Raw genomic sequence first — 129,164 nt, 5'->3', positions numbered from 1 at the left:
CAAGTATGCCTGCATAAATGTTTCCTGGAAATCTCAGTACAGAAAATTCCTTTTTTAAAATAGTTTCCTTTTTATAAACTGATATAAAAAGTTCTCTAGAGACCAAGTAGCAAAATTAAAGAAAAGAAAACACTGTCTGAAAGCTAGGAGCCATGTGGTGAAGTTCCTTGCAAGGAGAGAAAAACTTCCCAGTGAAACTGAAGTTAGTGGCAGTCCTGGAAAAAGATGAAATATCAAAGTTCTCAATGAGCAAGATCAGCATGTGTGCTCAGAGAATACATAGAAAAATGGAAGAAAGTTGTTTTAAATAAGTCACAGGAAGGTCTTTGGTAAGAATATAGAAGATAAATATCAGAATGTGTAGCAAAATTATCCCAAGGTTATTGAAAGAGATAAGAAATGGAGAAAGAGTACAACAAAAAGGAATCAAAGATGATAAGCATAACAATAAAGAGAGGCTATCCTGGACATCTGGAGTAATTTCTTTGAAAAATTGAAGTGGGATGTGTGTGACAGAACAGTGAAAGAAATATTCTGGAGTATGCTTTAGTGTAAAAGATAGAAAAAGCTATCAGAAATTTAAAATATGGGGGAAAAAGCAAAGTAGATGATATTCAACAAGAAAATCTCAGATAAAGTATAGAAGTTTTACAGTTGCTACACTACACATTGAATTCAGAAGGCTTGGCAAAAATATTCTAGAGTGAAGTAGAGCTGTCATAATGGCATCTATAAAAGGGGAATAACTTTAGAAGAATAAGTTGGGCTTAGGCCAAGCAGAGGTTGTCATGACCTAGAATTTTTCTTAAAGACAAAATGCTTGAATAATGATAATATATAACAAACATCTGTATTTAAAGTTTCAAAGATCTGGAAAATGCACATAAACTATTCTAATAAGAGTGCACATTATACAGAGCTAGATGTATATACCCATAAGTATTAAATTAGCTGTTGGAATTAAAGAATGAATAGTTGGCCGAGTGGTTAGCATATCACTCTCCAGCCAAAAGGCTGCGGGTTCAAATCCTGCTGTGGGCATGGATGTTTGTGATTGTGAAAATATTGTTGGTGTAGGGATGAAGGTAGTTGCAATTGGTAGAGATGGCGAGTTGCAGAGTTGGTACCCTCCCTTGATGAGTCATTGGAGGTGTTATGTTATAATAATGCTCCACTGACACCATACAACTGTAGCATTTTGAATAGATTCTCTCTTGGCACCTTGTCATATGCTTTTTCCAGATCTACAAAACTTAAATACAGATCTTTGTTATATTCCCATGATTTCTCAACTATTTGTGTCACCTAATTCCTTTTATAAAGTGAAAATCTGATCCTGACAGCCTCTATTTGGCCTGAATCCAGCTTGTTCTTCACCAAGTTTCTCTTCCACAATCCTTCTCAACCATTTCTCAAGTATATTGGCATAAATCTTACCAGGAACACTCAGTAGAGAAATACCTCTGTAATTCTCACATTCAGTTTTATTTCCCTTTTTATTTATGGGTACTATGAGAGCTCTACTCAATTCATCTGGAATTCGTCCCTCTGAACTATGCAGTGCAGCCACTGTAAGACTTTTATACCTCCATACTTGAGCATTTCTGGTTGAATATCATCTACTCCTGCTGCCTTTCAACATTTCAGACTTTTGATAGCTTTTTCTACTTCAATTATGGATATTCCTGATTGCATGCCTGATCAGTGTTTTTTTTTTTTATCTCTGTGCTGTCGTCACTGCTAGTTTCATTTAACAATTTTTCAAAGTACTCCATACTTCAAGGATATCTTTTTCTCCAGTTTTCATGTCACCTTTATCATCTCTAATTCCTTTTATAGCACTTGTTCCTCCATTTTTCTTAGAAACCTGATGGCTTCCATTTTTCTACCTATTTTCATAGTTTGTCTTTTTATTTCTAATTTCATGCCAAATTATGTAAAAGCATTATCTGACAAATGACTGCTGAAAATTTGCAGCGTAATTTTTTTAAGAGGCTAGCATAAGAAACTACGCTCGTATTTGAATATAAGATTTAAGCACTTTCCTGTAAATATGGTCCATATACAGCACACATACTATAGTGAATACCACCATAATGAAATGATGTGCTCTAACAAATCTTGGCATAAGTACCATATAAGCAATGTCATTTTAGGCTCATTATTATAAATAGCAAAAGCTCGAACCTTCATGATAGCAAACAGCTTCACAATAAATAGACAAAAGGTAATGGTGAGAAATAGTACAACTGACAACAGAACATAAAACAAGAAATCATGGGAAACCATCTGCTTTCCCGTGATGACAGAAGACAAAAGGATTAGCAGGAACTATACAGAAATCACACAAAATAACATGCTGTATAAATGAAACAATAACGGGAGATGTAAGAAAAAACTAGAAAGTGTGAAATTATAAAAAATTTAAATCTAGAATTAATGCTTAAATTTCAAATGTTAATTAGCTTAACATTTTCGGAAATTTCCGGAAAACTGAGGAAAAAGCAAATAGTGTCTCTAAGAGATGAAAATGGAAAAATAGTTCTAGAAGAAGAGAATAAAGCACAGATTTGGATAAAATATGTAACAGAACTTTTCAATGATACTAGACAGAAGCCTATAAATATAAAAGATAACATTCAAGGACCAGCAATCATGAAATGCGAAATAGAGAATGCTATACGAACAAGTAAAACAGGAAAAGCCAGTGGACCAGATGGTGTGCAAACAGAATTTTTAAAATTAATAGAACCAGATAACATCAAACTTCTTGAAAAACTATTTAATAAAATATATGAAAGTGATGAATTTCCATCAGATTGGCTCAAATCTACATTTATCACTATCCCAAAGAAACCCAAAGCGAATTCCTGTGGTGACTTCAGACTTATTAGTCTAATGAGCCAAACATTAAAAATATTTTTGAAAGTAATTCAGAATCGCATTTATAGAAAAAGTGAAGAAACTCTAAGTGAAACACAATTCGGCTTTCGGAATGGTTTTGGTACTAGAGAGGCCCTTTTCTGTACCCAAATATTGATACAAAAATGCATAGAAAAACAGAAATCTGTCTTTATGTGTTTCATAGATTTTGAAAAAGCATTCGACAAAGTCAGACACACTAACTTAATAGAAATCCTTCAACAAATAAGGCTAGACGAACAAGACATAAGACTAATAACAAATCTGTATTGGAATCAGTCAGCTACCGTTCAATTAGACAACATTACCACCAGTGATAATTAACATCAAAAGAGGAGTGAGACAAGGATGTGTGCTCTCACCACTCCTGTTCAACATATATGCAGAGGTAATCTTTAAAAAAGCATTGGAAGAATGTCCAGAGGGAATCACAATAAATGGAAAGATTGTTAACAACCTACGATATGCAGATGACACCGTGCTAATTGCAGATAACATTATGGATCTCCAAAAACTCGTTGACAGAGTATACATAGAAAGCCAAAGAATGGGAATAAATATAAACATCAACAAGACAAAATAGATGATCGTCAGCAAACATCCAGCCTCATCAATGAAACTGACACTCAATGGGAAAAATATTGATCAAGTGTCAAGATATAAATATCTTGGTTGCTGGCTTAATGAACGGTGGGATCCAGAAATAGATATAAAGACAAGGATTGAAGTTGCATGGCAGTCTTTCATGAAAATGAGAACACTATTCTGCAATAAAGACCTAAACATGGAAGTCAGATGCCAAATGCTGAAATGCTACGTGTGGTCTATTCTGCTCTATGGAGTTGAAACATGGACATTGAAGGCGACAACCATCAAGAAAATCGAAGCCTTTGAGATGTGGCTATATAGAAGAATGCTAAAGATATCATGGACAGAAAAAATTACCAATGAAGATGTCTTAAAATCCATTGGCAAAGCTAAACATCTTGTACAAATAATCAAGAAACGAAAAACATCATATCTTGGCCACATCATGAGATACAGCAAATACCAACTTCTACAAACTATTTTGGTAGGAAGAATTGATGGCAAAGGAACTAGAGGAAGAAAAAGAATATCATGGTTTGACAACATCAAAACGTGGACAGGAAAGAGCAGTGCACAACTGCTCAGATTAGCACAAGAGCGCAGTTTGTTCGCCAAGATGGTCGCTGACTTTCGATAGAAGATGGCACAATAAGAAGAAGAATTAGCTTAAATTAATGTCACTTACCTGAAATCTTCATAATGAACTAAATATGTGCAGAATAATTAAAATTTTTAGGGAAAAAAATTTCTAAATCAAAAGTCTAAGCAAATTTCATGACTTCTACCTAAACTTCAAAATAAAGAAATATTGCATGTTGTGCAATATTTAATAGGACCCAATGATGTACAATTGGCATAATCAGATTCATGACTTATTTTTCACGGTATTAACACCATAAACACTTTTATCAACAAAGATGTTTTATTAACGCTAATATTTTGCTGATTTTCAAATCAGCATCATCAGAGCACAACACACATGTAAACGCGACAGTGAGTGAGTGAAACAATATAATTGCAAAAGACAAAAGATCTAAAGTCCTATTTTGGCGCCCTCTAACGGGAAAAAAAAAAAAAGCAGTTATCCAGGAGTTTTTCTTAGGATAACCGTCTCCCAAATTTTTGGCAAATTAATGCAACCATATTTGTTAAGGTTGGGAGAATTCTTCAAAGCCATTGCTGACTCAAAAAATAATCTTTCAGATCTATAACGACTCCTAAATAGCACATTTGTTTTCCTCCATCTAATCCTGTGTGAAGGAGTGTCCAAAGCATGGTCTGCCAGTCCCGACTTGCCATAGTAATAGTAGTGAATGTATCTTTCATGTTCTTCCAGGCGGATGTTCACTGATCTTCCTGTTTGCCCATAATAGGCCAAGTCACAGTCACATGGAACTTCTTACACTCCTGGGTGTGCTAAAGGGTGAAGTTTATCCTTTGGGGAGCGGATCAGAGTTGCCAGCTTGACATGAGGTTTGAAGGTGGTGCGAAGGCCATGTTTCAACAATACTTTGGCTATCTTTTCCGATGTACCTCTGATATAGGGAATAGAAATGGTCATGTTGTATTCTTGTGTATTAGGGGAGAGCAGAGTAATGGGCCTATGTAGTATTTTATCTATTTTGTAGGGATTGTAGCCGTTGGCTAAGAACGTATGGCGCAGGTACTGGAGTTCAGTGGTCAGAGCTGTATCGTTAGAACAAATGGCTCTGGCTCTGTGTGTAAGTGTTTTTAAAATGCCATACTGTTGGATTGGATGATGATGTGATTGTTTATGTAGGTATCTTCCTGTGTGTGTAGGCTTTCTGTAAATAGAAAAAGATAGTGATCCATCTGAAAGGCGGGTGACTAATGTGTCAAGAAATGGTAAACAGTTATTTGATTCTTTTTCTACTGTGAAGTGAATTTTGGGGTGTTGGCTGTGTAGGTGACAAAAGCATCCAAAGTGTCTTGTCCATGGGGCCAGATGGCAAATACATCATCTACATAGCACAACCACACTTTTGGCTTGTATGTAGCTGTGGTAAGTACTTTGTTTTCAAAGTGTTCCATGTAAAAATTTGCTAATGGGGGAGAGAGGGAGGAACCCATAGCAGTACCATTAATCTGTTTGTAGAATTTCCCCTCCCATGTAAAGTAACCTGCATTCATGATAAATTGAAATAATTCAAAAATATCTGGGGGAAATTTAGACTTGATTAAATCAAGAGTGTCTATAAGTGGTACATTGGTAAATAGGGAGGTGACATCGAAACTAACCATTATGTCTGAATTTTTTAGGATTAGATTTTTAACCAATGTTTTGAAATGGATTGAATTTTTTACAAAAGTAGAGGAGTTGCCAGTAAGAGGTGCAAGCGACTTAGCTAAATGCCGGGCCAGTTTATATGTGGGACTATCTATGCTATCCACTATGGGGCGTAGGGGAATATTAGTTTTGTGGATTTTGGGTAATCCATAAATACGGGGTGTTTTAACATGAATTGGTTTTATTTTCCTGATGATTTCTTTGGGCCATGATGTCACTTTTTTCAATAATTTTCGGACTTTTTTCTTTTGCGACATCGTAGGGTCTCGATGTATAATTTGATATGTGGAACTGTCACATATGAGATCTTGCATTTTTCTGTTATACTCTTCTTTATTCATGATAACTGTTGCATTTCCTTTATCGGCTTTTGTAATAATAATATTTTTATTATTATATAACTGAAAATAAACAGGTGGCTGCATTCCAACCTTGTGAAGTGCTATTACAGCTACATAATTCCAATAATCTCCCCACAGCATATTAACATATAGACAACTCTCTCTCTCTCTCTCTGCTGATCAATAAACAAATGATGACTGTGCACAGCACCTCTAACTGAACCTGGCTCACACAATTGTGTGAGCAGCATGGGGGGGGGGGGGGGTGCAGAAGTTGTAACATTATTTCAGGCAAGACTGTGTATATCAACTTGGAAAATTATGGAGACAACTACTGTGTTTGAGTAAAACTTTAGTTTAATATAAACCAAAATCCGCATTCTGTAAAGAGTGGGTACTTTCCATGGAAAAGTACCCACTCTTTACAGCATAGAAAAACGTGGAAAAAAATTTAAGGAAGCCTGTGAAATTCTGATAAACCACCCAAATATCAACAATAATGGTGGCATGAAAATTCCAAGAATCTGGATGGCACACATTCAGCCTACTTAATATTTAGTATCCAGCATACTTCAGGACTCTAGGCGCAACCTTCAGCTAGGATTGGAAACTATCCCATACCAACTGGTTGGAATATATATGTATAATCATGGTGTTTGTATGTATATATATAATCTTTATATATAATAAATTTAGTTTAATCCTTTATCCAAGTGTGAGCAAACAAAGTTTGCACCTGAAAATATCTTCAGGACTGGGGTAAGGTAGTACAACACCGGGCAACTCGTAGCAAAGGTGGACCAAGTTAACATCACTCCTATCTCAGTATCTCCCATAATGCAAAACACATCTCCTTGCGGATATGTATAATGTTATGCATTAAGGGAAGGGCCACTATCCAGACTAGTTTCGACCTTTAGTGAGGTCTCTTCGGTTAGAGCCAGGCCCAGAAGTGGAAATACCAGGCAGAAGCAATAGAGAGGTCATCTTTACCTATAGGAGTTGCCAAAAGGTGTGCCACCTTTTGGCAACTCCACTGATATTATGGCTCTGCTTGGTGGTGGGGTGAGCCTGCTACTGTGTAGAGCCAATGCTGAGAAGTTCTTCTCGATGATGGGGTCAGCCTGTCACTGAGTGGAACGATGCTGAGTTGGGCGATCTTTCGGGATCGTCTTATTTTTAGCGTCCGCTTCACCTATACAATGGTCAAAAACGGTCTGAGTAGTGGCCCTTCCCTTAATGCATAACATTATACATATCCGCAAGGAGATGTGTTTTGCATTATGGGAGATACTGAGATAGGAGTGATGTTAGCTTGGTCCACCTTTGCTACGAGTTGCCCGGTGTTGTACTACCTTACCCCAGTCCTGAAGATATTTTCAGGCGCAAACTTTGTTTGCTCACACTTGGATAAAGGATTAAACTAAATTTATTATGGTCTAACCAAGTGAAAAATAAACTTTCAAAATCTTTATATATGTTTATATTATAATCATTTGTCTATATGTTTGTATGTTTATATGTATAATTAAATGCATGTGTATAATATGTATAGGGTTTATATGTATACTCGACTTGTTGTTGCTCCCAATGCAATTTTATAACCAATAGATAATATTAATAATAGGACTCTAGCGTTGATGTATTAATTCTTTTTTTCATCAGAGGTCAGGCCAATAATTGTTGTAATGGTTGGTCAGTAACTTGAACTAACCATGTAGCCTATAGTGCAGCTTGTTTCTCTGTATATAGTATATATGCTCCAAAAGATGACCTTGATATAAAGGTCAAAACGTCGAATGTGGATTTTGGTTTATATTAAACTACAGTTTTACTCAAACACGGTAGTTGTCTCCATAATTTTCCAAAATGTATTCGGATCACCGTGTAAGCCTAAAAGAAAGGATGTGTATATCAACCTTTGTGATCTTTGATTCCTTTCCCCACCTTTAGCCTCCGATAACATGACTTTCTTCTCATTGAGGATCAGGCATTGCCTGTTCCAGGTTCATTGGTTGCCCTGCTCTTTTACCCACTGCTTTTGATAACTGTTGCCTTATCTTATATAAATGTTCTTTCCATTTCTCTCTCTATATTCCTTTTCATATTTTATATGATCTAATTTTGTACACCTTTTAACTGTTTTTTTTTTTTTTTTAAACATAAAACTTATTTCTGGATATGCTTTACTTTGATATTTCGTTCTAACAGTCTATACAGACATTTGAACCATATAATAGAATGAGAACAGCCATTACTTTATAATTTTCTTCATACTTCTCAAATTCTTTCCAAAATCTCCCTATGACTTGTCCACCTACTTTCCCAAGTAATGCTTGGGAAAGTAGCTGAACTAGTTTTCACTTTTCTCTATATTCTCATGCTATTAGGTTTAAATATTCTTTTTTTTTTCCCCATGACTACAATGGAGTCTTTTCTATTTTTTCATAGAACTCTAACTTCATATTTTGCTACTTAGTCCCACAACCTTATTTGTGTTTTCAAAACCGCTTTACCCCGATAACATTTGTATATTTGAATCTAGCACTCACATCTAAGAATTACCTGACATTAAAAAAAAAAAAAAAGTTTAGAAAAGTTATTTCAATGGGATACTCATTTTTTCCCTGCTCAACACAAAGTGATCACTTCTTATTTATAATCTTCTAGCTTGGAGGAATTTGAAGAAGATATTACTATTAACAGTAACAATCAACAGTATTCTCTCCAGAGGAAGTTAACATACATTTTATTGTTGCATCATGATATTAGTGATGATTAATTCATAATGAACAGAAATCTAATGGGTACTTGCTATTTTCATGCTCTTAATTTTGCCAAAAATATGACGTCTGGAACTGTTCAGATTTCCAAGAACTATTTTTCTTTCTTTATATCAGCTACCTTCTCTAGTGACTCAAAAATTATTGTACTAGACCTCACGTGACCACAGGCATAAGTTCACTGTCTATTTTGAAATTTGTCCACATCTCTACTCTCTCTCTCTTTTCCTTGATCCATGTGCCTAATGTTTGGGTCTTCTTGGTCTCAGTGACACCAATTATGTGAACATGTTATTCTCTTTAATTCTCCATATCTTTTCCATTGATGGAATCTAATCCTGAATTCTTCTGATGTTATTCCAGAGAATTTTTCTTATCTTATGTAATTTGTAAGTGGCATTCTACATTTCTTCAGTATCATCCTTTGCAATAATGGCTTTTTATTCAACTCCCAGTGGCTACGCCAAGATTCTAATATTTCTAAATGCATTGTTTTAATTTTAAAATTTTCAATATTTTAAAATTTTATTTGAAAAATAAACTTTCAAAATCTTTATATATGTTTATATGTATAATCATTTGTCTATATGTTTGTATGTTTATATGTATAATTAAATGCATATGTATAATATGTATAGGGTTTATACATTTATACAAAGAAGTAACGTTAGCAATAAAAACATTGCAAGTGAACTGTTATCAACAATAAACTATATTTAACTCCAGAAAATCTCATTTTATTCTGGTCTGGTATGGAATGTATAGCTTTCCCACATAACATGTAAAGCTAATCCTTTATTGTACACAAATCAAATGTAGAAAAAAGTAAACATTTCTAAAATTTAGAAGTTTGTCTCTTGCTGTTTTGAGTGCAATGATGAATGAAACTTCAGGAATGATAAGACATCAAGCAGACTTTCCAGACTTCTTCTGCAGGCCTGTTCTAGCAGAATATTCTTCCCACCCTTTGCTGTAGTGACGTGCCCTGCATTTGAATGGAGAGGGAGAAAAAAAGTTATTTGTAAATAGGACACATGTTATTTCCATAGATTAAATTTTAACTTCAAAATATGACAAAGATAAGAGAAGACAAGAAAAGTGCACAATAATAAAATGAAAAAAGAATATCCATAAGTCATACTGTGAGGTGAATTTCAATGCCTCATTCTATCAATCTAAATAAATAATTAATCTATATACAGTATATATTATAACTAAGATAAAAAGTCAAACGGCTATTTTTTCTGGCAAAGTTAATTAAATTAAGGGGATAAAAATCCTTTATTATTTTACAGCCAGTATGTGAAACTCTGAGATCGAAAAAAAGTTAGAAAAAAACTCTGAGATCGTAGTTTTCGATCTCAGAGTTTCGCATACTGCTGTAAAATAATAAGGGATTTTTATCCCCTTAATTTAATACAGTATATATTCTAACTAATAATTTCATACTAGTTATAAAAATTACCCTTCTATTGTGTGCACACAGCATAGTATGCTATTTCCTTCTCTCCTCATACTGCGTGTTTTAATTATCCATTTTTTATATTTATTTTCTCTAACACATTTAGTATGTATGTGTGAGTGTATGTATAGCATAATGTGATGGCACTATATTATGTTCTCTTTGATAAAGATATGTAGTAAAAAAAAAGTTAACAGTTACAAAAATTGTCTTTAGGTAGAGATGCTGGTATAAAACTCACTTTGATGTTTAATGAAATAGAAACATCATCAGGGAGTACAATATAAACTGCAACAAACACACAGCAACACAAAAATCAAAAACTAACAGCTATGACACCCTCTATGAGTACTAATAGGAAGCCTAAATTATAACCTAGGGTGCCTAGATTTGTGTTCCATACTTCAAGAAGTTTAACACATTCATACTTATTTAAATTTGGTTGGTTTTCAAGGGCAGCTGCAGATTCTAATAAATACTTCTCACATATGAATTTGCTGTGGTGTTCCATCAACAGCATTTTCTTCCTTAAATGATTCTGTGCATGGTGTCTAATGTGTCCTGATTGTCTATAGCCATGACTACAGATGCCTTTTATGTTCCTCCAAGTAAATGTCAACTGACCTTCCAATCTGCTCACTAGTAGCTCAACTTATACAAACAAGGAACAACACACATATCAAGAAGACTGATAAGTAGAGAGGAACTGATGTCAGAGTGGAAGGTTGCACCTATCTATTACTTAGGGGAAAAGATAAAGGCAGCCAGTCTCTCTATACTGCTTTCCAGAAGGACTTGAAAGCAGTGCAGATTGTATATTTTCACATTTCTGGCTATTTTTTTCTTATTTCAATATGTTACCAGTCCTACACTGACAAGAAATTCATTGCCAGCTGGAAGAAGTGTATGGAGCAAATATTGTGGCAACAGGTCTAGGTATTGTGTGTTTTCTACTGACAAGAAAGATGTCCAAGATGGCTGTTTCTGCTGGATGTCATGTAGCAAAGCATCTGTTACAATTTCCTAGCAGTGCAGGAATGTTTCAAGGATCTGTTCTTTCACCTGTCTTCCTCCAATTATATATAAATGATCTTCTTTCACTGATCTCAAATCCTATCTAGCTTTAGTGACAATAGTTCATTATACTTCTCTTCTTCCTCAGCTGTGCACTTCGCATCCACATGCCTGGGGAAGGAGTGTCCTAGGTTCGATTCCCATCAGTGACTTGAGGAGCTGAAGGATCTTCCTCAGCCATAGCCAAGTTAGCCAGTCTTGGGCGTGGACAGTAGGGTATTTTCCCCAGTTTATATTGGAGTTTTTCATCCTGCAAAGCAAGCAAACCGGCCTTGAGAATTCAAAACTATGGACATAGGATACACCAGGGCATAGGGCTGACAACCTTATCCTGTGAACGGTTTGAGGTCCGATGATCAATAAACCCTCGATACCTCAAGGTAAAAGAGGGTAAAAAGGAAGACGAGATGAGTTTTTTATTAATTTTATATTTTTTTAATTTATTTCTTTTACATCCACCTGGACACAGTAAGGAGGCTTGCACACACCAATGACCTCCAGAACTATGTCAGCAGTAGCTAAGTTACTGGTAGGGCCTTCCTAGCTGGACAGGTCGAGATGGGTCATACAAAGAGAGATACCCTGATCCCCCAAGGTTTTGTATAAGGCTGGCTACCTTACCAAGTAAAAAATCTTTACATCTCAGACATTTTAAAAGTAGCCACATGGAATGTGCAAAGCATAACAACAAAGGAATTAGAATTAGTAAAACAACTAAACAAAAAATATTAATACAGCCATAATAATAATAATAATAAAAAAGCCATCATAATAAAAAACAGAAATTCAAGAGAACAAAAAGATATAGGTGTTTAAAAAGGATGTATACAACTTTGCAGAACAGAGAATAAGCAAGTGTCAATGTAGTGAAACACATCAATTTTTGGTCATGCAACTTTATTACCAAATGACAATACTAGAAGGCTGTTCTGTGCATCATCCACAGTCAACAGGAAGGCTGCATGCTGCTGATGTGGAATAAGTTCAGGAAAGTTTCCACAAAAGCCCTGAAAAGTTAACCAGATGGGCGTCTCGTCAAATTGGAATTCTACATATGGCCGTGTGGCGTTTTACGACAGCACCTACATTTAAAGCCCTACAAATTTATCTTCATACAACATTTGAAGAAAGACAGAAGATATGCCAGGATTTCTGTACAGAAATGATCAGTAGGATACATACAACAAAATGAGGACTTTTTTTTTTGGGCATGACTACTTTCAGTGACAAGTGCACTTTCCATGTAAGTGGGCACGTAAAATCTCATAACTGCAGAATTTGGGGAAGCGAAAATCCACATACCATTGTAGAACATGTTTGCAGCACCCCAAAGACTAACGTTTTTGCACCATAAGCAAGAAGAAAGTGTATAGACCCTTCTTTTTTTTTGAGTTTACCATTACTGGTGGTATGTATCTGGACATGCTACAAGGGTAACTAATACCACAATTAGATGATGTTGAGCAAGAGAGAGAGAGAGCATCCTCATTACCTGATAGATGTACTACAACACCCATTTTCCAGGTAGATCAGTTTGGTAGATGGGTGCCAGTAGCATGGCCACCGCATCCCCCCACACACACACACATACACAACTTCAATGTGTCCAAAGTATTCAACTTTCTTCCATCAATATCCTTAAGGAGTCTTAAAGTTCTATTGATTTCTAGCACCCATATAATCTCATATTATTGGGAGGGGAGGGGGTTGGCTGCTGGTATCTACCTGTATGTGTAGGTCACACCATCTGCCCTCCCAACAATAAGCAATTATAAAAACCCTATATAACAGGACAAAATTAATCTGTTCTGATAACAGTGCCTTAACTACTGAACTTGACTATGTCCCCAATACTTTCTTAGCCAATGGCTACAATCCCTAAAAAATATTAAATGCTGTAACTGCAATCCCCTCCCCTTCATGATCCTAAGGTAAAAGAATGGAATGAGAACATCTCAAAACAGTAATAAAAGGTAAATTTCCTGGAAAAAGAGGAAGAGGTAGACTGTCAATGAGATGGATAGATGGTGTGTCTAAAGTGACCAATCATCAGAAAGTTTAAGCCTCCAGAAAAGCATACAAAAGGACACCTGGCAAACTGGTATGGCACATTATCGAGCATCTGAAAGGCCATGGATTGATGCTATTCGTTCACTCCTCTATTTTCTCAGAACTCTTTATATCTGTGGCCTTCACTCTTTGTTATGCGTTTTATTTCTAACCCTACCCAATTCAGTCCGCTAAGGGGTGCCATTTAGGACTCTAGGCTCAACTTTATTTGCCTTTCTTCAGTCTCATTTGCCCAGTATTAGTGCCTGCATGCACATATCATTGCCGAAATATAGGAAAGTATTAATTAAAGTTTTATAATTAATATTTTAGTATCCATTGTTATTTCTTGAAAAATAATAGAAGTTAGCAACTTCTATTTTTCCACTATTTCTATTGCATTTTTACCTTTTCATGTACTTCACCCCAACAGGTACAAATCAGAAAATGTTTAAACTAATTTTCATGCATACACATAATGCTATGCCATAAACTAATTACATATGAGAAAGTTAACTAACACAAATGCAGAACTTACTTTGTATAACCTAACTTATGTGCAAATTCAAGAGCTGCTCTACTTTTGATAGGTCCAAATGCATAAAACACAATATTTGTATCATACTTTAATGGTTTGTTGCATTTGTATTTTTCGAGAAATTCTTCATCCCTCATTTGCAGTGCTTCTTTCACTTGTCCTACTAAAAATGCATAAAAATATTGGCATTAGAAATAATGTTGTACACTCGATATTAATAATATTTCAAGTAATACAAAATTTATGAAAAACACTGAGACTCCATCTTGTTGCGATATATGGAAGCCCTAACATTTGGAAGGCACATCATAAAACAACATAAAAGTTCCACTGTAATAAATTTGTTCCAGTACTCAATATTTTGCATTTTTACATTCCATGAGAGAAAACAAATCTAGCTTGCAATATGCTGTGGAAGGAACAATGAAAAATATAAAGAATGTCCTTGCTCATCACATTTCTCCCTATACTCCTTCAATATGAGCTAGCAAAATATGCTTTCACAAGAAATTATCTGTTTATCTTTTTGTCTTCTATTGTCTTATCTTCTATTTGCTGATATAGCAAAAAGAAGAAATCCCAGCTGATTGGAGTACAGCCATACTGTGTCATATTTTTAAAAAAGGAATCTCTCCTTCAGACAGCTGCTACAAGACAGTCTACACTAATCTGAAAAAAGATTAATTAATGTATGAGTGCTTCAAACATCATAGGAGAATATAAGTGTGGCTTCTGCAAGGGAAGTCAACAAATGATCATGTTTTCAGGCTCTGACAAATATTAGAAAAACACAAATTTGATAAAGAACTACAGTATTTGTGGACTTTAAACAAGCATAGGACAGCACACATCGAAACACTATGAGATGAAATGATACTTTTCAGAAAACCACAAAAGTATATAAATACAATAAAACTTTGTAACTCCTACACCCTTTGCGAGGCATGTTTCCTCCAGGAACACTCATCAAGTTTTAAAATAAGATCTGGACTCTGCAAAGCAGATGCTCTCATGAACCCTGTTCAATCCACAAAAGGTATTGGAAAAAGTCATTACAGACCTAAATAAAGAATTATAGAAATGAATGGGAACAACATCCAACTGGCTTATACTGATGGCTGCTGTTATCCTTGGAGGCACTCATCAGGATGTTATACAAGTTACATCTAATTTAATCTAGAGAGTCCCAAGTATGTGTCATTGGTAAAGAGCTCCAGAAAAGATAAGTGCTATTTTGTGTAATAAGTGGCAACATTGCTTGCATTTTAATATAATATTGTTTATTTTTGATAGCTTAGTGTACCTGCATGATTGTTGGCTTTGTTATAGCTGTGAATTTGTTAATGGCCTTTTTTTTTATTATTATTAATTTTTTTTATTGAATTCCTGAATTTGCCTTGAACGGAACATAGCAGTGGTACACAAAAGGTTTACCACACACCGTGCAGTGCGAACATCAAATGCTATTAATAACAGACTTATCAAAAATAGTTCAATGTCCTGAGTGCAACATACGAGGGTGGTCTGAAAAGTTCTTGGCCTCTACCATAGATGGCAACACTATCGGCAAATTTTTTTTTTCTAAGTTGGTACATCTGTCATAAGCATCCATGTGAAATTGCAAGTCATTCATTCTATCAAGCAGTTTGTTTTATACAGTTGTCTGAAGCAAAAGTGTTGTCTGTATCCCTTGAAATGGATAAAATTGAGTATTGTGCAGTTATAAAATTCTTTGTAAAAGAAGGTTTAACGCCAAAAGAAATTCATTCGAAGTTCATAAAGGTTTATGGGCACTCTTCTCCTTCGTTTTTGACAATTAAACAAGGGGCTGCCGAGTTTAAACATGGCCATACCAGCCTTGAAGATGATCCACATGAAGGATGTCAAAAAAGTGTAACAACACAAGAAATCATTGATCAAGTGCGTGAAATTGCTGAGACTATAGGCATTTCAAAAGAACGTGTAGGATATATTTTGCATGAAGAATTGCAAATGATAAAGCTTTGCACAAGATGGGTGTTTGTTCAGTGCCAAAGAAAACAAAGTCAGTTCCATCAGCAGGAAAGGTCATGGCATCGGTGTTTTGGGATGCTAAAGGCATTTTGTTTATTATCTTGAAAAGGGTAAAACCAGAGGCAGACTGGATCTAAAAATATCGGTTCCCAGGAGACAAATGGGGCTCACCCACAACTATAAGGCTATAATTTAATTTTTATAAGAAATAAATAAAAGTTTCAAAATATACATAATGGAAAAAAGGTACAACTGAAATTTTGGCAAAATAAATGTATATTTTTCAGTAATTACAGTATACATATATTGTACATATTAATTTTTTTTTAAATTTTAAATAAATGTGGATATTTTTAAATAGTCTGTTTGTACTGAATGTTTTACACATTAACAGGTAGTTCAAAAGCATATTTCATGCAGTCCACTATATTAAAAGTAATCGTTTGAATTCACTAGATTGTGAGAATCTGTCAATAATTGCTTCTGCATCCAATTCATCTAACAATTCGTTTTCAATGGATAGCAACATGTATGATTCTAAGTTCTCCTTAAACAGTGAATTTCTTAGCATTGTCTTTATGAACTTTAGCTTTGAAAATGTCCTCTCACACTGGACTTGAGTAATTGATAGTGTGTGGTTGACTTTATAAAGTTCATAAAGGTTATCATATGCCTTGTCATGAAGTCTGTTGGATGCCAGAATTTTTAGTGCACACGATGGGCAAGTGCTACAAATTTTACACTTGCTGCAACTGGAATCCATATTCTCACCATCGTGAAGCAATAGCTTTAATACATCAAAGTTTGAAGCAAAAGAAAACAAAATACTAGTTGTGGTGGTGGGCAGTAGATGGAGATGATTGGTAGTAGAAGTTCGGTGTAGTAGTGGAGACAGTTTCATAGTAGGTGTCCTCCTGCGATGAGTCTTCGGACTCCTTGGAGGTGTCATGAATAATAATAATAATTCCAATATTTTTTTTTTTTTTTTTTTTTTTTTTTTTAGGGTTACACGGTAAACAGCACTCATATTTGTAGATTTAGGGACTCAAAAACACACGTGTTGAACAGATTATTTTATTAATTACAAATAAAATAAAACTTGACGTTTAGACCTCTATATCGAGGTCATCATCAGAAGAATACAACTGTATGCAGAACCAAGCTACATGCTCATGCTTTCTATACCAGTAAACTAAATCTACGTAGTTAATAAATCTTTTTTCCAGCCTGACCTCTAGTGATAGAAAAGAAAAACAAATGGAAAAAAAAAAAAATAAAAATAAATAAATAATAATAATAATAATATATATAAAAAATAAATAAATAAAATAAAAAATAAAAATAAAATAAAAAAATATATATATATATATTATAAATAGATAAATGCAACTACAATAAACTGTTAGAGTCCTCCTGTATTAATATTCTGGATAGTTACAAAATGATTTCTTTCAGTTGCTATTGAATGTTCTAAACACTTCACCAAGTCACCAGGTTGTCTTCTTGTAGTGGGAATTTTTCTAATGCTAGTTTAGGATGTTATATAGGTTGTAGATGGGTCCTCCACATTCTTGAAATGGTGAGGCCATCATTTTTGTTGAGATTTGGCTTGTGTTTGAGCATTTCACAAGACTCTTTAAATTTTCTCTCAAACCAGGTTTTGGTGCGGTGTAGGGACTTGGTATTTTTCCAGTCAATTCTATGGTATGTTTGGAGTGCATGGTCAGAAAGGCCTGTTTTACCGAAGTGGAGGTATTTAATGTGTCGTTTGTGTTCGTCTTGTCTGATTGGGATAGTTCGCCCTGTTTCCCCTATGTATGGTATGTTACATGTGCAGTGTATTTTGTATATCCCTGGGTGTGCTAGGTGTGGAAGAGGATCTTTAGAGGAACTGAGTAGGTGTCTTAGCTTATTTGGGGGTTTAAAGGTGGTTTTAATGTATTTGCGAAGTGTTCTGTCTATTTTTTCAGAAATGCCTCTAACATAAGGAATGGCAATAGCATTCTTGAAATCTTTTTTGTTCTTACTGGTGTCTTTATGGAGGATCTTGTGAATAGTTTTTTTATTGTATCCATTTTTGATAAATGTTTGGTTGATGATTTTGTATTCTTGGTTCAGAGCCTGTTCATTTGAACAGATAGTTAGGGCTCTGTGTTTAAGGGTGCTTACGACACCTAATTTTTGTGTTGGGTGGTGGTAAGAATTTTTGTGTATGTATTGGCCTGTGTGTGTAGGTTTGCGGTAAACTGAGAAGGAGAGACAGCCAGAGGGAAGACATGTGACAATTGTGTCTAGGAAAGGAAGAGAGTCGTTTTTTTCCATTTCAATGGTGAATTGGATACGTTTGTGTTGTTTGTTTTAGGTGGCTAAGGAATGTATTTAGAGCTTCGCAGCCGTGGGGCCAAATGGCGAAAATATCGTCGACGTATCTGAGCCAGATTTTGGGCTTTAGACATGCTGTCTCTAGAGCCCGTTGCTCAAAGTCTTCCATATAAAAGTTAGCTATTGGGGGAGAAAGTGGTGAGCCCATGGCTGTACCTTCTTTTTGAAGGTAAAAATTGTTTTGCCATACGAAATATCCGGAGCGGAGTACGTGGGCAAAAAGGGCCGTGATGTCATGTGGGAATATGTTCTGTAGGAGCAAGATTGTGTCATTGATTGGGACATTGGTGAAAAGGGAAGTTATGTCAAAGCTGACTAATAAATCTTGGTCGGTGAGTGTAATGTTTTTGATTTTACTGATGAAATGTTGTGTATTTTTTTATGTAGGAAGGGGACTGACCTACCAATTCCTTGAGTGTGGCAGCTAATTTTTTTGCTAAGTGATAATTTGGGCTGTCAATTCCTTCAACGATTGGGCGAAGTGGTGTGCCAGATTTGTGTATTTTTTGCAGGCCATAAATTCTGGGCGCACGGGCATACTGAGGTATTAATTTTTTTGTCGTTTCTTCGGGCCATGTGTGGACGGATTTGATTAATTCAGTTGTTTTCTTTTTGTTACGTTTTGTGGGGTTGTAGTTAACCTTTTGGTAGGTGTTATGGTCCGATATTAACTGGTTCATTTTTTCTATGTATGTCGTACGGTCTAACAGGACGGTGGAATTGCCTTTATCGGCTTTCGTTATTATAATATTCTGGTTAATTTTTAAGGATTTAAGGGCTAGATTTTCGGTTTTGTTTATGTTGGTGTTTAGTTTTTTGTTAGAATTTAGTATACACGATGTTTCCATTCGTATTTTATCAGCCAGAATGGTGGGGAGGGATCGTAAACCTCTCTCGATATGATACACGATATCAAGTTTGTTCACTGACCTCGGAGCAATGCCGTAGTTCAAACCTTTCTTTAGCAGCGAGAGTTCACCTTCGGTGAGAACGTGGTTTGATAGGTTGATAACTGAGCATTGATCTGATGGTGGTTGGTGGCTCCTAACATTGTTTGCGGGCGATTGGTTGCTCCTTTCGTAATGGCGTCTTGATGATCTTGTGCTTTTCTGTTGTTGTAGGGCTTGAAATTTCATTATTAGTTATTCTTTATTTTTCAGTAGTGAGTGCTTGGCCGAGTCGTCGGTGATCCTATCTAGAATCTCCCAAATTTCTGGAATAACGTAGTCAGATAATTCAAATTTAAGTTGCAGAACTTTGGTTTGTGTGGATGCTAGATTTTTACGTGCCTCGTGGATTTGTTCTCGTAATAAGGCTTTTTCCAACCGGGCATAAATACGGAGCGCTTTGGTTGATTTAAACTTCTTCTTTAGTTTAATGCAGTTTGGAATTATGTTGCTGTCTCTACATCGTTTCAAAAAGGCTAGTCGATTCGTTAATAAGGAAACACGTATCTTCAGCTTACCGTAGAGGCTGCACTGCTTGTGGGTCACATCTCCATGGATTATGATAATTCTTTCTTTTAGGGTTACACGGTGAACAGCACTCATATTTGTAGATTTAGGGACTCAAAAACACACGTGTTGAACAGATTATTTTATTAATTACAAAAACAACACAAACGTATCCAATTCACCATCGAAATGGAAAAAAACGACTCTCTTCCTTTCCTAGACACAATTGTCACACGTCTTCCCTCTGGCTGTCTCTCCTTCTCAGTTTACCGCAAACCTACACACACAGGCCAATACATACACAAAAATTCTTACCACCACCCAACACAAAAATTAGGTGTCGTAAGCACCCTTAAACACAGAGCCCTAACTATCTGTTCAAATGAACAGGCTCTGAACCAAGAATACAAAATCATCAACCAAACATTTAGCAAAAATGGATACAATAAAAAAACTATTCACAAGATCCTCCATAAAGACACCAGTAAGAACAAAAAAGATTTCAAGAATGCTACTGCCATTCCTTATGTTAGAGGCATTTCTGAAAAAATAGACAGAACACTTCGCAAATACAACATTAAAACCACCTTTAAACCCCCAAATAAGCTAAGACACCTACTCAGTTCCTCTAAAGATCCTCTTCCACACCTAGCACACCCAGGGATATACAAAATACACTGCACATGTAACATACCATACATAGGGGAAACAGGGCGAACTATCCCAATCAGACAAGACGAACACAAACGACACATTAAATACCTCCACTTCAGTAAAACAGGCCTTTCTGACCATGCACTCCAAACATACCATAGAATTGACTGGAAAAATACCAAGTCCCTACACCGCACCAAAACCTGGTTTGAGAGAAAACTTAAAGAGTCTTGTGAAATGCTCAAACACAAGCCAAATCTCAACAAAAATGATGGCCTCACCATTTCAAGAATGTGGAGGACCCATCTACAACCTATATAACATCCTAAACTAGCATTAGAAAAATTCCCACTACAAGAAGACAACCTGGTGACTTGGTGAAGTGTTTAGAACATTCAATAGCAACTGAAAGAAATCATTTTGTAACTATCCAGAATATTAATACAGGAGGACTCTAACAGTTTATTGTAGTTGCATTTATCTATTTATAATATATATATATATATATATTTTTTAATTTTTTTTTTATTTTATTTATTTTTTTATATATATATATATATATATATATATATATATATTATTATTATTATTATTATTATTTATTTATTTTATTTTTTTCCATTTGTTTTTCTTTTCTATCACTAGAGGTCAGACTAGAAAAAAGATTTATTAACTACGTAGATTTAGTTTACTGGTATAGAAAGCATGAGCATGTAGCTTGGTTCTGCATACAGTTGTATTCTTCCGATGATGACCTCGATATAGAGGTCTAAACGTCAAGTTTTATTTTATTTGTAATTAATAAAATAATCTGTTCAACACGTGTGTTTTTGAGTCCCTAAATCTACAAATATGAATAATTCCAATATCACTTGATCTTTGCTGATTTGTGGAGACAGCTTAATAATATCTTCCAATGCTTCATTTTCAAGGCCCTTCTCTGAAATAGATTTAAACTTTGCTGGGTCCAAGAGGATAAATCTTTATACAACTTTTTGTGCTGTACAAAGTGTGAATCTAGTGACTGGACAATGTGGTCCAATATTAGGTTAAACACATTTACTCGAAAATCAGCTAGAGAAGCTGAGGAATTTCCTTCATCATCTATAAACTCCTCTGCCATTCTTTTCTTCTTCCGCTTAACTAGCAGTGCTGTTTCCAAAGAGTCAATTTCCAATGTTTGATTTTCATCCATATTCAACTGTGAAATCTTGTCATTACATTTATTTTCAAATTCCAATGCCTTGCTGTAAATGTTATCAAATGTTCTTGTCTGTTCCTTCAACTTTGTTGTGGCTGAATCTATTAAACTCTGCAATGCATGCAATAGCTCGATACAAAGTTGACTCTGGCTGCACGTCACGATCCCAGGCTGGGATTCCCAGCTAGCTGACACCCTGGCCAGTCTGCCACTGGGTAAAACAATAACTGGAGAACAAGACTAGGCAAAAAATTCCCCAGATTTGGCTCCCTCTGACTTCTATCTCTTCCCAAAACTAAAAGTCTTCCTCGTTGGTCAGCGTTTTTCTTTGAATCAAGAGGAATCCTCTCTACAGCTGAAACTGATTTCAGCTGTAGAGAGGCATTTTGCAGATCATACTGAGAACCACTACAGGGATGGGATAATGGTGCTGGAGCATCGCTGGAATAAATGTATTAGTCTTAAGGGAGATTGTGTTGAAAAAGAAAAATAATTTTGAAATTATAAATTTGTTTTTTCATTGTTAGGCCAAGAACTTTTCAGACCACCCTCATATATGCATGGCAAAATGTGAAAGATGTGTTTGCGAAGAGACTGAACAGGACACGAGAGACAGTATCGATTTGAAGAAAGCATGACATTTTGTTAGACTAAGAGTTATCAGCAAATGTGAAACAGACTGAAGGAATGAAAGCGTAAATGAAAGAAATGGAAGAAAAGTTAGTGGGACTGAGAGAGTGAAAGAACACAAGAATGAAGAAACGAAAGTAAGTGATAGGGAAGCAAAAGGAAGTCAGAATAAGGAAATGGAAGAAGGATGTAGCAGAATGAGAGGTAGCAACAGTGAGTGAAATTGCCAGAAGGTAAAATTTGAAGAAAGTTGTTCAAAATGAAAAAAGGAAATGCTGAGTAATAGTAGATGTTTAGTAAAAACAAATGAAAGAGTGCAAAATAACAGAATAAAAAAAAAAAAAAAAAAGAGGTGATGAATGACCCAAGAATAGCAGTGCATGGAAATTCCACTGTTAGAGGATTGGTTAATGAGAGAGTCCATAAGGTCTGCTATCCAGAAGGGAGGACAAGCAAGATAATTCATTCTCTGGATATGAGAAGAAACGAGAACGTGAGTTAGCAGTGGTTGCAGATATCAGGAGATCATTGAGGAGAGTGAAATATAGCAGTATAGTGGGAAAGGTTATCAGTGAGTTGCCAAAGTATGATGATGAGATGAGATGAGAAAGACGGTGAAATTATGAATGGTATACTGGGAGTTGTGTGAGGAAAGGGGTGTGTAATTTGTGAATGTGTGACATGTATTTGAGTGAACAGAAATGACGGATTGCATTTGAACGACTTTGAAGTGAGTGAAACTGGAGAAACTGTTCCTAGATGGAAGTGCAGTGTTTGACGCTAGCAAGAGATCAGAAGTAAGAGGTGAAGTGAAAGATCAGGAGAGTGGAACGGAAGAGAGTGAATGGCTCAGCAATGAAAATAATACATGAAGAGAGAACAAGAATGTAATAGGAACAGGGGAACTTGGGAGTCCAGGTAGATAGGGAAAGTGGATAATCAGTACAGGAATAGAATGGAATCGATCTGGATGTGAGCAGGAAGTGGGGGGGGGGGGATTGAGACTGAAGAGGTATATGGGGTAAGTAGGGATAAAAGTGATTGGGGAAGAGTAGATGTGGTAGGAAAATCATAACCTGTTAACAAGTGGCTTGGGGAGGTCTGGTTATAAAACTAAAAGTGAACTGAGGAGTATCAGAAATAAGTAAGATGAAATTGTTTCAATGATTGAGTTTATTCACTCAAAAATTGTTGGAATAAGTGAAACATGGTTGAATGTAGATGATATACTGATAGGAATAGAAACGGAAGGGTACAGTGTTTTTTGCAAGGATAGAAAAGACAAAAAGGGGAGTGCTGCTGATAATAGCAGGGAAATTATGCCCACAAAAGGTAGACATGAAAAAAGGGATAGTGGCAATAGTTTTGAGGCAGTGTGGTGGAGGTAGAATTTGACAAGAGATATATAGTTGGATGTTGCTACAGGACAGGGAATGTGGAGAGAGGTGATGAAGAAATGTATAAGCAACTTGGGTTGTTAGTAAACAAGGAAAGAGTCATTTTCATTATGGCAGCATAAATTGGAATAAAGAGATAGCATTTAGGAAAAAGAAATGAATTTCTTGAGAGACAACTGGGCATGTGAGGATTGAGAGTTTTAGATCTGATCATTTCATCAGAGGATGTAATTGTGAGTAGGGTTTTGCACTTCCCTCCAGTGGGTGAGAGTGATCATGAAGCGATCACCTGTGTGATGGCTAGCCATATGAAGACTTCTATGAGGAAAGGATATACATGCATGTCAAAGTACAAGGCTAGTGATTATGACAAAATTAGGAGGCAGCTTGGAGCTATAGCATGGAATGAGGAGTTGAGCAGAAAGAAAATAAATGCTGCTTGGGAACTGACAAAGAAAAACTTAACAGCATCAATGTATGAATGTATTCCAAAGGTCAGAAGGTTGAATAAGGTAGGTGCCAAATGGATAAATAAGGGAATTAGCACGAAATCTCTGAAAGACAGCACAAGATGAATAATGGTAATGATCATTGCACAGACAGTATAAAGAGCAGGCCAGGAGAGTAACTCAAGTTGGTAAGGATAGCAAAAGTGCAGTATGAGCAGAAATTAAGAAATCAGGCAAAGAAAATTCCTCAAGAGTTTTATTTCGATATGTGGTAAGTAGAAGACATATATATAGCACTGGGGAGAGAGAGAGAGATAGGATAAAAAAGTGAGTTGATAACTTTGGTATTGCTTCTGAGGATGGGTTTGTTAACGGGAGGTCATATTTTACCAACTCACTTATGTATTATAACAAGGTGCCGAATGAATTAAACAAGGGAGACGAACATAAATTTATATACTTAGATTCTGCAAAGGCTTTTAATAGATCACCACAAGTTGGTCACTAAACTGAAGCAGATGGGATTGGATAACAGACTAGCAAGTTTAATAGATGACTGGCTATTAGATAAGTATCAACAAATTGTGTACGGGGTGCAGTATCCTGAAAAAGGAAAGTCACTAGTGGTGTGCCACAAGAGCGTTTTGGGACCATTGTTATTCAATCTGTATATTAATGATATTTGGATGGGGAGGGTGATGAGGAATCAAGCAGATGTGGCATTATAGGAGGACTTGAATAGATTGTATAAATGGGCAACAGTATGGGACTATCAGTTCAATGTTGTAAAGTCCTGAAATTTGGTAGGCAACAATGTACACTTTGGAAAAATTGTGGAGGAAGTTAAGGAGAAAAGAGACCATGGAGTGGTGGTGGATAAGAACCTGAAGTTCAGAAGTCACACTGCACAAGTTGTGAAGTCATCACATCAGATTATGGCAATGATGCAAAGAACCTTAATGTGCAGAAATAAAGAGGTTCTGGTTCCATTGTATAAGGCCTTGATCTGGCCTCATGGATTATTGTGCACAGATTTGATCTCCTGTTTTAGTGGTGATGACGATATTAGAGAGGGTCCAGAGAAGACTGACTAAGGTGATAATTATCTTTTAGATGTGGGATATGAAGATTGAGCGAATGCAGTTTGCAAAGCCTTGTGAATATGAGGAAGAGACGAGATATGATTGAGACATTTAAGTTAGTAAAGGGTTGTTAGTGGATTAATGTGAAAAACATTTTTCATAGGATGTGGAGAAGTGGGTAGAACAAAGACACACACACCTGGAAGCTGTATATGAGCAGGGGAATAAAGAGTAGTTTCTTTGCATGGAGTAGTGAGTGGAATGCACTGCCTGACATTATGGTGAATGCAGATACACTGAATGAGTTTAAAGCATGGTTTGATGGGATTTGTGTGTAATGGCATGTACCAAAAGTGATGAGTCTCTGATTCCATGAATGTCTGGTGTTAATAAATAATCAAGGCAAGTGAACCTATGAGTCTTGTCATAAACCAGAAAAAAACTGAATGCATGTGCATTTCAGTCTTTTTCTGGACCTATTAAGACCAATTCAATTTCGTTGTTAAAATTATCCACCTGATCAAAGATATACCTGTTAACTATCTTGATCACAATGACGCTTGATTTGCATCAAGAGATAGAGGAGAAAACTGAGAAGGAAAATAATAATAATAATTATTATTATTCAGGCCTCCATGGAGTCAAAAGACTCAATGCGGGAAGTCCTTCCTCGGAAACACAAAGTCGATCAAGACTCATCGTGAGAGGTCCGTCCTAAAAAACACAAAGTCTATCATACCACTCCTTAAAATCATTGACTGTTCTTGCTCTCACCACTGTATCAGGCAATGCGTTCCATGGTTCAACCACCATCCATGAAAAGAAACCACTGCTCACAGTTTCCTTTTGTAACTTCCAAGGGATGGCCCTTTGTCATCACTCCTTCCCGCTGTTCGACCAAGCAAAAGAATCCCCCAGTGTCAACCCTGTAACCACCTCTCAGCAGTTTAAAAGTCTCAGTCATATCACCTCTCCTTTTATCCACCAAACTCTGCAATCCACATTCCCTCAGCTGATCCTCATAACTAACATTGTAGTCCTGAAACCATCTTTCTTATCTGCCTCTGTACCCTTTCCACAGTTAATTTATCCCCTTCAAATCCAGGGGACCATATCTGAGAACAATAGTCTAATCAGGGTCTTATACAATGGAATGATAACTCTTATTTCTGCAGGTCAGCATCCTTCTCATTATTGCAGTAATCCTCTCTGCTACCTTCACCACCTTTGCAATATGTCCCCTGAATTCAGGTTTCTATCAATCATCAACCCCAGATCTCGTCTCCCCTACTTCCTCCAATACAGTATGCAGCATCCCATCGATATGTCCCAAACCTCAAGACCTTACATTTTGCTGCATTAAATCAACACAAGCATTTGCCCATCTGTCTAACTTATTCAAATCCTCTTGCAGGGCTACCACATCTGATAATTTTACTTCTACCACATCTGATAAAATTACTACTAACCGTTCCCAGCTTCACATCATCTGTAAACAACTGAATATCCCCCTGCAATCCACTGACAATGTCATTGATATAAAGGTTAAACAATATAAGTCCCAGTACTGAGCCCTGTGGGACCCCACTTGTACCCCGCTGCCTCCTTGAAACTGCCCCACCATACACAACTCTCTGATACCTATCAGACAGCCGATCCTGAATCCAGTTGACCAACCTGACATCCAAACCCATGTGCTGCAACTTAAATATCAGCTTATCATGTGGCACCCTGTCAAATGCCTTCGCTAAATCCAAGAAATGGTAGTATATGCCTTTTCCTCATCTACTGCTCTTGTAACTTTATTATAAAAGGCTAGCATATTAATAAAACAAGAGTGCCCCTTCACAAATCCATGTTGACTCTCACAGATAACATTACCCTCATCTGCCCAATGCTGTATACGGTCCTTCATTAATTTCTCCAAGATCTTAACAACTACTGATGACACACAAACTGGCCTATAATTAGAAACTTCCAGTCTGCTTCCTCCCTTATGCAATGCCACTATCTTACCTTCCTTCCATTCCCTGGGCACCTTTCCTGTAGCCAGACTTTCACTGAAAAGCCAGGTCAAAGGAGCTGTTAGTTTCTTTAGCACATTCTCTCAAAACTCATGGTGAAATATCATCCACAGCTTTACTGACATTCAGAGTACTCAATATTTGGAACACACTCTCCTTCTGCACCTCTAAACTGCCCTATCCCTCTAGTATTAAAATTTACTCCTCCAGGATGAAATACCCCAATAAAGTGTTCATCAAACAATTCTACTATGTCCTCTGCATCAGTCACTCTATTCCCATTTTTATCCCACAATGTCATTCTTCCACAATCATTTCTCCTCCTACTGGCCACATAGCTAAAAAATTCCATACTTTGGATCTTAGAGCCAATCTCTTCTCATATTCCAGTTTCGATTTCCTTACCATATTTGTCACTCTCCTGGCCTGTGTCTTATATTCTTCATGCATCTGCTCTTCACCCATCTCCTTATATCTCTTCCATACCCTCTTTTTTGCATGCCGTTCCTGTTTAATATTGTTTGTCATCCACTTTACTCCAAATTGTGTCCTCTTCTTCACTTGTGGAATATAGCTTACTATTGCTACTAACAAATATTCCTTCATAATTTCCCAAGCACTAATAATAACCTGACCTTCCAATTCCTCCCTCCATGAAACTTCCCCAAGTTGACATCTAAGACTATTATAATCACCTGCTTTATAATTCCACATACATTCCTGTCTCTTTGATACTCTTGCATGTCTATTCATCTTCCAAGTCAAAACCACACGGTCACTCTCTCTAAGTGGTGGGAGAGATGTCGTCTCAATTATTATCAACCCTTCTGATGCTATGAGCAAATCCAAAACTCTTGAACCTCTTGTTCTTTCTATTACATGTTGCCTAAGACATTTGTCCCTCAAGAATTCCAGAAATTCCATTCCCTTATTGCTACATGCATCTTCCTCTCCCCAATTTATACTGCTGTAATTAAAATCTCCCATAACAATCATTCTTCTTGCACTTGCCAAGCTCAACTGTCTAAATATCTCCTGGTCCCCACCCTCTGTGCTCCTTGGTTTGGAGCAACACCCAGTGGTGTAGCTGTGGGGGGGGGGGTGCATAAGGGGGGGGTCCGCCTTGGGAGGCACTTTGAACCTTTTTGAACTTTTGCAGTTAATTCTAAAATACAGTCTCGAGAACTCAGTTCCAAATATTGTAATACTACTACCAATTTTCCTCACAATTGCTGTAAGTTGCTAGTTGTGAGAGGAGTTTTTCTAAATAAAATTTCATTAAGAATTACCTACATTACTATGAAAAAGACTTTGCCAATGTCATCGACGATTTTGCTAACAGAAAAGCAAGAAAAATAACATTTTGGTATGTTGAAATTAAAGTTTTACTTCAAAAATAAACATAAGTGTTTTAATTTATTTAATTTAATTAATATATTCATTTTTACTTTTTATAGTATTTTTTGTTTTTATTGAGAGGGGCGACAAACTCAGGGACCGCCCTGGGTCGGCAACAGCTCTAGCTATGCCACTGGCAACACTCCACTAAATATCCTGTCTTGCCCACCTCTACCTCACACCATATGCTTTCAAAATCATTAGTGTCACTGCCTTCCAAAGCCTCCACTCTTAGACGACATAAGTCGTCACTTATCATAAGCAATACTCCACCACCATGCTTTCCCTTTCTATCCTGCTGAAAAATGCTGTACCCTGCTACTTCTATTCCTGTTATTATATCCTCTTCTGTCAACCACGTCTCCGTGATCCCAATAATCTTTGGCCAGGCTGCTATCTGTGCCACCAATTCCTCTCCTTTATTCCGGATACTCCTGGCATTAGTATAAAGCATAAAAATGCCACTGTTTCTATACCCAGCATTATCTCCTCTAGACTCTACTGGGCTCAGCGTTACTTGATGTCGTCCCCCTTCCCCCCCAAGCATCCATTCCCACAAGAGGTCACCCCTGCTCCATCCACCCTGGGAATTCTAGTTTCCCTGCATTGACACACTGCATCGTTCAGAAAACAGCAATCTCTCCAGAAGCCTACAACTTTCCTCATTCAAATGCAAGCAATCTCTCACATACAATTCCTTTCTGTCCTCAAACGCCCTCCAAGCATCCATATATTCCAATCCTCTCCTGATACATTCTAGCTATTATGTTATTCAATATTACTGCTCTTCTGCTCAGCTCGTCACTATCATACCTAGGCAACACGCACACAATCTTTCCTCTCTGCATCTTCTTTCGTACAACCTCAAGCAAGAATCTCGTATCTCTCGCTGCCCAATTCATATTACTTCTCAAGTCATTTGTTCCCTATCACAATCATCTCATCCACCCCTTTTACCCCTCTTAATTGCCATAGCCACACTTTCTATCTTCCTCCAGGCAAAAACTCCTCATGCATCCTATCTTGAACACCATGAATCATTGAGTCCCCATACATTGCACCTCTTACCACCTGTTCCTCGACTGCTCAAATGCATCCCTCACTCTCTCTCTCTCTCTCCTCTAACACATTCTGTCTGTGTTCCCCTACTTACCTGCCTTCCTGACATCACTCTATCCCTGGTTCCAACGCTCCCTCGCATTCTTCTCATTCCCTCTCGTGGATAATTTGCACAACACCTGAAGTCTAGAATATTATCAAAAAAAAAACTTTATGCTATCTACAACTGATATTCACCTACAGTTGTGAAACATGGTCAACAACAAAAGGGAGATAACAAACTTATTGCATTTGAAACAAAATGCACTAAGAAAATGTTTGGACCATCTTACATTCAAAACACTGGACTGTATGAATGAAGACAAAATGAGGAATTACAGAATCTGTTTCAAAGTCCCAACATTCTATCATTCATAAGAAGCAAGAGAACTGAGAAAGATTTATTATTATTATGATTCAAGCCTCCATGGAGTCAAGACTTATCATGGGAGGCCCATCTTAGAAAATAGTCTATCATACCAAAAAAAGAATAAACCATTGGACAAAACACAATTATACAACAAAAAACTCCAACTCTACTGAAGGACACTTGTATCCAACTGAAAAAAAAAAATGTAGCAATTTTCAACAAAAGCATACTGATTAAAACACTTATTTATTTATTTATTTTTTTTTAGCACAGCTCAAATCTACTGCCACATTCTCTTTTGACTCTAGTGCCTGGAAGATTTCAAAAACAAGTATGTGACAATTTCATGTGGTTTGGTCACATCTGGAGAGCAGATCACTAGTTAATCAAACAAGTACTTACACAAATAAAATTGACAAGAAAAGGCCCATAAGAAGACCCTCCCCCATATATGATGGATGGATGTGCTAATGAAAGACTTAAGACAGCTGGATGAACACTTTATATCAGATGCAGCTTATAACAGAGATAAATGGAGAAACCTAGTGATGGCAGCATTAGACCTAAATGGTCCATTAAACTGTTGAAGAAGAGAAGGAAGCTTGAAGCAGTACATGAAAATAAGCAGAGCATGGGAAGTAGTCAAAAGATATATGAAAGAAGCAATTATTATCATAATCAGACCTCCATGGGATGTCCTACAATGGGTCTCTTTCTCACATGCACAGCTCATCATAACTTAAATGCATTCACTATCTCTGCACTCACTACACTTGCAAGCAATGCATTCTAATCACCCATCACTCTCCATGCAAAAAATTATTCCTCATCCCCTTGTTCGCACCCTCCTTATACAGCATCCAGGGATAGCATTTTGTTCTACCCTTGTTTCCAAATATTCTATGAAAAATTTCATCCACATTAATTCTGGTAATTGCCACTTACCAACTTATATGTCATGATTATGCCCCCCCCCTTCTATCCACTAGGCTCAGCAATTTGTTTTCTCTCAATCTGTCCTCATACTCCACATTCCAGAGACCAGAAACCAACTTAGTCAACTGCCTCTGAACCTTCTTCAACAACTCATCATCCAATGATTTCGTTGGTTTCCTGGCTTTCAAAGCCAGAAAACCAATGAAATTATAACATCCTTACTTCTGCATGTCAGCATTCTCCATCATTGTCATAATCCACTACATTGTCCTCCCAGTCTTAGTAAAATGTCAAGTCCCTATCCTCCACCTCCTCTAAGATATCCCCACCAACACTACACTCTATATCGCATTTTTGCTTCCCAAATTTTAAAACCTTACACTTTGCGACATTAAATTGACATCCCCAGGCACCCACCCATTCAGATATCTATTCATGTCCTCTTGCAAGGCTACACCATCTGCTCTACTTCTCATAACTCACCCCAACTTTGCATCATCTGCAAACAACTATATATCACCATTTAATCCCCTTCCAATATCATTTACATACAATACCTGACTGTATCCCAGAGTTAGGAGAATAAACTACATGTTAGTTAATGGATGAATAATACTTGAAAGCAACAGCTTATAAAAAGAAATCAAAATATTGTAAATCTATCATGATGATGAGGCTTGGGAACTTTGCCTGCAATTTCATCACAGATGAAGAAGACTATGGGCTGTGTATCATGTTAATGGGAATTGACTGAATAACTAAATTTTCTCCACTTTCATTCATTCCACCTATTTTCAAGTACAATCCTTATATGTACTGCATGAAAATTAATTATCCAAAAATTGAATGATTTAGTTCAAGATTTTGGAGGGGCTTTTCTAATAATTTATGAAATATTAAAATTTTAAATATACCAACACTTATGTTTGTTATTTTAATACTGAGAACAACAGGTAAAATAAGAAAAATAAACTATTTTATTCACTTTTTATATGCAATGCCTAACTGTGGGTAGACAAAGACATTTGACTTTTCTACATAATCAGGCCAAACATAACTTTTTCAAGCCAATGGTTGCAAATTAGGCAATGGAATTTGTTTCCTACCTAAAGACATGTACAAAACATCTATGTCCATAGCAAGATTCAAATTCACTACCTGCTGTTGGTAAACAAGTATGCTAACCACTTAGCCAACTAGAGAAGCATCACTGATCATAATTTTGTGTTTGCGTTGTTCTCAAGTATTATGTTATAATGCTTCTGAAAGTATATTTGCTCTTTTTTTCTATAATCTTTACCCATAAATCAATCTTCTAAGGAAGGGAAGAGAAAGAGTATAAGAAATTGTATTTACTCAAATTGAAATAACATAGTATTTATGTCCTACATTATTCATTTAAATGTCTAGTGTCCTTAATGCCAATTTCGATATTAAAACAGCACAAAATATATTCAGTTTATATATCTAGACTTATTTTTTTTTTTACATATCCACTTACAGGGAATGTTAAAAGATCCATGAATGCTACCATGTTCTTGGACCTCCTTTGGTTCTCTAACATCAATAAGCTGTATATCTCCACCTCTTAACAAGGCCTGCAAATCTTCAAATGCCAAATCTTCCCATGAGTTATCAGTACTGACATATCTTGCAGGATGTGTATATGCTGGAATGAATAAGGAAGATTTCAAAAACAAATACATGACAATTTCATTTCGTGTGAAATCAATCAATTAATCAATCTCTCTCTCTCTCTGAAGTGATTACATTATTGCTACAAAAAGAAATTTCATTATGTCTCAACAACATCAACTTTTTAAGGCAATCCGAATTTCTTGAAAGGCTTGGAAAACTCAAGTTAGACACCTTGTCACCAATAGGAATGTGCATAACTTCAGGAGAGTATAGTAGAAGTATTTTTCAGTAAAAAAAAAAAAAAAAAAGACTCAAATGAACTGATATTCAAATGAACTTTGATAAATCTTTATCGAAGAGTTTACAATTCATGCTTGCCATAAGATGGTGTGGATGCTTGGACGTTGATTATTACTCATGTAAAGTGGTAAAACAGATGTTAAAGCTAATAATTAATTAAATAACTACATATTTAACTAATTAGATTAATAACCCAATATTTTTCCTTAGTCACCAAGGTGTCTTCATGAACAGAAATAAATATATTGAGCACATGCACACAAGCACACCAGTAGGAAGTAAAACTGACTGATTGCAAAAGGCTTGCACCTAGTCCTAACTGGTACACTCTATGCAACCTTGATCATACAGAATAGCATGATCAAGAGTGAAGATAACAAGCAGAATGTGGATGAAAATATAAAAGTAGGGAGTGTGGCAAGTTTGAAACATTGAAGTTTTTGAAGATGGTGTTACATGGAAGGATGAATGGTAAGCAAGAGTACGCAACTTGCAGAGATAGAGATGCACTGAATGAGGAAGTAGAACGTCTTGGGAATGAGTCGAGAAGTGTGAAAGAAGAGATTAGGCAACTGGAAATAATGAATGCAAAGCAAATCAAAGTAGTAGTGAGAGAGTTATGAGAATGATAGAAGAGGAGAAAATAGGAGAATCAGTAAAAGAGAAGGAATGAGTAAAATGTGTGAGAGTGCTGGAACCAGAGATGGAGAGATGACAGGTAAGTAAGAAAACAAAGAAAGTGTTACAGAAAAAGAAGTAAGGGATACAGGTGGGCAAGAAAGAAACAGTAGTAAGAGGTGTGAATGTATGGAGACTCGATAATCTGTGGAGTGCAAGCTAGAATGCCTGAGGCATGTTTGTCTGGAGGAACAGATAGTGTGACTATGGCAATTAAGTGAAGTGAAAGGGTGAACGAGATGATCATGATGGTGGGCACGAATTAATTAAGAGGCAGAGTGAATCGGGTGGCAAGAGATCTCAGGTTCATGCTTGAGATTGTACGGAAGATGACTGAGAAAGGGAAGAGAAAGAGAGTGTGTGTGTGTTGCAGAGCTACTAGATAATGCAGAGAAGATCATCAATAATGAATAGTATAATAGCCAGAGTGTGTTGAAGAGGCTTGGAATATGTGGATGCTTGGAGGGCATTTGAGGACAGAGAGGAACTGTATGTGAGAGAGAGATGGCTTGCATTTGAATGAGAAAGGACATAGGCATCTGAAGAGAATGGTCTCTGAATGTCAATGCAGGGAAACTAGAATTATCAGGGTGGATGGTAGCATGGGTGGCCTCTTGTGGGTATAGGTGCTTGAGAGAAAGGAGAACACATCAGGTAATGCTGAATCCAGTGGAGTATGGAGGGGATAATGATAGGAACAGTGACAATGCCTTGATTCTTTATACTAATACCAGAAGTATCTGGAATAAAGGAAAGAAATTGGTGGCGCTGATAACATCAGCCTGTTAAAAGATTATTGGGATCTCTGAGATGTGGTTGATAGGAGATGATATACTGACAGGAACAGAAGTAGCAGGATAGGATAGAGTATTTTTCGACAGGATAGAAAGGGAAAACAGAATGGTGGAGTGCTGCTTATGATAAGTGATGACTTATGTCCTCTCAGAACAGAGGATTTGGATGGAAATGGCACTAATGGTTTTGAAAATATGTGGTGTAAGGTAGAGGTAGACAGGACAGGATATTTAGTGGGTGTTTCTACAAGCCAAGAAGCATAGAGGGTGAACAGCAAAACAAGAGATGTATTAGGCAGTTGAGTTTGGCAAGTGCAAGAAGAATGATTGTTATGGGAGATTTTAACTATGACAGCATAAATTGGGAAGAGGAAACTGCATGTAGAAATAAGGGAATGGAATTTCTTGAATTCTTGAAGAACAAATGTCTTAGGCAACATGTAGAAGGAACACAAGGTTCAACAGTTTTAAATTTGGTCATAGCATTAGAAGAGCTGATTATAACTGAGATGGCACCTCTGCCCCTAGTCGAAGAGTGACCATATGGTTTTGACTTGGAAGATGAATAGACATGCAAAAGTATCAAGGAGAAAGGAATGCATGTAGAATTATAATGCAGGTGATTATAACAGTCTTAAGTAAAAACTTGGGACAGTTCCATGGAGGGAGGAATTTGGAATGGCAAGATATCAACAGTGCTTGGGAACTTGTGAAGGAATATTTATTAACAGCAACAGCAATCTGTATACTGTGAGTGAAGAGAACACAATTTGGTGTAAAATGGATGGCAAAGAATATCAAACAGAAAGTGCAGGTAAAAAAGAGGTTATGCAAAAGATATATAAGGAGAGGGGTTGAGAGCAGATGCACAAAGAATATGACTCATGCCAGGAAAGTGACTAGCATGGTAAGGAAAGCAAATGAGAAGAGAATGGCCCTGAGATCCAGAAAATCCTCAAGAAATTTTTGCTATGTGGCCAGTAGAAGGAGAAATTATTGTAGAAGAATGATATTGTTGAATAAAAAGGAATAGAGTGACTGATGCAAAGACATAGTGGAGTTGTTCAATGAACAATTTGCTGCAGTATTTCATCCTGGAGAAGCAGGTTTTAATACTATAGTGATAGGGCAAGTTCGAAGTTTAGAAGAGAACGTGTCTCAAATACCGAGTACTCTAGATGTCAATAAAGCAGTACGACTGGATGGAATTTTGCCACGGGTTTTGAGACAATGTGCTAGAGAACTGACAACTCCATTCAACTGGCTTTTCAATGAAAGCCTGGCCATGGGAAAGGTATCCAAGGAGTGGAAGGAAAGTAAGATAGTGCCATTGAATAAGGGTGGTAGTAGACTGAAAGTGTCAAACTATAGACCAGTTGGTATTTTATCACTAGTTGTTAAAATCAGAGAAATTAGTGAGGGCTCATTTACAGTATTGGGCATATGGTTATGTTATCTGTGAGAGTCAGCATGGATTTGTTAAGCAGTGCTCTTATTTCAGTAATATGATTGCCTTTTATAATAAAGTGACAGGAGGTTGATGAGGAAAAAGCATATTCTGCTTTTTTTCCCCTCCATTTTAAAAGGCATTTAACAAGGTATCACATGATTAGCTGATATCTAAGTTGCAGTATATGGGCTTAGACATCAGATTAGTGAACTGGATTTGGGATTACTCTCTGATAGGTATCAGAGCATATTGGGGGGGGGGGAGGGGGGGGAACAGCATCAAGAAAGCAGAAGGTTACAAGTAGGGACCAAAAGGGACCAGTACTGTTTATATTTAATATCTCTGACATTGTCAATGAACTGCAGGGGCATATTCACTTGTTTGCAGATGATCACATCATAAAAAAAAAAAAAAAAAAAAAAAAAAAAAAGGGTTATTAGTAATAGTGCAGATGTGGTAGCCCTGCAAGAGGACTTGAAGAAACTGGACAAATGGGCTGATAAATGGGGTTATGAGTTCAGTAAAGCTAAAAGTAGTCTTGAAATTTGGGATACATCGATGGGAGGCTGCATACTATGCTGGAGGAATTGTACTAGAGGAAGTGGGGAAGGCAAGGGATCTGGGGGTGATGACTGATATAGAAACCTGAAATTCAGGAAACATATTGGTGATGGTGACGAAAGGTTTTGAAGGTAATCCAAAGGATTGCTACAATACTGAGAAGGACACTGATTTGCTGAGATAAGATTTTTCATTCCATTGTATAAAGCCCTGATCAGACCACACCTGGACTATTGTAATCAAATTTGGAAACCAGGATTTGAAAGGGACAAATAAACCATGGAAAGGGTGTAGAGATGGATAACAAAGATGGTACCAGGACTGTATAATGCTAATTATGAAGATAGGCTAAAGGAATGTGGACTGCAGAGTTTGGTAGATGGAAGAAGGAGAGGTGATCTGATTGAGACTTTTAAACTGTTGAAAGGTACTTACAATATGGACACTGAGGAGTTCTTTCATTTGGTGGAAAGAGGAAGGAATGAGGACAAGGGACCTTCCCTGAAGTTACAAATAGAAGTTGTGAGCAAGTGGGTGAGGAGTGGTTTCTTTGCATGGAGGGTGTTTAATTGTGGAACACATTGCCTGATTGAGTGGTGAGAGTACGAACGGTCAGTGAGTTCATGGAGTGGTATGATAGACTGAGTTTTCTAGGATGAGTCTTGTGACTGACTCCATGGAGGTCCAATGCGAGTGATAGGCTGCATTTGAGTAGTTATGGTGTGAGTCACTTGGAGAGACTGCTGCTGGAAGGTAGAAAAGTGGGTAGAGTGAGAATGAATGAATCAGATCAAGCGGGAAGTGATGTGGAAGAGCAGGAGAGTAAGACAGGAGAGATTGAAGAGGTGGTTATGAATGAGGAAGTGAGTGGTATGAGTATAGAAAATGAGAGAATGGGTGTACAAGAGGAGCAGGGAAATGGGGAGGCTCAGAGAGGAAGGCTTAGAGAGCTCCAAGAGGAAGTGAGAGCATGTATAGAGAGGAAAGGAATGGGATGACCTGGGATCAAGAGGAAACAGTTGGAATTGAAAAGGGTTTTAAAATGAATAAGCAGAAAGGGAAATGGCCTCAGTTGAGCAAGGAGAGATCACATCGAGTGGGTGGTATCAGTGGAACTAGCTGTAGATCCAGAAATGAGCTGTTGTGTTTGTATACAAATGCTGAAGTATAAGAAACAAGGCAGATGAAATGGTTGCATTAATTGCATCTGTTCACCCAAAGATTGTTGGAATAAGTGAGACATGGTTGGAAGAGGACAACATCCTGACAGGAATAGAGATGGAAGAGTATGACGTGTTTTGTGAGGATACAAGGGGTAAAAAGGGAGGGGGGAGTGCTATTGATGATAGAGAAAGAGTTATATCCATAAAAAGTAGACATGCAAGAGGGAAATAGTGCCAGTGGTTTTGAGGCAGTATGGTGTGAGATAGAGGTGAATGGAATCAAATACTTGGTTGGATGTTATAGACCAGGTAATGTGGATGGTGGTGATAATGAAATGCATAATCAAATTAGCCAAGCAAATAAGAAAAGGGTGATCATTATGGGCAATTTTAATTATGGTAATATAGACTGGAATGATGAGATAGCAACTGGAAGCAAAGAAAATGAGTTTCTTGAGTTTTTGAGGGATAACTCAGACAGTATGTAACAGAGGGCACAGGAGGATTGAGGGTCTTGGATTTGGTCATCTCATCAGAGGATGTGACTGTGAATGAGGTGTCAAATCATCCACCAGTTGGTGGGAGTGACCATGAAATGATTACCTGGGTGGTTGCCAGCTGTGTGAGGATCCTGTGAGAAAAGGGTATATGTGGAACTACAAAGGGGATGATTATGAAGAGCTCAGGAGACAGCTTGTGGGTGTAACATGGAATGAGGAGTTAGCTGGAAAAGAGATCACTGCAGCTTGGGGGATTTTCAAAAACTATCTAGTAAATGCAATGTCTAAATGTATTCCAAGGGTGAGAAGGTTAAATAAGGTAGGTGTGAGATGGATGAATAAAGAGATTAAGCATGCAACACAGAAAAAGGGCATTGTAGAGGCAGCATAAGAGAAGTGGAAATAACCAATTCCATGACGTCTACAAAGACCAGGCAAGGAAGGTGACTTGGTTGGTGAGGGTAGCTAAAGAGAGGTATGAATAGCAGTTAGCTAATGATGCCAAAAAGAATCTAAGGAGTTCTTTCGATATGTAGTCAGCAAAAGAAAGAAAGAATAATTATGGAAGGATGACATTGATAGGAGAAAATGGTATAAAGACAGCTGTTGCAGAATGTGTGGTGGAGATACTTCATAAAGGTCTTTCAATCTTGTGAATACGACTACATGGAGAGATTGAGAGCAGTAGATGATGGGGAGGAGAGACTGACCGTAAGTGAGCAAGAGGTGTATGGGGATTATATTATTATATTATTAAAAATACAGATTTTTAATATTTTTATTAAAAAAATTTTTAATAAAATTTTTAATAAAATTTTATAAAACAGATTTTTATTTCTCGATAAAAATTCAATATACAAGTTAGCAAGTACTTTTTTTTTGATATACTTGTTTGTTTGAGTGGCATTTCTGTTGTCTTCCTCGAAGCTTCTGCAGAGCTTATTTGAGGAACATAAGAGATGGCAATGATTTCATAGTTTTGTTTCATTACCTTACCCGTGGCAAACCAGATGCAGATTTAACTATTTATATGTACATATATTAAAGCTTTTTTTTTTTTCAATTAACGTGTAGAGGCGAGAACACATGCCTAAGAATTACCACTGGATGAGCATGGTTTAACCTTTTAAGGGAGTGCGGAGTGGATTTGGATATAGTGTATTTGTGTCCTTGTAGTGGTGTTTAAGAGGAATTTGTTATATGTTTGTGTGAATGTGTGTGTGTGTGTGTGTGTAATTTCTCTCTAATTTTCAGTCTCCCTGTAATATCTATATAGTGCTTGTTTCAGCTCTCTGTAGATCATTAGGTTTCTCTCATCGAATGAAGAAACTTTGGGTGGCTTTTCCATAGTGATTATTATACTTATATGTTATGTAGTTTGTTGGCCATGTTATCTGATATGTTGTTCTGGTTACTCTGTAGGTTTGGACTGAAGTAATGTTTTAGCATGACTGTGTAGTGGCATAAGCATTTCACCTTAAAAATTTTGTTCTGTCCTTGCCACCCGTATAAGTGTGAGGCTCTTCTCTTTGTTCCCAGAATATTATTATTATTATTATTTAGACCACCAAGGAGTCAAAAGACTCATTACGGGAGGTCCTTCCTAGGAAACACAAGTCTATCAAGACTCAACGTGGGAGGTCCCTCCTAGGAAACACAAAGCCTATCATACCACTCCTTAAACTCATTGACGTTCTTGCTCTCACCACTCTATCAGGCAATGCATTCCATGGTTCAACCACCCTCCATGGAAAGAAACCGCTCCTCACCCTCTTGCTCAGTTTCCTTTCGTAACTTCCAGGGATGGCCCTTTGTCATCACTCCTTCCTGCTGTTCAACCAAGCGAAAGAACTCCCCAGTGTCAACCCTGTAATCAGTGGTGGCGCTAGGGTCTTTGTCACCCTCATGCAATTTCTATTTAAGCCCCTGTAACGATCTGGGCATGTGTGCCCAGGTGGCGCCCCCATCGTAGCAGCACCTGCATGCTCTGAATGCCCGCTTCCGCTGGCCCTGCCTGTAACCACCTCTCAACAGTTTAAAAGTCTCAATCATATCACCTCTCCTTCTTTTATCCACCAAACTCTGCAGTCCACATTCCCTCAGCCGATCCTCATAACTAACACTGTACAGTCCTGAAACCATCTTTGTTATTTGCCTCTGTACCCTTTCCACAGTTAATTTATTCCCTTCAAATCCTGGGGACCAAATTTCAGAACAGTAATCCTAGTGTGGTCTGAGCAAGACTTTATACAATGGAATGACAACTCTTATCTCTGCTTTGAGTCTCGGGTCTGGGTTAGTCCCAAAGGGGTGGAAAGAAGGGAAAATAGTTCCACTGCATAAAGGAGGCTCCAAGACTGCTGTTGTAAATTACCGACCGATTAGCATATCAGGAATCGTTGTCAAGGTCTTGGAGAAATTAGTCAAGAGAAGAATACAGGATTGGATAGATGAAAATAGGATACTGTATGGGGGACAACATGGCTTTGTGAAGGGTAGATCATGCCTCAGTAACTTGCTCACGTTTTATAACACAGTGAAGGCTGAACTGGATAAGAGTAATGGGTTTACTGATTCTACTGGACCTTGCCAAGGCTTTTGACAGGATACCACATGGAACTCTAATCAGTAAACTGGAGCAGATGGGAATGGATATAGGGTTGGTGAGATGGGTAAGAGGGTGGTGGATGGAGAGATACCAGAGAGCGGTTTATTCAGGAGTGGCATCCAAAAGACGGCTTGTGACTAGTGATGTGTCGCAGGGTTCTGTTCTTGGACCACTACTTTTCAATTTGTTCATTAATGATATAGGAATGGATCTGAGAGGAAGTGTTCACTTGTTTGCTGATGATGCAAAGTTGGGTAGAGCAATTGTGAGTGCACAAGATGTCAAAATTTTGCAGGATGATTTAGATAGTTTGGAGGACTGGGCTAGGGAAAATGGATATCAATTTAATGTGGCAAAGTGTAAGGTTATGCATTTTGGAGTGAAAAGATTAGCAGCAGTATATCACATTGGTGGAACCATACTCCAGGAGATTGATGAGGCCAGGGATTTGGGAGTGTTAGTGGATAGGGAGTTGAAATTTAGGGGGCACATTGCAAAAGTAGCTAAATCAGCTCATCAAATCGCTTGGTTGCTGAAAAATACTTTAACAAGCAGAAACAAACAAGTTATTGTTCCTCTATATCGAGCCTTGATAAGACCCCATCTAGACTACTGTGCCCAGATATGGGCGGCAGGGTTTCTTCTTGGTGGGGAGGTGGAGAGGATACAGAGACGAGTGACCAAGATGATAGCAGGTCTGTGGAATGAACCTTATGAGAACAGGTTGAAAATTTGTGGGTTTCAAAAATTGGTTGATAGGTGGAAAAGGGGTGATATGATTGAGACATTCAAATTACTGAAGGGTTTCTATAAGATTAATCCAGAAGATATTTTTGAGAATAGGACTGGTGGTGGGAGGACTAGAGACCACATTCTTGCCCAGCTTCCATGTATGGCCTAGGTTTTTTTACTTGGAGAGTGGTGAATGAGTGGAATAAGCTGCCAGAGTCTGTTGTGTGTGCTATGACTGTGAATGAGTTCAAGGCGAGGTGAATGTCGAATAGTTGTTCTTGATGTTAGGGCCTCCCTCAATGAGTCTGTCAACTCCTTGGAATTGCCCGAAATAATAATAATAATAATAATGTAATTGCGTATCTTAATGTTTTCACATAATGCTTTATAGATTAGTATTTTTATGCGTTTTGGAGCAATGTCTTTTAATCAATATAGTTTTATATAATAATAATAATTTCATGATCAGCATCCATGACACTCCCAGGCTCATAATACCCTATTAGACATACTATTCTGTTTATTTTGATCTAACACTAAATAGAGCAAACATTCCTCAAAGTACTGCACATACTATTATCCACCTCCAACCTTAGCAGGCACAGTTTCACGGCAATCATTAACAGTATCCCCCCCCTCCCCTTTTGAAGATTCTATATCCCTCTTTCTAATCCTGTCTGCACATCATTCTCACTCAATCAAGCTTCCTTTATGCTAATTATCCCTGGGCACAGTGATTCAATGAATGCCACAAACTCTTTATTTCTGATACTCTTTGCACTCTCTTTGAGGCCATCCCACCAACACCTCTCCAAGCCGCTATACTATAAATCTTTCTATCCTCCATTCATTTTACTCTTTCTTAAATCTTGCTGACTCCTTCACTCATGCATTCTGCCACTCTGCCCATATATAATCCTTTTCCCACTCTATTATAGATTTATGAATGTAAACAGCTGAAGGACCTTAATATAAAGGTCTAAATGTATTAGATAAGTTTAAAATTATACTCTACATTTTGATTTTATATCAAGGATTCTTAGGAGTATATACAAGGACATTCTTGGTAGTGATCATATAGTCTTCACCTAGAAGACTGAAAGACATGCAGAATTTTCAGTTAAGGAAAACATGTACAGAATTACAGAGCAAGTGATTATGACAAGCTGAAGAACCAACTTGGAGTGTGCCATGGCATAAGAATCTAGAGAATAAAGATGGTAAGTGTCATGGTAGATTGTCAAGGGAAGTTTGCAGAAAGCAGTATCAGACTGTATACCTAGAGTCAGGATGATGATCAGGTAGGAGTTAGATGGTTGAGGAGCATCATTAAGCAGAAGTTGCAGAAAAAGAGAAAGTTGATCAGCAAGCTCATGGGCAGTACAAAGCACAGGCAAGGACGATGACTAGTATAGTAAAGAGGACAAACAGGTCAGAACAGAAAGCTAACCAAGAAATCCAAAGGAAATCCTAAAGAGGTAACAAAAGCAGATTAAATAGTTCAGTTACTCAGTAATCATTTTGCAAGGGCATATTATCCAGGCAAACACACTGAGTGCCAGATAATACGAGAATAGAGGTAGATGAATTGGAGGTGCTTAGAATATTGCATAACCTTAATGTAAGTACTACTATGGGATTAGATAATAAATTAGCCTGTGTATAAGAAAGTGAAAAAGAATTGGTGGTTCATAGCTGTGAAGTAAAAACTTTATATAGTTACATCAGCCCTATTAAGAAAAACCCACAGCCTATTATTTTTCCTAAAGGCCTACTACTTTTTTATTTGTTCTTCCACTTCCTATTATTTTAGTGCCTCGAAAAAAGCTTAGAGTCACATTTTGCTTGGACTGTCTTTTTTTGCTACTTTTAACTCATCTGAAGTTTCATTAATTTTTTGAGTCCTGGTTTTGTGGTGGGGGGCAGGGGCATATATTCCAGGTGTGCTGTGAACACCCATAGAAGAGCAATATCACTGATATTATATCTTTGCATTTATTTCTGTAAAGACTCCCCTAATTGTTTCCTGGCCCTAAAATTAAACCCAACATACTAATACTTCATGAAGAGGTCACCGAAGCATAAACATTACATCACATTCACGTTAATAGCCTGGGTGTGTGGTCACAAATACAAACACCTTTGAGTCCTTTGAACAGACACACAGATGGTATAGCAGGTCAAATTATTAGAGTGCCAGGGATTTTAAACCACCCGGAAGGCAAAGCAGGGTGTGCACTGAGAAAATAGCACCGGGAAATCAGGGGCTGTGATTTGTTATTGTGTCAACCAATCCAATTGAACGTTGTCATTTGTCATGGGTTTGTTTTTGTTTTCTGAGTTTCATCTGTTCTGTGTGCATGAAGCTTGAACTGATGAGTTTAGGACACTGATATAGACAAGTTTTTAATATATAATTTTCTATAAATAATTTATAACTTTTTTCCCTATATTTACAATGGGAAACAGTGTTGACGATCCGCTGTTTCCCATGTCAAGTTTTCTGCCAGAGATTTTATGATTACATGATTGTAGTCGAAGGAGGTAAGCCTCATCCTCCTCTTCCAAATTTACTACTATTATTATTATTATTATGGATATCTCCATGAAGTCAGTAGACTCACTGAGGGAGACCCAAGCTATCAAAACAATATATCATATCTCTTCTTGAATTCATTTAAAGAAGAACTCGCAACTCATTCACCACCCTCCAGGCAAAAAACCTCGTTCTCACACCCTTGTTAACCACGTTTTTCCCTAATTTCCAGGGATGAACTCTTGTTCTTCCATCACTATCACACAACTGAAACATTTCCGCTGCATCAATCTTATAAAAACCTTTTAGTAATTTAAATGTTTCTATCGTATCCTCTCTTCTCTGCCCATCAACCAACCTCTGCAATCCACAAGCTCTCAATCTATCAATGTAGGGAGCATTTTTTTTACATCAATCACCAACTTAGTCACTCTCCTCTGAACCCTCTTCACAACCTCCTCATCTCCAAGGAATCCAGGTGACCAAACCTGAGCACAGTAATTCAAATGTGGAAGTATCAACGCTTTATAAAGGGGAATAATAACCCCTTCATCTCTGGATGTTGGTGTGTTCCTCAATAACCAAGTAATCCTATGCGCAATCTTGGACACCTTAGCAATGTGTGCCTTGAACATCATCTCCCTATCCACCAACACCCCTAAGTCCCTAGCCTCATCAATCTCTTGGAGTACCGTTCCATCAATATAGTACACAGCTGGTAATAATCCCAAAATGCATAACTTTACACTTTTCCACATTCAACTGACATCCATTACCTTTTGCCCATTTTGCCAGCTTATTTAAATCATCCTGCAAACTCTCAACATCAGCTTGATTTTTTATTGCGCTACCCAACTTTGCATCATCAGCAAACAACTGAATATCTCCCTTTAAGCCATTTGCTATATCATTTATGTACAAATTAAACAATGGCCAAAGCACAGAGTTCTGAGGCACACCACTGGTCACCTGCCTCATCCTGGACTCTGCTCTTCCATACACCACTTTCTGGTATCTCTCCCCAAGCCATTCTTCTATCCATATCACCAGTTTAGTATCCATCCCCATCTGCTCCAATTTGCGCAACAGTATTCCATGAGGTATCCTGTCAAAAGCCTTAGCAAAATCCAGAACTACCACTGTGTAGCCATTTCCTTTGTCCAACCTCAGATATCATTCTATTATAAAAAGTTAATAAATTGCTAAGGCTGGATTGACCTTTAACAAAACCATGTTGGTCCCTATAGAGTATCATATCCTGATCCACCCATTCTTGAATTTTGTCTTTAACCAACTTTTCCAATACTTTTACCACTACTCCCGAGATGGTGATTCTTCTGTAATTGTATACTTGCATTAGTATACAAAAATTGCAGATTCCCTTTAGTTCTTGTGCCAGCTTTACAACTGATATACATGTCACTAATTTCAGTAGTCCCATGACAATTTTTATCCACTCTATTCTGCAAATAAGGATTAACAAATATACATTCACTGCATAAGTTTCTCCCACTTACGCTCAATGTTTTCAATTTTAGTTTCCCTGCCCAATTACTTTAACTTGTTCAGAAAACAGTAACTTCCTCAATCATTTATGACCTTCCATGTTCAGATGCAATCCATCTCTTGCATACAGCTGTCTTTTGCCTTCAAACACACTCCAGACATCAACAAATTCCAAAAATTATTGGGCCTGTCCGGGATTATATTTACACATTTCAGTAACTCAAATATACCAACCAAAAATACCATTCTCTATTATTATATTCTAATGTATCTTAAATTGTAAGCTAAAACTCAGCGTCGTAAAGCTAGAAGAAGAATATATCTTAAAACATATTGTCTCCCACTCTATGCAGATTTGGTTACAATTAATGGATAAATTAAAGTATTCAAAGTTATCTTACAATAAATTGCATAGGACCAATTAAGGTCAGTGCTAATGCAGTATGCACTCTTACAACTTTCATACATCAATAAAAATGCAATCATGGTCAAACTGACGTGAATTTTGTAGCACAAGTTGCATAAGCCACACAACAGCACACCCAACCAAAATGAGCACATGCAACAAAGCCACTGGGCAGGGAGAATAGGATTCTGTACAAACTTTTCACAATTTCCTATCGAAAAGGGATATTTACCAAATTTTTCAGATTTTTTTAAGCCATGATTTCTGTTAAGATTTAGTTGTTTAATGGAAGCTTTGCATACTTTTTTAAGAGAAGAGTGTTTCTCACATTCTTCTTTGAAGGAGAAAATTTAAAAAAGCATGTGAAGCTTCCACTGAACTACCTTCCACAAGCTGCTCGCTGTGTTTCTCAATCTCTGATCCTTAGTTGCACACACTCTCGATTCTGTGCATCGTCCCTCTCATTAAACAGCAGTCAGTCACTCCAAATGTTCAATTGCCTTTCAATTTCACTCCATATATTCACAAAAACATACATTCACCCAGCTTAGCCATCATGCCTTCTCAAATGGCAATTCTCATACCCAAGCAAAAATTAACAATTTTCCCAAATAACTTATTTTTCACCTCCTATTAAGTTGCTGGATATCTAAATTGGTTTGCTGAATAAAAAAAGAAAAAAAATTCCGAATGAAATAATAGAATGACATAAAACATTCTTTGTGGAGAGTTCCTTTTCATATAAATAGCTGATTAATGAATCAACTAACAATTGGTTAACTATTAATTAAATTTTATATAATTACCAATAAAAAAATAAATAAATGTATAGACAAGTTATAACTGGCATACGTTATTGTTTCCCACTATTGGAATCTATTTTGAAATGCTCTGCAGAAATTTCACATGACATACTGTCACCCTTCATTTTGTTTATATAAATTCAGTAGTCTAAACATTTATATTATTAGCTACATCTGTCAATAAAGTAACATTCTTAGAAAGGGCAATATCCATAAAAATATACACTCCTGCTACCAGCGATATATTTTTAGCCAATTCTGCTGTCAGTTACTTCATATTTCCTTTATTAGTATGGAGCAATAACCTTTAGTAACTAGAAAATAATTTATGTGGAACTAAGTTATTGCTGGCAACTCATTCCAGCAAGCAACTGAATACTAAACAACTGCGAGTTTATTTTTAGACCTCTAAGGAACAAAATGCTGGTGGTGGTACTGGACAATGAAAATTTTCAACTACCTAAAGATTTTTTTTTACCTGCAGACAATTGGATTGGTAACCCAATTGTCTGCAGGTATTAACAACAGCCAACAAACAAAAATTTATTTATGGAAACTTACTAATATCTTGCTGGTTAGAAAACCAGCATCTTCAACACAAGTAACAACTATGACAAGCATGTGAAAAAATTCAAACGTAACAAACAAAACTAATTCAGTAAATTCTCAATAACTCTACAGTGTAACACCTGTATTTTTAGTGAGTGCATGTAAAAACACATGGAGATATAGAATAGAAGTTTTATTTAGAAGCACATAAACTGAATGCATGTGCTCTAAAAAAAAGGAACACATGCAATTTCTGCACATATATGTGCAGATGATAAGAATATAAATAAAAATCAAAGACAGGATCAGCAGGGAAATGGAGATGGTCAGAACAAAGAGAGAAGTGCACTATAGCAGAGAGAGAGAGAGAGAGAGAGAGAGAGAGAGAGATTGTGCTCATGGAATGGGCTCAAAGAATGGAGAATTGTTGTTGTGTGTGCATATTAATGTACAGAGTATCAGAAATAAAGGTTGAGTTTGTAGCATTGATTAAATCAGTATGCCCAAAGATAACTGGCATGAGTGAAACTTGGTTGACTGAGGATGATATATTGTCAGGACTTGAAAGGGTAGGATACAGAATTTTCCAGAAGGATAGGAAGATGAAGAGAGAAGGGAGGGGGGGTATTGTTAATGGTAGCAGAGGGATTGTGTCCTTCAAGAATCAAAGTGTGAAGATTTTGAAGCTGTACTGGAATGTGGCGAGTATTAATTGTGAAATGTTTAGACAAATTAGTTGAGCAAGTAAAAGGAAGATGATCCTAATGGGAGATTTTAATTATAGAAATGTGGATTGGAAAGAAATGAATCTATTGAGTTTCTGCAGGAAAACTATCTAAAGCAGCATGTGATGTTTATCGGGTTAGATTTGATGAAATCCTCACATGAAAATAGTCAAAAAGGAAAAAGTTATCAAGTCTATGTGTGGAACTATAAGGTGGGTGATTATCAGCTCTGTAGTCAACTAGCATCAATACACTAGGTTGATGAATTGTGTAGAAAAGATGTTGGCAGTGCATGGGAAATGATAAGGCAGTATCTAACATAAGCAATGCATAGCTGCATACCAAGAGTTAAGCAAATAAATAGAACAGTAGTGAGATGGATGAATGGCAAAAATCAAGCAAGCAGAGTTGCAAAAGAAGTTGTTATAGAGGAAGTACAAGACAGTTCTCAGCGAACAAATGAATGAAGAATATAAAGTGCAAACCAGAAAAGTGACAAGCATGGTTAAAAAGAAAAAGTAGAATATGAGAGGAATTGGGCCAATCGGATCAAAGCTAATCAAAGGGAATTTTTCTGCTATGTAGCAAGCAGAAGGAAAAATAATTATGGTAAGTTGATACTAGTAGATAATTATGGTAGCAGAGCACCACAGCAAATGATATAGTGGAATTATTTAACAAACACTTCATCTACCTCAAGGGCTCACTTTAGTGAGTATGGGCATGGCAAACCCGATGTACCAGATGCTGGACCATGTCTTACTTCATGTAATATACATCTCCTTTGTTATTCTGTAGACTGGTCCCTAACCTTCTTTCTCCTCTCCTTGCTCCTTCCCCCTGACGCTATTACAGTATTCGAGGGCTAAGGGTGAATCTTTCCTATCCTGCTAGGTCATTTCATCTTATGTAGCCACCGAAGGAGGCAAGCTAGCCTCAATAGGTGCCGGTCCCAAGCCCGGATAAATGGCGGAGGTTGATGTCAGGAAGGGCATCCGGTCGTAAAACTTCACTGCCAGCTCTAGCTATGATATGAGTCAAAGAGAAAATGATATAAGGGCTAGGGGGGTACCCCTTAAGCGATGCGCAGCCACATTGCCCTACAGCTGCAAGAAGTGGATGAGGGCTACTGCATTAAGGGCGGGTGCAGTTAAAGAAGCGAGCCCAGCAGGTGGAGAGGATGTTGCGAGCGGAAACACTGAATGTTGGAAGCATGACTGGAAGGGGAAGAGAGGTGGCAGACATGATGAGGAAGTTGGACATTTTATGTGTGCAGGAGACAAGGTGGAAGGGGGGAAAGGCAAAGGAACTGAGAGATGGATATAAATTGTTCTACTCTGGAGCGAATAACAAGGGAAGAAATGGTGTAAGAATTATGGTGTGTGGCAGAATGAAGGGCGAAGTACTGGAAGTGAGTAGAAGGAACGACAGGATGACGCAAATGAAATTGGGTCTTGGAGAAGAGCGGGTGGTCGTATTATGTGTATATGTCCCACAAATGTTGGCTGTACAGCAGAGGAGAAAGATGAGTTCTGGAATGTGTTAGATGAAGAAATGAGGGAACTGGAAGAAAACGAGATGGTGATTGTTGGAGGAGACTTGAACAGACACATAGGAAGACAGAATAGAGACTGTGAAAGGGTGCATGGTGGCCACGGAGTGGGAATGAACCAGGAAGGAGAGAGGGTTGTGGACTTTGCAGTAACGTTTGATCTGGTAATTGTGAACTCGTTTTTCTACAAGAGGGAAGAACATTTGATAACATTTAGGAGTGGTAACAACAGTTCACAAATTGACTACATTTTGACTAGAAGAAAGCATCTTAAGGTTGTGACAAATTGTAAAGTAATTCCAACAGATCAAGTGGCACAGCAACACCGACTGCTGTGCACAGACTTTAAAATAAGATCAAAGATAAGAACCTCTGGTAGCCATGGGATGAAGACAATTAAGTGGTTTCGCTTAAAAGAAGACAGTCTGAGGAATCGTTTTAGGGAGGGAGTGTTAGAGAGGATTTCGGATGGACTGGAAAGTGTACAAGATTATTGGAAACATAATTCAAAAGTAATCCTGAGCTGTGCAATCGAGGTGCTTGGTGAGACGTCTGGAAAGATCAGAGAGCAGAAGGAGGGTTGGTGGTGGAATAATAATGTACAAGTGGCAGTGACAGCTAAGAGGAAGGCAAAGCAAAAGTGGGATGAGTCAAGAGTGGAAAAGGACAGAGAGGTGTACAGAGAGAGAAAGCAAGAAGCCAGAGAGTTGTGGCACAGGCAAAGGCCATGGCATATCAAGATCTGTATGATCAATTAGAAACAAAGGAAGGAAAAATTTACCAACTAGCGAAATGTAGAAGTAAAGCAGCAAAGGACATCTTACATGTGAGGCAGATCAAAGATGCTGAAGGAAGAGTATTATGGAGGGATGTGGACATAAGAAACAGATGGAGAATATACTTTGAGGGACTTTTGAATGAGAAAAATGCAAGGACTGCAGCCTTCTGAGGGGATGGTGCAGAACATCAGTAGAGTGGAATATTCACCCTGAGGCATGGAAGGCACTGGGGGAAGAGGGAATTGACCTGCTGTGGGATCTGTTCATGAAAGTTTGCCAACAGGAAAATATACCTGAGGAATGAAGGGAGAGTACTCTTGTTCCCATCTACAAGGGTACAGGGGATGCACAAGACTGTAAAATTGCAGAGGAATAAAGTTTATGTCCCACACAATGAAAATTCTAGAAAGGGTTCTTGATGGAAGATTGAGGAAGGAGGTGGAGATTGCAAAGGAACAATTGGGCTTCATGCCTGGTAGATCAACGATAGATGCTATCTCTGGGTTACGACAGATGATGGAAAAGTTTCGAGAGAAACAACGGGAGCTACATCTCGCATTTATTGATCTGGAGAAAGCATATGATAGAGTGCCAATGCAAGAAGTCTGGAGATGTCTGAGGGAGAAGAAGGTTCCAGAGAAATATGTCAGGTTGGTGAAAGAAATGTACAGAAATGTGAAGACAAGTGTTTGGGCCTGTCTGGGACAGATAGAAAGTTTTCAAGTAACGGTTGGCTTGCATCAAGGGTCAGCATTAAGTTTATTTCTGTAACACTGTGATGAAGGTGGTGACGGAGGAGGTGAGAGAAGATGCGTCTTGGACAATGTTGCATGCAGATGACATCTTGCTGCGTGCAGATTCAAGAAAAGAAGTGGGAACTAAACTGGAAAGATGGAGAAAAGTACTAGAAGAGAGAGGCATGAGACTGAGCAGAAGTAAGACAGAGTATATGTGTTGCACAGTGGGCGGCAGCAAGGAGACAGACCCGGAGCCGGAAGGAAATGTCATCAGGAAGGTGAGGGACTTTAGATACTTAGGTTCAACAGTGGAAGAAGATGGAGGAGCTGAGAAGGAAGTGGGATGCAGGATACAAGCGGGTTGGAGAAACTAGAGGGAGATGGCCGGAAGTGTTATGCGATAAGAGGGTGCCGATCATGAAAAGCAAAATCTATAGGACAGTAGTGAAGCCAGCTATGACGTATGCTATAGAAACTGTAGCCCTGAGGAAAAATGACATCAGCAGGATGGAAGTAGCAGAGATGAGAATGCTTAGGTGGATGTGTGGTGTGACCAGAAAGGATCGCCTGAGAAATGACTATGTGAGGGGAACAGTGAAAGTTACGAACTTAGGAGCGAAGATACACGAGGCAAGGTTGAGATGGTTTGGTCATGTGATGAGGAGGGAGGACGAATATGTGGGAAGAAGGGTCATGCAGATGGATGTGCAAGGAAGGAGGAAGTGTGGACGGTCAAAGAAGAGATGGAGGGAGCTGGTAGAAGAGGACTTGAGGAAGAAGAACTTGGATGTGGTGACAGCCCAAGACAGGAGGATGTGGAGGAGACTCATCATCAACAGTGACTCCACTTAAGTGGGAGAAGCTGCAGAAGTAGAAGATTTAACAAACACTTCATCAGTGTATATCGTAAGGGTGTGAATGATGATGATGATGTACAACATATAAAAGGTAGGCAAGAATTAGGAGAATCAGAGGTGTATTAAGTGTTGAGTGGGTTAGATGTTAATAAGGCTATGGGAATGATGACACATCACCACATATTTTTAAAGAATGTGCAAAAGAGTTAATGATGCCCTTGTCCTGGTTAATGAAAGTCTTGCAGTGGGAAAGAAGACAAAATAATACCTCTCCACAAGCATGGTCTGAGAACAGAAGTTTCCAATTATAGGCCAGTCTGTACATCTGCAGTTATGATCAAAGTGTGGAAAAATTGGTTAGAAACAGAATACAGGAATTAGGAGTTGATTGACATAAGATTGTCTATGATGGTCAGCATGGGTTTGTGAAGAACAGGTATTGTTTTAGGCAATCTGCTAAAATGGATCAAAGATTGGCTCTCTGAACAATACCAGCAAGTTGTGTATGATGGAACCATGTGTCAGAAAGGGAAGGTAACCATTGGCATGCCTCAGAGTTCTGTTCTTGGGCCCCTACTGTTGAATTTATTTGTTAATGATATTTCATGTAGATTGAACTGGGGACCTTCAAATGTTTCTGATAATGCACAGTTAGGTATCCATAGTTATATAACTAGTTACATAACTATATACAGGGTGTTCGGGATAAATTTGACAGTTTCGTAAGGAAAAAGAAAATCTTCTTTGTATCTATTAAATTTAATGAATTGACAAAAAAACATTACAGGCAGAGTTAATTACAATACTATCAACAAGATTTACTCAAAATAACCACCATTAGCATCGATCACAGCTTCAATTCTGCTTCGGAACCTCGAACAAGCTGATGCTACAGTCTCCCTGGGAAGGGCCGCAAAAACTGTTTTAATTTTATCCATTAACTGGGCTTTTGTATTACTGGAAGTGCGATTGGTGTCTTTTTCAACTGCGCCCCATACAAAATAATCCATGGGGTTAAGGTCTGGGGAGTTTGGAGGCCAAACATTTGGACTGGTGAAGTCGTAGAAATTTTCAGACAACCATTTTTGACTTTTCCCAGAGGTGTGGCAAGGGGCTGAATCCTGCTGCCATACATACGGCCTACCATTGGCTACCCTTGTTATCCAGGGCTTGACTACAGTTAGCAACTCCACGAACAAAGCCCGAATTCCAATGCCAGGGTTCTTCAACACCTGTTTCTGCAGATTTGCGAGGAATTCTGCTGTACGAACGCAATCAGATCGTCTGCTAGGGATCTTTCTTCTTGCTACATCCTCGTAGTCACCATTGCAAGTCTCTAGTTCATGCCTGATTGTTTTTACTGTATTCAGGGAGCATTGGGCAGCAGTCGTAATATCCTTATTTTGATGGCGGGCACGAATCATCATGATACAAGTTATTCTCTTCCATGATTCAGGTGGGTTCCAGCTATCCATCCTTTCTGACATCTTGTATATGAATGAAGAAGGGTCCAAACTTTTAAATGAAGAGAAGTGTGTGTTAATACATGTAACTTACGGAAAAATATAATTAATTATAAATATGTCAAATTTATCCCGAACACCCTGTATATATAGTTAATTATCAGTAGTAGTGCTGATATTAATTCTCTACAGGAAGATTTGAAAAGATCTTAGCTTAGACAAGTGAGTGGGGTTACACTTTTAATATTAATAAATGCAAGGTGTTACATTTTGGGATTATTATTATGATTCAGGCCTCCATGGAGTCAAAAGACTCACCATGGGAGGTTCTTCCAAGGAAACAAAAAGTCTATCATACCACTCCTTAAAATCATTGACCGTTCCCACTCTCACCACTTTATCAGGCAATGCATTCCATGGTTCAACCACCCTCCATGGAAAGAAACCACTCCTCACCCTCTTGTTCAGTTTCCTTTCGTAAGTTCCAGGGATGGTCCCTTGTCATCACTCCTTCCCACTGTTCAACCAAGTGAAAGAACTCCCCAGTGTCAACTCTGTAACCACCTCTCAACAGTTTAAAAGTCTCAATCATATCACCTCTCCTTCTATTATCCACCAAACTCTGCACTCCACATCCACTTAGCTGATCCTCATAACTAACACTGTACAGTCTTGAAACCATCTTTGTTATTTGCTTCTGTACCCTTTCCACAGTTAATTTATTCCCTTCAAATCCTGGGGACCAAATTTCAGAACAACAATCCTAGTGTGGTCTGATCAAGACTTTATACAATGGAATGACAACTCTTATCTCTGCAGGTCAGTGTCATTCTGAGTATTGCAGCAATCCTTTGGGTTACCTTCATCACCTTTGCAATATGTTGCCTGAATTTCAAGTTTCCATCAATCATCGCCCCCAGATCTCATCTCCCCTACTTTCTCCAGTATATCTCCTCCAATAGAGTATGCAGTGTCCCATCGATGTGTCCCAAACCTCAAGACCTTACATTTTGCTGCATTAAACCGACACCCCCATTCATTTGCCCATATGTCCAGTTTATTCAAACACTCTTGTAGGGCTGCCACATCTGCACTATTACTAATAACTCTTCCTAGCTTAACATTTGAAAGCTTAACATTTAACAACTGCAAGGACTAGAAGTTGATAGTGCATGGGAGGTAGTTAAGAAGTGCTTGCATGAAGCAATGGCTGACTGTATACCTAGAGTCCGAATAATAAATCAAGTAGGGGTTAAATGGATGAATAACACCATTAAGCTTGAGTTGCAAAAATGGAAATGGAAATGATAGAAGACCTGAATGAATTGTTTGAGGTAGCAAAAGAAAAGAGTGAGAGAGTTAGAATGATTAGTCTTTTGCCACAGTATGACAGTGAAATGTTTAAAAGGAGGGTTATAATTGCAAATGACTTTATGCGTGGGTTATGTATGACGAGTGGTGTGGAATTTGTGGATGTGTGGAGTGAGTTTGATGGGCGAAAGGATCTATATAAGATGGATGGCTTGCATTTGAATGGTTACGGTGTAAGAAGACTTGAGAAAGTGTTGCTGAATGTAGTGGATGTGCAAATTCAGGGAAACTAGATTTGTTAGGGGGGGGAGTAGAGATACAGTCCTTATGGAGGCAGTTGAATGTAAGAATGAATATAATATGCCAGAGCAAATAAGGACAACAAATCAGAGTGGGATAGTTGATATAAGGCATCAAGGTAGGGTTGGGGCTAATGGGGGTCTTAAATTCATGTACACTAATACTAGGAGTATTAGGAACAAGAAGGAAGAGTTTTTGGCCATGGTTGGCACTTCCAGACCACAGGTTATAGGTATTAGTGAAACATGGCTGACTGTAGATGATATAACTAGTGGGATTGAATGTGATGGGTATAGTGTGTTCAGGAATGACAGAGAGAATAAAATGGGGGGAAGAGTATTGTTGATGATAGCTGATGAGCTCCAGCCAAGGAGAATAGAAGTTGAATTGCAGGATAGAGAAAAGAGCACATTTGAGGCCATTTGGTGTGAGATTGTGGCTAGCAGAACTAAATATACAATTGGGTGCTGCTATAGACCAGGTGATGGAAAAGATGGTGGTGACAGTATGCACAAGCAAATAGAAGAAATGGGTGGAAGGAGGGTGATTATTATGGGAGATTTCAACTATGGTCGCATTGATTGGAGTGAGGAGAGGACACACGGGAGGAAGGAACTGGATTTTATGCGGTTATTAAGGGATAACTATCTGCGACAGCATGTAATGGAAAATACTAGGGGTCAGAGAGTGCTTGACCTAGTAATTACATCTGAGGATTTGGCTGTAACAAATATGACCACATTGCCACCAATCGGTGAGAGTGATCATAGGGTCTTAACTTGGGAGGTGGCTAAAGGTGTAGAATTTTCAATTAAGACAGGGTACATGTGGAATTATCGGGCGGGAAAGTATGACAAGCTTAGGAGTTTGATTGGTTCAGTGCCATGGCATGTACAACTGCAAGGACTAGAAGTTGATAGTGCATGGGAGGTAGTTAAGAAGTGCTTGCATGAAGCAATGGCTGACTGTATACCTAGAGTCCGAATAATAAATCAAGTAGGGGTTAAATGGATGAATAACACCATTAAGCTTGAGTTGCAAAAAAAGAAACAACTATGGAGGGAATTTAAGGAGAAGGGTGACCGGCAGGCACATGAACGGTATAAAGCGCAGGCCAGAAGGGTGACGAGTGTGGTAAGAAAAGCAAAAAAGGATTACGAAAGAACATTGGCCATGCAGGCTAAAGAGAATCCTAAACAGTTTTTTAGATATGTAGCAAGTAAAAGGAAAAATGTACATGGCAGATTGATTTTAAAGAATGCCGATGGTAGGGAGGTAACTGAATCAGTTGAGATAGTTGAGTTACTGAGTGAGCACTTTGCAAAAGTATATCATCCAGGTGGTGACATTGCAGAAACGAATAAACCAGTAGATTATACGGGAATTGTGGTTAATGAAGTGGAGGTGAGTAGTCTATTGCATAACCTCAATGTCAATACATCTGTGGGATTGGATGGTATACCAGCTCGTGTTGTACGAGAAGCAGCTAAAGAATTGTCAGTACCCTTGACCATTTTGTTTAATTTGAGTCTCGGGTCTGGGTTAGTCCCGAGCGGGTGGAAAGAGGGGAAAATAGTTCCACTGCATAAAGGTGGTTCCAAGACTGCTGTTGTAAATTACCGACCGATTAGCATATCAGGAATCATTGTCAAGGTCTTAGAGAAAATAGTTAAGAGGAAAATACAAGATTGGATAGAAGAAAATGGGATACTGTATCGGGGACAGCATGGTTTTGTGAAGGGTAGATCATGCCTCAGTAACTTGCTCGCGTATTATAACACAGTGACGGCTGAACTGGATAAGGGTAATGGGTTTACGGTGATTCTACTGGACCTTGCCAAGGCCTTTGACAGGATTCCACATGGAATTCTAATCAGTAAATTGCAGCATATGGGAATGGACATAGGGTTGGTGAGATGGATAGGAGGGTGGTTGACGGAGAGATATCAGAGAGTGGTTTACTCGGGAGTAGAGTCCACAAGACGGCCTGTGACTAGTGGTGTGCCACAAGGATCTGTTCTTGGACCACTGCTGTTTAATTTGTTCATAAATGATATAGGAAATGATCTGAGAGGAACAGTTCATTTGTTTGCGGATGATGCGAAGTTAGGTAGGGCAATAGTGAATGCAGATGATGTCAAAATTTTGCAGGATGATTTGGATAGATTGGAGGTCTGGGCTAAGGAGAATGGATGTCAGTTTAATGTGGCAAAATGTAAGGTTATGCATTTTGGGGTGAAAAGATTGGCGGCAGTTTACTGCATTGGTGGAACCCTGCTCCAGGAAATTGATGAGGCACGAGATTTAGGAGTGTTGGTAGATAAGGAATTGAAATTTAGGGGACACATTGCAAAAGTGACCAAAACAGCTCATCAAATCACTTGGTTACTGAAGAATACATTGACAAGCAGAGACAAGCAGGTTATTGTTCCTCTCTATCGAGCCTTGATAAGACCCCATCTAGACTACTGTGCTCAGATTTGGTCACCTAGGTTTCTTCTTGATGGGGAGGAGGTGGAGAGGATCCAGAGGCGAGTGACCAAGATGATAGCAGGTCTGTGGAATGAACCGTATGAGAACAGGTTGAAGATTTGTGGGTTGCAAAAATTGGTTGATAGGCGGAGGAGGGGAGATATGATTGAGACATTCAAATTACTGAAGGATTTCTATAAAATTAATTCAGAAGATATTTTTGAGAACAGGGCTGGTTGTGGGAGGACTAGGGGACATCCATGGAAACTGGGCAAAAGTGTGGTTAGTAAAGGTGTTAGAGCTGGGTTCTTTACTTTTAGAGTAGTGAATGAGTGGAATGCGCTCCCTGAGTCTGTAGTGGATGCTGTGACAGTGAATGAGTTTAAGGCGAGGTATGATAGATACTGTATGAATGTCAAATAGTTGTGATGAATATGATTTGGGGCCTCCCTCGATGAGTCTAATGACTCCCTGGAGTTGCCCGTAATAATAGTAATAACATCATCTTCAAAACAACTGAATATCCCCCCCCCCTGAAATCCACTGACAATGTCATTGATATAAAGGGGTTAAACAATACAAGTCCCAGTTCTGAGCCCTGTGGGACCCCCACTTATAATCTTCTGCTCCTTGATATTGCCCCACCATACACAACTCTCTGATATCTATCAGATAGCCAATCCTGAATCCAGTTGACTAAACTGACATCTAAACCTATGTGCTGCAACTTAAATATCAGTTTATCATGTGGCACCCTGTCAAATGCCTTTGCAAAAACCAGAAAAATGGCAGAATATGCCTTTCCCTCATCAACCACTCTTGTCACATTATTATACAAGGCAATCATATTACTAAAGCAAGGGTGTCCCTTAACAAATCAATGTTCACTTTCACAGATAACCTTACCCTTATCTGCCCAATAGTGTATATGGTCCCACTAATTTCTCCAAGATCTTAACAACTACTGATGAAACACAAACTTGTCTATAATTTGACACTCCAGTCTGCAACCATCCTTATGCAATGGCACTATCTTATCTTACCTTCCTTCCATTCCTTGGGTACCTTTCCCATAGAAAGACTACAGGATACAGAGATATAAGGATACATACTGTATTGGTGGAACAGTAATCCAAGAAGCGGATGAGATTTGGGATCTTAGAGTGATGGTAGACAGTGGACTGAAGTTCAGGGGGGGGGGGGTTTGCACATCACACATGTTGCAAAGACTGCACATCGTATTGCTGCTATGATAAAAAGTGCATATAGGATAAGGTGGTGCTCTATATAAGGCACTGGTCAGACTATATATGGACTATTGTGCTCAGATTTGGTCACCTAGTTATCACTGTGATGTGAAAACACTAGAGAAGATCCAAAAAAGAATAACAAAACTGATATAAGGTCTCAGGAGTGTTGATTATGAAGAGCGTTTGAGAGAATGTGGATTACAGAGATAGGAGGAAAAGAGTATATATGATAGAATCCCTTAATTAGCTTGAAGATCTCTATCAGATTAATACAGAAGAAATTATAAAACAAGTGGATGTTAAGATGGGAAGAACAAGAGGTCATCCCTCAAAGTTGTATAAAGATGTGGTGAGGAAGGGTGTGAGGAGTAAATTTTTTTACATGGAGAGTTGTTAGTGAATGGAATACACTGCCTGAGTAGGTTGTGAATGTAGGAAGTGTTATTTACACTTCCTACATTCACAACGTACAAAGTCATTCACAACGTATATAGTCAAAGCGCATTATGATAGACATCTTGCTGGGTTGAGTGGGCCTCATACGATAAGTCTGTTGACTCCATGGAGGTTACCAAATAATAATATCAAATCCACACAGAGGTTGCAAAACCTATAGCACACTAGTCTATGCAAAACCCTGCATAGACAAGTGGTCATGAATAAAGAAGGAACCTATTGATGTTTTTCAAACTGGAAGTTGTGGTCCTAAATGAAAACAGAGAGAGAGAGAGAAAGAGAGAAGTCGCCAACAAACTGTATTATTCTCCTCTGAAGAGGATTAAGCATTTCATGAGATTTTTTATGTACTTTTAAAGGTAGAGTAGATTTGTGACTTATGCAGTGTTCCAAGTGTTGTGCCAGGAGAGGCTAGAGCAGCAAGTCAGTCCAAGAAGGGATATGTGATCTTGCATGGAGATCTGTATATTATCAAATGGCGAGGGGAGGTAAAGGTATTTTTGTGTGAATAGGCAAGATTATGTGTTAGTGAAAATGAACTTGACAACTTTGTCCTCACTCCACTGAAATATAGCAAGGAGTCAATTTTTAAGGCACTGGAAGATCTTGGCTTGGGATACAGACCATGCAAGGTTCTCAAATGAAATGAGTGAACAGAGTATTCTGTCATCAGCAAATCTGTGGAATTTGAAGTTAGTGATAATCATTTATAAATGGGAGAAAGAGTACAAGCAAAAGTACAGAGCCCTAAGGTATTCCATTATTGGTGGAAAATTTTGAAGAAAGAAAGCTATCCACCACAAAATGCAGTGAATGACTTTAGAAGAAATTGGCAATCCAGTTACAAAGGATGGGTGAGAAACAATTTGATGAGCAGGTCTTTCTACCACACCTGATCAAAAGACCCACACAGGTTTCACTGAATCTTTCCATAGTTTGGGTCTATAAATGGATGATGTTAGCAAGGTAATCTGCTATGGAACAACAAGAGTGAGTGAATCCATACTTCTTATCCACTCAGTGCTTAATTTTGTCCACCTTACATCTGGAAATCTACTAATATGACCAGCCTATCTCCATTTACATGCTTTACAATACCTCACAATACATTCTACTCCAGGCATCTCTCTAATTCTAGTATTTCTTATTCTATCTCCTTTTGCTATATGGAGCATTCTTCACTTCAAGGCTCTTTGGACGACATGCAACCTGTCTTCTGCTTAGTAGTTGTCATATGACTCACTTCCATGGGTAAACTGGAATAATGCACTTCCTAGTGGTAACTAACTGGTAGGATTCTGAATGGTGAAGGAGCCAACTGTTAATGGCTTACTGACAGAACTAACGACGATAACTGGATGGATGGCTTTTATTTCTTTAATTTAGCATATATATATTGGTAACCATACTAATAACAATAATATCATTTAATATAATATTAAAAACTTTCAGGGGTAAGTCTATGTTTTCATCCATGTACTGAAAAATTTCTTCTATATCTATCCTAACTCCTTTAATAGCATCTCTCTCTCTCTCTCTCTCTATTACATTACCTATTTTTCACTAATCAACCAGATTTTGTAACCCAGACCTTTAATGTACCTCACAGGACTATTCAACAAACCTGTCATCATCATCTTCACTTGGCCTCTCCAGCACTTCCCCATTCCCAAGAAACTCAAGCAACCAAATCAGTGCTCAACAGCACAGGTGTGTGGTCATCTAGGAGGTCACTTTTTTTTCACACACACACACACACACACAGCTCCTCTCCTGTCATACACACCATACCTTACACACATTCAAGTTCTCTGCAGACACCACACTCTTAGGTGATGCACTCCAATCATTCACAACTCTCCATGCAAAAAAACCTGCTTCTCATCCTCCCTTGCTCACATCCTCCTTATGCAGCTTCCAGGGATGACCTCTCGTTACCCCAATCTTCCACCGTTTTATGAAAACTTCTTCAACATTAATCTTATAACAACCCTTACAAACTTGTACATCTCTATCAAATCACCCCCTCTTCCTCCTACCCACTAGACTGCAATTTGCATTGTCTCAACCTTTCTTCATATTCAACATTTCAGAAATCAACCTATTTTTGGTCAATCACCTCTGGACCCTTTCCAGCATCTCTTCACCCTTTTGAAAACCAGATGACCAAATGTGTGCACAGTAGTCAATATGTGGCCAAATCAGAGCCTTATACATTTGGCAAAGTGTCCTCTAAATTTTAGATCCTTATTACCATTCACCATCACCCCAAGATTGCATTTTTTTTCTCCATCTCCAATAATATATCCCTACAAGAGTAAATTCTACATCCCATCTTTCTTTTCCAAATTTTAAAACCTTACATTTTGCAATATTGAACTGGCATTCCCATTCCTGTGTCCATTCACTTAGTCTATTTAAGTTTTCTTGTAAGGCCACATCTGCTCTGCTCTTTGTAGTTAATTCCAACTTTGCATCATCTGCAAACAAGTGTATATCCCCATTCAAATCTTCTCCAATATCATTAACATGCAGATTAAACACCAATGCTGCTGTCACTTTATTGTAATAAGTAAATTACTAAAACATGACTTCCCTTTAACAAATCCATGCTGTCCATTAAAGATAATACCATTGTTGTCAACCCAATTCTGAATCCTGATTCTCACCAGCCTTTCCAGCACTTTAACCACAACACTTGACACACAAATTGGCCTATAATTAGATGCATGAATTCTGTGACCTCCTTTATGAAGTGGTACAATCTTCCCTTCTTTCCATTCCTTTGGAACTTGACCCAATGTAAGACTGATATTAAACAAATATGTCACAACAGATGTCAACTCCCTAGCATATTCCTTCAAATACACAGTAATAATATCATGAAGTCCCACAGTCTTATTAATATCAAGTTTACTTAATTCTCCATATACCTCTTCCTCACTCACAATCAGTCTCCTCCTCATCATCCACTGCTCTCAAACTCTCCATGATGTCACATTAACACATACATTCACAGATCTTCTCATCAATCCCTATCAAAATATAGTATCATTAAAACACTAACCAACTGCGCCTATAACCTTTTATATTAATGCCTTATAACTGTGTGTCTTCAACATCCAAGTAATCCTATAGGATGCTTCGCATACTTCTATAATATTTCCACTACTTCATGTCAACATCCACATTACCTCCCAAATCTCTACCTTCAATTTCTTAGTCTAGTTCCATTAACATAATACCCAATTAATATTTTTTACCATGTGTTAAGGCTCATGAGAGGCTTCATGGAATGAAATGGCACTGAGAAAGGTTAAAAATTCCATTCTTCCAATATTTTGTCTCGGTCACAGAGACATCTTCAGAGAGGACAACATGAGACATGCAGCGCACGCACGTACACACACACACACACACACACACAATACAAAATGAGTGAAACACGTGGACAAAAAATAAGTTCTAACAAGGTGGGGTGCCCTCAGTATACAGGAAACCCACTCACACAGGTACATACATTTACAAATCTTCCCATCAAACCCCACTCGACAATATGGTATCATTAAAACACTAACCAAATAGAGCCTATAATCTTTGATCCGATGAGGTCTCTCTTGCAGCAGAACTCATACACATCACCTACCTAATGGCTCGAGTTCTCAGAGAATTAAAAGAAATAATCAATCTTCCCCCAATCCATGACTTTCTCCAGAAAGATTTTAGTAATGCTATCACCATTCCCCTATGTCTGAGGCACATCATAAGGATAGCTAGTTTCAAGCCGCCCCACACACACTTGAAACTAGCTACCCTTATCCACTCCACTAAGGAGCAACTCCCTCCTCTCTCAGTTCCTGATGTATATAGCATTTCTTGTTCTTGCAAGTTGGCCTACTATGGACAGGTAGAAAGATCAACCACCAAATAGAACATATAAAAAAACATCTGCAAACATGACATGGTCAATCAAGCCTAGCAGATCATGCTTTAGATAAAGCTCATAGAATCAACTGGAAAAAAGACCACTATACTCCATCACAGAAAATTTAGAAGAGAAAGGCTGTTTTTATAATATGCTGCTGCTCTCAAAAATTAGCCTAACCCCTGAATAAATATGGCTGCATAAAACTTTCTAAAATATGGGAAATACTAATAGATCTCAGTTAATAACAGAGGCCACCAATGGGTGCCCCACCTAGTTAGAATTAGTCTTTTGTCCAAATGCTTCACTCAATTTAGTGTTACCTTTGTGTTACAAGCTCATATTGTACTCCCTGATATGTGTGTCTGTGACAGATGAAATACTGAAAGAATTAAATAGTATTTTTAATCCTCTCTCAGTGCTGTTTCACTCAGGCTTCTAACATGAATCTTTTTCACCCTAGATCTCCCTCCATCACATGTCACTTTAGGTATTCTTTCAGTAACTGCATAAATTCTATTTCCTTCACCCATGTGTTCTATACTCCTCCTTCCAATCTATATTCCCCCAATATTTGAATCCCCATAAGGCTATGCTCTTTGGGTCACTTTGCCAATGCACGATATCCACACTTTTCTTTGTGCCCTCAAGTCTATAGTAACAAATGATTATTTTGTTGCACTGGACTTTACATAGACAGCCCCTGAAATGCAACCATGTTTTCTCTAACAAACATGCTTTCCTCATGCCCCTTTCTTGTTGACCATAATTCTTCTACTAGAGCCTACGTAGTGCAATTGATGAAAGTGAAGAATGATGGTACATTGTGCTCTTCGATTGGAAAAGGCCTGAGTTTGATTCTTGTCATGATGAGAGAATCTTAATATGTTTTTTTTTTTTTTTTCAATTCAAACCATGTTAGCTGATCTTGCACAGAGGAAGCAGGGTTTTTTTCTCCCAGAAACTTAGGTTTTTCATCCCGCAATCAGATAAATCGCCCTTCAGAACACACGCAATTTACAGACAAAAAAAAATACTAGTGGTGGTGGGCAGAAGATGGTGTTGGTGTAGATCAGGCATGGGCAACCTTTCCTAATTCAGGGGAATAATTATCATTCTATCTCCGATTCAAGGGCCGGATCAAATTATTAAATAAAATAAATTAATATTAAATGAATTAAAACAAATTGCTACATCATATTTAATTTATTTATAATATAATGCTTTGATATAAAGCTCTACATAAATTTTATAATATAATGAATGACATAACAATTTAATGTGAAGATTGGTCTTGTACTTCAACTACGACACTATCAATATTGACAGTAATATTACTTAAGGATAATCGCATAGAATTTTCAAGGTTTTCATCTGTTATTCCTGTCCAAATTTTTGATTTATTGTATTTCATCCTCGAAAAAAAAATGTTCACACATATATGTCCGGACAAAAAGACAAATGATTTTTCTTGAAAAGGTGCATAAATTTGTATATTTTTCTTCCATCAAATAAAATTTATAAAAATCCATCAAAGCAACATTGTTAAATTGTGATTTTAGCAATAAATCCGCCTGAAGCTCAATAAGTTCCATCCGTAAGTTTTCTGGCACGTTATTTACATCAGCATCCATTTGACAAGAAAAGCGAATGTGGAGTCTTTGTTTTTGAAGTCGGCAAACCTTGTATCAAATTGCTCTATTAGTGCCTTCAGTTCATCTCCATATCAATTATAAGGGATATTTTTATGAATTGCTAGAGTAGGAAAATGATAACAATTTTCAGCTCTTATCTGACTTTCCAACAATCTTAGTTTATTACAAAAAAGCTTTGACATGTCCATGCAGTTCATGAACCAATTGTCCTTGTTTTTGCAATTTAAGATTCAGTTCGCTTAGGTATCCAGTGACATCTACAAGGAATGCTAAATCACACACCCACTCATCATCTTTTACTTGGTTAATTGTGTTTCCTTTTATGTTCATAAAATCTGCAATGTCTTGTCTCAGATCATAAAATCGTTTTAACATTTTACCTTTACTCAACCACCTCACTTCACAATAATAAGACATCTTCATAATCCGAAAATAGGTCTGCCAAATACTCCTTAAATTGGCGGTGATTAAGTGCAAGTGACTTAATAAAGTTAATAATGGCTACTACAACTTCCATAACATTTGTGAATTTAATCGATTTTGCACACAGATTTTGTTGATGGATAATGCAGTGAAAATTTGTTAAATTTTTCGGATGCATCTGTAGTTCTATTGCTCTTCCATGAACTATTCCAATAAATCCCTTCTGTGCACCAACCATTGCAGGGGGCTCCATCATATGCCAGATAGTGAACTCCATTTAAGCCCAAATCACTCGAAGACTGTGTTGACTGTTTCAAATATATCTTCACTGGTAGTTGTTCCTTTTAACGGCCGAAGCGCCAATAATTCTTCTGTGATGTTGAAATCTGCATCAACTCCTTGAATAAATATTGCTGGTTGTGCTGTATTGGAGGCATCTGTGCTGTCATCCAAAGCAATTGAAAATGCTTCCAATCTAGCAATCTTCTCTTTTAAATTTTTTTGATATCATCAGCCATAATTTCTATCCACGGGACAACAGTATGTCTCAACAAACGAATATTCTCAGTCTTTTTTTTTTTCAGGACATTATACTTGCAACATCCAGCAGACATTGCGTTCTTTGCTTGTTGAACATTTGCTGCTGGGTATCCAAGTTCTTCTTCAACTTCTGTATTTCATCTTTTCGTAGTTGTCCATCAATTTTTGGATGATCCACATGTCTCGAAGTAAAATGTCTCTTCAAGTTGTATTCTTTGTTGTATTCAGCGTGTGTGAACATGTTACAACGTGTCAGTTTGGTACTTGTGTTGGTGTTGTGCTTTGTTCAGTGCCTGCGTTGATGTTATGTTCTGTTTGGTGCCTGCACTGATGATGTGTTCTGTTCAGTGCCTACGATGTAGAAGACAGTTTTGTTTGACAGTTCCGAATATTGCTTATAAATTTTGGACAATGTCAAGTTAATGTGACGTCAGCTTAATGTGAGTTAATAGAACACACCATGTTTTCTCCCACCATGAATCAGACAAACTTCACTGAAATAGATTAGGGCCGGATCCGGCCCACAGGTTGCCCATATGTGGTGTAGATCATAGATGGCGAACCTATGGCAAGTGTGCCAGAGGTGGCACGTCCAAGAATTCTGCTGACATGTCAACGATTTACAGGTGATATCCTTTTATATGCTTATAAATTATTCAACCGTTTTTTTTTTTTTTTTAATTACAATACGTACAAGTTAAATTTTGTTTTACACCAGAGAGGCAGCTATGAAGATGTGCATATGACTGGTGCAGTATTAACAAAAGGTCATGCTACCCAAAGAAAGGCAACCTACAATTGTTGAGTTGAAATACTAATTCTCTTCAACCGAATTCCATAACATGTGAAACTGTCATAACAACATTCACGATATATTTCTTAGTTTTAATAGATTCACGAAGGGGTGTTGTTTATCGTTCTGATGGAACTTCTCTTTATCGGTGAGCTCAACTCACACAAAGTTTCAACCTTTGGTTGAATCTTATTGCTGCTTGTTCGCGTTTGAGGTGGCACAGGAACTCACACATGCATTATATGGCATATTTCAATTCGTGGTAGAATTTTATTTGAAGTTAGCCTTTGTGATCTGTCATAATGACATCGAGAATTTCAAATGCAATAAAACAAACACTTATTTCATGTAATTGAAAAATTGGACAAGAGTTTTTAAATAGATACTGTGTTTCCAGTGCAACATATGGGTTTGCTCGAGTCTATACAATGCAGTTTCTGTGAAAGGAACATGTGATTCATTAGTTAGTGCAATGTCTCTAATTGCACTATTTGTTGAGAAATATATTAGAAATATATTACACAGACTGCAAAAACCTCTGTACCTTAATCAGGGATAAAATAAAACTAGTTGTTTTTCTTGCATCCGCAGTATAATGGCTGTTGGGGGGAGGGCGTGTTGTTAACACCAAGGAGCGAGTAACTATTGCCTCGATGTGAACATGTTTAAACATTTTTCGTGTGCACCACTTTTTAATGTCTTTTTTCGTAAAGTAAAATTAGGGATGGGCGAGGGAGAGTTATTTTTGAGTAAAAATGGTAAGCGTTTTGCTGGACAAGTTGACGTCCTTCTGCTGCTTCCCTTGCTCAGCTAACTTCGATGGTGAGTTACAATGCATAAATATTTTTCTCACTACTGTGTTTTTTTTTCCAAACCAACATAATGAAAATCAATTTAATAATACAATAATCAATTTTTTTTTGGGGTGCTTAAGGGTCAAAGCTGTAACTGAGAGGAAACCTGCACATAGCATTTAAAGGAATGCAGAGAACCGACCAGGGCTTCTGACCTAATGTCCAATCCTCACCTTCTCGTGGTGCACCCTGTTACGTATCTACTTGGATACTGAACGAACGAGGATGGGCTGGCAATTTGGGATTTAGCCGACAAAATTGTATTCTTATTGGTTAAACCAAAATAAAAAATGATGGTACAACATGACAAAATTTCATGCCGGCTGGGGCATCGCCCAGTCAAACAAGGCCCCCGTTGTTTTCACCAGGGTACCAGGGCGAACAGCGAAAAGTCGGCTACTGGAACAAATCTGAAAACAAACCCCAACTCAACATCACCAGAGTTAAAGATCGGTACTATCAACGTAAGAAGCCTGAATGGCAAAGAAATGGAGCTAGCTGAGGAATTAGATAAGTACCAGATCGACATAATAGGGGTGACTGAAACAAAAAATACGAAAACTGGTGAGATCTTTCTGAGCAATAAATACAAAATGTTATATGACAATCAAGGAAAAGAAAAGGTAGCCATAGTATTCAACACAAAATACGAGGCTAATCTTCTTGAATGGCAGTCAGTCTCAAGTAGAGTAATGTGGGCAAATATCAGAATGGGGGAACTGGACAATGAGACTTATTTGTGCCTATGGTCCCACAGAAGGTTCTACTAAGGGAAGTGGAGGAATTCTTTAAGGCTTTAGAAAAAGCAACTGACAATTATTATTATTATTATTATTACTACTACGGGCTACTCCAGGAGTCCTCAGACTCATCGAGGGAGGCCTTAAACATCATGTTCACACAGCTGTTCAACATTCTCACAGTATATATCATACCTTGCCTTGAACTCGCTCACTGTCTTAGCACCCACAACAGACTCTGGCAGTTTATTCCACTCATTTACCACTCTAAAAGTAAAGAACCCAGCTCTAACACCCCTGCTAACCACGCTCTTGCCCAGCTTCCATGGGTGTCCCCTAGTTCTCCCACCACCAGTCCTGATCTCAAAAATATCATCTGAATTAATCCTATAGAATCCTTTTAGCAATTTGAATGTCTCAATCATATCTCCCCTTTTCCGCCTATCAACTAGTTTCTGCAACCCACAAATCTTCAACCTGTTCTCATATGGTTCATTCCATAGACCTGCTATCATCTTAGTTAAAGATCGGTACTATCAACGTAAGAAGCCTGAATGGCAAAGAAATGGAGCTAGCTGAGGAATTAGATAAGTACCAGATCGATATAATAGGGGTGACTGAAACAAAAAATACGAAAACTGGCGAGATCTTTCTGAGCAATAAATACTCGCCTCTCGCCTCTGGATCCTCTCAACCTCCTCCCCATCAAGAAGGAACCGAGGTGACCAAATCTGGGCACAGTAGTCGAGATGAGGTCTTATCAGGGCTCGGTACAGAGGTACAATAACTTGTTTTTCTCTGCTCGTCAAGGTATTTTTCAACAACCAAGTGAGTTGATCAGCTGATTTAGCTACTTTCGCAATGTGCCCCCTAAACTTCATCTCCCTATCCACCAACACTCCCAAGTCCCTGGCCTCATCAATCTCTTGGAGTACAGTTCCACCAATGTGGTATACTGCTGCTAATCTTTTCACTCCGAAATGCATAACCTTACATTTTGTCACATTAAATTGACATCCATTCTCCTTAGTCCAGAACTCCAATCTATCTAAGTCATCTTGCAAGACTTTGACATCTTCTGTATTCACTATCGCCCTACCCAACTTTGCATCATCAGCGAACAAATGAACTGTCCCACTTAGACCCTTCCCTATATCGTTAATGAACAGATTAAACAGCAGTGGTCCAAGAACAGAACCTTGTGGCACACCACTAGTCACAGGCTGTTTTTTGGACTCTACTCCTGAATAAACTACTCTTTGATATCTCTCCATCAACCACCCAGCTATCCATCTCACCAACCCTATATCCATTCCCATATGTTGTAGTTTACGGATTAGAATTCCATGTGGTATCCTGTCAAACGCCTTTGCCAGGTTCAGCAGTATCACTGTAAACCCATTTCCCTTATCCAGTTCAGCCGTCAACTAGTTATAAAACTTGAGCAAGTTACTGAGGCATGATCTACCCTTCACAAAGCCATGCTGTCCCCTGTACAGTATCTCATTTTCATCAATCCATTCCTGTATTTTTCCCTTGACTACTTTCTCCAAGACCTTGACAACGACTCCTGATATGCTGATCAGTCGGTAATTTGCAACCATAGTCTTGGATCCTCCTTTATGCAGTGAAACTATTTTCCCCTCCTTCCACGCCTTCGGGACTAAGCCAGACCCGAGACTCAGATTAAACAACATGGTCAGGGACACTGATAATTCTTTAGCCGCTTCACGCAAGACCCGTGCCGGTATACCATCCAATCCCACAGATGTGTTCACATTAAGGTTCTGTAATAGACTATTCACCTCCACTTCATTCATCACAATTCCCATATAAACTAATGGTTCCTTCATTTTTTCAACGTCACCACCTGGATGATATACTTTTGCAAAGTGCGCACTCAGTAACTCCACTATATCGACTGGTTCAGTGAACTCTTTACCATCGTCATTCCTTAAAATCATTTTGCCATGTACAGTTTTTTTCTTGCTTGCAGCATATTGAAAGAACTGTTTGGGATTCTCTTTTGCTTGCATAGCTAGTTTCCTTTCATAATCGGCTTTTGCTGTTTTTACCACACTCGTTACCCTTCTGGCCTGTACTTTATACCGTTCGTGTGCCTGCAGGTCACCCCTTTCTTTAAAATGAAAAAGGAAAAGTTGGTCCTTGTTGGGGATCTCAATAGCAGAGTAGGAAATGATTGCGAGATATACAAAAATATTTTGGGAAAATTTGGAGAAAAGAGCAAAGCTAATAATAATGGCAAATATCTGTTGGATTTCTGCTCAGGACATGGATTGGTTATTACTAACACCATGTTCCAACATAAAAATGTGCACAAATTCACATGGAGAGAAGAGGCAAGGAATAAGAAAAGTCTCATTGACTATATTATTGTTGATAATGATGTTTTCTCCCTGGTGCAGGACACCAGAGTGTACAGAGGATTTGAAATTGGAAGTGATCACTATTTAGTCTTGAGCAGGATAAAATTGAATTTCATATTGAAAAGAATAACATGTAAGAAAGTTTTAAAGTGAATAAAAGTTGAGCAGCTCTCAGATGTGAACTGTAGACTAAAATACACAAAGATTATTGAAGAAAAAATGAAAGAGTTTGAGAACAGGAATCAAACCTTGGAGATTCAGTGGCAAACTCTGAAGAAAACATTGATTGATTCTGCCAGAGAGGCATGTGGTGAGGTTATCTTCAAGGATAAAAAAATCAGAACTCCCTCGTGGACACAGAAAGTTAAAGAGGGCAGTGAAGGAAAAGAAGAAAGCATATCAAAAGTTCCTGTCAAATAAGTCAGCTTGTGCTCTTAGAGAATATAGAGACAAATGCAAGAATGCTAAACACTGTGTAAAACTAGCTAAACAAAAGTCATGGGAGGACTTTGGCAAGAATACAGAAAATAAATATCAAGAAGGTGGCAAAATATTCTGGAGGTTGTTGAAGAAACTTAGGAATGGAGGAAAGAGTGCTGTAAAAGGAGTTAGAGATGATAAAGGTGACATGAAAATGGGAGAAAAGGATATCCTTGAAGTATGGAGTAATTACTTTGAAAAACTGCTAAATGAAACAAGCAGTGATGACAGCACAGTGGTAAAAAACCGGGACCAGGCATGCAGTCAGGAATACATATCCATACTTGAAGTAGAAAAAGCAATCAAAGCCTTGAAATGTGGAAAGGCAGCTGGAGTAGATGATATTCGACCAGAAATGCTGAAATATGGTGGTATAACAGTCTTACAGTGACTGCACTGCATAGTTCTGAAAGCCTGGACAGAGGGACGAATTCCCTGATGATTGGAGTAGAGCTCTCATAGTACCTACATATAAAAAAAGGGAAATAAAACTGAATGTGAGAATTACAGAAGTATTTCCCTACTGAGCGATCCTGGCAAGATCTATGCAAGTATACTTGAGAAAGAAACGGTTGAGAAGAACTGTGGAAGAAAAGCTTGGTGAAGAACAAGCTGGATTCAGGCCAAATAGAGGCCGTCAGGATCAGATCTTCACTTTACGACAAATAGTCGAGAAAGAATGGAAATATAACAAAGATCTGTATTTATGTTTTGTCGATTTGGAAAAGGCATATGACAAGGTGCCAAGAGAGAAGCTATTCAATACGCTGCAGTTATATGGTGTGAATGGAGCATTATATCAAGCAATACGTAGTCTTTATTTGAGTTGTAAATCAGCAGTTAGAATTGAAGGAAGTACAGGAAGATGGTTTAATGTTAAATCTGGTGTGAGGCAAGGATGTACATTATTCCCTCTGTTATTCATTATCTATATGGATCACATTATGAAGGAAAGTGGTATTAAACATGATATCAAAATTGGAGATGTTAATGTCACCTCTTTGCTTTATGCAGATGATGTTATACTTCTAAATAAATCCGCTACAAGTCTGCAAGATTCTCTGACTAAATTGAATATCTGTTGTAATAGATATGGTATGAAGGTCAGCAATAAAAAAGGCAAAGACAATGAAAATAAGCAGAATCATTGAAAATGTCAACTGTGTTGTGAATGGAGAACCTGTGGAACAAGTAAAACATTTCAGCTACTTAGACACGATTTTTAGTGAAGATGGTAAATTAAATATAGAAAGAGACAACAGAATCAGCAAAGCTGGTATGGTGGGAAGTCAATTGAATAAATTCATATGGAATAAGAGAGAAATTAGTCGGAACACTAAATTAGCTGTATACAAGACAGTGTTCAAACCACTTTTAACTTATGGATCTGAGAGCTGGGTCAGAAATAAAACACTTGACCAAAGACTAGAAACCGCAGATATGAGAGTCCTGAGAAAGATTATAAGCATGAACAGATGGCATCAATGGCAATATCATATTAAAAACCAGGATATTAAGAAAGAACTTGACATTGTCAGCATCCAGGAATGCGTTAGCAGAGTTAATCTCAGGTGGTATGGTCACTTAAACAGAATGGGCGAGGAAAGATTAGCAAAACAAGTGTTCTCTGCCAGGTTGGCAGCAAAACGACCCAGAGGAAGACCAAGATATAGGTGGATTGATACAATACAAAGTGCCTTAGATGATAGAAATATAAGATCTGATAATGTTGGAGTCTTGACAAGTAACAGACTGATTTGGAGGAAAATTGTAGACAGGAAGTTAGTAATGATGTAATTTTTTTTTCATGTAGTACTATCATATCCTGTACACCTCTTGAGGGTACAATGGCAGGAATTTGATGATGATGAATAATCAATTTTACACTGAATAACATTATAAATTTATATATAAATAAATATTATAAATAAAATAAATAAAATCTATCGTCTAAGGCACTTTGTACTTACGGTACAAAGTGCCTTAGACGATAGAAATATAAGATCTGATAATGTTGGAGTCTTGACAAGTAACAGACTGATTTGGAGGAAAATTGTAGATAGGATGTTAGTAATGACGTAATTTTTTCATGTAGTACTATCATATCTTGTACACCCCTTGAGGGTACATGGCAGCAATTTGATGATGATGATGATAAAATATTATTTATAAAATTATAAATAAATTTTATAAATAAATATACATAATATAAAAAAATAAATAAATTACTTAAGTTAGATTAATTTTTCTCCTATTAAAAATTGCATGGCACGTCAGCAAATCGATTGGTAAATTTTTGTCACACTCACATAAAAAGGTTCGCCACCACTGGTAAAGATGATGATGGGAATGGCAGTTCCGTGTAGTGGATTAAGTGGTGAATACGGAGAGTTGTAGAATAAGTGCCCTCCCTCAATGAGTCTTTGGATTCCTTGCAGGTGTTGTGTAATAGTAAGAATAACAACATAACAATATCCCTTTCCTACATACTGTTTTATCTTCCAAAAGAAATACAATGCCCTTTAACAATTGTCTATGTGCAACTATATACTCTTCTGTCAACCAAGTATCTCTGATGTAAATTTTGGACAAATATACATGAATTAGCATCCATTAATTACAATACTGTCAGAACCACAGGTAACTTCTGTCTATTAAATAACTGATCATTTCAGATTTTAGACCTGAGAAACTGCTTTCTTTGATCATTACCATTCTTACTCACATCAAAAAAGGTACTTTCACACATGCTCATTTGCACTTCAATAGTAACAATGGTCAAAGCTGTATAACTGAGAGGAGACCTCCACATAGCCTTTAAAGGAATGTGGAGAACCGACCATGGCTTCTGACCTAATGTTCAATCTTCACCTTCTCGTGGTACACCATGTTGGGTATCTACCTGGATACTGAACGAACGAGGATGGGCTGGCAATTTGGGATTTAGCCGACCAAATTATATTCTTATTTGCTTAAACCAAATTACAGGATGATGTTACAACATAACAGTATTTCATGATGGCTTCAAGTTCAAGATCAGTACTATCAACATAAAAAGCCTGAATGGCAAAGAAATGGAACTAGCCAAGGAATTTGATAAGTACCAGATCGACATAATAGAGCTGACTGAAACAAAAAAGGCAAAAACTGACGAGGTCTTTCTGTGCAATAAATATGAGCCCAATCTTCTTAAATGGCAAGCAGTCTCAAGTAGAGTGATGTGGGCAAATATGAGAATGGGGAACTGGACAATGAGACTTATTTGTGCCTATGGTCCAACAGAAGGTTCTAGAAGTGGAAGAATATTTTGATGCTTTAGAAAAAGCAACTAACACAATGAAAAAGGAAAAGTTGGTCCTTGTTGGGGATCTAAATAGCAGAGTAGGAAATGATTGTCCGACATATAAAAATATTTTGGGAAAATTTGGAGAAAAGAGCAAAGCTAATAATAATGGCAAATACCTGTTGGATTTCTGCTCAGGACATAGACTGGTTATTACTAACACCATGTTCCAACATAAAAATGTGCACAAATTCACATGGAGAGAAGAGGCAAGGAATAAGAAAAGTCTCATTAACTATATTAATGTTGATAGTGATATTTTATCCCTGATGCAGGATACCAGTGTACAGAGGATTTCAAATTGGAAGTGATCACCATTTAGTCTTGAGCATGATAAAATTAAATTTCATATTAAAAAGAACATGTAAGAAAGTTTTAAAGCAAATAGGTATAGAGTAATTACTTCGAAAAATTCCTAAATGAAAAAAGCAGTAATGAGCAGCTCTCAGATGTGAACTGTAGACTAAAATACACAAACATCATTCAAGAAAAAATGAAAGAGTTTGAGAACAGGAACCAAACCTTGGAGATTCAGTGGCAAGCACTGAAGAAAACACTGATTCATTCAGCCAGAGATGCATGTGTTGAGGTTGTCTGTAAGGATAGAAAAATCAGAACTCCATGGTGGACACAGGAAGTTAAACAGGCAGTGAAAAAAAAAGAAGAAAGCATATCAAAAGTTCCTGACAAATAAGTCAGCTTGTGCTCTTAGAGAATACAGAGACAAATGTATGAAAGCTAAACACTGTAAAACTAGCTAAACAAAAGTCATGGGAAGACTTTGGTAAGAACATAGAAAATAAATATCAAGAAAATGGCAAGGTATTCTGGAGGTTGTTGAAGAAGCTCAGAAATGGAGGAAAGATGCTGTAAAAGGAATTAGAGATGATAAAGGTGACATGAAAATGGGAGAAATAGATATCCTTGAGGTATAGATTAATTACTTTGAAAAATTCCTAAATGAAACAAGCAGTAATGACAGCACAGTGGTAAAAAACACTGACCAGGCATGCAATCAGGAATACATATCCATACTTGAAGTAGAAAAAGCCATCAAAAGTCTGAAATGTGGAAAGGTAGCAGGACTAGATGATATTCGACCAGAAATGCTCAAGTATGGATGTATAAAAGTCGTACATCCCTCTGTCCAGGCCCTCTGCATAGTTCAGAAAGCCTGGACAGAAAGATGAATTCCGGATGATTGCAGCAGAACTTCATAGTACCCACATATAAAAAGGGAAATAAAACAGAATATAAGAATCACAGAGGTATTTCTCTACTGAGTGTTCCTGGTAAGATATATTATTATTATTCCTGATACCTCCAAGGAGGCTGAAGCCTCATCGTGGAAGGACACCTCCAACTGCCACAACCACTACATCAAACCTCTACTATGAATAATCTCCATCAATGCCATCTACCGCCCACCTCCACCACCACAACAACTACCATTTTTTGTCGGTAAATTGCGTGTGTTCTGAAGGGCCGATTTTTCTGTATGCAGGATGAAAAATCTGAGATTCCGGGAGAAAAAACCCTGCTACCTCTCCTTCGATTGAAATTGTTCGGATAAAGATTCCTCCCATCATGACGAGAATTGAACTTAGGCCTATTCCAATCGAAATACGCAATGTACCGTCTTTCTTCCAATGCGCTACGGAGGCTTGTGGAAGAGAAGCTTAGTAAAGAATAAGCTGGATTCAGGCCAAATGGTGGCTGTCAAGATCAGATTTTTACTTTACGACAAATAGTTGAGAAATCATGGGAATATAACAAAGATCTGTATTTAAGTTTTGTAGATCTGGTCAAGGAATATGACAAGGTGCCAAGAGAGAAGCTATTCAATATGCTACAGTTATATGGTGTCAATGGGGCATTATATCAAGCAATACTTAGTTAAATCTGGTGTCAGACATGGTTGTACATTGTCCTCTGTATTATTCATTATCTATATGGACCACATTATGAAGGAAAGTGGTATTAAACCTGATATCAAAATTGGAGATGTTAATCTCAGCTCTTTGCTTTATGCAGATGATGTTATACTTCAAAATAAATCTGCTACAATTCTGCAAGATTCCCTGACTAAATTGAACTGTTGTAATAGATATTATATGAAGGTCAGCAGTAACAAGACAAAGACAATAGGCAGAAGCATTGAAAATATCAACTGTATTGTGAATGGAGATCCTATAGAACAAGAAAAACATTTCAACTATTTATGCATGATCTTTAGTGAACATGGTAAATTAAATATGGAAATAGACAACAGAATCAACAAAGCTGGTAAGGTAGGAAGTCAACTGAATAAATTGATATGGAATAAGAGAGAAATTAGTCAAAACACTAAAGCTGTATACAATATAGTGTTCAAACCAATTTTAACTTACGGATCTGAGAGCCGAGTCAGAAGTAAAACACTTGACCAAGGACTAGGGACTGCAGATATGAGAGTACTGAGAACGATTAGTGGCATGAACAGATGGCATCAATGACAATATCATAATAAAAACGAGGATATTAGGAAATAACTTGACATTGTCAGTATTCAGGAATGCGTTAGCAGAGCTAATCTCAGGTGGTATGGTCACTTAACTCTTAGTAAGGGAATATTGTGAGTAGACATATAAATACAAAATTAATGACTGAAAATCTCATGTAAAAAGATTTTTTTTAATAGTATAATTTTCGCCTGTGTCACAGGCATCTTCAGTACATGTTAAGCTGAAATTAAACACTAACTGACAATTCCAAAACGCACCACCTAAGTAGCTAGTGTAAGATAGCTAAAAAGGTCAATGAAATTTCCTAACAAAAAAAAATTTTGAAATTGTATAGGTTGTCCCATTTACAAAATTTCAAAATTTTTATCAAATTTACTCACTTCCTCAACTAGAAGAACTGATACTTATATAAAAAATACTTTAGATTTCAAAAATAAAATTTCAGATCTTCATTTGGACGTTTCTGATATCATGATCAGTTTAGATGTTGTTTCTTTATTTACAAATGTTCCTTTATCTGAAAGCATTAAATTATTGCAACAGGAATTTCCTTCAGACATTGTAAAAATATTTGCTTTTGTAATACATTCTGGCTATTTTTCCTTTAAAAATAAGTTATATCAACAAACTGAAGGAACAGCAATGGGCAATGCTCTTTCTCCTGCTATCTCCAACTTCTTATGGAACATTTCAAAAAACGTATCTTTGACAACATTTCTCCCAGACCTACTCATTGGTTTGGATATGTCGATGACATTTTTGCTATTTGGAATGGCTCTTCTGAACTTCAACAGTTTCTCACTAAATTAAATGCATTCTGTAAACTGGATTCATCCAAGAATCCAGTTTACCCTTGAAATAGAATCAAATAAGCAGTTAGATCTTCTAATTCTTTGCCAACCAGATGGTAACCTACATTTTTCAGTCTATAGAAAGAAGCCTCATACTGGCCATTATATCCATGCTGAATCTCATCACCATCCCAGTCAAAAGGCAGGGACTATTAAAACACTGGTTCATCAGGCCAACTCTTTTTGTTCTTCAGATGATCTCTTACAGAAAGAACTGCAATATAGTACTCCTTCCTTTCTATCTAATGGATACAAGAATTCCTTCATCAAAAGAGCTTTAAGTAGTTTTAATATGTCTTCCTCTTCAAATACAGAAAAAATAACACGCATTCCTATCCCTTATGTACACGGCATTAGTGAACGTATAGCAAAAGTTTTAAAACCACTGAATATTTTTGTTGCCTTTTGACCAGTCAGAAAAATCTCCACCTTTCTTACTTCTCCTAAGGACAAGCTTCCACATCTTAATTATCCAAGTGTCTACCAGATTCCTTGTTCTTGTGGATTATCTTATTTCAGACAAACAGGAAGATTTGCCTCTATTCGACTAGAAGAACACCAATCTTATATTCAGTACCTTAAACCTGAACAGTCTGGACTTGCAGAACATGCCATCTTAACCAGACATAGAGTCCATTGAAAAAAGACAAGAGTCCTTCACAAAAGTCGGTTCCTCATAGAACGGCTTTATAAAGAAAAATGTGATACTTTACTCTACTCTCCTAACTTAAACAGATCTCCCCTTTATGGGAGATAGTACTTTACAAATCAGATAATCTTTCCTAACTTTTTATTGTATATATATATATATATATATATATATTAACTGACTTAAAACCCGAGAATTATAACAAAATGAGATTTATTTGAAAACGCAACATGTTTCGTCGAGATTGACTTCATCAGGCGTTAAGAACATAGAAAGATATTAAAAGACACTGAAAATAACATTGAGACACTCTAAAACTATACAATTATAAAGTCATAATATTCGACTGTGAATTACAGTTATTATGAACTTGAGCTATAGTCCGTGTTAAAGTTCTATTGTTGTACACGTGTGTGTGTGTGGAACCACGCGATCTCCAGTTTCTGATAGTAGAGCTGAAAGAGTCAGGCAAATTATAGCTGAGATTATTGTTCATATGAAGCGGGTCTAAGGTGATTTCTTTTGACTCCACAATGCGGCGTTCCACCTCATCATGGCAAATGTGTAGGTTTGAAGTTGATGTCCAATTTATCTCATGTTGGCTGCTTTCGTTGTTCGTATTTATTGAAAACAGGACATGGCCCGACAGAGCAGTTGCTCTGGTTCTCTTATAAGCAATGTCTCTCTGGTGCTCCTCGAGACGCAGTAGGATAGATTTCTCCGTTTGCCCATAGTAAGGCTTTCCGCACTCACATGTGACCTTGTATACACCTGGGAATTGTAGAAAGTTTTGAGATTGTTTATAGTTGTTGAAATGTGATCTTATTTTTGGCAGAGTCGAGAAGCACGTTTGTATGTTAAACTGCTTTAGGATTCTACTCAGCTTTTTGGATAGTGTGTGATATATGGCAAGACGATATGACCTTTGGAGTCGTCCTGTGTCTCTACGTTGACGGTGGGATAATTGGTTGTTAATACTTTTTAAAGAGTAGCCATTGTTTTTAAAGGTCCATTTAAGATGTTGTAGTTCTTTTTTTAGTTCTTCTTCATTTGACAGTACAGATCTTGCACGATTCGCAAGAGTTGATATAATACCCAACTTTTGCGCTGGATGGTGATGTGAGGACGCATGCAAAATATATATTTTTTTTTTTGTTAGGAAATTTTATTGACCTTTTTTAGTTATCTTACACTAGCTACTTAGGTGGCGATTTTGGAATTGTTTATTGTTTAATTTCAGCTTAACATGTACTGAAGATGCCTTTTATGACTTTTAATTATACTATTAAAAAAATCTTTTTACGTGAGATTTTCTGTCATTAATTTTATATTTTTATGGTCACTTAAACAGAATCGGAGAGGAAAGATTAGCAAGATATAGGTGGATTGATACAGTAAAAAGTACCTTAGAAGATAGAAATATAAGATCTGATAATGTTGGAGTCTTGACAGGTAACAGACTGATTTGGAGGAAAATTGTAGATAGGAAGTTAGTAACGATGTAAATTATTCATGTAGTACTATCATATCCTGTACACCACTTGAAGGTAAATATCAAGAATTTGATGAAGATGAGAGTAACAATGCACAGCCTTTTGGAAGAGTATATTGCCATGCTAATGAAAAATGTCAAGTGCCTCTATACAAGTAGGCTAAGTGATGTTATTCATGTGCATACTTTTGTCGACTCATGCTCAGGGTACAGTACAAAATATAAATTCATAAAGTATTTACTTTCTGAACTAGCAAAAAAACTTCCTACACATGTCTTGGTATCAGAAAATTGTAAATGGGGGTGCAGTATCCCAAAAGAGAAAAGTCACTAATGGTGTGCCATAGGGATCAGTTTTGAGACCATTGTTCAATTTTATTAATGATATTGGGATGTGTTTAAGTAGCGATAAACAGCTGCCATGCAAAATTGGGAAGAGCAATGCAAAGTCAAGCAGATGTAACTGGCCTTACAGGAGGACTTGAATAGATTGTATGAATGAGCAGATTATTGGAACTCAGGAGCAGCTCATGCATAGGGACTGTGGAACTGCAGCACCTCCAATTTTTCTAGATATATAAATATATTTATTAATTTTTTTATAATTGCTTATAATATTTAATTTTATCATCAACAATCCTATACAATTCTCTTATTTTGTATAAAAAATAATAAAAATCCATCTTGTAGCACTTAGGAGGACAAAGGACGCTAGCAGCACTGTTATATATATTTTTTTTTTTTATGTTGAGCCCATACACAGGAGGTTGGTTGGCCAACCCATAGTACATTAGTACAGTGTATGGGTAGTGGGTTGGGAAAGGAGGAATTTGTTTACATTTGATTTGAATTACTTTAAATTGTATTCCTAGGGAAACACAGCAGGTGGGAGACTGTTCCACAGTGCAGCAGTTGCAGGGATGAAGGAAGAGGAAAAGAAACTTGTTCTGTTTGTTTCTAGGTGTACTGTGAAGGGATGTTGCAGCAGCTGCATATGTTCCAATGAGCATTGTACTAAATGGAGGAATTATTGATGTTATTTTGGATGAGCATTTCCCATGGAAATATTTGTAGAATATACATACTGCAGAGACCATACATGTATGTGAAAGTGGGGAGAAAAGAGTTGGTAAGGGATGGATCATTGATAAGTCTAATTGCTCTCCTCTGTATTGAATCGAGCATTTTGAGAGAGCTTTTAGGTGCCTTACCCCATATGTGGAAGCAGTATTCAATAGCTGGGTGGATTTGTATAATGTTAGTAGCTGTTCGAGGGTGAAGTAACATCTTGAGTGAAAGAGAAATCCTAGTTTTTTTGAGGCTGAGGATGCAATGGTTGTGATATGTTTATGCGAGGAGAGGTTTGATGTGAGAGTGATTCCAAGAAGCGAGATCTCAAATTGTCTGGAAATTTGGTATTGTCAAAAAGGATACTGGGCAAAAATGGTTCTTTTTTGTGGGAAATAGTACAGAACTGGGTTTTATTGGCATTGAAATTTATGAGGTTATCCAAACTCCATTGTAGGATGGCTTGGAGATCGGAGTTGAGGGTGGTGGTGGTGGTGGTTGATGTTCTGTAGGTTGAGGTGAGCAATAGCACACTCAGGATTTAATCTTGGGAGGAGCCCCCGAGTTGAGTAGCCGCTTTGAGAATACACACTATGCATCACATATGACCTATGACTGAGCATCTGTAATGATCGCTAATTCATAAGTAGTATAGAAATAGAAGACACGACACAACATAAATAAAAAAAATAAAGAATTTTAATTAGGAAAAGATTTTTGGAAAATTTTCTAGTGTTTTATTTTCCTTTTTCTTTGGGGGGGACCAGGGCCCCTTGGCCCCCCCCTCCCTGAGTGCATCACTGGAGGTGAGTTGTGAAGAGTAAGGCTTATCAAATGCAAGCGAGGAGTGTAGTGTGCTGTCGTCTGCAAAACTGTGTATTGGGTTGGAGGTCAACTGCAGTAGGTCACTGATATATAGCAGGAAGAGGGTTGGTGAGAGGACAGAACTTTGTGGGACCCCAGTATTAATTGAGTAGTGAGAGGATAGTATTTGCTAGCATATTGCTAGTATTTTCTACACACACAAACATATGCACATCATAGCGAGATGCGAGCTATTAGCTTAATGTGGCACTGTCTATCACGCAGTTCCACTGTTGTTAATATGCAGTAGTAGAGTGTTCATAGTGCTTGTCATGTTTACTCTGTCTCTTTAAATATTTGGACATTACAATTAAAGACATAACATTTGTTGTAGTTTTTATTTTAGAACATTATTGGGGTTATGATAATGGATTTTATTTTTAAGTAATTTTGAATTATACCAAACTGTATAATTTTATCAATAATAAACAATATTTTTTCATGTTTAATTTTTTTTTAAATTTTTACCGTAATTTTGATATTTTATCCAAACACGTATACACTGTACTTACAGTGTGTATGTATGTTTCGAAAGTTGCAGCACCCCAGTAATTTCAAGTCATGAGCCACCACTGTTGGAACTACCAGTTCAATGTTGCAAAGTATAATGTTTTGAAATTTGGAAAGCAGCGATGGGATGCAAAATATACACTTAGTGGGGAAACTTTAAAGGAGATAGAGGAGATGACAGATCAGGGAATGGTTTTGGACAAGGACTTGATCAGGCCTAATATGGATTAGTGTGCACAGATTTGCTTGCCAGGTGTTCATGGTGATGATATGCTAGAAAGGGTTCAGAGAAGATTCACAAAAGTGGTCAGTGGTCTTTGGAATGGAGTACGAGGACAGATTAAGAGGATGTAAATTGCAAAGCCTTGTGAATAGGAGAAGGAGGGGGGGTATGATTTATACATATAAGCTAGTCGGGGGTTGTTATCAGGTTTACAGAGATTTTTCATAGAATGGGAGAGAGGTGTAGAACAAGAAAGCATTGCTGTAAATTGTATAATGAGCAGAGAAGTGAGAAGGTTCTTTGCATGGAGAGTAGTTGGTGTGTGGAATGCATTTCCTGAGTGTGGACACATTGAGTCAGTTTAGGGTACGGTTGAGTTAACATCATATGCAGCGGTGTGTATCTCCCAGTCTAGAGGTTTTTTTTTTTTTTTTTTTTTTTTAATATGATGATACTGATATATGCCATTTCACTATTTCTATATGGAAAATGTCTTTTGTCATGTGGTTAGCATGGGTGTTAGAACTAGGTTTTTAGTTTGGAGAGTACTGATTGAGTGAAATAGATTGCCAGCGTCTGTTCTGGGTGCCATAACTGTGAATGAGTCCGAAGCAAAGTATGATAGATACTGCACAAATGTTGGATAGTTCTTGACGTGATGTTCAGGGCCTCCCTCAATGAGTAAGGACTCCTTGGATTTCTGACTATCTTATTCGATCTAGCACTCACTGACAAACATTTTCTGAAATGTTCTTCCAAAAGGCACTTGCCTTAGATATAGAGTAGACTCCTGCTGGCCACTGGTTAGAGTTCAAGTTAAATACAGTATTTTCTGGAATGATCCAAGTTTAGAGTAATTGTTTTAGATACTCAAATTTTCTGAAGCTCTCCAGAGTTTTTCAAATAAAGGTTCAAAACAATCTGATACATTTATAAATTGAGATTAATATCTAACATATTCTTAATTCTTTTAATTTTTCCAAAGAAAAAAAAAATTAAATGATATAAAATATTTGAAGTTACTGTCCTAAAATGATTAATATGTTTAGGGCAAATCAAACTTTAAAATAAACTTTGGTAAGTGGGCCTTAAGTTGTGTGTGTGTGTGGTGGGGTGGAGGTTACTTTTTGGTTAGATCGTGAGATTCCGAAAAGGAATAGCAATTACGTATTTTAAGTAATATTTTACGGATATTAAACATACATCGGTAAGCTAAGGATTAGATATATGATATTAATACTTTTGATAATCAATATTTATTTATATTTAAACATTTAATTGCCATTAAATGACACTCGTCACCTAAGACAATTGGAAGAATGTGTGCCTAAAAGCATAACTACTTATAGCAGAGTTAAGTATACCCTCCCCCAAACCACCACCTTCTATAAGTGAAAAATTTTATAATAGATAATTATCGATTTAACAACTTAAAAAGCAACATATGTAGGTTATCTATGAGATACGAATGCAAACAGCAAATCTTTACATAATAAAGCTCCTCGTTTATTCATATATATAACGTAATAAAATGTTTTATGAAAATTCCACTAGCTAGGAAATAGTGTCAATCAACAACACATGACGTCAGTAAGCTAAGGATTAGATAATATGCATCTTACTACTTCTGGTAAACATTATTTATTTTTATAGGTTCATTTATATTTAAACATTTAATTGCCATTACCACAGTCATCACTTAAGACAATCTGAAGAATGTGTGCCTAAAATTATGAAGAATAGGTGACTTATTTTTACAAACCAATGATTTGTAATTCATGTAAAATCTCTCTCTCCCTCGATGAGTCTGACTACAGGAAAATTGATGTAATGATATAAAAATTGCTCTTCAAAACAATTACCCGCGTCCTTTAACTTTTTTTCCCCATTAGTACATACAAAACCAGCTTTATAGATCTTATAATTTCTAAAAAATATAAATGTTGTAAGTCAGTAACCGCAAATGCTAATTGAATAATAAAAACCTGTATTGCCAGTTGATTGCAGAGTAGTCGTTTATTTACATTTTATTCCAAGAAAAATAAGGTTGCACACAACACTACCAATACTTACTCCTGTAAAATGCGATTTGACCTTTTATTTGGGAGTAAATAAGAAATGCATATTTTCCGGGTGGGAGGGGGTGCAATGTTCATTATTATTTTTATTATTTTTTTTCACATTCTGTTAATTTTGTTATTACTGCTTTATTTTTATTATCGAATTCGTTAACGGAAACAATTTCCCACTTGTTCTTGGCATTACGAACTGCTAACAGGAATAACGACACGACACTTGGTATCCGCGCGTTACATTCAGCTAAAAAAACTTTGCAGTGTAATGCAACATCCTTCACAAACACCGTATCGAATCCTTCTATAGTAATTATTCCTATCTAAATTTATATATTGATTCAGCATGAAAAAAAATGCAAAAACAACGTTTATGACGATTTGGTACACATTTCCGAAAAAATAAATAAACTAAAAGATCTTTTGAAAACCTTTTCAATATGTGTGTATATAATAATCAGCTTTACGAGTTGTAGGTGAAGAAATTTCGGAATGATTGTGAAATCACAACAGGTAATCAACTAGTTAAGCTCTATACACAAGTTCTGCGCTATAAATGTAAGTTGATTTTTAGTTTATTTTAATACTCCAAATTATATTACACTACATTTAATTTATCATAAAAGGCACTGGCATTTTAGAATTAGCATGTATCAGCAACGAGAAGGAAAAAACAAAACAAATCAAACATTATTTGGGGAAAATTAATTTAATAGATCAACAAAACCTCACAACCGCTAAACAAGAGCAATAAAAATGAGAAGAATCAGTGAAAGTGGAAATTGGCAAACAACCGTGTTATGTGTTTAGTACGGTTGAATAAAAAAAAATATATTTAAAAAAGTTATAAAAAAATAAAAAAAAGACTAGTTATCCTACCTGGTTGTTTGATGTTTTCGTTTTCTTTCAGATAGTTTATGGAAAATAAACTTGCACCCCGAAAACACGTAGTCTGGTTATACACACTCCTAGACGATAATCCTCTCGTGGACATTAACCCTAAGCCATGATAAGGATGGTGACGCACTTTTGTTACTCCGGTACAGATGTACCTGTCGAACTTCAAAGCATGCCTGCAAGATGAAAGCCCCTTAGAAACAATTCTAACGTAACAGTTGTCCCACAAACTCTTAAAATGTCTTGCTCCCAAAGCCATGGTAACCAACAGAAAGAGTGACTGTAGTGTGTGTGTTTGTGTTTGTGCGCGCGTACGGCGTCTGAATGGAAACAGCCTTGCCCTTCGGTACAAACACCAGAAAAAAGCCGATAACGTTGAACACCGCCTTTCCGAAGTCAGAGACAACCTGAAGAGATTGTGCAATGTTTCGAAGCGGCAATAGTGCAGCATTTAAGTAGAAAATAAATATGTAGACATATTTATTACATAAAAAGATCTGTGATAGAGGAAACTATTTATGTTGCTATTTTATTTATGAAAACAAAAGAATAACTATTTGAAAAATAGCAGGTTCCTTATAAAAAAATACTATTTGAAAATGAATTCTGAGGCAGACGAAAAACCATTGAATGTAGAAAAGAGAGAATAAAATTTCTACTAAATCTTCCGTAAAAGGAGCAGTCAGACAGGGGAAAAAAAGGGGGAGAAGGGAACAAAATATCCATAAGGGCTTTTGTAAGAGCATGAAAGGGCTGAAAAAAATGACATTTGTGATTATGGAGGAATATCTGTATGGCATCTTGTCTATAGATTGTCTATAGACAATCTATAGACATATTGTCTATAGATATACGTTGATTGAAAAAATCAACGTATTTTTTTGCAGTCTTCATATGAGAAATCCAACATTTTAACACATTCAAAAAACTTAAAAATCGTTTTAAAATATAAACAATGGCTAAAATACCAAGAGAATTATAGATTTTTCTTATGATTTCGAAACATGATGGTATGGATATATTATATTGTGTTATTAAAGTTTAAAACAGCTTAAACAGGAAATTTTAATGGCAAAATGCAAAAATCGTCACTTGTGACATCAATGAGCTTTGTGGCTCTGTGTAAAATTGAATAAGAGGCGGTCGACAAAATCTCGAAAATATAGGGCATTTTTATGGATAACGTCGTGCCATAAAGATTTAAGAGTTTATCATGCAACAACAACTTAAGCAAATGCTGCTGTTGGGAGGGAGGAAGAATAATAAACTTCTTTTATTATTAAACTATTATTATTATTGTTTATTTATTTATTTTCTAATCGCTGTAATTAATCATCACTAAAGCAAAATTTTGCAAAAGGCAATATGTACAGAATTTGCCGTTCGAAGAATTTTAGTGTCTCCAGTATAAGATGTCAATAATTATTTTCATTAGAGACCATAGGAAGGACTTTGAATTTCCGATGGAAATTCATTATGATTCCATGTTAGCAAAAAAATAAATAATTAATTATATATATTTATACTGTATATATATATATACATATATATATATATATAAAATCAGCTAACGCCTTTTTATTCCCGTTTACGGAATAGGCGAGGCCGTTTTAGCCCTATCTAACTTTTGGAGACTGAGTGGGTAGTTTAATCTCCACTGGTACCCAATCAAAAATAGCTGGCCCAAGGCTATCACTAATTAAGCAGAACGCAGCGAAGAGAGACGGCTCAACAAGTGCCACCATCTCGCGGTCCCTAACACAATATATTTAATGTCTGAAATAATGTGGGTCTACGGTCGATTTTTTTGAGTTTACGTTACGAAAAACCTGAGTTTAGGGGAGGGAAAAAACCCGCTTTCCTTAGCCAGAGATCGACTATCTCGAGAACTGGTCTAAAAAAGGTTTAGAAAATTTTCCTCTAGTCGGTGACTAAAGCTAGACAGGTGTGTGTGTGTATATATATATATATATAATCAATTTTTTACCTTGGGGATATTGTATATTAGGATAGCTAAGTTATTTTATAAACTTGGTTATTTTAACTCCTAATCCCAAGTATGCAAACAATTAAGTTTGCGCCTGAAACAAAGTTCAAGTCTAAAGATGTTACAACACCAGGGCAACTCATTGTAAAGGTGGGTAAAGCTCTGATCACTATTCTTAGTATTTTCCCATAATGTAAAGCACATCTCACTAGAAGATATATACTGCAATGCATTATGGGTGGGGTCACTACCCAGACCGGTTTCAACCTTTTTTGAGGTATCCTCAGTGAGTACCTAGACCCTAAATACCACGGTTGATTGACAATTGACATTTATGACTTTAGGGGTGAAGCAAGATGCTTTTCATATTCCCCGCTATCTGTTGTGGTTACAGTGAAGGTAAAATTTATGAGCAGATTGCTCGCCCTGAAAGGGCATGGAGATTATGCATCACTAAAGGAGGCTAATATAGCTTTTGGTCTTCTATATTTGCATATGTCCGTTGGATCGCATGCTGCAGCTTGCTGAACCAAATCGTTGGGATGTGTGGATGCTAAGGACAGCAGAAAAGAGAAAATATAGAGAATATTTGTGTCTCTGTGGAGTTGATTGTTTCGAACATACCACGCGGCGTTCAGAATCATTCTCAACCACTTGTTCTGCACTCGCTGTATTTTGATAATGTTAGTATTAGAGGTGTGGCTCCAGGCTGGAGAGGCATAGGTGATTATAGGATGAATTGTCATCAGGTATAGTTGCAATTTGATTCTGAGCTTGTTGCTGAGCTTGCTATTTCTATTAATTAGCGGATAGATCTGAGCTATGGCTTTAGATGCCTTTGTGCACGCAGACTTAGTGTGCTGATTGAAAGATAGCTTTTTGTCGAGAATCACACCCAGGTAATTTGTTTCTGTCTCCCAGGGAATTTTAGTATTGAATAGTAACACATCTCCTACAGGAGACAATGGCCTTTTTGAGAAAAGAATGGCTGAGCTTTTCTGGGGTTTGATTTCCAATCTCCACTTAGAGAACCAACCCTCCAGCTTTAGAATGTTTTCTTGAAGCTTTCTGGTAATTAAATGGGGTTTGAGAGATCTGGTTAGTATTGCTGTATTTTCCGCATACAGGGCCAAAGTGGAAGTCATCGGATTGTGTGGGATGTCTGACATGTATATAGAGAACAGCAATGGAGCCAGTAGAGATCCCTGCGGCACTCCAGCAAAGATGTGGCGCTGGGAGGATGTAGAACCATTGATTTTTACTTGCATTGTTCTATTCTGAAGATATGAATGGATTAAGTGAACCATTTTTAGTGAGGTACCGGCGAGATAAGTTTGTGCAGGAGTCCAAAATGCCAGATTTTGTCAAATGCTTTGGATAAGTCTAGGAAAACAGCGCCTGTGCACTGGTGCCAGTTGTAGCTGGTGGTGATGTATTCCACAATTCTGTGGATTTGCTGGGTAGTACTATGGTGTTGCCTGAAACCAAACTGTTCTTTAGGGAGGATGTTTAGGTCATTTACTGAAGTTTGGAGTCGTGAGGGGATGACCTTCTCTGCAACCTTACCCAGATTTGAGAAAGCCTGATTGGACGATAATTTTGCGGTAGGTATGGGTCTTTGCCTGGCTTATGTATAGGAATTACGTCAGCCCGTTTCCAGGTGGAAGGAAAATAGTGAAATCTTAAAATTGCATTTATTATACTTGTCAGGTGCACTACTGCTTTTCGGGGCAGAAGTTTAATCACCCGATTAGTAATGCCGTTTGGCCCAGGAGCTTTTTTTGTTCTTTAATTTTTTAATAATGTCATATAACTCAGCAGGTGATGTTTGTGCAATATGGTCAGTGCTGGAGATAGGAAGTTTGAGTGAGTGTCTGACCTTACTGTGAATCTTATATGTGGTCAAAGTCAAGGTTTCCATACGAAGGCCTGCATTGCTCCTCTAAGTTGTGTGCTATAACTTCTGCTTTGTCTACATCTGCGTGAGCAAGGCCCTGGTCAGAGAATATTGGGGGAAGGGATCTGTCTTTGTTTTTGATATTTTTCAGTAGTCCCCAGATGGAGTGATCAGTAGGTGAAATGGAGGATAACTTTTCATCCCATACTTGGTCTCTATGGGCTTTGAGTGTATATCTTACTGCTCCATTTAATCTGTTTAGATTTATTTTATCTTGTGGTGCACACGTGTTACGGTATCTTTTCCTAGCTCTGTTTTTGTCTCTGATCAAGTTCATGATGTCTTCAGGCAAACGATCTGGCTTGCGGGCAGATTTGTAGGAGGAAGCTACCTTTATAGCAGAATTAATTTGTTGTATGAGATTTGTAGCTGCAGTTTCTACTTCTTCTTTTGTGCGTATGTGAGGAACAGGTCCAATATAATCCTTGAGTGCTGCTGACAGTCTTTCCCATGCAATGTAGGAGTGAGAAGGAGGACATAGGTATTCTTGATTTCCCAGCTGTAGTAGAACTGGATTGTGATCGGATGATAGTTCATCTATAGATATGATGCTGAATTGAAGTTTAATATCCTGAAGGATAGCTATATCCAGGATGTCAGCAGTGCCGAACGTGCTGAGATGAGTTGGTTCGGTGGGGCCTGCCACAACAGCGTTGCTTGATCCTAAGTAATTGTAAAGGATGCAACCATTCTTGTTTGTGGTTGTACAATTCCACGCAGGATGCTTGGAATTTAGATCCCCGGCAATAATGGTGGGCTCTCTGGTGCATAAGATGGCATTTAGATCAGAGTGAAGTAGAGATTTTTGGGGAGGGTTGTAAGCTGAGTAGATTTTCAGTTTGCCAGTGGAGCTGGTGACTACTTCCACTCCTGTGATCTCAAGGTTAGTGGTTGAAGGAATGCTCACAGAGTGGTGCTTAATGTAGTTTTTAATAAAGATGGCAGTGCCGCCGCCTCTGTAGAGTAGTCTATCATTTCTGTATAGGTGATAGCCCCTTATCTGAGGGTTTTAAATGAGTTTCACTGATTATAATAACATCTCGTTGATACCTAAATGTGAAGTGTCGGAGTTCCAGAATTTTGTTTTTAAGGCCATTTGCGTTCCAAACAACTATCTGAAGAGATGCTGGAATGAGTTTGTTACTATTCATTTATGAGAGCTGTGAGGATGACCTGTGTTTCACGAAGAAATCTTTTAGTGGAGGTTTCAGTTGGGTTTGATAGGCTGAAATTTTGTAGCATGTTTGCTAGTGAGGCCGTAATAACAGCTGTTAGGTTTTTAGTTGCTGTTGGTTAATTATGTTCTGGAATTGGTCTAATTGTACGGGTAACATCGGCATAGCTTCTTGTTTGCTTTCGGGTGTCTCTATTATTGGAGCTCTCCGACTGTGGCCGCTGAGTCTCCGGTTTTGGTGTCTGGGCCTCTGGTGTTCTTTACCAAGGTTATAGTAATACAGAGCCTTATCAACTTTACCTATAAGAGTTGCAATAAGGTGTTTTTATTTTTAATAAAAATCTCTGGAGGAGATATAGATGTAATCAATTTTTTACCTTGGGGATATTGTATATTAGGATAACCAAGTTATTTTATAAACTTAAAAAAAAAAAAAATCAGCTATCGCCTTATTATTCCCGTATACGGGGAGTAGGCGAGGCCATTTAGCCCTATCTAACTAGTTATTTTAACTCCTAATCCCAAGTATGCAAACAATTAAGTTTGTGCCTGAAACAAAGTTCAAGTCTAAAGATGTTACAACACCAGGGCAACTCATTGTAAAGGTGGGTAAAGATCTGATCACTATTCTTAGTATTTTCCCATAATGTAAATCACATCTCACTAGAAGATGTATACTGCAATGCATTATGAGTGGGTAGTGACCCAGACCGGTTTCAACCTTTTTTGAGGTCTCCTCAGTGAGTAGCTAGACCCTAAATACCTTGTTATTTAGGGTCTAGTTTATAAAATAAGACATATATATATATCTTATTTTTAAAGATATATATATATATATATATATATATATATATATATATATATATATATATATATATATATATATATATCTTGGAGAATGTCCTCTTATTCTCCAAAAGTTATAGGGATAAAATGGCCTCTCCTACTCCCTATAAAAGAAAAAGTGTTAGTAGATTTATCTTTATTTTTTCATTTGTCTTTCATTATTTGATCAATTATCACTCTATTAAAACATGCAATATTCGTGAACGTTGCATACCAATAGCTATGCCTTGAGAAGCGGCATAGCTATTGGTTACGACAGCCTGTGACACATCATTCAATTTCTGTTCAATTTCTTATGTCCTTTTTAAAATTTCTTTAAAATTCAATTTCTTATGTCCTTTATAGTATTTTTTAAAATACTATATTTTAAAATATATATATATATATTTTTTTAATTTATATTTACTAAAATATGTATATTTTATATCATATTGTTTCCTCTGCGGAATAAATGCCATTTGCGGATTTATTTTATTTTTTCCTCTTGCCCCATGTCAGCAAGAGGTTCGTCTATTTCTTTTCTTTTCTTTTCTTTTTTTTTATTTTTTTATTTAAAACAAAAATAAGAAAACTGCGAATACTGAAGGCATCGAAATTTAGATTTGGTTAAAATTAATCAAATAAAATAAAACAAATTAAAAAAAAGTATCGATTTTGTGCACCAGCTGTTAACCTTCATTTGCCACACACACCCAAACACAGAGTTTTAAATTATACTACTGATATAAAAAAAAAAAAAACGTGTATAATTTACAATTACTCCTTTTTAGAGGATGCATTCCAAGCAAAGTTGAACTTCTGCCTAGTGATCTTCTGGTTTTTGAAGTCAGAAACTCATAGAAATCTCTACTGTTTGGCACGAATTAGGATACATTGCAAAATAGTTGCGGATTTTCAAATTTAAAGTTTCTGTGTCTACTGGTAAGTTACTATGTAGCCTTGTTGCAATGTTTCTGGTACAATACCGTAATGCTAGACCGTATTAAGAAGGCCCGTTATCAATTATATTCAGGGCCGTCGCCAGAATAGATCGCAACCTGAGGCAAAGAATTAAATATCGCACCTGATGGATTATACGACAAAAATATAAGGAAATCTCCAATTGCTATTTTGTTTTCATTACAAGAGAAACATTAATGCAAAACAATTACATAATAATATTAATTAAATGTTTGCTCTACGGGGTATCGCAAAAACTGTTTATAAGCTTAATTAAATTAAGGGGATATTAGATCCCACATTTTTTAAAACACGAATAAGAAACTCAGAGATTGGAAGCAGAGAGTTTCATGCCGAATATAGTATAAAAAACTATAAAAGTATCGGCGAATACTAGCGTGAGCTGAATGCAAGTAGTCCTAGAACGTAATACAAATACGGGCAACTCGTTGCAAAGGTGGGGAAAGTTCTGATCACTATTCTTTGGTATTTATCATAATGTAAAAACACGTTTCCTAGGAAATGTGTTTTTATATATTTGGTATTTACCATAATGTAAATACCAAATTTGGTATTTACCATGATGGTAATTATGGAATTATTACCATTATGGTAAATGCAAAAAAAAAACATTTCCATAATGGTAATTATGGAAATGTTTTTATATATTTGGTATTTACCATAATGTAAATACCAAACAATAGTGATCAGAACTTTCCCCACCTTTGCAACGAGTTGCCCGTGTTTGTACTACGTTCTAGGACTACTTGCATTCAGCTCACGCTAGTATTCGCCGATACTTTTATAGTTTTTTATACTATATTCGGCATGAAACTCTCTGCTTCCAATCTTTGAGTTTCTTATTCGGTTTTAAAACAATGTGGGATCTAATATCCCCTTAATTTAATTAATGTTTATATCGCCGAAATGAAGCCTGTTGGCTCTTTATATTTAAGTGTTTATAAGCTCTTCTAAATTTAAATTATATGCTATGTCCACCTCTATCGATACAGTTGCTAGACCAACCAATCTTTCTTGGGTCATTTCTTGGTTATCTTGTTGTCGTAATACAGCGCCTACCGCAATATTGCTGAACGAGCCTCCTTATTAAGCTACGGCGTGAGGCAGGCCGCCTCTATGCTACACCCTGTCGACGGTACAGATTATATTAACTACGATCTGCTGACTAGCGAAACTATTTTTTTTTTTTTTTTTTTTGCAATTCCGTAAGTGGAATTAGTTGATCTCTGGCTAAACTTACCTGAAAATTTGGTAACAAGGTCTTTATTGTTTTTGAGTTTTCATTTGGTTCATATACTGTATTAAGTCCACTATTTTGCACCCAATGCTCCTCATTTTTAAATCAAAGTAGCGTATAGTTATTGGAAACATTTTTGCAATCGAATGATTTACTGGCATCTGACCGGAAAATAATTACTGACATTAACTCATCATAAAATATTATTACCGGAATCACTTACGTTTAATTTAAATGTCTTTATTTCTAAAATTTTCGGCTAGGTTTCATGGCCATTGCCCACACAATTACAGGAAATCACAAAAAAAGAGAACAATAATTCAATTTAACGTGCGTGATATTATGTGCGCTATCGGCTGCAGGAGAATAGCTCCATCTGCATTAATAATAAATAATAATTATTATTTATTATTAATGCAGATATTCATAGATTGACTACTACATTTTGACTAAAAGAAAACATCTTAAGGAAGTAACAAATTGTAGGGTAATCCCAACAGATCAAGTGGCGCAGCAACACGGCAGCTGTGCACAGACTTTAAAATAAGGTCAAAGATAAGAACCTTTGGAAGCCATGGATGAAGACAATTAAGTGGTTTCGCTTAAAAGAAGAGAGTGTGCGAAACCTTTTTATGGAGAGGGGAGGGTGTTAGAGAGCATTTCGGATGGACTAGAAAGTGTACAAGATTAGTGGAGACAATTCAAAAGCAATTCTGAGCTGTGCAATCGAGGTACTTGGTGAAACACGTGGAAAGATTAGAAAGCAGGAGGATTAGTAGTGGAATAATGATGTACACGAAGCAATGACGTCTAAGAGGGGGACAAATCAGAAGTGGTACGAGTCAAGAGTGGAAGAGGACAGAGAGAGAAAGCGAGAAGCCAAGAGGGTTGTTGCGAAGGCCATGGCATCAAGATCTTTATGATCAATTAGAAAAAACAAAGGAAGGACAGATAAAAATTTATCGATTGGCAAAATGTAGAAATAAACCCTCAAAGGATATCTTATATGGGAGGGAGATCAAAGACTCCGAAGGAAGAGTATTAAGGAGCGATGTAGATATAAGAAAACAGATGGAGAATATAATTTGAAGCACTTTTGAACGAAGAAAATGCGAGGACTCACAGAGAAGATGGGCATCGTTATGAAAGGATGGTTCAGAACATCAGCAGAGTGAAAGTGAAGGAGGCCATGAAGAGGATGAGGAATGGAAAATCAGTGGGCCCTGACAGGATCCCTCCTGTCTTCCCCAGTACCTTGCATGGAGGCATGGAAGGCACTGGGGCACAGGGAATTGACCTGCAGTGGGAGCTGTTCATAAAAGTTTGCTAACAGGAAAATATGCCCGAGGAGTGGAGAGAAAGTATTCTTGTCCCCATCTACAAGGGTAAAGGGAATGCACAGGACTGTAAGAATTACAGAGGAATAAAGCTGATGTCCCACACAGTGGCTTAGCTAGAGCTTTTGCCGCCCAGGGAGATCCCTGAGTGTTCCTCCCCCCTCAGTACATACCAAAAATACTACAAAAAAATCCAAACGACGTATAGGAAAATAAATAAAAACACTGTTTTTTTTTTTAAGTAAAACTTTAATTTCAACATTCTAAAATGTAATTTTCTTGCTTTTTGCTGTTAGCAAAATCGTCGATGACATTGGCGAAGTCTATTTCATAGTAATGTAGGTAATTCTTAATCTATTTTATTTAGAAAAACTCCTCTCACAACTAGCAGCACTTACAGCAATTGTGAAGAAAATTCGCAGTAGTATTACAATATTTAGAAATGAGTTCTCCGGACTGTATTTTAGAATTAACTGCAGAAATTCAAAAAGATTCTAAGTGCCGCCCGGGGATGACCGCCCCCTACGCTCCTCAATAGCTATGCCTCAGGTGTTTATTGATCTGGAGAAAGCATACGATACAGTGCCAACGCAAGAGATCTAAATGTGTCTGAGGGAGAAGACGGTACCAGAGAAATATGTCAGGTTGGTGCAGGAGATGTATTGAAATGTGAAGAAAAGAGTTCGGACCTGCCTGGGAGAGACAGAAAGTTTTCAAGTTACAGTTGGTTTGCATCGAGGGTCAGCATTAAGTTCGTTCCTGTTTAATATTATGATGGAGGTGGTGACGGAAGAGGGGAGAGAAGACGTGCCTTGGACAAAGCTGTATGCGGATGACATCGTGCTGTGTGCAGAATCAAGAGAAGTGGCAGCTAAACTGGAAAGATGGAGGAAAGTAGTGGAAGGGAGAGAGGTACGAGGCTGCGAAAAAGTAAGACAGAGTATGTGTTGCAAAGTGGATGGCAGCCAAGAGACAGATCTGGAGCTGGCATAAGGAAGGGTAGCGACTTTAGATACTTAGGTTCAACAGTGGAAGACGATGGAGAGGCTGATAAGGAAGTGGGATGCAGGATACAAGCTGGATAGAGGAACTGAAGACAGATGGCCGGAGTGCTATGCAATAAGAGGGTGCCGATCAATCTAAAAAGAAAAATGTACAGGACAGTAGGGAGACCAGCTATAACGTATGCTACGGAAACTGTGGCCCTCAAGAAAAATAACATCAGCAGAATGGAGGTAGTGGAGATGAGAATGCTTAAGTGGATGTGTGGTGTGACCCGAAAGGATCGTCTGAGAAATGACTATGTGAGGGGAAACGGTGAAAGTTACGAACTTAGGAGCGAAGATACAGGAGGCAAGGTTGAGATCGTTTGGTCATGTGATGTGGAGAGAGGAAGAGAATGTGGGATAAAAGGTCATGCAGGGGAAAAGGAAGCGCTGACGGCCAAAGAAGTGATAGAGGGAGATGGTGGAGAAGGATGAAGAACTTGGATGTGGCTACAGCTCAAGACAGGAGGTTATGGAGGGGACTCACCACAAATAGCGACCCTGCTTAAGTGGGAAAAGCTGCGGAAGAAGAAGATTATTAATTACAAATTAAAGAACACACGAATCTCGAGTATTAGTCAGTATTACTTCCCAAAATTGAGAATTTTTAAAACAATCCTTTTTTTCAAGATTGGGTTGTGAATGTTTGCATCACAGCTTTGTTTGTACAGTCTTTCTACAAGAAAACAACTTTTATGTAACACTTTGGCTTTGTTCCACCGAATCATGTATCTTTTTTAGATAATGCATGGCTTGCTAAACAGGATTTGTTAAGTTCTTTAAGTAAAATGTATTCCTAATGTTTTTCAAGAGGAATTTGTGCAGAACGACAAGCTGTTCATAATAACATATGCTGCAAGAGCAAGGTATTCTGTAAACTCCAGGTTAAGAAAGTGAGGGATATTTGTCTTTATGATGAATTCTTCAACTTACGTCTCGATTTTTAGAACAATACTGGTATAAATAGCGATTGCCGGTCCAGTTGGCTGACTGTTCACTGTATCTGATAATAAATCATTATCGTGATATAAATGTTTGTGATTGTCATTAGGTGGGGCATGAATTTCACAACCAGTGTGGGACTATCATCCCACTTATGGGTGGGGGTCTAAAGTGTCATAAAAAATTTCCATGTGCGGTCTCCAGAAGCTAGGATTCAAGAATATATAAAAATGCATAAAAATGCAAAAAGTTAATGATTAAAATTAATAAAAATAGAATCGTTTGTCCACACACAGTATTAAAGTAAAATGGGTCATAGGTGAGAGTCGGATTTTTTAAAAACATTGAAACACCGATATATACGAGTGTGATCTCAAAAGTACTCCGCCTAACAATGAAAAAGCGAATTTATAATTTTAAAACTATTTGTATTTTTCAATATAATCTCCCTTAAGACTAAGACATTTATTCCAGCGATGTTCACAGTAAGATCTGCAAAATACCCCTCTACAGCTGCAATCACCTCTTGATTCGAAGAAAAACGCCAACCAGCGAGGAAGAGTTTTAGTTTTGGGAAGAGAGAGAAGTCAGAGGGAGCCAAATCTGGGGAATAGGGTGGTGCAGATTCCTTAATTTTCCCATTGCCAAAACACCTTTGTGGGCAGGTGCATTGTCTTGATGAAAGATGATATTTTTTCTTCTGCAAACCGGGTCTTTTCTCACGAATTTTTTTTCTAGTCTGGTTAAGAGATCGGAAAAATATTCCCCAGTTATTGTTTTATGCTTTTCAAGATAAGTAATAAACAAAATTCCTTTAGCATCCCAAAACACCAATGCCATGGCCTTTCCTGCTAATAGAACCAATTTTGTCTTCTATGACAGAACTGGCTTTTGTTCACTGTTTTGACTGCTGTTTGGTTTTTTGGAGTATAATGGTGACTACAAGTCACACCCATAGTAATAAATCGATGCACAAAATCAGTTTTATTCTTGTGAAAACGCTCCAAACACTGTTCAGAGATTTTTCATGCAAGTGCGTTTTTGATCTCCTGTGAGCATGGCGTGCCGCTCATCTTGCACAAAGCATTCTCATTTGCAATTCTGCATGCAAAATATCCTGCACTTGGTCAATGATTTCTGGTTTTGATACACTTTTTGGACATCCTTCACGTGGATCATCTTCAAGGCTGGTACGCCCATGTTTAAACTCGGCAGCCCATTTCTTAATTGTCGAAACCGAAAGAGAAGAGTGCCAATAAACTTTTATGAACTTCGAATGAATTTCTTTTGGCATTAAACCTTCTTTTACAAAGAATTTTATAACCACACGATATTCAATTTTATCCATGTCAAGGGATAGGGACAACACGTTTGCTTCAGATAGCTGTATGAAAGAAATTACTTCGTAGAATGACTTGCAATTTCACATGGACACTTATGACAGATCTACCAACTTAGAAAACAAAACTTGCTGATACTGTGTAGCTCAGTGGAAGTGGCATTTGCACTCTACAAGCTTTACCGCACGAAAGAAGACTTTATTGTTCCCGTTACAAAATATATAGCAGAATTTAAATAACAAAGTAATGAAATATTCTGAAAATTTTATTTTAGAAGTACAGAATGGGTTTAGAAAAGGACGATCATGTATAGACCCAGCCGTTTGCCTAAAATTAATAATAGAGAAAAGAAGGGAATACAATTTAGAAACACATATTGCATTTATTGACTTTGAAAAAGCATTTAACAAAGTTAAAAGAAGCATTTTATTTAACATATTAAATGAAAGACAAATACCAAATAATATCCTAAAAGCTATCACAAGTATATATGAAAATAATCAAATACAAATAAGATTACATAATGAGCTATCATATATACTAGAGAGATAAACCAAGGAGTCCGACAGGGATGTCCCCTCTCAGCAACTGTTTTTAATATTTATCTAAATGAAATAATAATAAAATGGAATAAAAATTTCCATCAAGGTATTAAACTTTCTCCAACTGTGAACTTAAACATTCTCCTTTTTGCCGAAGACCAAATAATAATTACTATCTATCTGAAATAGCTATCTGAAAATAACTTACAGATAGCTATTTTAGATCTAAATGAGATAGCCAAAGACTATGGTGTGATAATATCAACAAAATAATCAAAAACTATGACCTTTAAAGGACAAGATCCAGCAAGAAGTAAGATAGTAATAGATAACAAGATCTTAGAACAGGTGAATTCATTTAACTACCTAGGATGTATGATCACTTATGAAAATGAAAAAGATAAAAGTACAGGCAGCACTCGGTTTACGCCAGTTCAATTTACGCCGGTTGCCTGTGCGTGCTTTCTTACTGTAGTGTGGTTGACTGAGAAACGACGGTAGCAGGCACTAGTGTTTGACCGAGATACTACGACGTATATGTATCAAACCTAGTTTTAATGTTGAATCTATTTAATTGTTCTATTTATTTTTTTTTTACGTACATACGTATTTATATTGATCATGTACGTAATTACATACCATGTCTGATAATAGAAGCACAGAAAAATTAACAGAACTTGGTGTTAAGAAGGCGCGGAAATCAACCACACTTGAAAAGAATACGGAGGTGATTCGAAGAATGGAAGATGGGCAGACACGTGCTAATGTCTAGAAGAATGAACTTACCTCCATCGACTGTTACTACAATTATGAAAAATGCAGATAGAATAAAGCAGTATGCGCAACAATCTACGGCAGCACTAAATGCAAAACATGTACGTTATAGCAGGGGTAAACGTCATGACAAAATGGAAAAATTATTACCATTATGGGTGGATGACTTGAACCAGAAAAACATTCCTCTGACGCAGGCTGTTATAACTGAGAAAGCAAAAACAATATTTGAGGATCTTAAAAAGGCAGATGGAGACGAAGACACATTTTTAGGAAGCAAAGGTTGGTTCATGAGATTTATGTCTCGACGTAAGTGTCGCAGCATCAAATTATGTGGTGAGGCGGCAGCGGCTGCTTTTCCTAAAGAATTTCAAGACTGTGTTGAACAAGGAAGTTATTCTCCGGATCTCATTTTTAATGTTGATGAGACTGGGCCCTACTGGAAAAAATTGCCATCACGCACCTTCATTTCCTGTGAAGAACGTTCCGCTCCAAGTTTTAAAGCTGCAAAAGAAAGACTTACACTTTTGTTGGGTGCAAATGTCTACGGAACTTTGAAGCTTAAACCAATATTGGTGTACCATTCACAGACACCACGCGCCTTCGAGGGTCTAAAAGCCATGCTGCCAGTCTACTGGAAATGGAATAAGAAAGATTGGGTACACAAGACGTTTTTATAGATTGGTACGCAAATTATTTTTGTCCTACTGTGCTTCGCTTCTCTAAAGGAAATGATTTGCCAGCCAAGGCATTGCTTCTCTTGGTTAATGCCGTTGACATCCTCAAAACTTTGCTGAAGTAAGAACACCATTGGATATCAAGGTTGTTTACATGCCCCCAAGTACAACATTACTTTTGCAACCGATGGAGCAGGGGATTATATCAATCTTCAAAGCCTGTTACCTCCGTATAATATTTATGGAAATGGTAAGAGTCTTGGACACTTCAGGAAAAATTATTAAAGACTATTGGTGGTCATTCGATATTTTGAAGGGCATTAACAACATCGAGGCAGCTTGGAACGACGTGTCAGCAAAGTATTTAAAAGGATCATGACGAAAACCTCTTCTAGCACGACTTTGAGGAATTAGAGCAAGAGGAGAATGTTAATGAAGACGTTACCAAGCTTGCGCGAGAGGTGGGATTGAACGATATTACAGCTGAAGATGTGACAGAAGTCATAGTGAGCCATGATAAACCACTTTCCAATGAAGACTTAAAGAATTAGCCAAACAATTAAGTCAACATCCGAAGGAGGAGAAAGAAAACGAAGAAGGTCCTCTGAGCGATATAAAAACGGTCGATTTACAGTGTATCCTTGCAAGCAAAGAGGCATTCACTGATGAACTCTGCAAAATGGACCACGATTGGAAACGGAGTGCGAACGTAAAAAGGAATGTAATCGCATCTATTCGACCTTACACTGAACTCCTTAACACTTTCATTGCTAAGCTGAAAATTGGAATTTCGTGTGGTGGCCAAATTTTTTTTAATTATTTTATTTAGTTAGCGACGTCCACGCGATAACGCGTGATCGGCCGTTTGGTGAGAACTCGCATCGCGTGATTGGCAATGAGCATGTTAAAGAAAGAAAAATAAAATCTAAGCAGTTAACACTGGATACTAAAAAAAAATGCAGGTGATCCGAAACCAGGAACTTCAACATAGAAATATGTAATATCTTTTCGAAGTTTCAGATTTTTTGTATACAATTTTGTTTTGTTTTCGTTATTAATAATTTTATTTTAACAAATATATATGAATATATTATCAAAGCTTTAAATATAATAATGTTACACATACTTCATGTGCATATTTTTTGACTGCGTGGAACATAACTTCATGCCTCCCAATAAAATTGACTTCGTTTTACGCCGATTCTGTTTACGCCCGTTTTTTCAGGAACGATCTGAGGCGTAAACCGACGGCGGCCTGTAGAGAATCAACTAACGCCTTTTATTCCCGTAAAGGGAGTAGCGAGGCGGATTTAGCCCTATCTAAATTTTGGAGACTGAGTGGGCAGTTCAGTCTCCACTGGTACCCAATCAGAGATAGGAGGCCCAAGGCTATCACTAATTAAGCTGCACGCAGTGAAGACAGACGGCTCAACAAGTGCCGCCATCTCATGGTCCTAACCCTAACACAATATACTTAATGTCTGAAATAGTGTATGTTCTACAGTCGATTTTCTTGCGTATATGGGACGAAAACCCGTGTTTCCGTGAGAAAAAACCCGCTCTCCCGTACCAGAGCTCGACTAACTTGGGAACCGGTCGAAAAAGGCTTAGAAAAATTTCATCTAGTCATCATAGTCCTAAGCTCGTAAAGACGACCTCAGGACTTATGCACTACAACCCCAGGTTTTTGCAGCAAGCCTTGAAATGATATTGTTTCTCGTTTTAATTTCGTTGGACAGGTTGATGATGTGTCTTTTATAGGTTAGGCTTCTGTCCAGGCTCACTCCAAGGTATTTCGGTTTAGGCTCGTGTTCTACCATTTTTCCACAGAAAGAAAGGTTGAGGTGTCGATTCGCCTCTGCATTGTTCAGGTGAAATACTGTGGACGCAGTTTTTGTTGGATTTGGCTTCAAGTACCACTGCTTGAAGTATTCGTCCAGGATGTTCAGGTCTGTGTTCAAGGTTGATTCCAGGTTGGCAAAGGGGGTAGATTGATTTGGATCGCGAGGTCATCAGTGTATATATACTTGCTTGAGCTGGTATGTGGTAAGTCATACACGTAGATGTTAAAGAGTAAAGGGGATAACACAGAGCCCTGTGGGTGACTGTTGTGAAAGAATCTGGGCCTGCTCTTTTTTCGTCAATATGGACCCGGATCTTTCTGTTGGAGAGAGTGGATTCAAAAAGCTGGAAAGAAAGTTTTTTGCACCTTATAATATTTCCTAGCTTTAGGAGGAAGCCCCTGATCCAGACTGTGTCATAAGCTGATGTTAGGTCAATGAAAGTGGCTCTGAATTTAAGTTTCTTCTGGACGCTTGCTCCAATCGGTGTTGTCAGGGCAAAGGCCTGGTCACAGCAACTTCTTCCCGGCTTGAAGCCAGCTTGTTCAATCGGGAGTGCTCTTTCGATGAGTAGTGAAATTCTTTTAAGGAGTATTCTTTCAAAGAGCTTAAAGGTGAAGCAAAGCAAGGAGATAGGTCATAGATTTTTTACATCATTTGGATCTTTACCTGGTTTGGGCACAGCAATTATTTTGGCTTCCAGCCACAGATTTGGTAGTTTTCCAGTCATTATAATTTTTGAGAAAAGGGCGGCCAGCCATATTTAGTCTTGTTGACCAAGATATTTTAGAAACTCGGTGAGGATGCCATCCACTCCTGCAGCCTTGCCATTCTTGGTGAATTTTAAGGCTACCTGTACCTCCCGAGATTCTGGGTGTACAAGTTCAGGAAGCTCGGGGCCCGTCTTCAGGATTTGTCTGATGGGAGATTTTACAGTAATTTTACTGATAGAGCCGGGACATATCCTGTAGGTTTTCAATAAATGATTAGACATTTGCTCAGGAAGTATCTCTGTTGTTCTGTGTTGTCAGTTCTGCCCCACCTAATTTTCTCAGAAGTGATCAGATTTTCCTGCTAGATGTGGTGAAATCGAATTCATGGATGGTTGAGATCCATCTTTCCTTTCTGTTTTTATCCAGCTTTGCTATGAGCTTTTTAGCAACAGTTGGGTCTTCAATCTCTTCATATTTGGGTAAAAGTTCCTGAGTTTCTCTACTCCAGCAGCCTCTAGGAATAGATGCTTTGGCTGCTGTTTTGATTAGTTTGACAAATCTTGGATAGCAATTAGGGGTGGGTGGAATTACTCTAATGGTTTGCTCAATTTGTTTCTGAAATTCATTCTACTTGGACGAAGGTTCCATCTAGCGATTGGTGTTCCGCTGATGACTGGGATTGATATGCTTGTCCCTATTAGTGTAGGACAATGCTGACTTTTAGGGAATCTGTTGAGGATGATTCTGGTTGTTGGCAAAGGGTGGTCTTCAGAGTCTTCAGAGACTACGCACAGATCGGGGTGTAGTTTCGGTTACATCTGGCTGAGTGGAGAGTGCCTTCCTGCTTGGCATCTTAAATCAAATATAGATTATATGTATCCATCCAGTTAACTAGATTATTACGGTCCCGGTTGTTAGAGGAATGAGGAATAGCCCCCATATGGTGTGATGAGAGTTGAAGTCACCAACATAGATAGCAGGGTGAGGTGGTGGCCGGTCTATCTGATCAAGCCAGGTTTGCGATGGTGGTTTGTAGAAATTGTAGATGGTGGTGTTTTGAACTTTAATACCTATGGGGTATTCTGCATCAGGTAAACTTTGGGTTATGTCCATAACGTCAGGCCAGATGTAGGTTGCTAGGCCATATGCTTGGGATGGCAGTTATAAGACACGAGAATTAGGACTGGGATCTTTTGTCTATTGAGGGCTGTGTCAGGCACATGAGTTTCCTGGAGAGCCAAGATGTCAATTGCTTTGCCTTTGGCTATTTTGCCGATGACTTCGGCTTTGGATTTAGATAGTCCTTCTATGTTTAAGGAATATATCTTGAGAGAGTGTTGTTTAGGGGACTGTAAGTTATTTTTCGAAGCTTGCTTTCCACCCAAGCAAGCAACGCGATCCTTGTTATTCCGAGCGACGATCGAGCCGGCAGGGAACTTTTCAACCACCTTACCGGCCATAATGGATCAAATACGCATCCTCATGCGCTTCGTATCCATCATATATTTCTATGTAATATCAATAATATACACTTCGCATCCATGATAATCTTCACGTCTGTAGACACCGTGGCCGGTAGCATGGTTAAGTTTATTTATCATAGCTGCTGTAAGTGGTCCAGGAGGCTTGGTACCTTTGGACGCCTTGTTTGAGACATTAGCTTCATGTTACCCGTGATTCATCTCTGGGGCTTCTTTTTTTCTGTTACCATGTACCACAAGGTAACAACACAACTGGAGGGGAGGGATGTGATGGGAAGTCTGTCTCAATCCTACCATATATGTCAGTGATCTTCTCTCACTTACCTCAAACCCAATTCAGAGTTTTTATGAAGATAGCACTTTGAGATCATCCTTATAAGTACTCTAAGCATGGATCTTCATATCACCCTCTACGATGGGACATCAATAACCTAGTTACCTTCAACACTTCTAAAACACAGTTTTGTCTGTTTTCTTGGAAAAAAAAAAAGAACTTTACTATTCTCACTTACTTTTGATAATGCTCAACTTAGCCGTTAAGAGCGGATTTCTCCTCTTGGAATGCATAGTCTTCCTAATACTCTTTCCTGGCTTAATCACATCGCTTCAATAACATCTTCAGCTTTCAGAAAACTTGGCATACTTTTTTCTCTTCTGTGCAGCAGTGCCGTAACGAGGGCGTGGCAAAAGAGGCGCCCGCCACGGAGCAACTAAGTTTGGGGTGCAAAACGTAAAAAAATATAAAAAATAAAAATAAATAAATAGATATAAAAGTCGGCTATTTTATATTGTATTTTTAAATTTCAGCAATACGCCGCTTTAGACACACAAATTCCGCAACACTGCAACTCATTTGGATGGCATTTGGCAAAATTTAACTTGTTACATTTAAATTTTTCAAACTTTTTGCGATTTTTGGGTTAGGGGGAGCAAGTTAGACACTTGCCTCAGGCACTTCATATCCTCGTTACTGTACCGCTGTGCAGTTACTTACGTTATGCAAATCTCAAATCTGCCCAACATTGGAATACTTCTCTCACATTTAGGGTAGTGCACCTAAGGACCTCTCTAAAAATTCTTGATGCATTCCAGAAGAGATTAGTTCAGTTGACTGATGACTCCTCTCTAACAGACTCTCTTCATCTACTATCTCACAAATAGTTAGTTTCCATGTTGTCTCTTCTATAAATATTTTCATGGTCACTATTCAGCAAAACTAGCATCCATTATGCCTTCCATTTTTACCGAACCATCAGGAACACGAACAGCAGATACCCAACATCCTTTTAGAGTTGAACTGCAGACTCACTAAACCTGTTCCTTTCAGTCATTTTTCATTCCATCTATGTCAATTCTGTGGACCAGTCCTTCCTCATGAAGTATTTTCCAATGACTACAACCTCCAGTTCTTCAAAACGAAAATGAACACATTACTTCCTCTTGATATGGAATTTACTTGCTATAAGCATTGTGGCTTCTCATGTGCGCGATCACGCGATGCGAGTTCTCACCAAACGGCCGAACACGCGTTATCGCCGCTAACTAAATAAAAAAAAAAAAAAAATTTGGCCACCACACGTGATTGTTGAGAAACAAATACATCCACAACGTGTGACTCTTTGGTGCGGATTTTGACCTGGAGTCATCATCGGTCCATTCTTCTTCGAAAATGCGACTGGTAAGGCAATAACAGTTAATAGTGCTCGCTATCGCGACATGATAATCCAGTTTTTTGTGCCTAAATTGCAAGATACGGATGTGAACGACATGCGGTTTCAACAAGACGGTGCCACATGCCATACAGCCCGAGAAACAATTCAATTACTGCATGAGTCATTTCCTGGTCGTGTACTTTCCCGTTTTGGTGATCAGAATTGGCCGCCCAGATCATGTGACTTAACGCTGTTGGACTTTTTGAAGTCTAAGGTTTATGCCAACAAGCCCACGACCACCTACGCCTTGAAGGAGGAAATTGAGCGCTGTATCAACGAAATTCAGCCACATTTATGCAAAATGTCATGGAAAATTTCGACAAAAGAGTGCATATGTGCCAGCAAAGCCGTGGAAGCCATTTACTCGATATGCTATTCCATGCATAACCCTATACTGTATACTTTATAAATCAATAAGAAATTACAATTTTTAATTAAAAACCTGTGTTTTCTATCAAAATTACTTCTTGCGTGAATTTTGGGACACCCTGAAGAAAGGTACCAGACAGTGAAGATATCCTGCTATGACATGGTTTGGTTTGTTGAAGATGAGAATAATGTTTCTAGTAATCAAATGCTCAATCCTACATATCAGAATTCTTCTTATGGCTCTCATTTGTTAGTCGTTAAGTTCAGAACATATTTCTTCATTGGAAATATCAGGTCCCAACTATTAATATTATGTTATGCCTCTAGAGAAGTTGGAAGTTTTTTTGTGTGTGTGGTGATGGGGAACTGTAATTAGTAATCCCGATAGATATTGCATGGAGTAATTTTTGTGATTGCAGTAGCGTAACTTGAATAAGTTATTTCCTGAACAGATTTTCTTTAGATTTTGGAGATCCTGCCAGCCCTTCCGAATGAAGAAAGGCGACATTTTTCCAACTGGATGTTCACCTGTTGACTATAAGATTAAGAACAGTGGTGTATTTGTTGCAGCTGTTTTTTGTTCTCACTTTGGTTTTCTGATGAAAGCAGGGCCCTGATAGACAAGAGAATGAAAATGTATTCATTCTCAAGGAGTTTAGTTTTCCTGCAATCTCTCTTAATTTTAGTTCCATTAGGTTGAATTTCTCATTTACCTTTAAGCCACACATGGATGCCTGCTCTCTGACAAACAGTGACTGCACTTGGAAGTGGAAAACCAGGGCTACCCTGGACACTATACAGGCAACAGAGAAAGCATTGGACCATGCAGAAGAAAACTACAACACCCTTGTTGGCAAGCCCACTAGTCAATTGATCCTAACTAGTCACCTGTCTTGCCAAAGGAGTGTGCGACTACCAGGATGTCCGTGGTGTTGCATGGAAGAGCAAACATGGCATTGGATCGCAGTGGTGGTCTGGAAGACAGGATAGTAATAAAGATTTAGTAGAAGCAGAGGGAAGAGAATCATAGAAAAATAAGAATGAAGAGGTGGACCTCCTAGTACCATCACTGGAAGATCCACTCCCCTCTCACTATGAACATGTGCCTCACATGCAGGAGGGGGGGGATGTATAATGTGTCCTTTTGCATGTTTAGCAGTTGAATTATGTGTCAAGTACTAAAAATATCTTTACACATTCAAGAGTTGCATGCTTTTTTTCATGATATAAATTTGTGAATAACGCCAGTCAACTATTTTTTAAGATCAATGTGAAGTATGACCAAGCAATTGGATGATGGATCCTAATGACTGCTTAGAAGTCCAAAGAAAAATGGATGCGTTTATAGCATGCTATGGAAGCTTTATGAAGAAAAGGATACCACAATTCAATCATATGTTGAAAATTTCCAAAGGCTGAGTGGTCAAATTAATTTCAATTTTTGTACTGTTTATACTTTATAGTACTTTGTGTTAATAACTACATACTGAAATAATTTATGAGCATATCCTGTAAATGAAACTAACAGAAATATAGTTTTAAGCATATTAATGCACTTCTGCATACATTACTGTAAATACAGAGGGATTGTATCCCATCACACACATTAACGTGCGAGGGAGTCAAATCCAACTTTCATAAAATTCCAGTTACATAAAGTTTGCAGAACACAATCCTCGCATAAATTGGATACTGCCTATATATATATATATATATATATATATATATATATATATATATATGTCGAGTTCCAATTCCGGGATTTCAGAACCAATTTCAAGAATTGTGAAGAAATATGATTTAACAGCAACTTATATCCCTATTAACAAAATATCCACCTATTTCCCCCTCTTCTAAAGATAAACGCTCAACTATGTCTCTGCATCGCATTGATCTTGCTTGTTACCGCACTTTTCCTAGAAAAGATACCTCCGTACTTCACTCGCGCTTGGAGGTGTCGACAACCGCAGGCAGCTGAGTGAAGGCTAGCGCATATATACAGTATATATTTATATATATATACACACACACACAGGGTTTGGTTGGAAGTTATATTCTGAGTGGTCAGTGTAATTCAGCGCTATGTAGAATTTGTGATTGTTTTATTGGGTTTTAGAGTATAATAGAATAGATTTTCGTCTTATACTTTTATTGATATTAAATACAGTTCTAAAATGACACAAAAATGCAAATGAAATGGAACGCTAACAAGAACAGCGAACAAGGTGGTTTTGTCCACTAATGACGATATCGAAAATAATTAACCTCTGAAATTACTAGATTAAAGCAGATGATTATTAGACAGACAACGAGGGAATTACAAAAAGTCGAGCGGCATTTAGAGGAACACAGGGAGAATAAAAAAAGTTCAGCACCAAATGGAAAACAAAGCATGGAATGAAGTAATTTAGTGCATAATAACAAAATTCTAACATTCTAACAAAATAATAACAAAAAAAAGGATGTTATGGTGACTGGCAAAACATGCCATTGATGAGCAGATTATAATTTCAAGTTTCACAGAGCAAAAAATTAAAAATATATAACGCAAGCACTTGAAAAGGTTGTTGGACGAAGCAAGAGTGAGATAGTAAATCGTTAGTAGATATGATGGAAATGAATTACGAAAGACTTTGATGACAAACGTGTAGAAGGAATGGATGTGAATTTAAGGGAAGACTGGATTTATGAGGGACGGTCTATACTTGAATGCATTTAACATCAGGAATATTGATGAGACCCAAGATCATCGCCAGATGAGATCGCGCCCTGATGCAAATAATTAAATATCGACCCTGATGGATTATAAGACAAAAATATATAAGAAAATCTCCAATTGTTATTTTGTTTTTATTACAAGAGAAACATTAGTGCAAAACAATTATATAATAATATTAATTAAATGTTTGCTCTACTGGGATATCGCACAATAAAAAGGTTTATAAGCTCTTCTAAATTTAAATTATATGCTATGTTCACCTCTATCGATATGGTAGCTAGACCAACCAACCAATCTTTCTTGGGTCATTGCTGTTCGCAAATAATTTTTAATCAGTTTTAAGCATGGGAAAAACTTCTTTCTGCACTTGCTACGCTAACAGGAATTGTTTTAATTTCTACGAGTTACTTTAAATTGCGAATTACTATCGCGCCGACGTTCACGTTGGGGCGATAGTAATTCGCAATTTGAGTAGGAGTTTAAATTAACATTTAAATTATTTTTTCTTAATGATTCCATGCGTTAATGATGCACTGCCACTTATCCCTTGAAAACCTTTCACGTACCGGGGTATGTGTACCACTTTTAGAAACAGTGATCTAATAAGTGGGTTCTAAAATGTTTAGTTTTAATATACTATACTTTTTTTAATATTAAAATATAACAAGCACCTAAATAACTGTGTTAATAAACTAAACACAGTATATTTTTAAAATATAAAATATCTTGTTGCCGTAATATGGCTGATGAGCGCCTTATTAAGCTGAAGCATGAGGCAGGCTGCCGCTCTGCTACACCCTGTTGACGGTACAGATGAGACCTAACACAGAGCATCAGGGAAATTCAATTCTGATGGGAGGAATCGTGAGAATATGTGTGTAAGAGTGGCAATTTTAGGTAACCATGTTAATAATGGGATTGGTTATTATGGAAACGATAATGAAGAGAGGATTGTTTGTTCAGTTCGGACCTGTCTAGCATGTGTAACAATGTCAGCATAAATAAGGAACTAAATAAGAAGAGATATATGCATGTTGTCAAACCGTATCATGCAGACCACACACAAGTGTAAACAAAAGAGGATGCAGGTAATTTACTGTCTGTAACACGAATGCTAGAAGCATCAGAAACAAAGGAGAAGTTTGTTGCCTTGGTTAATATATTGGAACCTCATATTGCAGGCATCAGTGAGACCTATCAGGAGCAGACGTACTAACTGGTATTGTAAGAGTACACTTGGATTATTGTGCAGAGTTGGTCTCCCAGGTTTCAAGGGGATAAAGCTGTGGAAAGGGTGCAAAGAAGAGTTACAAATATTATTTCTGGATTATGGGATTTAAATTATGAGGACAGATTGCGAGAATGTGGATTGTAGATTTCGGTTAATAGGAGAAAGAGGGGTGATATGATAGTGGTCTATAAACTTTTGAATGGGTGCTATAGGACATCAGGATGAAATTTTTCGTTATATGGAAGGTGGGGAGAGAACAGGGAGAATGGAAGTTAAGTTTGTTCACAGTCAGGAAAGGGGTAAGAGCTAGGTTTTTCGACAGCATTGAGTGAGTAGAATAATTTGCCCTTAGGGATAGTGAGTGAGTCTAGTGTAAATAAATTTAAAGGAAGGTATGATAGCTGGTTTGGGTGATTTATAGCCTCCCTTGATGAGTCCTTGACTCCCTAGAGATCTAATGATGATAATATAATCCAGAACCTGTACTCAAAACTTTCTCAAGCTACAACAGAATTCAATAAGTAGGGTGGCAGTCTCTCACATTAGGGGATGAAATTTATCATATAAAGACGATCACAGATATCTTTGTCCAGAGCAGGATTCGAATTCACAGCAAGAGAGGATATGTTAATCACTCAACCAAAATACTTAACCTTCTCTATATAAAGATTACAATAATGTAATCATTATTCCCTATGCCTGAGATGAGTCAGAAAAATATCTAGAATTTCAAAAAAAAAAAGGAATCATTTGCAATGTCTTTAAAATATCAACCAACATCTACAATCATAACTATAAACAGTCAAGTCTAGTAAATCACATCTTGAACACCACCACTAACCCCAGAATTAAATGGCGGAAAAACTAATCTAATTTAAATATAAATACAGTTGTATTAAAGTTCTCGAATATGAGGAAACAATAATTCTTAGGTATTCTGAGTTACAGTCTGTGCTTCTTACCAGTGCTTATATTATAGTTATGATTCCAGACTTGAGCGTGTTGCTTGTGTTTGTTATAATTTTGTTTTCTTCAGCTCTAATCAGCACCCATACCTAAATATAAGATTTTTCTTGTGGCAACATCCCCACCCTAAACATGTAAGTTGCTATGAGATGAATTATTGCATTTATTCAAAAACGGAAAATTCTGAAACATTCCACCTGGATTTGGAATTTTATACTAGCAATGAAATCGTCAGTAATTACATATCAGAATTTCATCAGATTTCAACTGAAACACCGATATCAGAGTTTATATGCATCTCTGAAAATGTCACAAATAATTAACCAAGCAATTTTAAACACTGTTGCATTGAAACCTCCTCTCAAAGTTCAAAAACCACACCTGGTCCTTTTATCTCGGAGTGCACCATTCAATTGGAAATGGCCTAAGTTCGAGTCTTGTCATGACGGGAGGAATCTTTATATGGACTTTTTCAATCGAAGGTGAGTTAGCCGATCTCATACGGAGATAGCAGGGTTTTTTCTCCTGGAAACTCTGGTTTTTCATCCCTCATACAGACAAAAAATACTAGTTGTGGTGGTGGGTGGTAGATAGCGCTGATTGGTAGTAGAGGTTCAGTGTAGTGGTGGAGATGGAGAGTTATACAATAGGTGTCCTCCTGCGATGAGTCTTCGGACTCCTTGGAGGTGTCACGAATAACAATAATAATTTACTCGAACAATATTTTAGCATTTTATATCGATACTTATTTGTTTTTAAATGTAATTGTATAACATTAACACTAAAGCCAAAGGCACAAGAAATGTTTGCTTGCCTCTGCAGAAATACTACTTATAACTGCAAGACTGAGTACAGTTTCACTGTACACCAGAGCTAATACTGTTGGCAAGGTCCATAATTGTGCAAAATTTAAGTTTTCAACACGAAAACATTGAAAGTTTCTCTTGGTACACTTATTATGTGTGAAATTTATATTAGAACTTTTGCCATGAATAAATCAATGTACTTTTCTGTATATATCTGTGTTAACTCAAGTAAAACAATACTATTTTTTTTTTTTTTTTGAAAAAGGACAATTTTAATGCTACAAATAGTTCACTTTAGTGTTGCTGTAAAGTAAAGCCAAACACAAAGCTGTCTTTCTGCTTTATTCTCTTAACAGAGAGTGGTGATAAACTTCTGTTTACATTTTCTGGCTTTCACAGAACAGCTTTTCTGCATTCTTCACTGAATACGCTTTAGGTGTTCCGAGGCACCTGGAAAAAAGGCCAAGTAGTGGAGGTACAGTTATAAACAATGAGAATTACTACTATTCCCTTCATGTGCACTAATAGTCACGTTACTTTGACTGTTAAACACAAGAAGGGACAGCAGTACACAGGAATGGCAAACAGTTTTTCTTTGTACCATATGCTTCCCTGCTGCATTTACTTGATAATTTCAGGGAACCTTTAAGAGTTTTTAAATATCCTTGGCAAGATTAAATACTTTTCTTCTCTGCAATTTCATGTAAAAAATTACACACCATTCTTTTTCAAATAACTGACTTAATGAAAACTCATTTAAAAAATAATCCAAGTACTTTTCTCAAAATCAGTCTTGTACAACCTGCATTAAAATTTGATACGTTTTTTATGTGAAATTTGCATATTCACTTGCTAACCTCCTATCCTGGGGAAGAACTGGAGGATGATTAAGCAAAATGCTCAATACTGTTGTGAACCCAAAATATGACAATTACTTCTTGCACATGCAGTCTCTACACACACAATGTAGTGGGCAAGTCTTAAATGCAGTGATGCAGCCATCCTGGGAGACAGAGCATGAGAACTCAGTATGGGCAGACTTGTATGGAAATAATTGTGAAATTAGTTACATATTTATTAGAAACACTGAACTTGGTCACTGCTTAATAAAGTGTAAAAGTCAAGACAAACTACACAAATAGAAGAAAAAATTCTGGGGCTCCTATGAGCAAAAAACTGCACTTTCTATGAGGTAGGTGGGACGGTGGCAAGACAAATGAGAAGCTGAGCGAGTTAAGTCTGTGCAAGATTTTACACACAAACTCTGTCAAGTCATTAGATGGCTAAGGTTCAGGCTTTTCAAAGTTTCTCATGCTGGAACACAGAACACTTGTGAACTAGCACCATCAGTGTTACGTTGTTTGTGTACTTTGCTTCTCAGCAGTACATCAGCTGAAGGTTGTTTTGTAGATTGCTACCACATCGAAATATTCTACACATAATTTGTGGCACTTCAGGATAAGTGAAATGAATGTTGTCCTTCACTAACTGCAATTTGCAGCTTTTCTCGCATAATATCCAAAGAAGAATAGTCAGGAAGTTTTAGATAATTGACACACGTCATCACCGATGGAAGATAATCATCTGGATTTTCGTTGGAATCCAAAGTCTTTCGCACAATAGTTAATGGAGGGGAAAGGCTCTTTAAACCTGAAATATAAAACAAAAAGGCATGGGCATCTCTTTAAATTCATATACTTTCATTTTTGATTTATATTTTCATTTAGGGATTAAAGCATAAGCCATTTAAAATAGAACAAATTATTTTAAGTGGTATTTATTACATACAGTAGAGTAAATGTAGTAACATTAAATATAGAAATATTTTTGTTAGCAATAAAAGCACTATTTTATTACAGAACATTTTTGATGATGTTACCTTTATGCTTGTATTGTTTCATTATTTAAAATGGTCTATGAACAGATTTCATGTGGAAGAAATGACAAGCAAAATTTCTACTAATACTCAAATTTCTCTTTCTTTTTATGCAAGTAAACCATTTTTAAAAACAACTTATCAATGTCAACTTATTTCCATTTTAATAATTGGAGAATTATCACGCTTCACGAAGGCTATGTTCACAACAGTACTTAACAAAAACACTGTTAAAAAAGTAAAACATATTAACACAATTTGATTCTAAAAGCAGTTCTGTATTTATAAGTTAGTAAAGCACTGCTAAAAAGTCAACTTTAATGATGCTAAGAAAGCTTCAGCACTCAGGTGCAGATAGGAATTGAGAAAGAAGAAATCTTCTGATATTTTTCTTAGAGCTGGAGGTTGGAGTTCTTGAGAAACACACTATGAGGAAGGCAGTTCCAGAAGAGGTAGAGGGAATAAATGAGGAAGAGAAGAAGTATATTTGATGTGTTTGCAGTTGAAATGAAAAGGGATGATGGGTAGCTGCTGCTTTTGTTTTAACAGGCCCAACAGTATGTGGTGGAATGATGTTTGTCAATTCACTGGAGTAGTAACCAAGAAAGAGAGGTGTGAGCATCTGATGGCTTTTGCAAAGGACTGGAAGGCATGGCTTCCATTTGGATAAGAGGTGAGTTTTCTGCTGTTGGTCTTTATGAAGTTGGATTTGCTGATAGTTATTTTATATTTACTGTGTGTTTCAGCATAGGCTGAGTATGAAGCCAGGGTTCTTGATACAAACCTCCCATGATAAACTGTTTTTTTTTTTCCTTCTTTAACTGCTGTCATACATCTTCTGTCCAGCCATAGCTTCAAAAGTGTATGGAATGGGGATGAAAGTTTCTGTGACTTGATCAGTATCAAATGAAGGGTCAGAAGAGAAGAAGCAATAGTCTTGCCATGGAAAGGAAGAGTAGTTCTGGAGGTCATCCCACTTAGTACCTTTATAGTGTCAAAAAGTAAAAGGCTGTGTGTGTGCAGAGTTGCTGTTAGAGGTGACCTCTAACAGTGTATATGGAACGATAACTAGTTATAAAAAGATCAAGGCTACTGGAAAAGAGGAGGGGATTATTGGGTAGGTAGGTGTACAATTTGCACCCGATCACTGCTTACAGCTAAAACTTCTGCATCATGTCCAGCATGATCGGTAATATTGGAGAAGGGGAGTCAGCTGGAGTTGTGGACATTCAGGTCACCTACGAAGATGACTTTGCTGTTTGGATAGCTGGATTGAAGATGGTCAAGTTCATGGAGAGAAAGGTGAAGAGGTCCAAGTGATATTTAGTTTGGAGACCAGTAAATGCAGCAGATGAATGTTACTGAATGGGATAAGGAAACCCTGAGCCAGAGGAGGTCAAAAGCAGGGGATTCTAAATTTGGCATTCTCTGGCAGGCAATGTTAGAATGCACAAAGGCACAGGTACCACCATTGCAGCAAAATGAATCATGAAGAGTATAATTTGGATTTCTGTTAAGAGGAGGGTAGGCCTAGATGTCTGTAAGTGGTGATGAACATTGTTTATGCTGGAATTTATGCCAAAGGAAAGTGAAAACTTTTTTGGGTAGGAATTCTGGTATGCTTAGAATATTGTGTTTGGTTTGATTTGTTAAGATGAATTTGTCTGTTTCATTTCTGATTTATTGCTATGATGAAAGGAAAGAATGTGGGAAGAAATAGACCTGTGAACATGACATCCATACAGAGAGTGACCAGTCTCCTTTCCATTCCATGGCCTCAACAGTGCCTCCCACAATATCACTACTTGGATCCCTTTTCCAAGCAAGTTTCAGCAGAGTATGCATCAGTTGACCAGGAAGCCTCCTGATGGCTGACCTGAGTTACCACTATTTTAACAGATGTATCCTCAACATTGAGGAGGTTCTGGGCCTCTAGATATGTTAGGCATGCCCTTGCAGGGCACCACTCACTGCATAGAGAAATGGGGAGGGGGCAGAACTTCTAATCTGGAGGTCAAACATAGCCTATGCCACTTCAGGTCCCCAATGAGCAGGGTGGTGGTGTTCCACCATGTAATGAAGGCTCATCTACCACCTAGTGGGGCTAGTTAGCATTTCCTCCAACTAGGGAAGATATCCTAATGTAATTTAATGATTTTTAATTTTATTTTATGCTCTGTCAAACATTTCTACAGAATTCTTTTAGAATCTTATAGAATATTAAATATAAAAATGTCATCTGTTCTCTCTCTCTCCTAATTTTCATTTCTGTGCTGCTATTTTAATAGCTTACTCCCAAACTAATTTTGAGATCTGTTAAGTTCAAAATGGCTTGAGCACTGTCTTGCATACTGCTAGTTTAGTGTGACCACTCTTATTCCATATACAGGTATCCCTTGCTTAGAGCGGTTTTGCTTAACGTGGGACTTGATTAATGCAGTGAAATTAATTGCGACAATCCCTTGATATACGTGGCAAGAGTTTTAATTAACGAGCCTTTAAATTTACTACGCAAAAACATGCAAGCCTCGAGGAGTGTTTCCTGGCCGAGAGAAAGAAAATCATGAGCATGATGACAATGATAACACACTTGGTCACCCAAACTCTCTTTAATGATCTGTGTGAAAATGTGAAAGTTTTATCTTTTCCACCAAATATGACATCATTGCTACAATCCATGGACATGGGCATCATTGCAACTTTCAAAGCCTACTTTCTTAAAAAGACATTCTGAAAGGCAGCAGAAACAACAACTGGAGAAAATGCGATTAGGATCCATGAATTTTGGAAAAATTTTAACATTAAACACTCAATTGAAAACATTCTTGACTCGTGGGAGCATGTGTCTTCTACCTGCATAAGAGCTGTCTGGAAAACCTTTTGCCAGGATGCGCTAATGACTTAGATGGTTTTCAAATTCCTGTGAACAACGTGGTTAAAGAAATTGTTTCAATTGGTGAAGATCTTGGTTTTGATGGTGTTGATGCAGAAGTCATCGTCATTGTATGTTACGCTTTCGCACAGGCCTACATATTTTACTGCATAAGCTTCCGTAACTGATAATCCCGCGGAATAGGTTAGTTGCTCCTTATTCCCGGTAGTATCCCATGTCTGTCAAGGGGCCAGTTTGCCTGCTTTGCTGGATGAAAAACCATGCTGTCCACGCCCAAGACCAGCTAACTTGGCTATGGCTGAGGAAGATCTTTAAGCTCCTCACGTCGTCGATGGGAATCGAACCTAAGACACTCCTTCCCCAGGCATACGATTGCGAAGGCAAAGCCACTAGGCTAACCACACGGATGATGCAGAAGACGTTAAAGAATTATTGGATTCAAATTCAAAAGATTTCAGTGACAACAATCTTCTTGAAACTGAACAACGTGCATATGAAGACAACAAACAAATGGAATGTGAAGATGAGGTTCCAAAGGAGATAACAATCAAAGAGCTGGATGGAATATTTCGCATTTTAAAATCACTTAAGAAGCAAGTAATGGATACTGATCCAGATGTTAATTGAAGAATGCTTGTTTGCCGAGATCTAGAGAGTAATTTTACTCGTTATCGTAGATTTATGCTGATAGGAAAAAACTAAAACTGTTCAAACGACTGTTGATAACTTTTTTTTGATAAAAAAATGTAGTAAGTAATGTAGGTACAAGTATTTATTAAACATTTATTTTGCATTCATTTTTTATCTTTCCCAAAAGAGTACTGCATAAAATGAATTATTAATGCAGTAATCGATCATGGACGAATTGTAATTTTAACCACTGATTATTGTATTTGATTAACGCGATTTTGATATACGCAGTAACATCGAGGGATTAATTAATCGCGTTAATCAAGGAATACCTGTATATTTACTCTACTGGTTTAGCACACTAGCGTTACTTATATTATCTATTTCCATATATCATTTTACATTTCAATTATTCCTAAACAAATAGAATTGCTTTACTTATTCTATAGATTCTTTATTGATCTAGTACAAGTTTTCAGAACTGTAAAATCATATTAATGAAGTAAAGGATTTAGTTTAATATATCAGGTTTAATGAAGCAGATATTAAATGTAATGCTTAAATATGGAAGTAAAAGGAATTTACAATGCGTATGAAGAAGTTTTACAGAGAAGAATATGAACAGAGTTAGGAGGTATATCAGAATACTAAGCAAATAAATTTATAAAGCAAAATCACCCAAAAAGAGCAAACTAGCAGTATACAAGGTCATGTTGAAACTCATTTTTGCATATGGAGCAGAGAGCTGCATTATGAGAGTGATCTGATGGTATCAATGGTGGAACCAAATTAACAATGGAGATATTAGGAAGAATTCTGACAATGTTAATATTCATGAATGTAAGTAGAGCTATGCCAACATGGGTGGTCTAATTTTACAGAAGATTAGGAAATGTAAAGAGAAAAGTAAAAGTAAGATCATAATATATAGATGAATTGATGCAGTTGGGAGAGCTTTAAAAAAAGTAAGAGATAACAAATCACAGACATGACAAATAATGGACCAACATGGAAGAAAATTGTAGGCAAGAAACTGGTAATACCATTTCAGAATGTGCACTAAGAGAAAATGATAACTGGCAATAATTAGTTGTGTACTCTATGCAGATTGAGTACACAAATAAAAGTTTCAAGACTAACTGCTAACAAAATTATGATAATCTACTGTAAAAAGAATCAAACAGGAAGAAATATGGATATCAACTTCATTCTCAACTGTTTATCTATCACCCAATTAAAATTTCAGCTCAAGCACAAGTTTTAGTGACGATATTAAATTAAATGAAAATTTTTACTGATTTATTATTATTCTTACTAAAGAGCTTAAGGAAATTACAACGCACAATAGAATATACATTAAAATAAATTTTAATACACTTCCAATATTTTGGCAACGCCACGTTGCCATTATCACAGGAACTTAAATACAAGACACGTGCGCATAAACACAACACACAGTAAATGAGGAACGAAGCAGGAAGCTATTCTTTCTCCTAAAAGTCCTGATGGTGCCCCATAGCGGGCAATGTTGGTATTCTTGGACGATTGGGCTGAAGGTCTTCTGATGTAGGTTTCCCAAATTTGGGGCATCTCATGCAACCAAATTTGTTTAGGTTTGGATTGTTTCTTAGGGATGAGGCTGATTCCATGAATAGCCTTTCGTATTTGAATTTACTACGGTGTATTATCGTGGCTTTCTTCCACCGTATTCTATGGCGGGTATCCAGTGCATGGTCTGCAAGACCAGAATGGCTGTTGGTGAAAACGGATTTGGTCCTTGTGTTCTGAAATTCTGATATTAGCTGTCCTGCCTGTTTGGCCAAAGTAGGACAGCTTACAACTGCAAGGGACTTGGTATACACCAGGTAGGTCTATTCTATTGTACATTGTAATTTCCTTAAGCTATTTAGTAAGAATGTATAACCAACGTCTAAGCCTTTCCACGAGAATTTTACTGATTTAATTTCAAGAAAACAGATCATAAAAATCAGCAAGGCTAGTCGGGAGCCAGTTAAATGTATCTATACAGAGAAAGTATCCAAAACAACAGACTAGCAATATACAAGACAATGAACATTAATTTTAACTTATGGATTGAAAGTTGAGTTAGAAATAAAATACTTCATTTAAAGGCTAAGGACATAAATATGAAAGTTATAAGGAAAATCTGCAAGGCTGAAAAGATGACCTCAATGGCAGAATTCCATTAAAAATGACGATATGAAAAAATAGCTTTTTGGGGATAAGGAGGTGGTAGATAGATAATCTAGAGGTATATGACTAAGATAGTCTATGGAATGTTTCCTATGAAGACAGATCAAGGGTTTGAGAATTACAAAATTTAGTTGCTAGGAAGAAAAGAGGGGAAAGAATATCAAATAAGGTACTTTAAGGGGTTTTTAAAGGATATACACAGAAAAACTGAAACAGGCAAAATAGCCGTAAAAATAATAATATACACAGAAAATTTTTCTATACATGGCAGGAGAAGAGAGAACAAAGAATCACTCCTGGAGGTTTTCTAAGAGTGTAGTAGAGCTAAGAAGGTTAGGACTACATTTTTTTTTGCTTGGAGAGTGATGAATGAGTGAGGATTGGAATCAGTTGGATGGGTTGTGCAGAATGATATGCTATATAAGAAAATACTTCAGAAAGATAATTAATCTGAACATCTGCTGCAAAATGATAAGCAACCATTAACCAAATAGCAATTTGGTTAATGATTGTTTTGGTTTTTGGTTAATAACTCACCTTACAATCTTTCTTTCAAAGAAAGATTGTAAGGAGAGTTCCATTTAGCTGGCAAAGTTAACATTCTCTTGCTATTTATAAATGTCAAAAGAATATAACAAATGGAACTGCAATCAGCAGTTTAACAGATATGTTTTGAAAGACCATGTGATAATAGCAACCAAGAAGGCCGCCAAGAAGGGCATGAGGGCTAGATTTTTCTCTCAGAGGGTGGTGAGTGATTGGAATGGATTGCCACTGGATGTTGTGAGTGCAAGCAGTGTGAATGAATTCAAGAATAAGTATGATATCTGGTGTGTATAATATGTGGCCTCTCTCAATGAGCCTCTGACTCCCTGGAGGTCTCTCTTAATAATAATGACACAAGGACAGCTATGGTCATGAAAGATCCTAACTAAACTAAAATGGAAACTGGTATAGATAAGAATATATAAAAGGCAAGTAAAAACAGTGCAAAAAAATCTGTAAAAACAAGTGTAAAGTTTGTAAAATAGAGATAAAAAAAACATATAAATAAAAAATAATATATAAATAAAAAAATAATGTAAACAATCTATACACAGTGAAAAATATTGATTTTCTGAAAAAAATTTAAAAACAAAAGGTGCATGGTTAGTCTGATAAAACCCATCTGAATGTATTAAAATTCAGATAGATGATGGATATGGCTAAAATAGTGACTGTACTCATTAATGAAATTAGGGCAATCAATTAAAATATGAGTGATAGTCCAGCATCACAAAGCTCACACTCAGGCATGTCATCTCTCGCAATAGGAAGGAGTGTGTAATATTATAATGATTTATGTGGAGCCGAGCAAGAACTTCTTTAGGTCCCTGTGCAGACTAGACTACCACAATTTAATTTCGATAGAGCTTATTACTGGTCTCTCTTGCTATTCCAGCTGCAGTATCTGAAGCCTCATTTCCCTTAATCCTAGTGACTCAGAATCCAACAGAAGCATACATCCAAGTGTAGTTTCCACAGCCAAGAAAGAACACATTGGATTCAATAGAGCACTGGAGTCATCTTATTGGGGATCTCAGTGAATCTGTATATATACAGTCATACCCCGACTTACGCGGTTTCTTATATGTACGTATTCCCGTCCCGCTTCATGCCTCACCACTAGTCGTATCTTTCAGGCGCCGGCCGCATTCGCCAGTGTCACACATGCTGTGAACAAGCAGTGACGTGTTTCGCGTGGTCTCCATTCATACACGATTTTTATAGTCTACAAACCTTGCGATTGTTTAATGTTATGTTCTTGATAAAAATTTTATCATATAAAAAATAATAATGTCACCCAAAAGAAGCAAGTCCGATTCTTCTACTGCTAGCAAGAAAAGAAAAACATTGACTTTGGAAACAAAACTCAACATTATTAAGGATTTTGAAGGCGGAATGAAAATTTGTGAGCTAGCAAAGAAGTTTGATCTACAGGAATCCACAGTAAGAACAATCATAAAAGAAAGGTTTACAGATTTTGGAGGACATAGATTATAATGAGGAACGAATTGTGGCCACAAGGCAAGGAATAAAAAAATCATTAGCTTGCTATGAAGAAATTTTGCATGACAAGAAAAAGACATTATGCCGTCAGACGAATCTATTACATTTTATGAAACCATCGACATCGAAATAACTTTCTTTTTTTTATGTACGAAAAACTACAATTATGATTATATTTCTTAAAAAATATAGGTGTTTTTGTAAACCTTTGGTCTCAATTGTATGTTTGTATATATAAATTACATGCAAAATTATACCCCAAGTTACGTGAATTCGACTTATGAGCTTTTTGTTGGCCCCACCTACCTTGTAACTTCGGGGTTTTACTGTAATATGCTCCTTTGGTAGTGATGCAATCTTAATGTAGTTTAATGCAAACTCTTTGTAAGTAATGGAATGTCCAACACATTTTACATAATTTGTTCCAGATACATAAGGCAAGAGGGCAGCTGTAGAATGCATGTTCTGCTATTTCCAATTTGTAACAGATGTCACAGATTGGATCTCTGATGTTAAAATACCTCCATATTTGATGGCATTTACTGGAAGGTGACCATATGCAATTCTCCAAGCAAGATTCCTTCTGTTAGGGTACAATTGGAATTTCAGTAAGTTATGAAACAAAGAGTTATTTTCAGTACCCAATTGTGGAAGTTTGTGGCAAAAGAGGTTAAAGATTTCTTTTTACTAAATTTTGCAGCAGTCAGAGTTAAGCACGGAAAGTTGTAGAATTCAGGAACAATCTTAGCTTTTGGACTTTTATAACATTGACTCCAAATAGTGGGAGATAAAAACCCATACAATACTGGAGGTGGTCTGCAACATTTCATGGATTTTTGAAGCTGTATTGCTTAAATAGTAGAATTTCAACATTGGAAGTCCAAAGCCTCCAATGTTTCTTTGATAGTTGAAGAAATTCCTTTTTAACTTCTTGGTATCAGCTGGAGACCAAAACATTTTCACAGGTTTACTTTATATGCTTTTCTTTAGCTTCTGAAATGTCTGCAATATTTATTATGCACAAGTGAGCAGGGAAGATTGTGGTTTTAAGAAAAATGGCCCAATTTTCCAGTCTTCATTGTTGGCATATGCTAATACCTTATTTTCCTTCATAGTTGAGGGAAGTTTAACTGTTATCCCTCACACAGCACATGGATTATCAACTTCTTGCAAGAAAGGTTAAAGAACCAATGTAAAGCACAATGGACTAAAAGGGCAACTTTGCTTGACTGCATTTTTGGATTTTGATCGGGTCTGATAGGAACCCATTAACCAGGAGTTGGGTAGTTGAATTGTGGGCTCCTTTAATAACAGATAGCAGTCTTTTGCCCACAAAGCTTGAGAAAGGTCCAATATTACTGTCTTTGGTTGCTTTTTCTTATTAGCTAGGTGAAGCATAGCAAAAACAGATTAAATTCTACTGCTCAGCTGGAACTCCCCACACCTGTGTACTTTTAATAATGTATCTCATCATTACTTTAGAGCCTGTTATTAATAATGCAGAACAATATCTTGTAGTCAGTATTAGATAGACAAATAGGCCTCCAGCTCTTGATTAAGATATGATCTCTCTTAGGTTTTGGAATAAATCGGTATGGCTTGCCACAAATTCACTTACTATTCATCCTGTAGGGAGAAACCAAAATGTATGAACTACAACAGAGCCACTGCCTCTGCAATCTGGGGATAGTTCACCCTAACTAGAGTTGCACAGATGTTGACAAAATTTGGTACAGGTGTCTTCATATCATTTGTGAAGGTGACCTCACCATAAAACCAGTTTGGAACTTCACCTGATATGCCCTTTTCTATGTTACTAATTTTACCCCATTTCAAGAATGTCTGGATAAGAATTTCATTACTGTTTTAACCTGGCTTTTTACCATTACAAGAATTATTGCACTACCTTGGAATGAAAAACCCTGCAGTAGTTTATCCCTGGCTTCCACATCTTTAACTACATTTAAATATTTTCATCTGCTATACAGCATGAAAGAATAAATCTTGCTATCCCTCTACTATTTTAAAACCCTAGTCACTTGCCTGGCTTTTTCATTCAGGAATTTCAATTCGTAGAGTTCACAACCTTGGAGGAAAGGGTACAATCTCTTGGGGAAAGGGGAAATAAAGCCTGTGTATTTAATTATGAAGGAACTGTTTCAGTCATAACACTCAAAATTAAATAATATCATGATATAGAACCAATTCCACACCATCATCAAATGCTGTAGCTGAGTTATTATAAAATGGTGGCCATGATATGGCCAAAAGTAATCTTGTAATGCCTATATTAACTGCACTACAGTAATCTAAATATTTACTTAAATAATCCAGAGCTAGTGAGGGAGAGAGAAGGGGAACCACCACTAGCACCAATAAAAAAAAAAAAACATCAAAGTAAAACACAAAACGAAATAACTTATCTTGCCGACATTCAGATATCATCAGTGGGAGCCAGAAACAGAAGAGACAACATGGCTGAAGTAATGCAGAATTCATATATTTCCCATATACAAGTAGTGAAAAGGTGTCAGACCTTGTTACTAAAATTATTATTATTTATATGGGAACTCCATGGAGTTAAAAGACTCATTGCAGGAGACCCACTCTATTGATTAACACAATACCTATCATACGTCTCCTCAAACCTATTCACCGTTGGAGTGCTCACAACCACCTCTGGCAACCCATTCCATTCAATTCATCATACTCCAAGAAAAGAACCTAGTTTGTACATCCTTACTAACAACACTCTTGGACAGCTTCCAAGTGCGACTCATATTCCCCACGTATTGAAAAATTTCTTCTGTGTCTATCTTATAGTATCCCTTTAGTAACTTATAAGTTTCTATCGTATCCCCTCTCCTCTGCCTGTGAGCTAAACTATGCAGCCCACACACCCTCAATCTTATCTATCTTCATAAGGAAGATTTCACAGGTCTGCAACCAGCTTGCTCACTCGTCTCTGAATCCTTTCCACAATTCCTGATCCCCCAAGAAATGCAGGGGACCAAATTTGTATACAGTAGTCAAAATGTGGCCGAATCATAGCCTTATAAAGAGGGATAATAACTCCATGTTTATTTCTTAATGTGCTCTTCAGCATCCAAGTAATCCCCTGAGCTATTTTACCAACTCTTTCAGTATATCCTGTGAATTTTAAATCTTTATCCTCCATCACCACAAGATCCCTTAGTCTCAACAATTTACTGTGAACTAATATTATCGATATGATACAAAGTGTGTAATCTTTTCACCCTAAGTGAATTACCTTACATTTTATAACAATGAACTGACAGCCATTGTTTATTTCCCACAATGCCAATTTATTTAAATCATCTTGTAAGATATATACATCACCTTTATCAACTATTGCCCTCCCTAGTTTTGCATTATCGGCAAACAACTGAATGTCTCCTATCAATTCTTCAGCAATATCATTAATATAAAAAGTAAAATGTAGTGGTCCTAGTACAGAGCCCTGGGACACTTTGCTAGTCACCTTAAGTTGCCTTTATTCCACTCCACCATACACCAACCTCTCATGTCTATCAGCCACCTCTCTACCATGCCACCAACCTCATATCCATTCCCATTTGATCCAACTTATATAATAATTTTCCATGATGTATTCAGTCAAACGCCTTGTTGCAAAGTCCAGCAACATCATAGTGTAGCCATTTCCTTTATCACCTTGGGTATGGATAGCTCTTCTGATCCTATGACCAGATCCAATACTCTCATCACACCCCCTCCATCACATGATGCCTCATGTAATTATCTCTTAGTAGGTGCATAAATTCCATTTCCTTCCTCCCATGTGCTCTTTCTTCCTTCCAGTCTATATCTCTATGGTTTAAAGCACCCCCCCCCCCAGAAAATAATCACTTGACCTGTACTCATTGTACTAATTTGCCAATGCATGTCTTCCAGATCATCTGTGGAACTCCCTGATCTGTAGCAAAAACCAAATGTATATTTTATCTAAGTGGACTTAATCTCGCACCAGACTGCTTCAAATGAATAGCCACCCTCCTGCCTACCTCCTACTCTTTTTTGGCTGCAATTCATCTGTTTATCTGCTATCATTAGCAGTACCCCCTCCCATTTTCTATCTTCTCTAAAAATACTAAATCTTTCATATTCAATTCCTATAACTACATCTGCTATTAGCCAAGGTTGCACTAACCAATGCCAAGAACTCCTGCCTCTTATTCCCGATACTTCTAACATTAGTATATAAAAACTGCAGCTTCCCTTTAGGCCCCCACCCACCTTTACTTCCCAAACTGACTACCCTCTTCAATATTTTTGCTTGAGAAGCTAGATTCTACACTTGATCTTTTCTCATCTTCACTCAACTTATGGGTGCCCTCACACAAACTCACCTCATTCCACCCTATTTGGTTAAGTTTTCCTGAATTTGTGCTTCAGCATGCTCAGTAAACAAAACTCTCTCCAGATACCTGAACCAAAACCATTTAGATGCAGTCTATCAGCACTGTACAATCCTTCTTTCCATCAAACACAGACCACAGATCCAACATCACTCCTTCTGAATCATAAGCTAGCAACGCTCTCCTCCTCAATTTGTGCCAACCACTTTATCTTGGTCACCATTTTTCTCATATGCATGGGTGTCATAAGAACAACTTTTCTGAAAGTATATACACAAAAAACAATAACAAAAGCAAACACCCCCACTTAACAACACAGTCAAAAATGAACAAGATACAAGGGACATCCAGAAAGTAAGTTACGTTTTTAAATATTTTCACTGCAGCGCTGCGATCGCAATGGTGCCATTTTCAGACATTCTCGCAGTACGCTTCTTGGCGCGTGTGTTTATAATGTCTAAGAAAAACGACCCCCCCCGCATGTGAAATTAGGTCAGTTATCCGTTTCCTGAATGCGAGGAACGTTAAAGCAGCTGAAATTCATCAGCAAATTATTGAGGTTTATGGAGAACACGTAATGAGTGATTCAATGGTACGAAGATAGGCAAGACTTTTTTTTAATGAAAAAAGGACAGGTGTGCATGATGATGAACAGAGCAGGTGACTGTATTTAGTGACTGATGATTTGGTGCGTTCAGTTGAAGAGAAGATTTGACAGAATAGGGGATTCACTATGATGTCACTCTCGCTGCAATTTCCAGAAGTTTCAGTTCATGTCTTCGTGAAATTGTGTTGGGGAAACTGAATTATTGGAAATTGTGCGCATGCTGTGTGCCAAAGTTGCTTACAGAACAACATAAAGTGAATTGGCTGGGTAGTGCATTGGAATTCTTGACACGCTACCATGAGGATAGTGATGCTTTCCTGAGCAGCCTTGTCACTGGGGACGAGACTTGGGTTGCATGCAACGTCTGAATGCAAACAACAGTCCATGGAGTGGAGGCACACTTCATCACCAATCAAGATGAAATTGAAGACAATGGTTTCCACTTGGAAAATCTTGTGCACTGTGTTTTGGGACAGACAAGGAATTTTGCTGGCAAACTTCTTGAGCCAAGGCTCCACAATCAACATGAGTACGTACTGCCAAACCCTTAAGAAACTGCGTCGTGCGATCCAGAATAAACAACGTGGAATGCTTACCATGGGCGTTGTTTTGATTCATGATAACACCTATCCACACACAGCCGGCATAACACAACAACTTCTCGCCACGTTTGGCTGGGAACAATTTCATCATTTCCCATATAGTCATGACCTCACACCAAGCGACTTTCACCTGTTCAAACATCTGAAAACTTTCCTTGGTAGCCGGCAGTTTCAAGACGACGATGAGGTCAAAGAAGCAGTCAATACGTGATTTGCACCACAGACAACAACATTCTACAATGAAGGTATACAACTTTTTATGCTCCGTTATGATACGTGCCCGAACAATGGCAGAAATTATGTAGAAAAGTAGTGAAAGATATCTACTTTAATTTCCAATCATTTTTTTTTTTGTAAGTATATTTTTGTTTCTCCGACAGCCCATCGGAACTTACTTTCTGGACGTCCCTCGTACATCCAATTATATATAACAATAAATTAAAGATGCCAAGAAATTATATTCTTATTTTAATCCTTTATCCAAGTGTAAGCAAACAAAGTTTGCACCCGAAGTATTTTCAGGACTGGGCAACTCGTATATATTGAAGCTAATGACTTCAGATCAATTCAGAACTTGATCACTACGGACATGCAATAGCATTATGCATGTCTGTAGGATATGTGCTTTGGATTATAGGATACTAAGGCAAATGATGTGAAGTCATTAGTTTTAATATACGAGTTGCCCAGTCCTGAAACAGACGCAAACTTTGTTTGCTTACACTTGGACAAAGGATTAAACAGAATATAATTTCTTGTCATCTTTAATTTATAGTATAACCAAGTGGAAAATTTCCAACAACATATATATACAACAATATCGGTAATATCTACTAAAAAATTATTTATCTGAGCAACATGTGTACAGCAGCCACTACTAAAGACGATGCTAGTACCCCCCAAAATAGTCTGGATTAGGGAGTCATGCAGATAGTTAATGTAAAAAGTTTTACTTACACTTGGATAAAGGATTAAACAAAAATAATTTTTCTTGCCATATTTAATTTACTTTACATCTCAAGTGAAAAAAAAAAACTTTAAACAATGTTGCCATCTCTGTCTCTGTTCAGCATTTGTTACAGTGATAGTATAAAAAAAATTTAGCAAGCAGTGCAAACATGCATTGCTAAAATATATAGGCAGACTATTAGCATTTCATTGCTATATTTTTAAAACCTATTTTATAAAACTCAAATTTACCTCCAACAGGTAACCTTGGGGATCCAGTGACAAACTGAAGAAATTGTCTTTGTTGCTCTTTATTGTAGCTACTAAGAATGTCAAACAAAAATCTAATAGCACGGCTGTCATGGGTATAGCCATGATCGGGTCGGCAGCATTCCATTAAGCTCTTAATATCCCACTGGCTATGACCACTTCCACAGAACAGATATTCCAACTAAAATGAAATTATACAATCAACTTCAGATCAATTGTACTACAATTAAAACTACAATAACTAAAAAATTATATTTAAAAAATATAATTTTCTAAATATAAAACAATTAAGAAAAATCTAGATGCTGCAACCTCACAACCTTTATGCAATACATTTCACACAAAATCATTGAAAAAAAGCATAATGAGCAGATTATTCAGCAAAGTTCCACTTATAAACTCTCACTACAAACTTGTAGGGAACCACAGGAATAGTTTATTATAGTTTGCTATAGTGAACTTTTTTCATGTA

At 37.3% G+C, this 129,164-nt stretch overlaps 2 protein-coding genes across 9 annotated transcripts in view; both read right to left on the bottom strand.

The window, feature by feature from the left end:
• Positions 1-9,657: 9,657 nt before the first annotated feature.
• On the bottom strand, positions 9,658-85,943 carry LOC150093412 (uncharacterized). Its single transcript, XM_090413445.1, has 4 exons — positions 85,532-85,943; positions 32,655-32,822; positions 14,066-14,228; positions 9,658-9,927 (listed from the first exon to the last, which is right to left on the bottom strand). Exons 1-4 carry the CDS (start codon positions 85,806-85,808, stop codon positions 9,849-9,851), a joined length of 687 nt encoding a protein of 228 aa, XP_090269571.1. The 5' UTR covers positions 85,809-85,943; the 3' UTR covers positions 9,658-9,848.
• Positions 85,944-112,448: 26,505 nt separating this feature from the next.
• Positions 112,449-129,164, bottom strand: part of ctrip (E3 ubiquitin-protein ligase ctrip) — an 817,513-nt gene continuing 800,797 nt past the window's right edge. For all 8 annotated transcript variants that reach the window (XM_090413730.1, XM_090413731.1, XM_090413729.1 and 5 more), the window contains 2 exons: positions 128,675-128,873; positions 112,449-113,856 (listed from right to left, as the gene is read on the bottom strand). In XM_090413730.1, coding sequence (XP_090269856.1) covers positions 113,660-113,856; positions 128,675-128,873 — 396 coding nt within the window. In that variant the 3' untranslated portion in view covers positions 112,449-113,659. The remainder of the gene's footprint in view (positions 113,857-128,674; positions 128,874-129,164) is intronic.

The sequence above is a fragment of the Typopeltis vanoorti genome, chromosome 24 (genome assembly GCF_054136105.1).
Source record: "Typopeltis vanoorti isolate ZY-2024b chromosome 24, IOZ_Tvanoo_1.0, whole genome shotgun sequence".
In the NCBI taxonomy this organism is placed as follows: domain Eukaryota; kingdom Metazoa; phylum Arthropoda; class Arachnida; order Uropygi; family Thelyphonidae; genus Typopeltis; species Typopeltis vanoorti.
The sequence above is the reverse complement of the archived record's forward strand: the minus strand, read 5'-3'. Positions and strand labels throughout refer to the sequence as shown.

Bases quoted from the DNA above. Each gene is read 5' to 3' on its own strand.
- LOC150093412 (XM_090413445.1), bottom strand. From the start codon at position 85,808: ATGGCTTTGGGAGCAAGACATTTTAAGAGTTTGTGGGACAACTGTTAC. The intron at 32,823-85,531 runs GTAGGATAACTA...TATTCATTCCAG, and splicing joins CGAAAACATCAAACAACCAG to CATATACACATCCTGCAAGA. The intron at 14,229-32,654 runs GTAAGTGGATAT...ATGCATTTTTAG, and splicing joins TGGATCTTTTAACATTCCCT to TAGGACAAGTGAAAGAAGCA.